Genomic DNA, 122429 nt, shown 5'->3' on the forward strand with positions numbered 1-122429 from the left:
GTGTGTGTGTGTGTGTGTGTGTGTGTGTGTGTGTGTGTGTGTGTGTGTGTGTGTGTGTGTGTGTGTGTGTGTGTGTGTGTGTGTGTGTGTGTGTTTCAGACGGATGACGGCATACACAGGTAAATGGAGGTGGGTGAAGAAGAAAACAATGCAGGCTGTTGAAAAAGCTGTCAAAGAATGGGCAATACTTCACAAGTTTACCTTTTCAAAGATGCGGAGATGTGTGGTGCACTGATGTGGGCTCTGAATGTCCGTAGAGTTACTCCCTACACTAACTCTCATGGGCAGCCCCGCTCCGATTGGGATGGGCATGGGTCTCACAACCCCATCCCATAAAAACCCACCGCTACACTAACGTAAATAGAAGCTCCAAAGACCTCATTCCTGGGTGAGGAAGGATCTATGCCCCAGTAGCGGTGATGGGCTTAATTGAGTAGTTTCTACATTCAAGTCTCAATTGTCTTGATCTCCGGTTTACATTCAAGTCTCAATGGTCTTGATCTCCGATTTCCACTCAACCCCATCTGGAATCTTGGCAAATTCTCAGAGATTTCGCAGGATTCACACAATGGGAATCTGCCCGCAGAACTGGCGAAAGTGACTGAAGCTAAGTTCAGAGTTCAAAGAAAATTTATTATCAAAGTCAGTATACAGTACTCTACTTCAGGTGCCTGATGGTTGAGGTGTAATAACTGTTCTTGGTGTGGGATTTCAGGCTCCTGAACCTTAAGTTTGTGAAAAACTCTTAACAGTAAGAAATTATAATTACTTTTTTACAATTAGTTTCATCACTGGTTAATAGTTATTCTTTTGAAATGATTGTTTAATATAAACTTTATTAGATTTAAGTATTTTAATTCGTACATAGTTTTCAATGGATTTTGACTGCCGATGGCATTATTTTGATCATAAGATATAGGAGCAGAAATAGGCTATTTCGCCCATCGAGTCTGCTATTTAAGCTATTTGGTAGTCATTTCAAAACATTTCAGCAAGTTTTACAGCAAGAATAGAAGGCCTTATATATTTACACAGAGGAGCAGCAGCGTAGCATAGTGTTTTGTATAACGCTATGACAACACCAACAACCCGGTTCAATTCACCACTGTCCGCAAGGAGCTAGTACGTTCTCTCCATGATCACATGAGTTTTGTCCAGGTACTGCGGTTTCCTCCCATATTCCAAGGTCCTAGGGTTAGTGATTGTGGGCATGCTACGGTGGCAACTCTTGCTGCCCAGCCCAACCCTCGCCGATTTTCATTTGACACAAATGGCACATTTTGTTTCTTTCAATGTACATGTGACAAATAAAGCTAAACTTTAGACCTTTAAAAAAATCGCACTCATTTTTTTGGTAGAACATGCAAGGGTAGCGGAGGGATTGGGCAGCTCAGGCAGCATCTGTGGAGTGGATTGTTAGTATTCCCGATACTTGAGAGGAAGAAGAATGATTGCCAGTATAAATAGGTTGGGGGGGGGGAATGTGTGGAGCAAGAGTTGCAGGTGATAGGTGTATCCAGGGGAGGGGAGTGTTAGACAGGTAAGGGGACGGGAAGAAAGTGGGACTGATGTCTCAGTGACACTGAGGCTGTCTACAAGAAGGGTCAGAGCCGTCTCTATTTCCTGAGGAGACTGAGGTCCTTTAACATCTGCCGGACGATGCTGAGGATGTTCTACGAGTCTGTGGTGGCCAGTGCGATCATGTTTGCTGTTGTGTGCTGGGGCAGCAGGCTGAGGGTAGCAGACACCAACAGAATCAACAAACTCATTCGTAAGGCCAGTGATGTTGTGGGGATGGAACTGGACTCTCTGACGGTGGTGTCTGAAAAGAGGATGCTGTCCAAGTTGCATGCCGTCTTGGACAATGTCTCCCATCCACTACATAATGTACTGGTTGGGCACAGGAGTACATTCAGCCAGAGACTCATTCCACCGAGATGCAACACAGAGCGTCATAGGAAGTCATTCCTGCCTGTGGCCATCAAACTTTACAACTCCTCCCTTGGAGGGTCAGACACCCTGAGCCAATAGGCTGGTCCTGGACTTATTTCCTGGCATAATTTACATATTACTATTTAACTATTTATGGTTTTATTACTATTTATTTATGGTGCAACTGTAACAAAAACCAATTTCCCCCGGGATCAATAAAGTATGACTATGGCTATGATGTGGGAAGTGACAAAGGGGTGCAGAAGAAGGAATCTGATTGGGAAGCACAGTAAAGCATGGAATATAGGGAAGGAGGTGGAGAAGGGAACCAGTGGGAGGGGTGTGTGGATGAAGGAGGACAACAGGCTAAAAAGGTAAAGAGATAGGATGATGAGGGCCGGTAGGATTAGGAGGGGAGAAAAGGAAAGGGGTATTGGAAAGGACAGAAGGCAGCGGTGTCTTCGTTTTCTCGGAACTGGATATCGCTGGAAGGGCAGCATTTATTGCCCATCCCTGAACTGCCCTTGAACAGGTTAACTTTCTTGGCCGGTCCATATAAGACATTGGAGCAGAATTAGGTCATTCGGCCCATCTGCCTTTATCCCACAAGAATAAGAAATCCTCCTCAGCAATTAACTCTTTAGGACAATTTAATATTTACTATGCTGTGGATGTCTGTATATAATAGTTGCATTATATAATACACTGTGTATATAGTTGAGTTATTTGAAATATTACAGGAAACTCTAGATCTAGATTCCAAAGACCTCCGCCTGATCAGAAATCTGTACTGAGAACAAACTGCCGCTGTAAGAATAGATGGAGGAGTGAGTCAGTTTACGAAAATCAAGAGAGGCGTTAGACAAGGGTGTGTTTTCTCCCCTGATTCATTTAATGTGTACAGTGAAACAAAAATTACAAAAAATAAGAGACATCTTGGGAATCAAAGTTGGTGGTGAAAACATCAATAATTTCAGATATGCGGATGACACTGTGTTAATTGCAAGTACAGAGGAAGAACTACAAAACTTAATTGATATAATTGTTGAAGAAAGTGCAAAAATGGGTGACATCAGATGGCAGGTGTGACATGGGCATTAAAAGAAGAATAGGGATGGCAAAAGACACCTTTACAAGAATGAAGAGTATACTGACCAATACTAAACTAGGAATGACAACCCGCCTCAGAGTACTGAAATGTTATGTTTATCCAGTTATGTTATATGGCTCAGAATGCTGGACAATATCTAGTAACATGAGGAAACGAATTGAAGCAGCAGAGATGTGGTTTTTGAGGAGGATGGAAAGAATATCATGGATGAAACGAATATCTAACAAGGATACCATGAACAGAGCAAACACAAAAAGAGAAATAGAGTATGAGATCATGAAAAGGCAATGTAACTTCATTAGACATGTGATTAGGAAAGAGGAGTTGCATGGTAATTATTGGAAAGATTGAAGGGAAGAAAGCAAGAGGAAGACAAAGACAAATAATGATGGAGACAGCAGCCAGAGAATTGGAAATGAATACCAATGAATTGATCCACTTGACCTGAAGCAGGAGTGTGTGGGCCATGGCAGTCAAAGCTCAAACTGGGCATGGCACCTGATGATGATGATGATGATGATATAGTTGAGATGCATTCTATGAGGGGTGATTGATAAGTTCATGGACTAAGGTAGAAGGAATCAGTTTTAGAAAACCTAGCACATTTATTCTTCCTACATTTACACACTTAGTCCTGCGGTCGTGGAGCATACTGATCCCTTCTTTGTAGAAGTCGGCGTCTTGGTCCTCCAGAAGTGGTCCATAGCAGGGGTGATTGATAAGTTTGTGGCCTAAGGTAGAAGGAGATCAGTTATTAACTTCAAACTTTCTGCATTATATGCAAAGAGTTGAACTGCACATGCATGTAACGAGAGCGTCTTGGACCTCCAGGTGGTCCACAGCAGGGGGTGATTGATAAGTTCGTGGCCTAAGGTAGAAGGAGATGAGTTACATAGTTCTTGTTACATGCACGTGCAGTTCAACTCTTTGAGTGAAAATGCAGAAAGTTTGAAGTTGATAACTCATCTCCTTCTACCTTAGGCCACGAACTTATCAATCACCCCTGCTATGGACCACTTCTGGAGGACCAAGACGCCGACTTCTACAAAGAAGGGATCAGTATGCTCCACGACCGCTGGACTAAGTGTGTAAATGTAGGAAGAATAAATGTGCTAGGTTTTCTAAAACTGATTCCTTCTACCTTAGACCACGAACTTATCAATCACCCCTCGTATATTGAGTTGGAGTTTATCACCGAGCAGTGAGGAATGTTGTGTTTTTAGTATTTCAGTAATACTGAGTAATCTTGTATATATTGTTTGAATAAGCATTCTTGTTCATTTAAATAATTCAACACTGTATAAATACATGAATTGCATATGTCATCGCGCTACCATCGCTTAAAGTAAAAGACAAAGTTAGACTTGCATCTTGCAGCTCCTTGTTTTCCTTTGAATTAGTTTAGTATTTTGAAGTTACAAAGCTGAATAGGAAGGGGCTAGTTTGGTTGCTGTTGTGCTGCTGAACATGGTGGGTACGCTATGTCGGCGCTAGTAAGTGTGGCAACACTTGTGAGCTGCCCCCAGCACATCCTTAGGTTGTGCTAGTTGTTAACACAAACAACGCATTTCACTGGATGTTTTGATAAACTATGATAAATGAATGAGTCTGAGTCTGAGGATTAGGGGAGAAGTCTATAACTAGAACTCATTTTCAAGAACTCGACAATTCATGCTCTCAATAGTATTATTTATTCTTTTTCAATATTTTTATTAATTAATGACTTGCATAGACGAATACAAAATACCTTATGATATTATGGAAACAGAAACAAGATTGAAATGCCCCATAACTATGTATAGTAAATTAACCATAATATTGAAAAGGTATATTTTATTCTAATCTAAAGCAAAAACAAAAAAAAGAGAGAGAAAAAAAACTGCTTAGTTAAAAGAAAAAAAATCTCTGACATATAGTCGTACATTCAAACATATAATAGCCATCATCATTGCTAAACAAGTCAAAAACTGTGAAAGTAGTTCCAAAAAGGTCCCCATAATGTGAAAAAAATCTTGTCTAGGTATAGAAATAGAACACCTAATCTTCTCTAGATTTAAACATGACATAACATAAGTCAACCAATAGGCACGAGTAGGCAGAGCAGCATCTTTCCATTTGAGCAACAAAACTCTTCTGGCTAAAAGAGAAATAAAAGCCAAAATATGCAAATCATTCGGCTTAAGAGTAAAATTATTTCCTCCAACAATGCCAAGCAAGGCAGTCAGAGGGTTGGGATCAGAGTTTAATTATGATAATAAATAGTATTATTTATTATTATAATTATTTGCTTTTTATTTTTGTGAGGTTTGTCTACTTTTGTACATTGGTTCTTTGTCAATCTTTGTGTGTAGTTTTTCATTGATTCTATTGTATTTTTATTCTACTGTGAATGCCTGCAAGAAAACTGATCTCAGCATAGTATATGGTGACATACACTGAGTAGCCTCTTTGCCAGGTACTAATGAGTGAGCATCTGAGTCTATGTTCATGGTCTTCTGCTGCTGTAGCTGTCCACTTCAATGTATAGTGCATTCAAAGATGCTCTTCTACACACCACTGTTTCAATGCATGGTTATTTAAATTTCTGTTGCCGTTGCCTTCCCGTCAGCCTGACCCAGTCCGGCCACACTCCTCTGACCTTTCCCATCGACGAGGCATTTATGTCCACAGAACAGCAACAAAATCATTCTGGTATCAACAATCAGTCCATGGTCTGAGCAACAACTGAACCTCTTGACCACATCGGCATGCTTTTATGCGTTGAGTTACCACCACGTGATTGGCTGATTAGATATTTGCATTAACGAGCAGATGTACAGGTGTATCTGATAAACGTGGCCACTGAGTGTACTTTGATAACAAACTGACTTTAAACTTGGGAATCTGCTGTCTGGCAAGCCTTCATAGCTCAATAACTAATGACTACAATCCACAGGCCAAAAGAGGCTTTGAATGATTTATTGTGAAACTGTAAAGTCTATTTGTAAATAATAGAACATAATATATGAAACACTGATTTTTTGGGGAATGGAAAGCATCTTTAAACTCTCAGTTGAAGTGCTTTCTGGTGTACACTCTAAACTAGGCCAAGATAAACTGGCACATTCAAACACTTTGCTCTACGATGGACTTTGTTATTTTGTTCTAATTGCGTGCTTTCTTGTATAATTTCCATTTTTTTTTCTTATGAATGTTGTGTATCATCATTAGTGATGATCTTTAGATTTAGATTTAGATTCAACTTTATTGTCATTGTGCCGAGTACAGATACAAAGCCAATGAAATGCATTTAGCATCTGACCAGAAATGCAAAGAATCTTTCACGAATCAGGAGATTCTGGAATAGTTCCAGAGGACTAGGAAATCACAAATGTCACTCCACACTTTTAAGAGTGGAGGGAGATAATAGAAAAAAAACAGGACATTATAGGCCAGTCACAAACAAGGGAAAATCTGCAGTTGCTGGAAATCCGAGCGACACACACAAAACGCTGGAGGAACTCGGCAGCCCAGGCAGCATCTAGCTAGGAGAAGGATGCAGTCGACATTTTGGGCCGAAACCCTATGGCAGAACTGAAGAAAAAATGCTGAGGAGTAGAGCTAAAAGGTGGAGGGAGGGGAGAGACAAACACAAGGTGACAGGTGAAATCTGAAGGGGGGGGGATGGAGTAAAGAGCTGAGAAGTAAAATGGTGAGAGAAAGAGAACACCCATGGAAGAAAGAAAAGGGGGAGGAGCAGCAGAGGGAGGCAGGTAAGGAGATAAGGTGAGACAGAGGAAAAGGGGATGGAGAACGGTAAAGGAGAGGCGGGGTGGGAGCATTACCAGAAGCTCGAGAAATTGATGTTCATGCCATCAGGTTGGACATTACCCAGACGGAATATAAGGTATTATTCCACCAACCTGAGTGTGGCCTCATCAGGACAGTGGAGGAGGCCATGGATAGACTTATCAGGATGGGAATGGGAAGTGGAATTAAAATGGGTGGCCAACGGGAGATCCCACTTTTTCTGAGGGATGGAGTGTAGGTGCTTGGCAAAGCGGTCTCCCAATCTACATCGGGTCTCACCGATATACAGGACGCCACACCGAGAGCACCAGACACAGTATATGACCCAGCAGACTCACAGGTGAAGTGTCGCCTCACTTAGAAGGACTGGTTAGAGCCCTGAATGGTAGTGAGGGTGGCGGTGTAGGGGCAGGTGTAGCACTTGTTCAGCTTGCAGGAAGGAGATCAGTGGGGAGGAACGAATGGACACGGGAGACAGTTAGGGAGCGATCCCTGCGGAAAGCAGAAAGTAGGTGGGGAGAGTAAGATGTGTTTGATGGTGGTACCAAGCCTCCACCAACTTCTCCCAATTCCAAGTTGGAGTTTTGCCTCCAACCTCCACCCTGCTCTCGAATTTACCTGGTTCATTTCCTTTTTTTTTGTAATTTATTTTTTATTGAAGTTCATCATCAAACAAACATTTCCATAAGATGTATTTCAGATATTGTACATATATATCATATAATCATATTTGCCACAAATCTCCACATAATATTTATCTGAGGTATACACCTACAGAAAAGAGAAGAAAGAAAGAACAAGCAAAAGGAGAAAACTATGTACAAAAAGGGAGTGCTCTTTTTTTTACAACATGCTCATTGATTTGTGAGAATAAAATCAGGCCTATGAGGTGTTATGTAGTTGAACCATTTTTCCCAGTATGAATAAAATTGTTCCAACTTATGATTAGCCGATGCTATTATCTTCTCCATTTTGTAAATGTCCATTGTAATTTCCATCCATACATTTAAAGTTGGGCTCTCCTGTGATAACCATTTCCTGGTAAGGGTCTTTTTACCAGCCACCAACAGTATATTCATTAAATATTTATCTCTTTTCAACCATTCTTGAGGTACATACCCAAAATATATGGTCTTACTTTCTAAGGGTATTTCACATTTAAAAATGTCTTGTAGGGCATTGTGTATCCCACTCCAGTAGTCTTTGATAACGGGGCAATCCCAGAAAATATGATAATGGTTTGCATTTTGATTTCCACAATTTCTCCAGCAAACAGGGATGTTACTATCATAATGAGATTTCTGAGAAGGTGTAATAAAACATCTTATCAAGTTTTTCCATCCAAACTCTCTCCATTTCTGTGAACTGGTACACTTCCATTCATACCTCCATATTATTGTCCATTCTTCCTCAGATATTATTATCCCTCCTTCCTTCTCCCATTTTGTTTTAATGTATGAAGTCAAATGTGTTTTAAGATTTGACAAAGCCTTATACACACTTGAAATGATTCTACTACCGTTATCTGAATTATATGCTTTTCTAAATAGCTCTATCAAACATGTACTTGCCTTGGTTACATTTTTAACCCTCCTATTAACATACTGTTGCATCTGTAAATCCCGATAAAAGTCTTGTTTTTCTAATAAGTGTTTTTCTTTAAGCATTTCAAAACTGAACAGTGTTCCTTCTTTCATTATATTGCAAAGAACTGTTATTCCTTTACCTGTCCAGTTTTTAAGTCTAGCATCCAGTTTATTCAGCGTAAAATCCGAGTCATATGCACACCGTTTAAGAATTGCAATATCTCCCTCTAGTTTATTTTCTTTTATAATAGTTTTCCATATTTTAAGAGTCCATTTCACCCATGGGTTATCAATAGTATTTATGTACCTTTGTAGGTTGTTATCAGCCAAAATTGCCTGTATGGGGATGGAAAGTATCCTCTCCTCAGTGTTTTTCCATTTAGCGTCATATGATGGGTTGCACCAGCATTTCACAGCTCGCAACTGTGCTGCAAAATAATAATCTCTAAGAGAAAGTAGGCTCCATCCCCCCTTTTCCTTGGCTAATTGCAAAGTTTTGAGATGAACTCTAGGCCTTTTATCTTGCCATATATATCTTGATAGCATTTTGTTCCATTCATTGAATTGATTCTGATTAATCTCTATTGGTAGGGTCTGAAAGAGATATAATAGTCTGGGCAATATATTCATTTTAATGGATTCAATCCTTGAACTGAGACTAAGAAAAGGAATTAGATTCCATCTTGTTATATCTTCCTTAATTTTTTATATATAGGCTGATAATTGCATTCTGATAATTTTGACAAATTTTTTGGCATAATGATGCCCAAATATTTGAAAGACTCTGTTTGCCATTCCCAGGCATATCTACTTTCAATTTCTCTTGGTGGGCTATAGTTATATGAAAGTAATTGGGTTTTATCTATGTTGATCTTGTATCCTGATAACTGGCCATATTTTTCAAAGGATTGCATCAATTTAGGTAAAGAGTATGTTGGTTGCCCTAGATAGATCAAAATGTCATCCGCGTAACAGGCTAATTTATGCTGTGTCCCTTTAATAGTAATTCCCCTGATATCTTCATTTTGTCTGATGTATTGAGCTAATGGTTCCAGATATAATGTGAAGAGTAGCGGTGACCATGTACAACCCTGTCTCGTGCCCCTTTCTAGGGTAAAACTATTTGATAAATATCCATTGATTTTAATCCTAGCAGTAGGGTTGTCATATAGTGCCTGTATAGTTTTAATAATTGTGTCATGGAAACCAAATCTATGTAAAACTTTGTAAAGAAAATTCCAATTAACCGAATCAAATGCCTTTTCAGCATCCACGCTTATCACTATTGCTTCTATTTTTTTTGTATATGATCCATAATGTGAAGTGTCCTTCGTATATTGTCTTGTGTTTGGCGTTGTATAAAACCTGTCTGATCATTATGTATCAGTATGGGTAGAAACTCTTCTTATCATTTGGCCACGATGGAGGTAAATAATCTATAATATACATTAAGAACGGATATTGGTCTAAATGATCCACATTCCATTTTATCCTTGCCTTCTTTCGGTATAGCTGAGATTATCGCTTCCTTCTGGCTGGGTGGCATTTGTGCCTTTTTTAGAGCCCAGTTCAGTGTGGGGAGTAAGACAGGAATTAACTCATTTTTAAATTCTTTGTACCACTCTGCCATATATCCATCTGATCCTGATGACTTGCTTAATTTAAGCCCACTAATTGCAGCTTTTAGTTCAGCTTCAGTTATGACAGCAGTCATCGTTCCATTTTGTTCTTCGCTTAAAGTGGGTAACTCTGGAGAATTCAGGAAAGTGTCAATTTGGGTTATGCTTCCCCCGGAACTTTGGAATACAGACTTTTGTAAAACACTTCAAAAGCTTCTTGAATTTCACTTAGCTTATTTTTTTTTTATCATTTTTGTTCTTGGATCCCTAATTCTATGAATTGTATTTTTTGCTTCAGTTTCCACGCCAGTATTTTTATAGACTTAGATCCACTTTCATAATGTCTCTGTTTCAGAAACATTAAATTTTTCCTGATCTCTTGCGTAGCCAAATTATTAATTTCATTGCTCATTTTTAAAATTTCCCCTTATGTATCCTGTGCCGAATTCAATTTGTGTTTTTTTCTAGTTCCTTCAGCCCATTTTGTAATTCTTCTAATGTTTTATTCCTTATTTTTTTTCTTATATGAAGATATCGCTATAATTTTCCCTCTTAAGACAGCCTTCAGAGTATCCCATAGAATGGGAGGTGAAACCTCTCCATTATCATTGAATTCTAGGTAAAGACCAATTTCTTTTTTAATTTGTTCCTTAAAATAGGGATCATTGAGTAGACTTGAATTTAGTTTCCAAAGTGGGAAGTGGGACTTACGTCAATACTGATACACCCATGCAAATGTACCATTTGCCTGGATGTGATCATTTATCTCACAACGGTATAAGCTTAGACTAAGGTTGCTTTGACAAAATATTTTAAACTATAGCAAACACACAATAAAGAAAAGGGTCCATTACACATATATTGATTAGCCTATAGTGTGCACATAATTGCTGAGGCTGATTGTTGCATAATCGATCCAGTTTGCTCCATTTCGTTTACTCACGGTTCTGAAAAATTCTGCCTGAAAACACAGTCTCAATGAAACATAAATAAATGTCGAAGGACAAGGTGTCTCGAACTTTCTCCAAGGCCGTGTGAAAACTAGCTAATTAAAAAGTTTTCTGTACATTCCCTGTGAGACCATTGTCTGCATGAGGATTTTCCGACAGTGGTACTGGCCCTTCCAAATGGGTTCATGTTCTTCTGCTACATTTGTTCTCTATTTCCATTTTCCTTCTTCTCCAAAACTCCAGCACTCTCTCCAGAAAATGGCTACCCCCAATCCTATGAATGTTCTGTGACAACTTGTTAACAAGACAAATCCTACTGGCTCATTCAACAAGCCTAACTTATCAATCAACTGAGTTACATGACTCTACAATGTAATTAAAGGAACACATTGCAATTTGAGAAAATCTGCAGAAAGTAAATACCCAACAGCATAACAGTATTAATAAAACAAAGCATGATCTTAAACCAAGGTATTTACACATGTAATGAATGGACAGGTTCTCTCTTGTTTTGAAAACAGTTTTCCTTAAGTCAATTTTGTCCACAGCTTGGACAATTCTGATTTGATGGAGACAGCCGTGAGAGCACGGAGGAACATCTGGAGTAACTTCTGAAATGCCTGGTTCACTGCTGCTGCTACTGTGCGATCGAGAATCTCCGGAGGGAAGGCCCCAAAATCTTCAGCTTTGCCTGCTGCTGGCGACCGGGGCTGGGATCGAAGCGTTCGGCAGAGATGGTGCTCGGTGTTCGGCGTCGGAGGGCTGGTCAGAGCTCGAAGTTTTCAGACGACTCAGAGTCGGACTGTGGTTGGGCATGGCAGGGAGAGTTTTCTTCCTTCGCCCGTCTACGTGAGATGTGGGACTTTCGAGAGACTTTGAACTTTTTTACCATGCCATGGCCTGTTCTTCATCAAGTTATGGTATTGTTGCACTGTTGTAACTATATGTTATAATTATGTGGTTTTGCTAGCTTTTCAGTCTTGGTCTGTCCTGTGTTTCTGTGATATCACACTGGAAGAATATTGTATCATTTCTTAATGCACGCATTACTAAATGACAATAAAAGAGGACTGTGTGTCTTCATAATCTAATCTAATCTAAAATCACTCACCATGGGAACATGGTATTCTAATGAATGGCATCAAAAGCATTGAAGACAGGTAAGAAGGAAGTGATGTGAGAGAGAACAGAGGCACGGTAGATGCGCTGGAATCCGTGCTGGGTTGGGGGCTGCCCCCCCACCCCTCGCAGGCCGGCTCGCCCATCAGTGCTGCCCTCCAGTGTTCACTCCCTAGAAGGCAAGCTGGATTGCCTTTGCCTGCAACTGGCCCAGTGCGAGATGAAGAACTGCTGTGTGCTTGTTCTCGCAGACACGTAAGTTCCAGGATAACGTGCCATGCACACAGGAACTTGTGCTAAGATAATTTTGTATGTGCTATTGTAACTATATATGCGGTGTGTGGCTGTATGTTCTGTGTTTTGCACCTTGGCCCCAGAGGATCAATGTTTCGTTTAGCTGTATACATGTATATGGTTAAATGACAAATTTGAACTTGAAGGAACAATGGTTAAAAGTGGGGAGAAAGAAGAAACTCATTCAGCCTCTTATAGGAACAATGTACTTATGTATGTAGCCCCCCTGGCCAGCCTCAGGGTTGCTCGGCTCGTTGTCGTCTAGGGAAACAGCCCTCAGCCCCGCCAAACTGGGTAATCAGTTTGTGTGGATGCTGTGTGATGTACCCCACCCCACCCAAATAACAGACAATACACCAGATACAATTAAATGATTGACAGTTTATAGATATTACTGGAACTATATAATTAATAGAGAATAAAATATAAAAGGGAAATAGAAGGCGCCACACTTATCAAAGTTCAATCTCTTCGTGCACAAACAGTTGGAGCTCAGGACCCTTCTTCTTCACCCTGCGACCCCTCAGACCACCTCGAAGTTCAATCTCTTTGTGCACAAACAGTTGGAGCTCAGGACCCTTCTTCTTCACCCTGCGACCCCTCAGACCACCTCGAAGTTCAATCTCTTCATGCACAAACAGTTGGAGCTCAGGACCCTTCTTCTTCACCCTGCAACCCCTCGGACCACCTCGACCAGCCGCCTGGGACCAACAACGGTGGTCGACCAGATGCTCCACATGAGTCCATCTCCGTCTCCTCTCCTCGCTGAACGCCCCTACTCGGGGTCCGACCCCATTAGCGGACTCACAGCACCTGGTCCATCCTCTGTCTCTCTCTCTCCTGCCTTCTGCGCCAAAATCCTGCGCATACAATATCTTACAGACACACCAAAAACATAACAACTACCGCAATTGGTTCATAACATCTTCTTATCAGTAACGTGATTCAAACAAACTGCTAGCAGGAAGGACTTTCTCAGCAGTTAACATAACAAAGAAGCCCTTTCAATTATAACATAACAAAGAAGCCATTTTAATTAGACTATGCAGTGACATAAAAAAAGAAACCCCCTTACATTTACATCAGACATTTGAAGTTAATATTATTTCATCTATTTATTTATTTATTTATTATAATATTATGTAAGCTCATAAGTAAAGGTGTCCTGAAATCAGGCATTTATAACCCAGGGATGGACAGTGTTCACCTGCTGACTTGCCTCATAGTTTATTTACTCAGTGCACCGTCTTCAATTACTATTTTAGTTGTCTTTACCATGCAAGTTGAAGACAGTGGTTCTCACAAAAGCTGTTAATTGAATACAAACAAAAGAAAATATGCAGATGCAGGAAATCCAAGCAACACACACACACACACACAAAATGCTGGAGGAACTCAGCAGTCCAGGCGGCATCTGTGGAAAAGAATACAGTCGAAGTTTTGGGCCGAGAGCCCTCAGCAGGACTGGAGAGAAAAAGACGAGGAGTCAGTGTAAGAAGGTAGGGGGAGGGGAGGAAGAAACACAAGGTGTCGGTGAGACTGGAAGGGAGGGAGGGGAGATATAAAGAGCCAAGAAGTTGGTCGATACAAGAGATCCAGAACTGGAGAAGGGGGAATCTGGTAGGAGAGGACAGAAGGCCATGGAAGAAAGAAAAGGGGGAGGAATTCCAGAGGGAGATGTGAAACACCTTCAATAACTCCAAAAGACTGAAGTAGGGTAAATACTGAAAGGCTTTTATTCGCTGTACAATACGACTTCCATGGTGAGTGTCTGCCCCTGGACTGAGGGGGAGGGGCAAGGTGAAATCACCTTTATTCAGGGGTCTGTGGGAGGAGCCACAGGGGCAGTCAGCAGAGGAGCGTGTCCAGACAGGTAACCCAGGTACATCATATATATTGTTTACCACAAGGTGATAGGCTGGTAAGGAGATAAGGTGAGAAAGGGTAAATGGGAATGGGAATGGTGAAGGAGAGGTGGGGGCATTACTGGAGTTCGAGAAATTGGTGTTCATGCCATCAGGTTGGAGGCTACCCAGACAAAATATAAGGTGTTGCTCCTCCAATCTGAGTGTAGCCTCATCGCAGCAGCAGAGGGTCCATGGACTGACATGTCGGGATGGGAATGGGAAGTGGAATTAAAATGGATGGCCTCCAGAGATCCTGCTTTTTCTGACGAACAGAGTGTAGGTGCTTGGTGAAGCAGTCTCCCAATCTACATCAGGTCTCACCAATATACAGGAGGCCACAGCGGGAGCACCAGATACAGTGGATGACCCCCCCAACGGACTCACAGGTGAAATGTGTCCACAACATCGACTGTACTCTTTTCCATAGATGCTGCCTGGCCTGTAGAGTTCGTCCAGCATTTTGTGTGTGTTAATTGGATTACAATTACAATTAATTCTGTGAGAGGTAAAGCTCCGAATGGTTTGGAACTTCGACATTCAAGTTCTTTCGAAACCAATGAATACATAAGTTGGGTAATTAAATTGCTTTATTATTGTCACATGCACCGAGGTACAGTGAAAAACTCGTCTACCATACAGATCAATTCATCAGCACAGTGCATTGACGTAGTACGTGGGAAAGCAACAACAGAAATGCGGAACAAGGTGTAAACACAAAACAGCCTGCAGAGGCTGGAAATCCAGAGCAACACACACAAAACGCTGGAGGAACTCAGCAAGTCAGGCAGCATCTATGGAGATGAATCGACATTCTGGGCCGAGACCCTTCTCCAGAACGAAGTGTTGCATTACCGAGAAAGTGCAGTGCAGGTAGACAATAAAGTGCAAGAACAGAACAAGGGAGCTTTTTAGGTCAAGAGCATGTTTTACCACAATGCAGAACCATTCAATTGCCTTATAACAAATGTTCTCGTGTTTGCAGGTTTGTGCTTTCAGGTTTTGGTACCTTCGGCCTGATAGGAGGTGAGCGAGAAGGGAGAATGTCCTGGATAGGTGGGATCTCGGTGTATGCCGGCTGCTTTACTGAGGCAGTGAGAAGTGTAGGCACAGAGTCCATGGAGGGGAGGCTGGTTTCTGTGATGTGCTGAGCTGTGTCCACAACTCTCTGCAGTTAGGACTAACAATCTTGATGTGGGAGATCAGTATACTATAGACGTGTGAAATGTACCAGGTAGCTCAGATCCAGGGAAACAGTTGAAAGACCAAAACCTGCCCTTCTTGACTAGAGTTACTGTACTTAGTAGGTTGCAACAGATTTCAGAGGTAGACATGGCAGATTTATTTATTGAGATACAGTGCGGAATAGGCCCTTACGGCCATTCGAGTCACGTTGCTCTGCAGCCCCTCATTTAATCCTAGTCTAGTCACGGGACAATTTACAATGACCAATTAACATCCAGCACTTCTTTGGACTGTGGGAGGAAACCAGAGCACCCAGCGGAAACCCAGGTGGTCACAGAGAAGACATACAAACTCCTTACGGGGGGTGGCAGGCATTGAACCCAGGTCACCTGTACTGTAAAACATTGTGCTGACGATTACTTAAAGTAAACACATAAACAACCTTCGAGAACTCAGTAGGTCATGCAGCATCTTGAAATAGGTATTGATTCTTACTGCTGAATCAACGAGGGTTGGGACCAGGACCTACTCTTACACGAATCCTAGCCCAACCCACTTTTTATACAGCCGACGTTCTCAGTTGATGGGAGAAGTGACGGGAGGCAGATTCAATAAAATGTGAGCACCTGGGATCCTCAGAAGATCCAAATTGAGAGGCTCGAAAACGAATCCTAAAGCCAACTGGAGTAAGTTGGCGACGGAGACACGTTCCAAGGAAGGATATATGGCTGTAATAGCGAGTCTGAGTCAAAATGTGGTCGAAATGCTGAAGGGCCGAAGAAATTATAGATGGGGAGCAGTGAGAGAGGGTTTCACCAAACTCCTGTTGAAGAGAAGGTTTCAACTTCTTCAGTGTCGGCATCACTGGAAGAGGCTTCGCAGTAGTGAATTTAAAAATGCAAACGCAAGGAAATCTGCAGATGCTGGAAATTCAAGCAACACGCACAAAATGCTGGTGGAACGCATTGCTGTCTGGCCTGCTGCGTTTCACCAGCATTTTGTGTGCGTTGCTTGAACTTCCAGCATCTGCAGATTACCTCGTACTTGCAGAAATTCTTGTGTTTACAGCCTACCAAGCTGCACGCCTTGGGAAACCCACGTGTTCACAGGAAGAATGCGCAAACTCCACCCAGACAGACAGCAGCTGAGTTGAGGTGTGAAGCCAGGTCACTGCTCTCAAAATTCAGTTCCTTAGAAGAAAATCTTTTCTGCCTCCTTTTGACTGATTGTTTTGTTCATTCAAATGATTAGTTTTGAACAATTGGCCTCAGCTTATTAATGGAAGTCTGTAGACCGAACACAAGAGATGATGCAGATGTTGGAAATGAAGACCTACGCACAAAGTGCAGGAAAAACTCCGCAAGTCAGGCAGCATCCATGGAGGGAAATAAACAGTCGACATTTCAGGCCAAGACCCTTCATCAGGACTGGAAAGGAAGGGTGAAGAAGCCGGAATAAGAAGCTTGGTAGGTAATGGCGGCGGAGGAGGAATACAAGCTGGCAGAAGATAGGTGAAGCCACGTGATGGGGAAGGGGGGGTGGCTGAAGTTAGAAACTGGGATGTGATAGGTGGAAGGGTAAAGGGCTGAAGAAGAAGGAAGCTGATAGGAGAAGAGAGTGCATTATTGGAATACGGGAAGGTGAAGGGCCACCAGAGGGAGGTGATGGACAGGTAAGAAGAAGGGAAGGGGCAAGAAGGCAGCCAGAAGGGGGAATGGAAAAGGAGAGAAGGGGAAGGGGAGAAATTACTGGAAGACAGAAAAATAACTAGAAATATATAAATAGAAACTTGCTAATGTAACCACAGCTCTGTAACATGAAGTGTCCTGAGTGCCACACGATCTTTTAAAACAACTTGGATATAAGTCCTAATAACCTAGAGGCCTTTTTACACGGTATCTCCATCCTGAATCTAGAATTGGCCCCATTGTTTGTACATACTGCAGATCTGGGTAACAACAGAGCATCAGGAATAAAAATAAAGTCCGAAAAAGAAATCCACTGGTGGTGGAAAAGAACGACATCTGGAGAGAGTAAGAGCCTTTCCCCTGAAACATAGTGAACACTTAGTGGCCACTTTATTAGGGAGAGGAATATATGTCAAGTAAAGTAGCCACAGGAGGGGATGACAGTGTGTCCAGGACATCCACTTCAAGGTTCAATGTGTTGTGTGTTCAGAGATGCTGTCCTGTGCACCACTGTTGTAACGTGTGGTTATTCGAGTTAATGCTGTCTTCCTGTTAGCTAGAACCAGTCTGGCCATTCTCCCCTGACCTCTCTCATTAATAAATTGTTTCCATCCACAGAACTGCCACTCATTGGATGATTTTTTTTGTTTTTTTTGCACCATTCTCTGTAAACCTCGTGACTGCTGTGCGTGAAAATCCCAGGAGATCAGCGGTTTCTGAGATACTCAAACCACCCTGTCTGGCACCAACAGTCATTCCACAGTCAAAGTCTCTTTGATCAGATTTCTTCCCCATTCTGATGTTTGATCTGGACAACTGAACCTCATGACCATGTCTACATGCTTTTATGCATTAATTTGCTACCATGTGAATAGCTCATTAGATATTTGCATTATTGAGCAGGTGTGTATGTGTACTTCATAACGTGGCACTGAGTGTATTACCCGGTTATGTTAATTTAAGTCACAAATAGAAGCATTCAACCCATCCTGCATCGTCCATGTGGTGAATCCATCATTTTTTTATTTAAGTAAAATTTTCATTCGTACCAATGTTTCACCAATTGCAAAGCAGCTTCCACATTTATTTTTAAAATGGTAATTTCACAGTGCATTTTGATTGGTTAGTGTTTGATTAGGTAACATTTGATTGGCTAGCATTCAATTGATCAACCATTCCTTAAGCTCGACTCCAGGTGGTTAGCCAATTACCAGTAGCAACCCTGCTCCTGTGCAGTTGATTATGGCGCCCTTGTCCCTGAGGCAGATGGTTCAAGTGCCGCCCGGAAGCTTATCTCTGGCTGATGTTTAGTTTGTGCTGCCTTGGTGTTGCTGCAAATTATGACGTCTCATTCTTGGGAAATACTAAAAACCATTCCTCTGGCACTTTTTGAAAGGGATAAAATAGTCGTGCCCGACATTTGTACCTCAACTAATTACACTAATTCTCTCTCTACATATGCTGCTTGACCTGCTGAGTGTTTCCAGATTTTTTTAGTTTTATTTCAGATTTCTAGCATTTGGAGATTTTTTTTGTTGTTTTCATTAAGACAAATTGGGAGATGTACTCTCTTAACTATCTCAATATTTAATTAGAGAAGGAAGTATGATCTATGAGTCTTTATTCTTTGGAATGTAGAAGGTTGAGGGGGGACTTGACTGAGGTATTTAAAATTATGAGGGGGATAGATAGAGTTGACGTGGATAGGCTTTTTCCATTGAGAGTGGGGGAGATTGAAACAAGAGGACATGAGTTGAGAGTTAAAGGGCAAAAGTTTAGGGGTAACATGAGGGGGAACTTCTTTACTCTGAGAGTGGTAGCTGTGTGGAACGAGCTTCCAGCAGAAGTGGCTGACGCAGGTTCGATGTTGTCGTTTAAAGTTAAATTGGACAGCTATATGGACAGGAAAGGAATGGGCTGAGTGCAGGTCGGTGGGACTAGGTGAGAGTAAGAGTTCGGCACGGACTAGAAGGGCCGAGATGGCCTGTTTACGTGCTGTAATTGTTATATGGTTAAAGCATAATCATTGAATGCAAATGGGATCTTTATATACATCGTGTACCTATGCAAATTCATGTGCATGCTCATTACATGAGACATACAGTAATACAGAGACTACAAATATTGACTTGTAAAGTATTTATGTTTATACAAAACTCTGGAGCAGAATCCTGCCCTGTGGGTTCAGGACTGCTGCTGTATCATACAGAAGGTTCCTAACCGTACCAGCTTCCCTTTCAGGGTTTCCAAAACCGAGAGCTGTGGATACATCCCCCCTTCCCCATGAACTCTGTCTGCATTTCTTGCTGTCTCGGTAAAATGGCCAATATGATCAAATACCAACCTCCAGGCAGAAGATTCAGAAGCCTGCGTCTATAATCTTGTGGGTAAGTCTTCCTTTGAGTAGCTCACTGCCACTGTGCTCCCATCTTCTTGTGAAGTCCTTGGGGTCCCACTCCCATGATTTCCTTCTGCAGCCCGGCGTGGTCCATCTAGCCAACTCTGTCTGGTCTAACGTTACCCACCCAACCGGCCACCAAGCTCCAGGCCTCACCAAGGCTCCCATTCCTTCCTACGCATCTTCATCTCCATCTCCATCTCTGTGTGTGTGTGTGTGTGTGTGTGTGTGTGTGCGCGTGCAAGCCCCCACCCTCACACCCTGGAAGCATTAACACGCCTCCCACCACACGTAACAGCTTGGCCCTTGTGTAATGCTGAGGTGCGAGCCCCACAAACCATGCTGATCTCAAGGTGTTGTCAAACTCTCATCAACTGGTTGACGGTCGTGACGATGCTGGGATCTTGCTGTGCACCATTTCGCAGCTGCTTTCCCCGTATCGCAACATGGACTACGCTTCAACAGTGCGTCCTTCAGTTGTGCTCAGATCACGGTGCCGGGGGGTCTCCGTGAATGTTCTTTCTCCGCTGTACAGGAGCTTGGAACAGCTGCCACTCGCAGAACAGGAAGGGAAAACCCCCCCGAAGATCTCAGGGTGAGCGGAACAAACAAGTAATGATATTAACCTGAATCTAAGAATCTATCCAGATCACAATCTCTCCAGTGAGTGTAGTTATATGAAGGAGGAATCCACTTTGACAGATTTCAAACATCACTCTTCTGGCTTTGCATCTCTCTGAACCATATAGCCAGCTGGTGGTGGAGTGGATTCCGCACCAGACTCCGAGGCGAGTGGTCACGGGTTCGAATCCGGCCGGCTCCTTGCACGCTTTCCATCCACGCCGGGTTGAGCGTTGAACGAGCAACTCGGCCTCGTAAGAACAGACAAACGCTAAAGAAACTGCAAGGTTGCCGTCTGATGCACCGCAGCGAATTACAGCCTGAATCGTAGCATTAACTTAGAACCCAAGAAACACTCAGCAGGTCAGGCGGCGTCTGAGGGGAGAGGCAGGAGGACTTTGTGCTTCAGTATGATAATGCAGCTAGGACACCAAGGGATGCACACATTGTTGTGGCTTCTTTTAGCTCACACAGGACATCAGCAAAACTGCAACGTGGTTTTAATGTAACAAAGTAATAAAATTTTAGTAAGGATCTAGTGCACTTCCAGCGTATATGACAAATAAATTCTTCTAGGTCTTCCAGCTGGGTACCGATATCGACTAGAACCGATGTTTTGACGATGAACTCTGCCATCCCTGATGAAGACGGCAGAGTTTGTCATTGAAACATCGGTTAATATCGATACCTGTACCCGGCTGGAAGAGTTTACTCGTAATAACATTCACATTGAAATGTGAACTTGAATGAGAATGGAATACAGGGACTGGGGGATGTAAACTGGAGACTGAAATTTGTTCTAGCACCTCCTAGCCCACCGAGGCTGGCCTCATTTTCATAGCAGTGGCTTTGAGGGAGTTATAATACCCAGTCCATGTGGCCCAGTGGATTCCATTGGCGAAGGAAGCATGGGGTCCCCTTAAATAGAGGCCATTGAGGTTTACTGTGTGACATGACTTGTACCAAAAGGCTCCCGAGTTCTTCTGTGCACAGTTAATGGGGGCCTTCTTGATTCTTGTCAAACGTGCTGAATTTGAGCCTATTATGATAGGCCAACGAGTCTCCTACAACAAAAGATATCGGCAATTAATTAGTTTATTGTCCTATTCACCAGGATGTTATGAAGCTCACAGAGCAGCTTAACCACAAATCAGAGACAAATTTAATCCAGGTACATCTTGTTTTATTTACTCCATCTCGCCTTCCTGCCCCGAATACAGTAGTCAGTCCTCTATCATTGGAAGAGTTGGTATTGGTTTTGACCAGATATTCATTGCAAAATAGTCCCAACCTCATTTTCTAACTAACCAGTGTTGCGTCCAGCTGACACACATCAAAGTTGCTGGTGAACACAGCAGGCCAGGCAGCATCTGTAGGAAGAGGTGCAGTCGACGTTTCAGGCCGAGACCCTTCGTCAGGACTAACTGAAGGAAGAGTGAGTAAGAGATTTGAAAGTTGGAGGGGGAGGGGGAGATCCAAAATGATAGGAGAAGACAGGAGGGGGAGGGATGGAGCCAAGAGCTGGACAGGTGATTGGCAAAAGGGGATACGAGAGGATCATGGGACAGGAGGTCCGGGAAGAAAGACAGGGGGGGGGGGGACCCAGAGGATGGGCAAGGGGTATATTCAGAGGGACAGAGGGAGAAAAAGGAGAGTGAGAGAAAGAATGTGTGTATAAAAATAAGTAACAGATGGGGTACGAGGGGGAGGTGGGACATTAGCGGAAGTTAGAGAAGTCAATGTTCATGCCATCAGGTTGGAGGCTACCCAGACGGAATATAAGGTCTGTCTCTCTGAATATACCCCTTGCCCATCCTCTGGGTCCTCCCCCTCCTTGACTTTCTTCCCGGACCTCCTGTCCCATGATCCTCTCGTATCCCTTTTGCCTATCACCTGTCCAGCTCTTGGCTCCATCCCTCCCCCTCCTGTCTTCTCCTATCATTTTGGATCTCCCTCTCCCCCTCCAACTTTCGAATCCCTTACTCACTCTTCCTTCAGTTAGTCCTGACGAAGGGTCTCGGCCTGAAACGTCGACTGCACCTCTTCCTAGAGATGCTGCCTGGCCTGCTGCATTCAACAGCAACTTTTATGTGTGTTGCTTGAAGTTCCAGCATCTGCAGAATTCCTGTTGTTTGCATCCAGCTGACATCACTGAGCTGTCGACCGGTGATCAGAAAGATTAAGTCCCTAATTAACGCGTCACCGAGGTTGAACTGGGAAGGCCAAGCCACCACACTGCTGACTCGTAGACCTAACAACGCCTGTGTGACACAGCTGGTAAAGCTGATTCCTCACGCTCTGGTCCCTTGGGCTCAATGTTGATGTCTGACACTGTGAAGTTTGCACCTTCTTGTGACCACGGGTTTCCTCTGGGTGCTGTGGTTTCCTCCCACATTCTAAATACAAAGCAGTTGATAGGTTAACACGCAGAGGCTGATAGATTAATAGGCAGCAGTTGATAGGTTAATTTGCCTGGGTGTGTAGGTCAGTGGTAGAATCTGGGGGTATGAGAAAATAAAGTAGATAACCAAAGCTCTATGTCTTTTCAAAACTATGTCAACAGTGGTCCTTAATCTCATATAAACTGGTCATGATGATCATTCACAAATGGTAACACCGTGAGGGTTTCAATGATGGGTCACTAATCTGAAACATTAACTCTCCGCTCTCCCCTCCGATGCTGCCTGACCTGCTGAGGGTTTCCTGGGGTTTACGCTAACTTTATGACTCAGGTGGTAGATCCAAAAGCAAATTTAAAAAATAGAACATCTGACAATTTCTGGAATGACGCAGATAACCTGTAATTGTGCAGTCTGGGAATAATTCACTCTCAGCATCCTGCTTCAACCTTCTTCTAGCACAGTCTCCAGAACAATATTCCAGCTGTGGCTGAAACATCTCTCTACAGACTTTGTTGTATTCCGTGCTATGCTCTCTTCTCAGCATCTACCTGCTCTGACAACAAAAAGGGGGCAGGAGTGGGACACATGGCCCATCAAATGATCAATATGATCGTAGTTGATCTGCCTCAGACCTCACCTTCTCCACCGTACCAGTTCCCCATAAATCTTGATCCTTCAAAAATTTACCAATTTCCTCATTAAAGTAAAGGCATCCGTTAGTCTTGTGAGACCATGGATCTGCGCCTGGAAAGTCTTCACTCTCCAGGGCGCAGGCCTGGGCAAGGTTGTATGGAAGACCAGCAGTTGCCCATGCTGCAAGTCTCCCCTCTCCACGACACCAATGTTGTCCAAGGGAAGGGCATTAGGACCCATACAGCTTGGCACCAGTGTCGTCGCAGAGCAATGTGTGATTAAGTGCCTTGCTCAAGGACACAACACATTCCCTCGGCTGGGGCTCGAACTCACGACCTTCAGGTCGCTAGTCCAATGCTTTAACCACTTGGCCACGTGCCCACACTCCTCATTAAAACTAGTAGTGAATTCCACAGAGTTTGCATAAATACAAAATATTGCACTAGGTGTTTGAGAGGCCATTTATTTAGTTTGTTTGTTCATTATGCGCCGTGTCATATGACGTGGGCGATCATGTAGCCATGGTTGTTCTTTTCTACAGAACTGGTTTGCCATTGCCTTCCTCTGGGTAGTATCTTTACAAGACGGGTGACCTCAGCCATTATCAATACTCTTCAGAGCCTGGCGTCAGTGGTGCATAACCATGACTTGTGATACGCACCACCTTCTCGTACGACTATCCACCACCTGGTCCTGTGGCTTCACATGACCCTGATCGGGGGGTGGGGGGGGATTCCTAAGCAGGTGCTACACTTTGCCCAAGGGTGACCTGCAGACTAGTGGAGGGAAGGAGTGCCTTCTTACACCTCCTTTAATAGAAATATATCTCCACCCTACCACCCAATTGCATCCTCTGTGTGTTTTCTGGAGGAAAACACACAGAGGATGCAGAGGGGGATCACAAAGGCGAGGAAAGAGGACCGGGTCGAGACAACAGAGACTTATGGAGAAGAGGAGTTCGGTGGGTAATAAAATGGACGAGTTCACGGTGCTAGCCAGGCGTCAGAGAACATTTCGGGAGTGCAGTGTTATGTGTTTCACTGAAACGGAGCTGCACGAGGACATACCCGATCAAAACTTTTCCATGGACGGCTTCCAGACCATTTGGGCTGACCAGAAGTGCACTGAGAGCGGTAAGCGTAAAGGAGTTGGGGGCTTGCTGTTCTGGTTAACAACAGATGGTGCAATCCGGGTCATATCACGATCGAGGAACGTGTTTGTAGACCGGATATTGAACTTTTTGCTGTTGGACTCCGGCCATATTCCACCGAGATACAACAGACACTGGGCGTCACGGGAGGTCGTTCCTGCCTGTGGCCATCGAACGTGCAGCTCCTCCCGTGGAGGGTCAGACACCCTGAGCCAATAGATTGGTCCTGGACTTATTTTCCATCTGGCATAGTTTGCATTTTGTTGTTTGATTGTTTGTGGCTTTTGTATTGCTATATTTATGCTCTATTCTTGTTTGGTGCGGCTGTAACAAAACCCAATTTCCCTCGGGATCAATAAAGTATATCTACCTATCTATCAATACAATAAAACAACTAGACAGTTGTAAAAGCCTATCTGGGTCATTAATGGGCTAGTCAGACAATGGTTATTATAAAACTATTCACTGTCATTATGTGCCGTGTCATATGACAATCATGGTCTTGGCAAATTTTTCTACACTAGTGTTTTGCCATTGCCTTCTTCTTCAAGACGGATGACCCAAGCCATTATCAATACCCTCCAGAGATTGTCTGCCTGGTGTCAGTGGTTGCATAACCAGGACTTGTGATGGGCACCAGCTGCCATGCTACCATCCAGCAACTGCCCCCAGAGCTTCACGCCACCCTGATGGAGGTGGGGGTGGTAAACACCTTGCCCAAGGGTGACCTGCTGACTAGCAGAGGGAAGGAGCCTCCTTTGGTAAAGAAGTATCTCCACATCCCCCTCCACTATCTTTAGTATGGTTTGGTATCTTATCTAAAAAAAGCAACACTTCCACCCTGGCATGTGCGCTCAAGTGTCTGGGGTAGAGTTTGAACTCGTTACCCACTGAGCAACCTCGTCAATGTGAACAAGATAATGATATTGAACTCTGATACTCTATTAAATCCAAATTCAAGTTTAATTGTCATTCAACCATACATGAATGCCATTGAATACAACCAAACGAAACAGCGTTACTCCGGGGTAAGGTGCAAAACACAGTACCAACTCATACACAGCTCAAGGCACATACAGCACAGAAAAGATATCAGTAAAACACAGACTCACAATATCCATGAATGTTGCAGCGGTCTGCAGTCACAGCTTGCCTTCTGCCAGGCAAACACCGGGGAGCAGCACTGAGTCCAGCTTGGACACTGACACTCTCCGCTGGGTGGCTGCAAGCAGGTGGCACTGCAGCTTGAGGCCTAGTCCTTGCTACGACTGAGGCCCCACAGCTCCCCCTGCTGTCCATCCTTGCAGCCCTCCAAGAAAGTAGTGAATCAGGCGAGCAGCTTTCCACATTAACAGTGTCCAACAGAGTGTTGCGATCCCAAGACAAGCAGCTAAGACGGTCATTTGTTGTTAGATTGCACACCACCTTTGCACACCGACTGCTCTGATGCATCAAACATTTAACGTGTTATTATTACAACAGTATTAGTTATTTCTTGATGACTCAAACCAAAAGTTAAGTATTATCAGAATCAGAATCAGAATCCTTTATTATCGCCAAGTATGTGGACACATACAGGGAATTTGATGCCGGTTTCCCTGAGCTCTCGCTGTACAGAATCAACAAGCAAACAAAACAATAGTGCAAATAATCGTGAGCTATATACAATGAGGTGTACCTGTGTATGTACAAGTAGACTTGGTTTATAATAGACTAAAATTCAAGTGTTCATAAGACTGATGGCATATGGAAAGAAACTGTTCTTGTACCTATTTGTCCTGGCATACAGTGATCTAAAGTGCCTACCAGAAGGAAGGAGTTGGAACAAGTGATGTCCAGGGTGTGATGGGTCTACAATGATGCTGCTTGCTCGCTTCCTGACTCGAGATGCATATAAGTCCTGGATCGAGGGCAACTTCACACTAATAGTCCTTTCCGCAGCCCTGACGGTTCCTTGGAGTCTATCCTTGTCTTGTTTGGTAGTTGATCCAAACCAGACAGTGATGGACGAACAGAGAACAGACTGGATTATTCTTGAATAGAATTGAATCAGTAGCTCCTGAGACAGGTTGTACTTCCTGAGTTGACGTAGGAAATACAACCTCTGCTGAGCCTTTTTGATAAGAGTGTCCGCGTTGGGTGTCCACTTCAGGTCCTGGGAGATTGTGACACCCAGAAACCTGTATGCCTCCTCACGGTTCCTAGGAACTGTGTCTGCTTGTGACTTTTGGTGCTTTCTGTGTGGGTTTTTGCATGCTGTCCCTCTAACTATGTGTGTTTTGCTCAGTGATCTGTTTACAAGTTTGTTTAATTGTCATTCAACCATTCATAAATACAGCCAAATGAAACAGTGTTACTCTGGGGTAGACCTACAGTACTTTCAGTTCTTAATGTTTAGCAGGGTCTTGCATCCATAAAAACATACATTTTTAAATTTATGTTGGTGGGGCCAGCCTGGTTGACATTCTGGACTTTTAAATGTTACTCCCTACCAATACTCCCGCCTTTTAACATTGTGAACCAGCGAGTTGTTTGTTGTGTCTCCCCTCTCGCTGTGAAACGGAGACAACTCTCTCTCCCTGATTAGGGAGAGAGAGAGAGAGAGCCTGTGGTATGTCGAATACCGGGTGAACACGTAGTCTTTGGAGTGCTGCACATCTGTGTCTTTGCTGTTGCGTTTGCTGCACGCTTGAGTGCTCGGTGGGGGGGGGGCGATGCATTTTTTGCTGGTGGGGGGAGGGGGGATTGTTGTTTGATGCTGCTTACACGCGGGAGGGAGGGGAGCTGGGGGGATCTTTGGGTTTCTAATATTTAGCTGTCATTCATTCTTTGGAGCACTCCTCTGTTTTCGTGAATGGTTGCGAAGAAAAAGCATTTCAGGATGTATATTGTATACATTTCTTTGACATTAAATGTGCCTTTGAAACCCATCAAATCCATATCTTACCTTCCCTTCCTGTCAGATTCCACCATTTGTCATCTCCACCTATCACCTTCCAGCTTCCATCACAACTTCCATCCTTCGACCCCAACTCTTCACCTATCACTTGCCAGCTGTACTTTCAACTCTTCCCTTTGCAAGATTCTTATTATTCTTATTCTTGAGTATGCAAGTGTAAAGGAGAGTGAAATGATTGTTACTCTGGACCTGATGCAGCATAAAAACACTTATAGGCATCCATTAGTCTCGTGAGACCATGGATTTGCACCTTGGAAGGTTTCTAGGGCGCAGGCCTGGGCAAGGTTGTATGGAAGACCAGCAGTTGCCCATGCTGCAAGTCTCCCCTCTCCACGCCACCGACGTTGTCCAAGGGAAGGGCATTAGGACCCATACAGCTTGGCACCAGTGTCATCGCAGAGCAATGTGTGGTTAAGTGCCTTGCTCAAGGACACGACACGCTGCCTCAGCCAAGGCTCGAACTCACGACCTTCAGATCACTAGACGAACGCCTTAACCACTTGGCCACGCGCCAACAAAAACACACAATAAGCAAAAAAATACACACAACTGTTTGAGTGTGGCCATCAATGCATTCGATTAGCTTACACAGAGACTGATTGTATGTTAATAAAGAGGCGCCTGGCACAGGAACGTAAGGTGACTCTGACAGGAAATGATGAAGTGCCCAAGTGACTCAGCAAAAGGAGCTTTTCTAGGCAGCAGCTAGGCATATAAAAACACAGAAGGGTAGTAACTATTCTGCCTCTTTATACTGGCTGTCTCCCGTCTACTCTTTCAGTCCAAGTGAAGAGTCTTGACCCAAAATGTCAACTGCATATTTCCTTCCACAGATACTGTCTGACCTGCTGAGTTCCTCCACCAGTTTTGTTTTTTTTTTGTTGCCCCAGATTCCAGCATCTACAGTTCCTTCTGTCTACACACATTCATTGCACCTATACACAGTACTTTTTGCACAGTAAAGAAAATCTGTACATTTTATGGGATCAGCAAATAAGCAGTAAACAGCCTGCTTCCACTCTGTGGCTCAGTAATGAGTGAGTCGGGATTGGGATTTCCAAACAATTGGGTGCTGGATTATCGAGTTTTATAGGATGCCCTATGGATAGGTGTGGATAAGCAATTACCTGCTCCTCCATCAGTGAATCCCTGAACCAGGAGAGAGTAGCCGTTTCCTTCAGCATGACTGGAATTGGGGGCCACTGCAAACTGCTTATACTTGGCATGGACAGTCTGGTTCTCAAAGTCCTCCATGTCAATTCCGAGTTCACAGTTCCTCCTTGCCGTTAGCAGACGTCTGTTCTGCAGACCTGCAAGCAATAAAGATTTACATAAAAGACTATTATAGGTTCGTAGCCAAGAGAGCGAGAGCAGCAAGAGAGACAGAGGGAGGGAAGGGAGGAAGGGGGGAGAGAGAGATGGAGAGATAAAGAGTGATAATATATAAACATATAGGCAGATAGAGTGAGAGAGACAGAGGAAGAGAGAAGTGAAGGAGAGTGAGGGAATGAGAGAAACATAGCGATGGAGAGATAGAGATATGGAGAAAAAGAGATGGAGCGATAGAGAGTGATAGAGATATGGAGAAAAAGAGATGGAGCGATAGAGAGTGATAGAGATATATAGTCAAAGATAGACAGGTAGAGAGAGGAGAGAGCAGAGTGAGATGCAGAGAAAGATATACTGTAGATATTTAGACAAAGAGAGGGAGTCAGAGATGTGGAGAGATAGAGAGATGGAGAAAGATGGAGAAGGAGAGAGAGAGAGAGACAAATGACACATTTCACTGTACACATGATAAATAATCTTGTCATATGCTGCAGTTGAAAGAAGAATTGATATTCATTAGGAAGGTAATGTTCTTCAAGAGAGTAATAATTCATCAGGAGAAGAATGAGTAATAGATATTCAACAGGAAAGGAATGTTCAACAGAAGAGGAATGTTCTTCAGGAGAGGAATGAGAAGTAGAAATTCATCAGGAGAGGAATGTTCTTCAAAAGAGCCAGGGATTTTCTTCTAAATATACACGTGACCGAGGAGCTACTGACTGCAAAACACTCTGTCTGCACAGTACAGGCTAGTCAGTATAGATTTCTAGAAGCAATCTCATGATACGTAAAAATTGGCTTATGGTCAAAGGAATTAAGAAGTTCCCTTAGCAGAATCCAGGCTAAATTCCAAAGGACAAATATCTAGTAGTACATGCTAATTATAGAACACTGTAAACATAGTAGATAATCCTGTTTGATACCAATCTGAATGATCAAATATAAAGCTGTGCGAGGGTTGAGCTTTGAAGGATAGAGAGACTTAAAGAGATAAAACATTGAATCCTGGGCTCATCGAAGCATTGATGTCTTGAAGTTGTGGAGCCACAAAGTACCAAAACCGGACTTGTCATAAAGCCAAGTGAACTCTGAGAGTCTTTTGTACTCATGGCCTTATTACAGTGTGTTATTAGCAAACAATCTGCTGGAGGAAATTGGCAGGTCAAGAGGCATTGGTGCGGGCCAGATAAAGGGCTTTGATTCGAACGTTCATAACTCATCTCCTCCCCACTGATGCCTCTCAGCCCATTAAATTCTTCCAGCGTCTTGGTTGTTGTTCCAGATTTCAATATCTGCCATCTCTACGTGCATTATTAATTCTAATGTGATAATTAATACATAGAACAATACTGCACAGTAGTCCCTTCGGCTCACGATGTCGTGCCAATCTTTTAACCTACTCCAACCTCAATCGAACCCTTCCCTCTGACATAGTCCTCCATTTTTCTAACATGGCATTTGCCTTCCTCACCACGGACTCTACCTGCAAGTTAACCTTTAGGGTGTTCTGCACAAGGACTCCCAGGTCCCTTTGCACCTCAGATTTTTGGATTTTCTCGCTATTTAGAAAATAGTCTGCACATTTATTTCTACTACCAAAGTGCAAGACCATGCATTTTCCAACATTGTATTTCATTTGCCACTTTCTTGCCCATTCTCCAAATCTGTCTAAGTCCTTCTGCAGCCTATCTGTTTCCTCAACGCTACCTGCCCCTCCACCGATCTTCGTATCATCTGCAAACTTGGCAACAAAGCCATCTATTCCATCATCTAAATCATTGATATACAGCATAAAAAGAAGTGGTCCCAACACCAACCCCTGCGGAACACCACTAGTCACTGGCAGTCATTCCCAGTCACTACCTCCTACCAATCAGCCAATGCTCTAAACATGCCAGTAACTTTCCTGTAATACCATTGGCTCTTAACTTGGTAAGCAGCCTCATGTGTGGCACCTTGTCAAAGGCCTTCTGAAAGTCCAAATATACAGCATCCACTGTGTCCCCTTTATCTATCCTACTTGTAATCTCCTCAAAGAATCCCAACAGGTTCGTCAGGCGGGATTTTCCCTGAAGGAAACCATGCTGACTTTGTCCTATCTTGTCCTGTGTCACTAAGTACTTCAGAACCTCATCCTTAAAAATTGACTTGAACATCTTCCCAACCACTGAGGTCAGGCTAACTGATCTATAACTGCCTTTCTTCCGCCTTCCTCATCTCTTAAAGAGTGGAGTGACATTTGCAATTTTCCAGTCCTCTGGCACCATGCCAGAGTCCAACAATTTTTGGAAGATCATTACTAATGCCCCACTATCTCGGCTGCTTTCAGAACCCTAGGGGGTGGTTCATCTGGTCCGGGTGACTTATGTACCCTTAGGTCTTTCAGCTTTTTGAGCACCTTCTCTCTTGTCATAGTAACTGCACCCGCTTCTCTTCCTTTGCACCCTTCAACATCTGGCACGTTGCTAGTGTCTTCCACAGTGAACACCAATGCAAAATGCTCATTTAGTTCATCTGCCATTTCCTTGGCCCCCATTATTATTTCCCTGGCCTCATTTTCTCGCAGTCCTATACCCACTCTCATCTCGCTTTTATTTTTTACATACTTGAAAAAACTTTCGCTATCCACTTTGATATTGTTTGCCAGCTTGCTTTCATATTTCATCTTTTGTCCCCCATTGAGTCTTTTAGTTGCACTCTGTAGGGTTTTTAAAGCTTTCCAATCCTCTGTCTTACCACTAATTTTTGCGTTGCTATATGCCCTCTTTTTTGTTTTTACATTGGCTTTGATTTTCCTTGTCAGCCACGATGGTAATATTTTGGCATTTGAGCATTTCTTTGTCTTTGGAATACATCCATCCTGCACCTTCCTCATTTTTCCCAGAAACTCACACCATTGCTGCTCTGCTGTCATCCCCGCCACCCACTCTGCCTACCTTCCTATCCCTCTGATACAACATGTAACCCTGGACTTTATATTCCCAATTACAACTATCCTTTAGCCACGATTCAGTGATGCTCACAACATCATACCTGACCATCTGTAATAGTGCAACAAGATCATCCATCTTATTATACACTGTGCATTGAGATATGACACTTTGAGTACTGTATTTGCTACTCTTTTTGAATCTGCATCCCTAATGCACTGATACTCACCCTGCTGGCTACAATTTTGTCCTGTCATCTGCCTACCCTTCCTGACAGTCTGACTGCACGCCATCTTTTCTTTTTTTAACCATCTGTCCTATCCCAAGTCCCTTCACTCCAGTTCCCACACCCCTGCCAAATTAGTTCAAACCCTCCCCAACAGCTCTAGCAAACCTGCCTGTGAGAACTTCGGGTTCAGGCGCAACACGTCACTTTTGAACAGGTCATACCTCCCCCAGAAGAGATCCCAATGATCCAAGAACCTGAAGCCCTGCCCCCTGCACCAGCTTCTCAGCCACGCATTCATCTGCCAGATCTTCCTGTTTCTACCCTCAGTGGCACGTGGCACAGGCAGCAATCCAGAAATTACTATCCAGAAGGTCGGGCTTCTCAGCTTTCTACCTAGCTCTCTAAATTCTCTTTTCAGGTCCTCTTTGCTTTTCCTTCCCATGTCATTGAGTCCAAGGCATCTAGCTGCTCTCCCTCCCTCTCCAAGCACTGTGGACGCGAGCTGAGACGTACCTGACCCTGGCACCAGTGAGGCAACATACCATTCGGGTGTCCCATTCACGTCCACAGAACCTCCTATCTGTCCCCTATCACTACCGCTCCCCTCTTCTCCCTCTTTCCCTTCTGCACCACAGACCAATGCTCAGTGCCAGTAACCTGGTCTCCATGGCATTCCCCTGGGAGGTCATCCCCCACAACAGTGTGCAAAACACTGGGCCAAGAGTCATTGGAGTTTAGAAGAATGAAGCGGGATCTCATTGAAACCTATCGAATATTGAAAGGCCGGGACAGAGTGGATGTGGAGATGTTGCTTCCTATAGTGGGGGACTGTAGGAGCACACAGCTCCAAGACAGGAGAATGTACCTTTAAAATAGAAATGAGGAGGAATTTCTTCAGCCAGAAGATGGGGAACCTGAGGAATTCATGCCAGAGATGGCTGTGGAGGCCAAGTCATTGGGTATATTTAAAGTGGAGGTTGAAGGGTTCCTAATTAGTAAGTGTCAATGAATGACAGGAGACAAGGTAGATGAATGGAGTTGAGAGGGACAATCAATCAGTCATGATTGAATAGCGGAGCAGATTCAATGGATCAAATAGCTTAATTCTTATGGTCTTATGATAGTTCTTGGGCTAAAGAGGTCAAGAGACATAGGAGAAAGAAGGAACTTGTATGATCAATATTGAACGGTGGACCAGGCCTGAAGAGTAAGATGGTCAAGGTATGTCTTATGTCCTATGTTTCCAAGTTTTCTTGCTTCGGCTGCAATATATAGTGATGTTCTCATGGTAAATGAGTAATGATAATAGGCTTACTCTTGTCACAAATACCAAGGTACAAAAAAAATCATTCCAAACAAGATTCCACCAACGTAGTACCAATGGAAAAGCAATAACAGAGTTCAGAATGCTTCATTATAACAACAACTATCTGTAATGAAAGTACATTCTTTGGGAGTGAAGGGGCTGGCTGTGAAAGGTGGCACAGAGATGAACGGGGGGCAGAATTGTTCTCAGTGGCCACTTTATTAGATAGATTTGTACACCTGCTCATTAATGCAAATATCATATGGCAGCAACTCAATGCATAAAGCACGCAGACATGGTCAAAGAGTTCAGTTGTTGTGCAGAACAAATACCAGAATATTGGGGAAGAAATGTGAACTAAATGACTTTGACTGTGGAATGAATGTTGGTGCCAGATGGGGTGGTTCGAGTATCTCAGAGACCGCTGATCACCTGGGATTTACACGCACAACAGTCTCTAGAGTTTACAGGGAATGGTGTGAAAAACAAAAGAAAAACATTCAGTGAGCATCAGTTCTGTGGACGAAAATTCCTTGTTAATGAGAAAGGATGGGGGAGAATAGTGATTCAAGCTGACAGGAAGGTGACAATAACTCAAATAACCACATGTTGCAACAGAGGTGTGCAGAAGAGCACGTATGAATACACAACACTTCGAACCTTGAACCAGCAGCGGAAGACCACAAACGTACATCCAGAAGTCACTTTATTACATACAGGTGGTACCTAATAAAGTGGTCATTGAGCATATCTCCAATAAAAATGCTGGAGGAATGCAGCAGGTCAGGCAGCATCTATGAAAGGAATAAAGAGTCGACCTGCAGGGCCGACACCCTTCATCAGGGTTCTGATGTAGGGTATTGGCCAGAAATGTTAACTCTTTTTCCCTCTCCATAAATGCTGACTGATCTGCTGAGTTCCTCCAGCATTTTCTGTGTGTTCTTCAAGATTTCTAGCTCTTTTGTGTTTAGAATTATCTCCACTGTTCTTTTATTTCCTTAAACATCCTAATGGCTAGAGCAGGGGTCCCCAACCTTTTTTGCACTGCGGACCAGTTTCATACTGACAATATTCTTGCGGACCGGCCGACCGGGGGTGGGGGGGGCGTGGGTAGGGTTGGCAATGGACAAGAGCAGCAGTCAAATACGCAAACAACAGGAATTCTGCAGATGCTGAAAATTCAAGCAACACACATCAAAGTTGCTGGTGAATACAGCAGGCCAGGCAGCATCTCTAGGAAGAGGTGCAGTTGACATTTCAGGCCGAGACCCTTCGTCAGGACTAACTGAAGGAAGAGTGAGTAAGAGGTTTGAAAGTTGGAGGGGGAGGGGGAGATTCAAAATGATAGGAGGAGACAGGAGGGGGAGGGATGGAGCCAAGAGCTGGACAGGTGATTGGCAAAAGGGACACGAGAGGATCATGGGACAGGAGGTCTGGGAAGAAAGACAGGGGCGGGGGGGATCCCAGAGGATGGGCAAGGGGTATATTCAGAGGGACAGAGGGAGAAAAAGGAGAGTGAGAGAAAGAATGTGTGTATAAAAATAAATAACAGATGAGGTACGAGGGGGAGGTGGGGCATTAGTAGAAGTTAGAGAAGTCGATGTTCATGCCATCAGGTTGGAGGCTACCCAGACGGAATATAAGGTGTTGTTCCTCCAACCTGAGTGTGGCTTCATCTTTACAGTAGAGGAGGCCGTGGATAGACATGTCAGAATGGGAATGGGATGTGGAATTAAAATGTGTGGCCACTGGGAGATCCTGCTTTCTCTGGCGGACAGAGCGTAGGTGTTCAGCAAAGTTCCCTGGCCCCCACCGCTTTATTTTCATCATGGATGTCCAATCCCTATATACTTCCATCCCCCATCAGGAAGGTCTCAAAGCTCTACGCTTCTTTTTGGATTCCAGACCTAATCAGTTCCCCTCTACCACCACTCTGCTCCGTCTAGCGGAATTAGTCCTTACTCTTAATAATTTCTCCTTTGGCTCCTCCCACTTCCTCCAAACTAAAGGTGTAGCTATGGGCACCTGTATGGGTCCTAGCTATGCCTGCCTTTTTGTTGGCTTTGTGGAACAATCTATGTTCCGTGCCTATTCTGGTATCTGTCCCCCACTTTTCCTTCGCTACATCGACGACTGCATTGGCACTGCTCCCTGCACGCATGCAGAGCTCGTTGACTTTATTAATTTTGCTTCCAACTTTCACCCTACCCTCAAGTTTACCTGGTCCATTTCCGACACCTGCCTCCCCTTTCTAGATCTTTCCTTCTCTGTCTCTGGAGACAGCTTATCCACTGATGTCTACTATAAGCTTAATGACTCTCACAGCTATCTGGACTACTCCTCTTCTCACCCTGTCGCTTGCAAAAACGCCATCCCCTTCTCGCAATTCCTCCGTCTCTGCCGCATCTGCTCTCAGGATGAGGTTTTTCATTCTAGGATGAGGGAGATGTCCTCCTTTTTTAAAGAAAGGGGCTTCCCTTCCTCCACTATCAACTCTGCTCTTAAACGCATCTCCCCCATTTCACGTACATCTGCTGTCACTCCATCCTCCCGCCACTCCACTAGGAATAGGGTTCCCCTGGTCCTCACCTACCACCCCACCAGCCTCCGGGTCCAACATATTATTCTCCGTAACTTCCGCCACCTCCAACGGGATCCAACGGGATCCCACCACTAAGTACATCTTTCCCTCCCCTCCTCTCTCTGCTTTCCGCAGGGATCGCTCCCTACACGACTCCCTTGTCCATTCGTCCCCCCTATCCCTCCCCACTGATCTCCCTCCTGGCACTTATCCGTGTAAGTGGAACAAGTGCTACACATGCCCTTACACTTCTTCCCTTACCGCCATTCAGGGCCCCAAACAGTCCTTCCAGGTGAGGCAACACTTCACCTGTGAGTCGACTGGGGTGATATACTGCGTCCGGCGCTCCCGATGTGGCCTTTTATATATTGGCGAGACCCGACGCAGACTGGGAGACCGCTTTGCTGAACACCTACGCTCTGTCCGCCAGAGAAAGCAGGATCTCCCAGTGGCCACACATTTTAATTCCACATTCCATTCTCATTCTGACATGTCTATCCACAGCCTCCTCTACTGTAAAGATGAAGCCACACTCAGGTTGGAGGAACAACACCTTATATTCCGTCTGGGTAGCCTCCAACCTGATGGCATGAACATCGACTTCTCTAACTTCCGCTAATGCCCGACCTCCCTCTCGTACCCCATCTGTTACTTATTTTTACACACACATTCTTTCTCTCACTCTCCTTTTTCTCCCTCTGTCCCTCTGAATATACCCCTTGCCCATCCTCTGGGTTCCCCCCCACCCTTGTCTTTCTTCCCGGACCTCCTGTCCCATGATCCTCTCGTATCCCTTTTGCCAATCACCTGTCCAGCTCTTGGCTCCATCCCTCCCCCTCCTGTCTTCTCCTATCATTTTGGATCTCCCCCTCCCCCTCCAACTTTCAAATCCCTTACTCACTCTTCCTTCAGTTAGTCCTGACGAAGGGTCTCGGCCTGAAACTTCGACTGTACCTCTTCCTACAGATGCTGCCTGGCCTGCTGCGTTCACCAGCAACTTTGATGTGTGTAGCAGTCAAATACGTTGGGTTTACCCCGAGAAAGACTACAATGACCATGAAGCCTTGCGCGGGCATCAGTGCGCATATGTGACTTACGCATGCGTGCACGTGCCGATTACTTTTCTACAAATCGCTTTTGGCGATTCTGTTCGGGGGTGGGGGTTAATCAGAACTGGAATATCGGTGATAAGTGGCTAATACACTCAATTTCATTTCTAAAAGTGTTTATCTAACGAATTTAATATTAAACACGCAGCGGATATTTTCCTCGCATGAATATAGTGATAAGTCAATTATCAGGGGAGGACAGGGGAGCTTGAAGTAAGTGTTGAACGAACTCCCAGTAGAAGTGGCAGAAGCAGGTTCGATATTATCATTTAAAGTTAAATTTGATAGGTATGTGGACAGGAAAGGAATGGAGGGTTCTGGGCTGAGTGCAGGTCGGTGGGACTAGGTGAGAGTAGTGTTCGGCACAGACTAGAAGGGCAGAAATGGCCTGTTTCCGTGCTGTAATTGTTATATGGTTATATAAGTCAATAGAATCATAACATTTTAAGTAACGTTTGGATATTGAACACAGCGCATATTTCCCCCGCATGAACTTATAACATCATTGCAACGCACCAATATCGCTGAATCAGTGGGAGCCCTGGGCTCAAGACGGTCCTATGGAGGGGTGATGGGAGACTGCGATACTCGAAGGGGGTTCTTTATGTCCAGTCTATTCCGCAATTTAGTTTTCTTGCATTCATTGCAGAGATACGTTGGAAATGGAAGCAACGTTTTCAGTGCTTTCGTGGCTATCTCAGGATATTTAGCCTTGACTTTGATCCGGAATGCCGGCAGAGACGTTATGTCAAACATACTTTTCAGCCCGCCGTCATTTGCAAGCTTGAGGAGTTGCTCTCCTTCCCGCGCTGACATGGACGCGTAATGACCTCGCGTGCGTAATGACTCAACAGTGGGCGTGACAGGGAACGAGGAAAGGTGCAGCTGACTCATATCGCCAAATCTATAGCGTTTCCTCGTGGCCCAGTAGCGCATGCTCTGCGGCCCGGTACCGGTCCGCAGCCCCGTGGTTGGGGACCGCTGGGCTAGAGAACGAATAAATGGGTATGAAATTTAATCCAAACAAACTTTAGAAAAGATGTATAAAACAATAAGTTATACTTATATACACAAGTGAATCTGCAGATGCTGGAAGTTCAGAGTAACGCACATAAAATGCTGGAGGAACTCAGTGAGCTAGGCAGTATCTATGAAGAGGAATAAATAGTCGATGTTTTGGGCCGAGACCCTTCATCAGAACTGAATATTTATATTACTGCCTCGTAATGGTAGAACACTCAGGAGTGTTACAAAAGAACTGAACCACAGATGATTGAGAGCTCTGCCAAAGAGGAAGGTTTTAAGGAGTATCTTAAGAAAATCTTTGCCTTAAGAAAAGCAGCCAGGCTTAGAGATGATATTCCAGAGATCAGGGCCAATTCAGCTGAAGGTGGCTGCTGCCAATAGAAATCTATGCAAGAGACCGGAGTGGCAGGAATACAGAGTAGAGGCGGTATATATGGACCCTTTATGGCCAGCATGGAGATGGTGGGTCAATGTTTCATGCCGTGTCACTCTGTGTCTCTGTCCAATCTAACCCTTTAATAAAAATAGTATTCTTCCAACCTTCTTTATATCAGGGGAAGCCCTTCTTTATTATACACTCAAAGGTTCAAAAGGCTCAAAGGTTCATTTATTATCAAAGTATACAAAGGTGGGAGGAGAAGATGGCAGCGCGATGCAGCACGCGCAGCTCTCCGGTGAAATTATATTGTATTCGTAAGTAGGACGCTGTGCACAATTCTGATTTGATGGAGACAGAAGTGAGAAGCAGAGGAACATCTGGAGTAACTTCTGAAATGTCCGGTTCGCTGCTGCTGCTGCTACTGTGCGATCGAGAATCTCTGGAGGGGAGGCCCCAAAATCCCCGGCTTTGCCTGCTGCTGGTGGCCGGGGCTGGGGTCAAAGCGCTCGGCAGAGATGGTGCTCGGTACTCAGTGTTGGAGGGCTGAACAGAGCTCGAAGTTTTCGGAGGACTCAGAGTCAGACTGTGGTCGGGCATGGCAGGGAGAGTTTTCTTCCTTCTCCCGTCTGTGTGAGATGTGGGACTTTCGAGAGACTTTGAACTTTTTTACTGTGCCATGGCCTGTTCTTCATCAAGTTATGGTATTGTTGCACTGTTGTAACTATATTTTATAATTATGTGGTTTTTGTTAGTTTTTCAGTCTTGGTCTGTCCTGTGTTTCTGTGATATCACACCGGAGGAATATTGTATCATTTCTTAATGCGTGCATTACTAAATGACAATAAAAGAGGACTGCGTGTCCTCATAATCTAATCTAAAAACTCTGAAGTTCTTCTTCTCCAGATTAGTCACGAAACCAAGAAAGAAAAGACTGGTAGCACGATCACCAACCCCCAAATTCTTCATCCCCACACAAAAGAAACAAAATGGAACAGGCACATCAATCCCCAATTTCCCTAACCCCCCCCACACAAAAAAAAACAAGAAAGATCAGGTGAAAATCATAGAATATAAAAAAAACTATAAGACTAAACAAAAGTCCATGTCCAAAGTGCAGAAAACCTACGTAACATTCTCTGGGCACAGCAGCAGTCTCACCCCTCTCCGACAGCAGAGTGATCCCCAGCGATCAAAGGGCAGTCTCCCTCTCCGACAGCAGAGTGACTCCCCACCTGGCGCTCACCTTCTGCGTTTGCCTCGATGTTTCACTCTCCCTCGTCCCTTTGATTGGTAAACAACAGAAGCTTTAATCATGAAACAGGGTCAAACGTTGGTTCACGCCCCATCCTGCAGCCTCTTGCCACGGGGTTCGTGCACACCGCCTCCTCCTCCCGGAATCCTCTCGGAGACTGCAGAGCATGAAAACACCCGAAAGATCTCCAAACTGAAAATCACAGGCTCCAACAGTTCCACAATCACATTCAAGATGAAAAACAAAGGTAAAAAAAATAAAAGAAGTGAAATATATGGTTTCATGATTTATCCAGAAGATCTCAACTGAAGTAGCATCGTACACAGGTGACATTTTGACCAGAAGGTCTGGAAACTCATTCTTTAACTATGTTAATTACACCGCGATAACAAGCCTTTCATCCCAATAGACCCACACCCTCTGATTACGCCCATGTGACCAAGCAACCTACTAACCCATATGTCCTTGGAACGTGGGAGGAAACTGAAGCACCCAGGGGAAGCCCATGCAGTCACAGGGAAAACGTAAAGACAGTGGAGGGAATTGAACCCCGGTCGTTGGCGCTATAAAGCTCATTCAAATGCCACGGGTAAAAGGTACAACCAACTGCAGTGCTTGTTATTGCTCTAACCCAGTTTACACCTGGGGATATACTTCATAATTTTACAATAACTTTCTCAAATACCACAAGTAAAATAAACTGTGGTGTTTGTTGTCATGTTGAGTCATCTGGTGGGGTGACCTCCTCTTCATTGGTTGGGCAGATTTGGTTAATGTGTACATGTGGAAATAAAGAAGTCAGATTTGAGCATAAAATTGATAATGTCAATGGCTAAAAGGCGTGTCAACAGATTTAGTCCGCAAATGGGTAAATATCTCATTGTACGAGGAAATCTGCAGCTGCTGGAATTTCAAGCAACACACATCAAAGTTGCTGGTGAACGCAGCAGGCCAGGCAGCATCGTCTAGGAAGAGGTACAGTCGACGTTTCGGGCCCAGACCCTTCGTCAGGACTAACCGAAGGAAGAATCAGTAAGAGATTTGAAAGTGGGACGGGGAGGGGGAGATCTGAAATGATAGGAGAAGACAGGACGGGACAGAAAGCAGGATCTCCCAGTGGCCACACATTTTAATTCCACGTCCCATTCCCATTCTGACATGTCTATCCACGGCCTCCTCTACTGTAAAGATGAAGCCACACTCAGGTTGGAGGAACAACACCTTATATTCCGTCTGGGTAGCCTCCAACCTGATGGTATGAACATTGACTTCTCTAACTTCCACTAATGCCCCACCCCCCTCTCGTACCCCATCCGTTATTTATTTTCATACACACATTCTTTCTCTCACTCTCCTTTTTCTCCCTCTGTCCCTCTGACTATACTCCTCGCCCATCCTCTGGGTTTTCCCCCCCTCCCCCTTTTCCTTCTCCCCGGATCTCCTGTCCCATGATCCTCTCATATCCCCTTTGCCAATCACCTGTCCAGCTCTTGGCTCCATCCCTCCCCCTCCTGTCTTCTCCTATCATTTTGGATCTCCCCTCCCGCTCCCACTTTCAAATCTCCTACTGGATCTTCTTTCAGTTAGTCCTGACGAAGGGTCTCGGCCCGAAACGTCAACTGTACCTCTTCCTAGAGATGCTGCCTGGCCTGCTGCGTTCACCAGCAATTTTTAAATATCTCGTTGGTGAGGTTCAATATGATTGTCATACAGCATTGAAGCAGGCCCCTTGTCCCACTGGAAAGCAGAATCCATCATCAAGGACCCTCACTATCCTGTACCATCTGGAAGGAGGTACAGGAGCCACACCACTTGGTTCAAAAGGAGCTATTACCCCTCAACCATCAGGCCCCTGAAGAAGGGTGGATAACTTTACTCGCCTCAACGCTGAACTGATTCCACAACCTATGGACTCACTTTCCAGGACTCTGCAACTCATGTTCTCAATATTATTTATTACTTATTTATCATTATTATTATTTTGTCTTTCTTTTTGTATTTACACAATTTGTCATTTTTTACACGTTGCTTGTTTGTGTGTAGTTTTGCATTGATTCGGATGTGTTTCTGTGGATTTGCTATGAAAACAAACCTCAGGATAGTGCATGGCGACATGTATGTACCTTGATAATAGATTTACTTTGCACTTTGAACTTTGTATTTGGCAATAGGATCAAAGCCTTTCAAGGTAAAGCAAGGAAACTAAGTACCAACTTTCTGACAGACAGGAAAATAATTTCATTAGGGCTAAGGCCCCAGCTTACAGTCCAGCCTCCGCCGTTGCTCTCCATGTCACAGTAAACACTGAGTGGAAGGAATGGTCCAGACGGGTATATCTGATAAATGCCGCTCATGTGAAAGCCTTGGCGGTAAAGGTCTGAACAATCCAGGACAAAGTTAAACCAGGGAGTCCCATTGTTCAAGGTATTCGCATCTACTCCTGGATGGGAATCAGGATAGTATTAGTGAGAGACATATCTCAGGTTCAGCATCAAGCAGCATACTGACATCATAATTGTCTCAAAGTGATTAGGTTTTCATTTCACTCTTGGTTCTGCATCCTGCCTAACTCCATCCAAATTCAGCTCATCTGCACCTCTCTTACACTCCGTACTCACAAAGGCCTGGTATTGATAACTAGCCCCTTTCCTTCACTACTAACATCTCACTACTAACATTACCCTTATTTCATCACCTGCTTGAACTTGTGACTTCCAATTGACTCTGTCCTCTTTGTATTGAAGACCATAGGAAAGTGGAGTAAAGGAAATTACAGAGGCATGAGAGAGGAGATGGCCAGAGTTGATTGGGAAAGAACATTGCAGGGATGACAGCAGAGCAGTAATGGTTGGAATTTCTGGAAAAAATTCGGAAGGCACAGGATCTTCACATCCCAAAGAGGAAGAAGAATTCTACAGACAAAAAACACACAACCATCACTAAAAAGGGAAGTCAAGGCCAACAGAAGAGCCAAAGAGAGGGCATATAGTAAAGCAAAAATTAATGGGAAGTTAGGGGATTGGGAATTTTCTAAATACCAACAGAAGGCAACTAACAATATCGTTAAGAAGGTAAAGATGGAATGGGAAAGTAAGCTAGCCAATAATACTAAAGAGGATACCAAAAGTCTCTTCAGATACATGAAGTGTAAAAGAGAGACAGGAGTGGATATCGGACCACTGGAAACGATGCTGTAGTGGTAGTAATGAGAGACAAGGAAATGGAGAATGAACTGAAGAAGTATTTTGCATCAGTCTTCACTGTGAAAGATACTAGCAGTGTGGTGGAAGTTCCAGGTGTCAGGGGTAATGAGGTGTATGAAGTTACCATGACTAGAGAGAGGGATCTTGGGAAACTGAAAGGATTGTAGGTAGATAAGTCACCAGGAACAGATGGTCTACACCCGTTTCAAAAGGAGGTGGTTGAGTAGATTGTGCATGCTTTAGTAATGATCTTTCAAGAATCACTAGATTCTGGAATGGATCTGGAAGACTGGAAAATTGCAAATGTCACTCCACTCTTCAAGAACAGAGAGAGGCAGAAGAAAGGAAATGATAGGTCAGTTAGTCTGACCTCAGTGGTTGGGAAGATGTTGGAATCAACTGCTAAGGAAGTGATTTTGGGGTACTTGAAGGCACATGATAAAAAAAAGCCATAGTCGGCATGGTTCCCTCAAGGGAAAATCTTGCCCAATTAATCTGTTGGAATTCTTTGAAGAAATAACAAGCAGAATAGAAAAGGGAGTATCGGTGGATGTTGTGTACTTGGATTTTCAGAAGGCCTTGGACAAGGTGCCACACATGAGGCTGCTTAACAAGCTACAGGCCCATGGTATTACAGGAAAGATTCTAGCATGGACAAAGCAATGGCCGATTGGCAGGAGGCAAAGTGGGGGAATAAAGGGAGCCTTTTCTATTTGGCTGCCAGTGGCGACAAGCGGTGTTCCACAGGGGGCTGTGTTGGGCCCCTTTCTTTTCAAGTTATATGTCAATGGTTTGGATGATGGAATTGATGGCTTTGTTGCATAGTTTGGTACGTGGATAGGTGGAGGGGCAGGTAGGTTTGAGGAAATAGGGAGGCTACAGAAGGACTTAGACAGTTTAGGAGAATGAGCAAAGAAGTGGCAGATGGAATGCAGTCACAAACAAGAGAAAATCTGCAGATGCTGGAAATCCAGGCAACACACACAAAATGCTGGTAGAACTCAGCAGGCCAGGCAGCATCTATGGAAAAAAGTACAGTCCATGTTCCAGGCCGAGATGCTTCATCAGGACCTGATTAAGCTCGTAATGAGTTATCTCTTACTGCAAATACAAACTAACACCAACATAACTCGATATTGCATGGGAATAATGGTGACAAGGCCAATTCCCAGTAAATGAACGTCTAGGGTAAATATGATTTGGGTAAACACAAGCATAAAAGTTTGAATGTTCCTTTAGGGGAAAGCAGGACTGTTACTTACACCAACACTGACACAGCCATGCATTTACCTTCCGCTAGGAAGCAATAATTTAACTCACACCAGTTTAAACTTCAAATTGAAATTGTATTGACAAACTACAGTGCCTATAAAAAGTACTCTCCCCCACCCCCGGAAGTTTTCATGTTTTATTGTTTTACAACATTGAATCACAGTGGATTTAATTTGACTTTTTTGACACTTTTCAACAGAAAAAGACTCTTTTGTGTTAAAGTCTTTGTAGACTCAAAACAGATCTCTACAAAGTGATCTAAATTAATTACAAATATAAAACACAAAATAAATCATTGCATAAGTACTTACATCCTTTAATACGACATACCAAATCATCACTGGTGCAGCCAGAAGTCACCTTATTTAGTTAAATTCAGATCACCTGTGTGCAATCAAGGTGTTTCAATTGATTGTAGAAAAAAATACACTTTTATCTGCTTACTAACCATTTATCAGTATATACAGAAGAATTAGTTGTCATCATTTTGGGCTTACAATGGGTGGAGGGAATTTGTCCTTGCAAAGTTGTAATTTGTTCAGATTCTTTTTGGGTGTTGACTGGTATTAACTTCTTAGTTTAATTTATCGAAACTATTTATTTAAACTTCACTTAGTGATCCAACCTTTCTCTTTGGAGGAATAAAGGAATTTATTCCTTTATGGATCGGTTTCAAGAAGGCCGATTGATGTCCTTTGAGAAATTAGTAACTAAATATTCTCTCTCATACTCACACTTTTTGCAGTATCTTCGGGTCAGACATTTCTTACAAGAATATTTAAGTAATTTTCCATGTATACAAGATTCTGACCTGTTAGACATTATTTTAGAAATGAACCCTTTAGTGAAAGGTTTCATTGGGAAAATTCATAATTTACTATTACAACAGGATAATTATCCTGTACTTAAGATTAAGCAAGATTGGGAAAGAGAGTTTAACGTGACCTTGATAACAAAGGATTGGTTGTGAATTTTGAAGTTGGTTAACTCTTCTTCAATTTGTGCCAGTCACTCTCCAATTCAATTTAAAATTGTACGTGGTTATTATTTGACAAAGGAGAGAGTGTCTAAAATATTTCCTAATGTTATAGTTGTAATAGATGTAAAACTGAGACAGCTATATTGACACATATGTTTTGGTCGTGTTCTGTATTGAAACAGTTTTGGAAATCTATTTTTTCTACAATTTCTAAAGCTTCAAAAATTAACTAAAATCCTAATAAATTGAAAGTTTTGTTCAGTATAATCCCTCAATATATTCGTGGTGTTTCTATATTAGACCAATATGTAATTGCATTTGTCACACTATTGGCCAGAAGGGCTATTTTATTAAAATCGAAAGATGCCTCTGCTCCCACTTTGATACAATGGTTTTCCCAGGTGATGTTATGTCTTAGTTTGGAGAAAATCAGAAGTCGAACTTTTGATCCTCGATTTGACTTTGAGAAAAGGTGGGGTTCTTTTGCCCGCTACTATCGTTTGATTGAGTTAATTAAGATGGTCCCCTTCTGATTCTTGGGTAAATGGATTTGGTTGGTGGATTGATGTCTTTTTCCTAATGGAAGCTTGTATGGTGTATAGCTCTGGGTTTGTGCTCCAAATGTTTTTTTTTGTTAGGACTTTTTTTTGTTTCAGTTAGCAGGGGTTCTTTTTCCTTCTTTCTTTTCTCCAAAAAAAAGCTTTAACATTTTGATTTTTTTATTATTATTGATATATTGTTCAACTTGGTTGATAGTTTAACACTTATTGTACATATTGATATATCGACTCGATTACTTCAATGTATTTTTTTTGTTGTTGATTTTCAATAATAATTAATAAAAAGATTTAAAAAGAAAAGTCTAGTCTTAAAACAGGTCAGTGGGTCATATTTACTGCTAGAAGCTCTTCAAACATTATTTCATCTTTAAAGTATTGGTTTACATGGCTTTTTCTTGGGTGTCTCTGCACACAGAGGTGTTGAGGAGAACGAGCAGGTTGATTGTCCAAAAAAGCTGTTAAAAGATCAATGTAGATTTAGACTTTCCACTTAGCAAATCAGAAGTTATGGGGTTGGTGGGCTAAGAATTAGGGGACGATGGCAAAACTTGTTGGATAAAGGGCATAAGGTTTTACAGAATACGTAAAACTATTGGATTGATGGGAAAAGGGGGTAAAACAAGAAGGGAAAGAATTAAATAACTTGACTTAGAATTGGGCACACTACGGTTAATCATTCCTTATATCTTGTTGGAAAACCAGTCTGAGGTGTGTAGGTTTGGCCATCATTATGAAACGTTTGAACTCATTCTTTTACGAGGTGAAGCATACAGGGTTGAAAGAAAGCAAACACAGACTGCACTACTAGCTTTGGGGATTGATAGTTTTCATTTAAAAACTTTACTAAGTTATAAAAGTAACTTTAATTTAATTCACAATATCGTCTTCCATTATTTACAAACGTTCAGGCTTTTGGGGGTAATTTAGCTTTCATTTGATGAAGAACTAGTAGGGGTTTTATTTCCCAATTCTCTACACCACACTCCAGTCCAGTTGATGGTGGTAATGTACCTTTAAGTTGGACTGCCAACCACCATTAAAAGTCCGAAGAAGAAGAAGAAGTTCCAACTGCTGGTGAGTCAGTATCCTGGCAAACACTACACCATGAAGACAAAAGAACACTCCAATCAACTCTGAGAAAAGGTTATTGAAAAGCACGAGTCAGGAGATGAATACAAGACAATGTCCAAGTCACTGAATATCACTTGGAGAACAGTTAAGTCAATCATCAAGAAATGGAAAGAATATGGCACAGGTGTAAATCTGCCTAGAGCAGGCTGTCCTCAAAAACTGAGTGACTGTGCAAGAAGGGGACTAGTGAGGGAGGCCACCAAGAGACCCCATGACAACTCTGGGGGAGTTACAAGCTTCAGTGGTTGAGATGGGAGAGACTGTGCATACGACTGTTGTCTGGGTGCTTCAGCAGTCACAGCTTAATCAGAGAATGGCAAAGAGAAAGCCACTTTTGAAAAACCTCACGTGAGCTCTTGGTTAGTTTGCCAGAAGGCATGTGCTAGACTCTGAAGTCAGCTAGAAGAAGGTTCTGTGGTCTGATGAAACCAAAATTGAGCTATTTGACTATCAGACTAAATGCTATGTTTGGCATAAGCCAAACACTGTACACCATCCCTACCATGAAGCATGGCGATGGCTGCATCATGCTGTGGGGAGGTTTCACTTCAGCAGCCCTGGAAGGTTTGTGGAGGTAGAGGGTAAAATGAATGCAGCAAAGTTCAGGGAAATCCTGCAGGAAAACCTGATGCAGTCTGCAAGAGAACTACGACTTAGAAGAAGTTTTGTTCTCCAGCAAGACAATGACCCCAAGCAAAAAGTCAATGCTACACAGGGATGGCTTAAAAACAACAAAGTTAATGTCCTGGAGTAGCCATGTCAGAGTCCAGACCTCAATCCAACTGAGAATTTGTGGCCAGACATGAAAAAGGCTGTTCACTCATGATCCCCATGCAATCTGACAGAGCTTGAGAAATCTTGTAAAGAATGTGGAAAAATTGCAGTGTCCAGATGTGCAAACCTGACAGAGATCTAGCCACACAGACTCCAGGCTGTAATTGCTGCCAAAGGTGCATCTAGTCAATACTGATTTGAAGGGGGTGAATACTTATGCAAACAGCTATTTTGTGTTTAGTAATTGTAATAAATTTAGACCAATTTGTAGAAAATCATTTTCTCTTTGACACTAAAGATTCCTTTTTGTTAATCAGTGTCAAAAAGCCAAATTACATCCACTGTGATTCAATGTTGTAAAACAATAAAACATGAAAACTTCCAAGGACAGTGAGTACTTTTTATAGGCACTGTATTTTAAACTATAACAAATACAATAAACTATGTAATACAAAATAAAGAAAAGGCTCATCACATATATATGAGTCTATATCAATGACATAATCATTATTGCTTAATCAATTCAGTTTGTTTCATTTTATTTACACACAGTATTGAAATGGTTTTGCACTGAAGAATCCATCCCAGAAAAAAAAATATTTACGCACCGTCCAAGGAAAAGGCGACAAATTTTCCCCAAGGTCATATGCTATCTAGCTAACTAAAAGTTATCTGTACGTTCTCCATGAGACCATTGTCTGCACAAGGATTTTACGACAGCGATACCTGTCCTTCCAAATGGGCTGGACGAGCGTTTCACCATGTTCTTCTGCGATGTTCAACATCTGTTTCCATTTTCCTTCTTTGATCCCGCACCTTCTCTAAAAAATGGTCCCCCAATCTTTTTCCTACGGTCTCTCTAGAATGTTCCCAAGACAAATCCTTTTGGCTAATTTAACAAGCCTAATTATCAACCAACTGATTTTTAAATTTTAAACAGCAAAGATGAACTACCCAATTGTATAATGTAATTATAGGAACACTGACTGCATTTTGAGAAAATCTGCAGAAAATAGAATAAAGTATAACTGTGTTAATGAAATAAAGCATAGTCTTATACCAGGGTATTACACCACATTCTCCTGCATTTACCCGTAACCTTTGACGCCCTTACTAATCAAGTACCTAGCAACCTCAGCTTTAAATATACTGAACAAGTTGGACTCCATAGCTGTCTATGGTAATGAATTTTTCAGATTCACTGCTCTCTGGCTGAAGAAATTCCTCCTCATCTGTGTTCTAAAGAGACGTGCCTCCTTTCTGAGGCTGTGCCTTCTGGTCCTGGACTCTTCACTACTGGGAACATCCTCTCCACGTCCACTCTCTATCTGGGCTTCTCAAAATTCGATAGGTTTCAACGAGGTCCCCCTCATTCTTCTAAACGCCAGCGAGTACAGACTCAGAGCCATCAAACGCTCCTCGTAGGTTAACCGTTTCACACCCAGGATCCTCTTCTGGACCTTCTCTAATGCCAGCATATTCTTTCTTAGCTTGTCTGAACCAAAGCCTGAAATGAGCTCTGTAACCCGGACCCTTTCTGAGGAGGCATTCTTCCTGACTAAAATAAAAGTTTACTTCTTTGCATTTTGTTATCAAAAACGCAGTGGTTATCTGAAGGGCCAAGTTTCTCCACCGAATGAGCATAATTCGGAGTGCTTTGAAACAGATTGAAAGATTTTACGTGATCTTTATTAGTAAGAGTGTTACTCCCAATTACCGTCTCCGAGCCTCCATCACTGCTGGTCTCTACGGTCCCTGCTCAGAACTACCTCAGTGGTTTCTATGCTTCAACATCCCATAATTAAATTATTCATTGTGTTCCATGTAGTACACAGCCCACTAGAGCTCCATTTTACAACCAAGTTATCCATTCTTTCCACCCAAAACACTTGCCAATCCAACTATCCACTCACTGATTCTTGAGAATTTGGATAAAACAGGTTTTAATTTTGAAAAGGAAAAATTTTAAATGTTAAGAAACTTATATGTTTATAGAGCAAGGTCTCAGCAATCAAGCAATATTTCAGTGCAACCTCCTGATTTTGTAATTTTTTCATAAAATATGTTTTTTTCTTGTCATTACTTAGTTTTTGTCAACACAGTCAGTCACAATAAAAAGCTAATTATTCCTATTTATTTAGTCTTATATAGATTTAGAGCTTTTAAATCATTGTGTCTACACCATAGATACACATATATGCTGTTAAATGTTGAATATTCACTTTTGTTCATTTTTTATACTATTTCACGTGTACTCCTTTAAAAACTCTTATGTTGTGCAACTTTTATCATTGGCTTTAAATATACAAAATAACAATTTTGGACATAAAAAACACATTTTTAATTTTAAAGAGACAATTACAAAAACGAAGAAAGTTCCATCTGTCGGTGGTGACTGAGACCTGACGGTGGTGGCAGTGGCCTAATTACAACAAACAATTCCAACCTTTTCACCACTCAAGTCAATGCTTCCTTGCTTAACAACATTGTTTAACAATTTGGTACACCAAATAACAATTTGCCATGTACATTTTATCCTTCTGTAAATATTAACAACAATGGTAAACAGCAAAATAAAAACTACAGTACAGCTGCAATGTTTAAGCTAAACATCAGAAAATACACCAGGAACTAAAAAGAATTCCATCCATTTCTGGGTTTGAAAATCTTCAAAAACGTTCAGTCAGCTTTATCAGGAAGTAGACGATTAATATTCTCCTCCTCTATGAAGTCCATAACTTCAGCAGACAGGTGGTAGATCTCCCTTGTCCTGCTTGCATGATGATGGCTCCATCAGTTTGATCAGAATATCTTCAACTGGTACGAGGCACATATCCTTTCCACCTGGTTTTGGATGGAAGCGTGTGTTGGGCCCATGAGGGTGGAAAAACTCCACTTGAACATCTTGATAATGAGCATCCACAGTGACAGCCTTTGCTAACACCAATTTTGGTCATAAATGACTGCAAGCCAGCTCCACAATTAATGACACCAGCAGATAGATCTGTCGTAGGCCTGTCAGGCCCACTCTGAGGTTCCTGCTCCATTTCCTCCATCAGCATCGCCAAAGGTCCCCTGTTCTTTCCCATTGTGGTAGGACCATCTCTGAGGACTGGTTCCATGTGAGTCCAAATGGCAGAAGCATCCTGTTGCTTGGATTCTGATATTGTACAAAATCCTGCTTTCTCTTCTTTTGTGTAGTACGTGCCAGTGTGCAGATTGAGCTGTGGAGGTTCTGACCAAAATGGCATGACTGTAACTCAGAACTATATTTGCATTTCCATGCCTCAGAAAAGTCCACATGCATAATTACAGTGCTTTATTGCAGATCTGTATCAAGCTCCTGTATTCCCTGGACTGGTTCTGAACCAAGCACACACGTGTTGCTGTTTCACTCTTTAGTTTGTCTTCATACACTTTGATGAGCTCTGACAGTGTGCCATTCATTGTGCTTCACAGGTCTTGTATTGTAGTGAATTCCAACTGCTGTTTGGTCCTGAACTCGTTCCCATTGCTGCCACTCAACATCGGTCAACTCTTGCTGTGGGGTGGGAAATGTGTGCTTGTGGAGACACCGGGTGCGGGAGCGCTGAAGACAGGCCTCGCTTGTCTGAGAACAACACACAAGTTCAAAACTATCCTCCAATTTGCTGGACTTGACAATACCATATGCTCTTAGGACCTCAAACATCAGCTTTACATTTTCATGGTATTGGCATGTCTTTCGATCTGATGGTTTTGGTGCTCCCTGTGGAGGTTGAATATTGTGTCAGACAGAATCATTCTCTGATGCTTTATTTCCTTCCGTGTTATCGTGTCCTGTTTGTCAGTCGTCATTTGTGCAGCATTACGGTAGAAATCCTGAACCATCTGGGTTATTGTTTGAATGTGTGGGTCTTTTGTCTCTTTTGCAGAGTGTTATATGTCAGCCCGAACTGCTTTGTCTCGTGTATCAGGCGATATTTCTTTAGAACCCTGCCTGATAGAGTCAAGTTCTTTGATTTTTGAGCAGACTGTAAATTATTTTTATTTTGATTAAATTCTTGAACGAGACAGTTGTGGAAGAGCAGGGTTTTCTTGATGGAGGGGTTTTTGAGTTTGCTTCCCTGTAGCATCTGCTTTGTTTTTTTCTCTTGGTAATTCTTGTGTTTTTTTTATTTCTAGTTTGCTCTCATCGCCAACACATTTTCAGTTTGTTCCTATCTTTTATTATCTCTTGAGGTTTATTTTTTCAAAGCTTTCATCTCTCTCGAGTATCTTGCTCTTGTTTTCTTTCTTTCCCTTTCCTCTGCTATAGACTGCCTACTGCGAGCTGGCTCCTGTATAGTCTGATCCAATGGACTATCTGGGGAAAGTTCTGGACCCTTTCTCTTACGCTCTCTTGACTTTTGCTGTCTACGTTTCCACGCCTTTCTCTTACTGCTCTTTTCCCTTTCATTCAAATCACTGATAGTTTTTATCTTCCCATTCTCTACTCTCTTCTTCCATCTTTGCTTTCCCTTTCTCAGGTATTCCTCCTTTAACTCTGGCTCACCATATATTTTTCTCTCTGCTTTTCTTGGTATTCCCTGTTTCTTCTCCTTCACTCCTCCACTGATTGCTGCTGCCTAGCCATGACTTCCTAAAATACATAAAAGGAAGCTCAGAATTTAATGGAATTACTATGAAATTGTGCAAAATTACTATGAATTTAATTATGTTTAATTTGGTGAAATTTTATAAAATGATTATGAAATGGTGCAACTAAATTCATTTATGGTTTTAGTCATTGGGGATACGTAGATTAAGGAAATATTGTAGGCCTGTGTGTGGAAGAAATAAAGGGGAAATTATGTATATTATAAATATAGAGGTTAATGAAACATTACAAGCCTTATCACTATTTATCATAAATTATATTCAAGCCTCTATTGAGGATGATTTGGATGTTTTTGTCAACACCATCAAACTACGTGTCACCACCGTCAGACAGAAAACCTGATGGTGTTGACGTCTGACGGTGGTGACAAAACACACTTTTTTACAGGGCATGCATGAGCTGTATACAGGAGCAAGCTTGTTTTCCCTCTGTTGCTAGCTGTCTCTGGCCTCTACTTAAAATACATAAACTTATGTCGTAATTTAAGATAATTCTTTCTATACAAAGGAGAGTGTTGACATGTCACGGTTGTGACAGTAGCAACATCAATAAATATGTAAAAATTATTGAAAAAAGTAGCAAATTTGCAGGAGCTTGTTTGACCTTGTTGCATTTAACAGATGTGGAGGGTAGAAAGGGGGTCCTCAGGAATATAGTTGAACATGTTGCCTGATTTTATTGCTTTTTTTATAAATATCTGATGGTGTTGACAAAAACTTGGGACACATTTTGAGCAACCACAAAATAAGAGTAAATATTGTTGAAAATTCACTGTTTTTAGTTTTAAAGAGGTTTTTCACTCTACACTTTCATCTGGCATATCTATTATATATTTTAAATGATTTTTTTCACATGCTTTTATCAAATTGAAATGATAATCTCTTGTCTCAGGACAACTGATTTTGTGGGTACTGGACTATCATATAATTTATAAAATTAAAAACAAATATATGAAAAAATATTATATTTGTGCAAAAGACCCTCAGATGATCAACCCTGATTATTTTAAATAAGAAAATGTTATTCATTTTCAACGGAATTAGCACTTTTCTTAGTGGGATACGTTTTCGCCAAAGTCTCAAGAATCTGTGCACTATTACTTTTCATAAGACAAAGCATCTGTGGTTAGGAACATCCTAGCAATTAACTCAGTTCAGAATTAGGTCATTCGGCCCATCAAGTCTGCTCCTCCATTTATTCATCGCTGATTTATTATCCCTCCCAACCACATTTTCCTGCCTTCTCCCTGTAACCTTTGACACCCTTACTAATCAGGAACTTATCAACCCTTTCCTTAAATATGCTGTCACAGTCATCTATGGCAAGGAATTCCATAGATGTACCACCCTCTGGATAAAGAAATTCCTCCTCATCTCTGTTCTAAAGGGATGTCATCTATTCTGAGGCTGTGCTCTCTGGTCCTAGACTTCCCCACCAATGGAAACATGCTCTCCATGCCCACTCTATCTAGTCCTTCCAATATTCAGCAGGCAACTGCACCCAATGAGATACTGCAGGGGAACGTGGATCACATTGTGTCCCGAACACCCCACACTGGACATTCCACTAATCTTCCCAACACAATTCCAGATTGAGACATCTGCCAGGTGCTTCAATAACCTGTCTTCATTTTCTCCTATTGTTCATTGACTGCCCCGTCACCATTTTCCCACCCCACGATCTCCGAGCTCCAAGGTTCTAACTCACTGATTATCCCAGTCACACTCACAACCATCTGAAACTTCACTCATATCCTAATTCTACAATTTTACCACTGCACCGCCAGCCCCAGAATCGTTGGTGGGACCAGCATTCAACGCCCACCTCTGACAGAGCAGCATGTGATGAGGCCAGTTCACACTGAACCACATTATCAAGAGGCATTGGTGAACCAGATGGGTTTTTACTACAAATCAGCAGCATCAAGGTCTCAGTTACTGAGAAAAGTTGCTCCTTATGAAATTCTGGTTAATACTTTTTGATCTAAATGCTACATCTACCTCAGCAGGAATTGAACTCTCGGCCGAAGGTTAATTAATACAGCATGGAATCATGTCACCGAGTCCACATGGACCATCTGGCACCCATTAATACTAATCCTACACAAGTGCCATTTTTATTCTTCCTCACAGTTTGGAATGTCCAATTGCGTAACGAAGCCAGTGACCACGCAACCACTAGTCTGTTGTAAAAAGCCATTGGGTTCACCATTTTCCTCCGAGAATATAAACCTGGCCTTCCCAACTACAGTAACACGGTTGTCTCTGAAACATCCCAGCAACTAACTCCGTTCAGTTACCTGCACTGACAGTATGAGTGAAAATATACTGCATCTTCAAAACTGGCAGTAATTGCACAGAAGAGAACATTCAGTTGGTATCTTGTTCTGACTAGTCTGCCTATTTCTAACAAAGTAGAACAATTTGGACTGGGGCAGCAGGGTAGTGAGGTATTTAGTGCTTTACTGCACCAGATGATCACCGACCGGGGTTCAATTCCTGCCAATGCCTGTAAAGAGTTTGTGCGTTCTCCCCGTGACCGCGTGGGCTCTATGTCTCCCTGATACCACGTGGGCTCTACGTCTCCCCGATACCACGTGGGCTCTACGTCTCCCCGTGGCCGCGTGGGCGCTACGTCTCCCCGTGGCCACGTGGGCTCCACGTCTCCCCGTGGCCACGTGGGCTCCAGGTCTCCCCGAGGCCGCGTGGGCACTACGTCTCCCCGTGGCCGCGTGGGCTCCACATCTCCCCGTGACCGTATGGGCTCCAGGTCTCCCCATGACCGAGTGGGCGCTACATCTCCCTGTGACCACGTGGGCTCTACGTCTCCCCGTGACTTCGTGGGCATTCCGTCTCCCTGTGACCGCGTGGGATTTACGTCTCTCAGTGGCCGCGTGGGCATTCCGTCTCCCCATGACCATGTGGGCTCCACGTCTCCCCCTGACCATGTGGGCTTTATGTCAGTGCTCCAGTTTTCCCCCACTTTCCAAAGTCATACGGTTAGGCTTAGTGAGTTGTGGGCACCCTACATCAGTGCCAGTAGTATCGCGACATTCGCGGGATGCCCAGCACAATCCTCGTTGATTTTACTTAATGGAAATGACACATTTCACTGTATATTGCAATGTACATTTGATTAATGAATCAAATCACATCAAATTAAATTCAGATTTAATTATCATTCAACCATACATGAATGCAGCCAAACGAAACAGTGTTCCTCTGGGACAAATGTGCAAAACATACACAGCACGTGAATCAAAATAGCTAGCAAAAAATATATGGTCACTCAGAAAAACATACGTATAGCCCAAGTCCCTGAGGGACATGTCCCGCAGATGGATGGTACAGTTCTTGGCAGTGCACAGCCACTGCAATCCAGCCTGTCATTCCACCAATTAGACACTGGAGGGCAGCACTAACCGGAGAAGCCAGCCCCCAACCGAGCTTGGACGTCACGCTACACCACCTCCGGCACCTCCTCTCCTGAACTGCAGCAGCAGGCAAGGCCGCGGCTTGAGGCTACAACCAAGGCCGCACAGCTTCCCCACCATCTGCCGCACCACCAAACAAGGGTAGCAGGCCTGCGGCATCTTGCATTATCACCATCCAACAGGGTCTTGTAATCGCAAGAGAAACGTCCAAGATGATCACCCACAGCTGCACTGCACGCTGCCTTCGTGCACCAACTCCAGTGCCTTCCTGTGGTAGGCAGCATCATAGTCCAGCACCTTCGAACCCTGTCCAGCTCCTCCCACACCCAGTCCAGCTATTCCGATCAAGGACCAGCTCATTGACAGGATAGACCTGTGGTACCCAAAGTTCCTGGAGTCCAGTATTGTCTTGCAATTGTTTAAAAGATATTTAACAAAGATTGTTTGGCCCTGAGAGGCCGCTATGTCTGAACACACTGCCATCTTACCGGAAGACGCTAATCTCTCTCTCTTCTTAATCTCTCACCTGAGCTGTCTTGTTAAATTTCTCATTAAAACAGGATCAGAATGCTCCCCCTCCCAATACCTTTGACTCAAAAGGTATCAGAGAAATGTGAGGGATGGGAGTGGCAGGTCATGGGGTGGAGAAAGAAAGCAGTGGTAATTGAGAATTTATAAAAACCCAGTCTCAACTTACTCAAGGGTCTGGTGTGAAATCTGAGGCTGAGGATCCAAGCTCTGGTAGCAATGAGGCATCATCATGACTTGGCAGAAGAATGAAGCAGCCAGGCCGAAAAAGAGATGAAACTGAAAGACAGTCAGAATCAGATCTATTATCACTGACATACATTGTGAAATCTGTTGTTTTTCCGCCGTACAATGCAATATATAAAATATACAATCAATTATAATAAGAAATACATGCTTTTAAATAAATAAGTAGTGCAAAAAGACCCAAAAGAAATGAGGTAGTGTTCATGACGTCGTAGTCCATTCAGAAATATGAAGGTGGAGGGGAAGAAGCTATTTTTAAAATGTTGAGTGTGTGTCTTCTGGCTCCTTTACCTCCTCTCTGGTGGTAGTAATGAGCAGAGGGCATGTCCTGGGTGATGGGGGTCCTTAATGATCGATGCCATTTTCTTAGAATGGGGAACAAATATGACCTAATTGTCTTTGACTGTGGAATGATTGTTGGTGCCAGATGGGGTGGTGTGAGTATCTCAGAAACTACTGATCTCCTGGGATTTTCACACAGCAAACTCTAACGTTTACAGAGAATATTGCAAAATAAAAATCCAGTGAGCGGCTGATCTGCGGTAAAAAATGCCTTGCTAATGAGGGAGTCAGAGGAGAATGACCAGACTGGCTCAAACTGACAGGAAGGCACCAGTAAACCAAATAATCACGCGTTACAATAGTGGTGTGCGGAAGCGACCATAAGGCACAGGAGCAGAATTAGACCATTTGGTCCCATCAAGAACAGTCCGCCATTCCATCATGGCTGAGTTACTCTCCATCTCAGCACCATTCTCATGACTTCCCCCGTAACCTTTGATACCCTGACTAATCAAGATCCTATCAGCATCTGCTTCAAATATACTCAATGACTTGCCTTCACAGACATCTGAGGCAAAGTAGCCCACAGATCGACTACATTCCGGCTACAGAAATTCCTTCTCATCTCTGTTCTAAATGGATGTCCCTCTATTCTAGACTATGCCCTCTGGTCCTAGACTCCCCCACTATAGGAAGCATCCTCTCCACATCCAGTCTGTAAGCCTTACAATATTTGATATGTTTCAATGAGATTCCACCCCCCCCCATTCTTCTAAACTCCAGCAAGTACAGGCCCAGAGGCATCAAATGCCCCTCGAACAGTAACCCTTTCATTCCCAGAATCATTCTCATGAGACTCACAATACTCCGAGTGTGTCTGACAAGTGCTTTATAAAGTCTGGGCATTTCAACCTTGCTTTTATATTCTAGTCCTCTTGATATGAATGTTAACTTTGCATTTGCCTTCCTTACCAACAACTCAACCTGTAAATTAACCTTTAGGAGATCCTACACAAGGACTCCCAAGTCCCTTTGCACTTCTGAATTTTGAATATTCTCCCCTCTTAGAAAATAGTCCATGCCTTTATTTTTCCTATCGATGTGCATCCCATACACTTCCCTACACTATATTCCATCTGCCACATCTTTGCCCATTCTCCCAATCTGTCTAAGTCATTCGGCAGTCTCCCTGCTTCCTCAGCACTACCTGTCTCTACCTGTCATCAATTCCATCATCTAAATCATTGACATATAACAGGAAAAGGAGCAGTCCCAACACAGACCCCGACAGAACACAGCTAGTCACTGGCAGCCAACCAATAAAAGGCTCCTTTATTCTCAGTCATTTGCATCCTGCCAGTCAGTCAATCTGCTCTCCATGCTTGTATCTTTCCTGTAATACCATGGGCTCTTATCTTGCAAAGCAGCCTGATGTGCAGCAGCTTGTCAAAGGCCTACTGAAAATCCAAACAAACAATGTCCCACCGTCTACCCTGCCTGCTATTTCCTTAAAGAATTCCCACAAATTTGTCGGGCAAATTTTCCCCTTAAGGAAACCATGCTGACTTTGGCCTATTTTATCATGTGCCTCCAAGTACCCCAAACCCTCGTCCTTGATAATGGACTCCAACATCTTCCCAAGCATTGAAGTCAAGCTAACTAGCCTACAATTTCCTCTCTTCTACTCTCTCCCTTTTTAAACAGTGGAGTGACATTTGCAATTTTCCAGTCCTCCAGAACCACTCCATAATCTAGTGATTCTTGAAAGATCATTATGAATCTCTCCATGATCTCATGACCTACCTCTTTCAGAAACATAGGTGTAGTCCATCTGCTCCAGGTGACTAATCTACCTTGAGACCTTTCAACTTCCCAAGCACCTTCTACTTAGTAATAATTGAATTGAATGATCTTTATTGTTATTATTCATAGGTACAATGAAACTCTGTTTGGCTTCCTCTCAGGCAATTAAATAAAGTGGTAGATAAAAACAAGACAGTACTAGAAAAACAGTATTAAATAGATAAGTAGCAGAAAGTAATTTGCAGCAGCACCAGAAGATCACAGTAATGCACAGAGTGCTGTTAGTGCAAGTATTTGAGTCCTTGTGTGTGCAACTATGCTCACTCCTGCACCCTGACACTCTCAAATTTCTGGCATTCTGCTAGTGTCTTTCAAAGTAAAGACTGATGCAAAATAGATATTAAGTTTATCTGTCATTTCTTTGTCCCCATTACCTCTCCGGAGGTTTGATATCTGCTCTTTCCTTTCCCTTACTCCTTATATATCTGAAAGATCTTTTGGTCTCCTCTTTTATATTATTGGCTAGCTTACCTTCATATTTCATCTTTTCTCTCCTTGTGGTTTTTTAGTGGCTTTCTGGTTCTTTTTAAAAGCTTCCCAATCCTCTAACTTCACACTAATTTTTGCTAAATTATATACCTTCTCTTTTGCTTTTATGCTGTCTTTGAATTCCCTTGTCAGCCACAGTCCCCCATTCATCTCTGGGGTGTATCTATCCTGCTCCTTCTGAATTGCCCCCAGAAACATGAGCCGTTACATTCTGCCATGATCACTGCTAGTGTCCCCTCCTAATCAACCTTGGCCAGCTCCTCTCTCATGCCCCTGTAATTCTCTTGACTCCACTGTAATACTGACACATCTCCCTCCCAAACTGCACCGTCAGTTCTGTCATACTATGATCACTGCTTCCTAAGGGTCCCTTTACCTTAAACTCCCGAACCTAATCTGGTTCATTGCACAGCACCCAATCCAAAATTGCCTTTTCCCTCGTGGGCTCAACCACAAGCTGCTCTAAAAACAAAATCTCATGGGTATTCTACAAATTCCTTCTCCTGGGATCTAGCACCAACCTGATTTTCCCAAGCTCCCTGCATATTGAAATCCCCCATGGCCATTGTAACATTGCTCTTTTTACATGCTTTTTCTATCTCCTGTTGTAATTTGTATCCCCCATCCTGGGTACTGTCCAGAGGCCTGTATATAACTCCCATCAGATCTTTTTTACCTTTACAATTCCTATCTCTAACCACAAGGATTCTATATCTATGTCACCTCTTCCTAAGGATTTGATTTCATTTTTGTTTTACCAAAGCAGCCACCCCACCCCCTCTGCTTACTCCCTGTCCATCCAATACAATGTGTATCCTTGGAGATTAAGATCCCAACTACGGTCTTCTTTCAGCCACGACTCAGTGGAGCCCACAACCTCATACCCGCTAATCTCTAAATGCACCTCAAGATAATCTACCTTATTCCATATACTACATTCATTCAAATATAACTCCTTTGATTCTGTATTCATTACCACTTTTGATTTTGCCCCATGTTATGCTTCAACTCATCCCACCGACTGCAATTTTGCCCTATCATCTCCCTGTCCTTCCTCACCGTCTCATTACACATGGTCTCTACTCATCTGTCAATTGCCCCTTTCTGATCCTTATCATTCTGGTTCCCAACCCCCTGCCAAATTAGTTTAAGCAGTTCTGGAAATCTCTGAATGCACAACAGGTCGAACATTGAAGTGGATAGCCTACAGCAGCAGAAGACCACAAGCATACACTCAGTGGCCAGCTTATTAAGTCCTGGAGGTAGCTAATGACGTGGTCGCTGTGCGCGTACAGAGTCTGTTTCTTTTTTAAAAGCCGTGACAGCAAATGTGCAAGGCAACCCTTGGCTCTACTTCCTGCAACAACTGCCAAGCCAAAGCAAGTAGGTGTTCCGTCGACTTCATCCCCAGGACCTGCTCTTACCTGTGTTTTCATGCTGGAAGCCTGTCAGGTGTCTGAGAGCAGTGGGTGGTTCCTGTGACAAGATCTGACCAGAGCAAGCTGCTGTACTGGAGCAAAATGGCTCAGGTCAGACGTCGAGGCACCGGGACTTATTGATGATAATTTTCAGATGAGAGTCTTTACTTCCGACTCCAATGCAGCCTGTCCAGGTTTCAAACAGATTTTCTTCTATTTTGAGAATATAATGAAGAGGAACTTCATCAACTTCCAATGTCCACGGCCACTACTCCATTCTATTCCCTCCCAAAGACAAACCAGCAGAGGAATGTAGGAGAGCCTAGTGTAATTTGATTGAGCCAAAAGTTCAAAGTAGCTCTAATTGCAGCACCTTATCTAAATTTTAAAGCACTACAGAGTCCAGTGGATTACTTCCCCAGGATATGAAGATGGGAGGAGGGAAGGAGTACAAACTGGAAGCTGATAGGTGAGACCAGGAACCTTCTCATTATGGCTTCTCCCTGCTTCCTCTCCAGTCCTGACGAGAGCTCTCAGCCCAAAACCTTGTCGGTCTATTCCTCCCCACAGATGCTGCCTGACTTGCTGAGCTCCTCCAGCATTTTGTGTGTGTTGCTCCAGGTTTCCAGCAGCTGCAGAATCTCTCGTTTTAACCCCTTAATCACTTAACCCTCCTTTCATTGTGCTACTTCCATTCCCTCCTGTAGAGGTCGTGTAAAAGGTTGCTGTGGGTTACCAGGGGACATTGACAGGATGCAGAGCTGGCCTGAAAAGTGGGAGGAGGAGTTCAATCCGGAAAAATGGCACGTGGTACACTCTGGAAGGTGAAATTCGAAGAAGTACAAGGTTCACGGCAGGATTATTAGAGAGGTGAAGAAGGTGTATGGTGCGTTGGGCTTCATTAGACAGGTGATCGAGCCCAAGAGCCACAAGCTAATGTTGCAGCTCTACAAAATCCTGTTTAGACCACACTTGGAGCATGGCACTCAGTTCTGGTCGCTTCATTATAGGATGGATGTGGAAGCTTCAGAGGGGGTGCAGAAAAGATTCACCAGGATGCTGCCTGCCTGAGAGAGTATGCCTTATGAGGAAAGGTGAAGCAAGATGGGAGGATGAGAGGTGACTTGATAGAGGTGTATGAGACAATAAGGTGCATAGACAGAGTGGACAGCCAATGCCTTTTTCCCAGGACAGAAAGGGCTAATATCAGAGGATGTCCTTTTAAGGTGATGGGAAGAAAGTTTAGGGGAGACGTCAGAGGTACGTTTTTTATAAATGCACTGCATAGGGGTAGTGGTGGAGGGAGATACATTAGGGACATTTAACAGACTCTTAGAAAGGCACATGGATGAAAGCAAAATGGAGGATTATTGGCTACATAGGAGGGAAGGGATAAATTGATCATGGTGTTGGTTAAAATGTTGGCACGACGTCGTGGGAAAAAGCCTGTTCTGTGCTGTACAATTCTAAGTTAACTCTTCCTCCCTCTCCACATATGCTGGCCGACTTGATGATCATATAGAGAACGGGTCCTTGGGCTACTGAGTCCATGCACACTACTCCCAGTTTAACCCAGTTGCCCTTTATTCTCCCCCACCCCCATTCCCATCAGCACCCCTTGGATACCACACCAGTTACCGTAACTAATAAACGTACTCACGCACCAGCAGGATGCGGCTGGAAGCCAGAGCACCCTGGAAGGAAACCTGGGAGAATGGGCAGACTCCACACAGAGAGAGCACCTGAGGTCAGGATCAAACCTAGGTAACTGGAGCTGCAAGCCAGTACGTCTGCCACCATGCTGCTAAATTCCAGCAACTTTGGCTTTAATTTTAAGTAGATTTATGCAAATAATTACAAAGAAAATTTCTAAAGCAGAAATGCAGCCTAACTCACTGGCTAATCCAGCAACTGTGCCTGAGCTTAAGGAGAACAGTTCAGTGCACTGGGAGTCGATTAAAAGCCCAAAATTAACATTTTACTTTGCATAGTAAGTAATGTAATTATATAATATATAACTATATAATGTTATTTGCATAGTAACTTGTTTCCTTCTGAGTACTGTTCTGAAATTTGAAGAACCCTGTTATTTTGTTTGACCTGCTCTAATTGCTGGCTGGCCCTGAGGACTCAAGAGCACCACATAGCGGTCAGCTGCGGTACTGAGCACTGGGGAACAAGACCCAGTACAGTAATTGCAATCAGAATCAGTACCATCCGTTCTGAGGAGAGGTCTCAGCCCGAAACGTCGAGGGGATTTCCCGAATGGTGAGGGTCTTTGGTGATGGATGCTGCCTCTTGAAGGCTGAGAAGAGCAAGAAGGAGGCATGAGAAGGCCTTGGCAAGTAGAGTAAAGGAAAACCCCAAGGCATTCTTCAATTATGTGAAGAAAAAAAGGATGACAGGAGTGGAGGTAGGACCGATTAGAGATAAAGGTGGGAAGATGTGCCTGGAGGCTGTGGAAGTGAGCAAGGTCCTCAATGAATACTTCTCTTCAGTATTCACCAATGAGAGGGAACTTGATGATGGTGAGGACAATATGAGTGAGGTTGATGTTCTGGAGCATGCTGATATTAAGGGAGAGGAGATGTTGGAGTTGTTAAAATACATTAGGACAGATAAGTCCCCGGGGCCTGATGGAATATTCCCCAGGCTGCTCCATGAGGCGAGAGAAGAGATTGCTGAGCCTCTGGCTAGGATCTTTATGTCCTCGTTGTCCACGAGAATGGTACCAGAGGATTGGAGGGAGGCGAATGTTGTCCCCTTGTTCAAAAAAGTTAGTAGGGATATTCTGGGTAATTATAGACCACTGAGCCTTACGTCTGTGGTGGGAAAGCTGTTGGAAAAGATTCTTAGAGATAGGATCTCTGGGCATTTAGAGAATCATGGTCTGATCAGGGTCAGTCAGCATGGCTTTGTGAAGGGCAGATCATGTCTAACAAGCCCGATAGAGTTCTTTGAGGAGGTGACCAGGCATATAGATAGGGTAGTGCAGTGGATGTGATCTATATGGATTTTAGTAAGGCATTTGACACGGTTCCACATGGTAGGCTTATTCAGAAAGTTAGAAGGCATGGGATCCAGGGAAGTTTGGCCAGGTGGATTCAGAATTGGATTGCCTGCAGAAGGCAGAGGGTGGTGGTGGAGGGAGTACATTCAGATTGGAGGATTGTGACTAGTGGTGTCCCACAAGGATCTGTTCTGGGACCTCTACTTTTCGTGATTTTTATTAACGACCTGGATGTGGGAGTAGAAGAGTGGGTTGGCGAGTTTGCAGACGACACAAAGGTTGGTGGTGTTGTAGATAGTGTAGAGGATTGTCAAAGATTGCAGAGAGACATTGATAGAATGCAGAAGTGGGCTGAGAAGTGGCAGATGGAGTTCAACTCGGAGAAGTGTGAGGTGGTACACTTTGGAAGGACAAACTCCAAGGCAGAGTACAAAGTAAATGGCAGGATACTTGGTAGTGTGGAGGAGCAGAGGGATCTCGGGCTACATGTCCACAGATCCCTGAAAGTTGCCTCACAGGTGGATAGGGTAGTTAAGAAAGTTTATGGGGTGTTAGCTTTCATAAATCGAGGGATAGAGTTTAAGAGTCGCGATGTAATAATGATGCAGCTCTATAAAACTCTGGTTAGGCCACACTTGGAGTATTGTGTCCAGTTCTGGTCACCTCACTATAGGAAGGATGTGGAAGCATTGGAAAGGGTACAGAGGAGATTTACCAAGATGCTGCCTGGTTTAGAGAGTATGCATTATGATCAGAGATTAAGGGAGCTAGGGCTTTACTCTTTAGAGAGAAGGAGGATGACAGGAGACATGATAGAGGTGTACAAGATAATAAGAGGAATAGATAGAGTGGATAGCCAGCGCCTCTTCCCCAGGGCACCACTGCTCAATACAAGAGGACATGGCTTTAAGGTAAGGGGTGGGAAGTTCAAGGGGGATATTAGAGGAAGGTTTTTTACTCAGAGAGTGGTTGGTGCGTGGAATGCACTGCCTGGGTCAGTGAAGTTTAAAAGACTACTATACAGGTATATGGAGGAATCTAAGGTGGGGGCTTATATGGGAGCAACAGGAATTCTGCAGATGCTGGAAATTCAAGCAACATGCGTAAAAGTTGCTGGTGAACGCAGCAGGCCAGGCAGCATCTCTAGGAAGAGGTGCTGCCTGGCCTGCTGCGTTCACCGGCAACTTTTATGTGTGTTGCTTATATGGGAGGCAGCGTTTGAGGGTCAGCACAACATTATGGGCCGAAGGGCCTGTACTGTGCTGTACTATTCTATGTTCTATGTCCTTGATGGTGGAGAGGGTTATGCCTGTTATGGAGCTGGGCAGGTCTACAACCCTCTGCAGCCTCTTGTGATCCTGTGCGTTGGAGCCTTCATAGCAGGCTGTGATGCAACCAGCCAGAATGCCCTCCACCATACAGTACATCTGTAGAAACCTGCAAGAGTCTTTTCTGACGTACAAAGTCTCTCAGACTCATAACAGAGTGGAACCGTTGGTGGGCCTTCTTCACGATTGCCTCAGAGCGTTGGCCCAAGTCAGATTCTCGGAGATATTGACACCCAGGAACTAATATCTGTTCACCCTTTCCACTGCTGACCCCTCAATGAATACTGCCGTGTATTCTCCCGACTTCCCCTTAATGAGTTCCACAATCAATTTCCTGATTTCTCCCCTCCCATGTTAAACCAGTGCCCTCTGGTTCTTGTCTCCCCCGTCCTATGGAAAAGATGCTGAATGTCAATCCCAACAACGTCCTCCATAATTCCATAAATCTCTATGAGGCCACCGCCCCCAGCCTCCTTAATCCCAGTGAGAATAAACTCTGTGAGCAGATAGAACTTTGTGGGACTAGGCTTCATCTCCTCAACACTCTACCCAAATTGCTCACTGGATTTACAAACGGCTAACGTGTTTATGGCCCACTGCTCCCTCCCCCCTTTTGGTCTCTCTCGCAAGTGGAACATTGTCCTCACATCCCATTTAACTATCCGGTGAGCGACTCGTCTGAAGGTCGATGCTGAAGAGCAAAGCCTGAAGGTCAATCACAAGTCCAGAAGTCCAAGCCTGGAGAATGGAGGCCCAGAGGCCTGCCCTGGAGTTGGAGATCTGTCCGTGTGTGCGGGTGGGTGGGTGGCTGGGAGGGAGGGAGGGGCTTGTTTTGCTGTTGTTGTTTTGTTGCTTGTTGTGTTCAGTGTTGTTCTGCTGGGTATGCTGTGTTGACATTGGAATATGTAGTGGCACTTGTGTGCTGTCCATACCACATCCTTGGGTGTGTTGGTTGCTAACACAAATAATGCTTTTTATTGTGTTTCAATGTACATGTGATAAATAAATCTGAATCTGAGATATGAAAAGGGAAGAAAATTATGAAAGAAATTTTTATTTTGTGGACCGTTTCGCTGAAATATACAGACCTGGAAGAGTGGTTTTAATTAAGAAAAATGCCAAGCTTCCCCTCTCCAGTAAGCCTTGTGTGAACAAATATAAGCCTTGTGTCACTTTCCCCGTCTTTCAAAGCTGCTGGACGCCTGAGCAGCCATCGTTCCTCCAGATGAACAGCATTGAGAATTCCACAGAACCACTGGGCTGCAGGTCATTCACCTTCGTCTTCCTCCTGGATTCTATTCAGGTCCTCCAGGATGATTTCCTCAACTTCACACTCCATCATGGAGCCCTGGCTGATGCAGCTGGCCACAGTGGAGCCAGTGGACTCGTGGGGGTTGCAGGGCAGCAGAATCCTGGGGAGACCACGAACCCTCCGTGTTTCGGGATGGACGCAGTGAGTCCCGGGGACATAGGGCTCTACAACAGGCAGGAGAATTTCGGTGAATGTTGACGTTAAAGCAAACACAAGGCAAAGCCGTCTGCCTGTCACCTCCCTTTGGATGGACACGCAGTAAATCAGTTTGAATTAAATCCCTCCACCTTAACTTCTGTCTAATTTGTATGGGGTAGGTAGCAGATTCATCTATAGGATTGTAACAGGAAAACAGTTCTCTTCTGATGGTGGAGTGATTTCTCAATCTATGGTCAAAGCTCAATCACCCATTCTCGTTACCCTTGAGGAAGAGTTGAAGGGCTGTCTTATTGGACGACTTCAGTCCATGACAGCGTGGTGCCATTGGGCTCCATGGAGGGTTATTTCCATCATTGATGGAGTTGGAAACATTGTAGTTTAATGTCGCTTGTCTATTTGTGGTGTAGTAATTGTGTTAGTCACTAGTTTGTATATATTGCAGAACTGAATTTGTAATAAAGATATTTTGTAAAAAAAATGAGAGGATGGTGCCCCACAGTACAATTGGATGGTGTATGAAGTAAAAGCTGATATCCAGTAATAAATGGGTTAACTTGTAACATACAGATTTGCATACATTACATACCTGGCCACTTTATTAGGTACACCTATTCATTAATGCAAACATCTAATCAGTCAATCATGTGGCAAAAATTCAGTGCATAAAAGCATGCAGGCATGGTCAAGAGGTTCAGTTGTTGTTCAGACCAGACATCTGAATGGGGGAAGAATATGATCTAAGTGACTTTGACAGTGGAATGATTGTTGTTGCCAGACAGGATGGTTTGTGTTTCTCAGAGACTGCTGATCTCCTGGGATTTTCATGTGCAACAGGCTCTAAAGTTTACAGAGAATGAGGGGGGACAAAAAAACAAAAGAAAAGTCCAGTGAATGGCCGTTGTGTGGGTAAAAAAGACCTTGTTAATGAAAGAGGTGAGAGGAGAATGGCCAGACTGGTTCAGGCCGACAGGAAGGTGATAGTAACACAAGATAAACACGTGTTACAACTGCATGTGCAGAAGAGCGTCTCTGAACACACAACATGTTGAACCTTGAAGTGGGAGCACTACAGCAGCAGAAGACTACGAACATGTGCTTAGTGGCCACCTTATTAGGTACAGGAAGTAACTAATAAAGATAGGAATGTGTATTCCAAAGTCAGGGTGGCCTGTATATTGGAGGGGAACCTGCAGGTGGCTTTGTTCCTATCTGGTCCTTCTGGGTGGTAGAGGGAGTGAGTTTAGTGGGTTGCAAGTAAGTTAAAAACGATTTCTTGCAGACGGCTTCCATTACTCAGTCCATTCTGTAATACGTTATTGAATCTAAAGAAAGCAAACGTGAGCATTTTCTGGAACTGAATTACATAGTAGTTGTATTGCTGGCAAGACAAGCATTTATCGACCATCCCAATAAAAAGGCCAGCATTTATTGATCATCCCAATAAAAAGGCCAGCGTTTTTTGTCCATCCCCACTGGAAACATCAGCATTCATTGTCTATCCACTAATTGCCCTTGAACTGAAGGGCTTCCAAGGACATCTGAGAGGATAGTTTCTCAGGGTCAGAATTTTAAATAGTAAATAGAATTTTACAATCATAGGCTCATACTGGATTTAATTCTTGGTGTAATTTCTGGAACTACTATGGTAGGCTTTGAACATACCTCCAGAGCAGTATTCTAGACCTCCTAACCACTGCAAGTCCCGAAGAAATTACCTTCTCTGTTGTAACAGTCTTCTGCACAGCAGCTGTGTTGCTGCCGCCTGCCGACTCCAGGCACCCTGCGCTCCCGCACCCGTGGTATGATACGGGTGGGTAGGACAATACCACGACAGCGGTAACATGGGGCAGGAAGACCCATCTGACCGTATCCTCTGAAAATGTGAAACAGTGCCTACGTCATTAACGCTGGCTGATAATCACCTGCCCACTAACCTCATGAAGATCTGCCATTGTTCAGCCCCTGGTACCGAGATACGTTTGGCTCAAATCCGGCTCCGGGTCACTGACTCAGTTTGGGACTGTTCGCCTTCCACAAATGACTGGGATCTCCAGGTGAAATGCAGTGGGGCAACCGACTCGAAGTTCCAGCATCCGGGGTCCAGCCCTGTCCGTGTAGTGTGCGTGAAATGTGAAGGGTTTCGATACAGTGGACGAGGGGAGGAGGTTTCCACGGCAAGCCAGAGGTGATCAGAGGTCGTCAGCAAGATGGCCATCAAGGAAATGCGGAAGACGGTCATCCTTAAGGAGCAGTCAGAATGCGGAACTCACTCCTACAGGGAACGGTTGCAGTGAATGATGCAGATGCAGTTAACAGGAAGCTGGGCAAAGATATGAAAGGAGAAGGGGTAATGGGTGGCTGAGGAGAGAGGTGGAGAGGCCAAAATGAGATAAATACTGTATTGACTGGTTGGGATAAATACCGTGTGCCGCTGAAACACGAGGAAATCTTCAGATGCTGGAATTTCGAGCAACACACATAAAAATTGCTGGTGAACGCAGCAGGCATTCAAGCAGTTAGTCCTGACGAAGGGTCCCGGCCCAAAACGTCGACTGTATCTCTTCCTAGAGATGCTGCCTGGGCAATTTTTATGTGTATCGTTTATCACTCCTTCCCTTTCTCCCATGGCCGACCTTCCTCTCCTATCAGATTCCTTCTTCTTCACCCCTATACCTCTTCCACCGATCAGTTCCCAGCTTCTCACTTCCCCCTCTCCTCACCCACCCACCTTCCTATTCACCTGGTCTTAATATTCGCCTGCACCTTGTACTCTTCCTCTTCCCAGCCTTCTTATTCTGGTATTTGCCCCCTTCCACTCCAGTCCTAATGTAGAGCCTTGGCCAAAATGGTGACTGTATATTCCCCACCATAGATTCTACCTGACTTGCTGAATTCCTCCACCATTTTGTGTGGGTTACTCTCTAGAACCAAGGACGGCCAACCATTTTGAGGTGCACAAGACATAGCTCTCACCTGAACGAACGGTTGCAGTTGGGACAATTATACTCAGCAACACCCCACTCCTGGTCCCTCGGCACTGGCTCATATGTGCATTTGCATCTACGGCATCTTGATACCTGTGGAGACACTCAATATAATGTCCAAATCCAAGATTGTTTATTGTCATTCTCTAGTACACAGGTGTAAAGGAGACCAAAATGATTGCTACTCCGGATATGATGCAGCTTAAAAGATCACATGAGCTCTCTGTTGGTCAAGGTCAGCAGTGGATATTGTGTTCTAGCTGTCCACGTGATACTCAAGCCCGGAGAGTACAACATGGAGGGCAAGCTGTGGCCCACGCGGCAGGCTCCCACTCCCAACGCAGCTGACGAATGCAAAAAAAAAAAAAAAATTGGCAGAGAAAATTACAGCTCGGCACCAGGAGTTGCCAGTCAGCATTGAACTCAAAGTTCGACTGCTTTAATAACACCAGCTCTGGAATTTTCCCTCAGGGTTTACTCCCAAAGCCTTCCCCATGGGTGGGTATAGCCACAAGGCAGCGGAGGTTTGAGATAAGAGATTTCCTTCTCCAAGATGAGCTGCCAACCAAGGCTGGTGAGCCACATCTGCCCAGAGTGACTAGTTTTAAGGTGCCAGTAACCCGCCTTTTCCTTTCATTAGAAACGGTTCCGCCGGGCTCAGCTAGGGCACATGTGAAGGGTAGGAGCTGGACTTGGTTGTCTGAGGCTATTTGAGACACACACCACTGGGAGCATTTAATAGGTGGTGAGAGTTTACGCCCTCTATCTCCCCCGGCTGTGACAACCTTAAAGAACCAACATAAAACAAAAAGCATTAAAAAAACACAATAAATATAAATATAAAAGCAATTCTATAAGACACAGTGTACAAGTAACTATTGAGTTCAATACATCCACTGATTATAGTACATAAAGTGACATAAGGTGAATCTGACAGGAAATGGTTAGTGACAAAGTGACTCCTGGCAAGAGGAACTCCGCGAGGTAGCAGCTGGGCATCTGAAAACACAGTAGAGCAGCGACTGTCGGTGTATGTGTGGAGTGTGGAGTGTAAGCGTACAGTGGCAGTGCACGGTGGGGTGGGGGAGGATGAATGAAAGGTTCTGAGGAGGGGTGGCTGATCTGGATGTAGTGATGGTGGTGGGGTGGTTGGGGCTGGGTTAGTGGGTGGAGGTGTTGATCAGCCTGATGGTTTGGGAGAAGTGACTCTTTTTGAGTCTGATGGTTCTGGTGTGGATACTGCGTAGCCTCTTCCCTGGCAGGACTGGGACAAATAGTCCATAAGCTGGCTGGCTGGGATCCTACGTGATATCCCTGGCCTTTCTCTGGCACCTTTCTGGATATATGTCCTTGCTGGCGAGTGAGCTGAGCCGGTGACGCGCTGGGCAATTTTAACTACGTGTGCGGTAGAGGACTCCCGTTCGCCCGCACTAAACCACCTGACAGTAGATAGACATGAATATCAGGCGACACCAAATGTAAATATGAAACACTCGGCAGTCAGGCAGTACCTCCAGAAAGAAAAACCACAATTATCCTTTCAGAACCAAGACCCTCTGTCGGAATAGGGAAAGAGGGAGAAAGGTTAGTTTTCAGTAGAGAGAAGCGCTATAAATGCGTGTAATGAACAGCATTCCGACTGGTTGCATGGGCATCTGGTATGGAGGTTCCAGTGAACAAGGGGATGAAGAGGGTTGTAAACTCAGCCAGCTCCATCAAAGAGACAACCCTCCCCATCGAGAACATCTTTAACGGGTGGCCACTTGTCACTGCGGATCCTCACCATCCAGGGCATGCCCTCTTATTGCTACTACCACTGGGGAGGAGGTACAGGAGCCTGAAGACCCACACTCAACGATTCAGGAACATATCTGAATGGTCCATGAACACTACCTCATTATTCCTTTCTTGATTGCACTATTTATTTTCCATTGTGATTTACTGCAGCTAAATGCTCCACTGTTGGAAGACAACCGATTTCACATCCTATCAGTCAGCGATAACTAATCTGATTCACGTCCTGATTCTGAAGTCGGGAGAGGGACAGACAAGATAATATCCGGATGGTATGTTGCCTCCCTGGTGCCAGGATCAGGAATGTCTCAGATTGGGTCCATGGCATACTCATGGGCGAATGTAAGCAGCCAGAAGTCTTGGTGCATATTGATACCAATGACATAAGATAGATAGATAGATATACTTCATTGATCCCGAGGGAAATTGGGTTTCGTTACAGCCGCACCAACCAAGAATAGAGCATAAATATAGCAATACAAAAACCACGAACAATCAAACAACAATATACAAACTATGCCAGATGGAAATAAGTCCAGGACCAGCCTATTGGCTCAGGGTGTCCGACCCTCCACGGGAGGAGCTGCAAAGTTCGATGGCCACGGGCAGGAACAACCTCCCGTGATGCCCAGTGTTGTATCATGGTGGAATATGGCCGGAGTCCAACAGCAAAAAGTTCAATATCCGGTCTACAAACACGTTCCTCGATCGTAATATGACCCAGATTGCACCATCCGTTGTTAACCAGAACAGCAAGCCCCCAACTCCTTTACGCTTACCGCTCTCAGTGCACTTCCGGTCAGCCCGAACGGTCTGGAAGCCCTCCATGGAAAAGTTTTGATCAGGTATGTGTATAAGTAGACAAGGTAAGGAGGTCCTGAAGAGAGATTTTAGGGAGCTTGGCAGAAAGCTGAGAAACACGACCTCCAGGGTAGTAGTCTCTGGATTGCTGCCTGTGCCATGTGCCAGTGAGGGTCATAATTTGGCATGACGGAGCAACTGGTGCAGGGGGCAGGGGTTCAGATTTGTGGATCGCTGGCATTTCAGCTGAGGAAGGTATGATCTATATAAAAGGGACAGGTGACACCCGAACCCGAGGTGGTCCAATATTCTTGCAGGCGGGTTTGCTAGAGTTGTTTGAGTGGCTTTAAACTAATTTGGAAGGGGGACGGGAACCAGAGTGGTAGTGCTGAGGATGAGGTAGTTGGATTACAAACAGCAGGAGAGTGTAGTGAGACTCCTAGCAAGGAGAAGCTGATGATCAGGCAAAATTACAGTCAAAAAGGTGAGATGCAATGTAAAAAGCAGACAAAATCAAAAAGGGCGAATACAGGAATAAAGGTGTTTTATTTGAATGCATGCCGTATACAGAATAAGGTAGATGAACTTGCAGCACAGCTACAGATTGGCACGTATGATGCTGTAGGCATCACTGAATCATGGCTGAAAGAAGATTATTCCTGGGAGCTTAATGTCCAAGGATACACGTTGTATTGAAAGGACAGGCGGGAAGGCAGAGGGGGTGGTGTTGCTCTGTTGGTAAACCTGAAAGCAAATCCTTAAAAAGAGGTGACATAAGGTCAGAAGGTGTTGTATCATTGTGGAGAGAGGGAAGGAACTGCAAGGGTAAAAAGACCCTGATGGGAGATGTATACAGACCCCCAAACAGTAGTAAGGATGTGGCCTACAAATTAGGCCATAGAAAGAGGAGATAGAAAATGCATGCCAAAAGGGCAACGTTACAATTGTCATGGTGGACTTAAATATGCAGGTAGATTGAAAAAATCAGGTTGGTGCTGGATTCCAAGAGGGGGAATTTATAGAATGCCTAAGAGATGGATTTTTAGAGCAGCTCATGATTGAGTCATCCAGGGGATCAGCTATTCTGGATTGGGTGTTGTGCAATGAACTAGAATTGATTAGAGAGCTTAAGGTAAATGAACCTTTGGGCGAAAGTGTTCATAACATGATCGAATTCACCCTGAATTTTGAGAAAAAGAAGCTCAAGTAAAATGTATCAGTATTACAGTGGAGTAAAGGGAATTACAGAGGCATGAGAGAAGAGTTGACCAGAATTGATTGGAAAAGAGCACCAGCAGAGATGACGACTGAGCAGCGATGGCTGGAATTTCTGGAAACAACCCAGAAGGCACAGGATATATACATCACAAAGAGGAAGAAGTATTCTAAAGGAAAGATGACACAGCCGTGGCTAACAAGAGAAGTCAAAGCCAACATAAAAGCCAAAGAGAGGGCATATAATACAGCAAAGATTAGTGGGAAGTTAGAGGTTTGGGAAGCTTTCAAATACCAACAGAAGGCAACTAAAAATGTCATTAAGAAGGTAAAGATGGAATATGAAAGTAAGCAGCCAATGATATTAAGGAGGATACCAAGAGTTTCTTCAGATATATTAAGTGTAAAAGAGAGGCGAGAGTGGATATCAGACGGCTGGAAAATGATGCTGGAGAGGTAATAATGGTAAACAAGGAAATAGCAGACAAACAATGAGTATTTTACCTCAGTCCTCATTGTGGAAGACACTAGCAGTATGGTGGAAGTTCCAGTTGTCAGGGGTCTTGAAGAGTGTGAAGTTAACACAACTATAGAGAAGCGTCTTGGGAAACTGAAAGCTCTGAAGGTAGATAAGTCACCTGGAGCAGATGGTGTACACAATAGGGTTCTGAAATAGTTAACTGCAGGGTTTGTGAAGGCATTAGTAACGATATTTCAAGAATCACTAGATTCTAGAATGGTTCCAGAAGATGGGAAAATTGCAAATGTCACTCCACTCTTCAAGAAGGGAGCAAGGCAGAAGAAATGAAATTATAGGTCAGTTAGTCAGACCTCAGTGGTTGGGAAGATGTTGGAGTTGATTGTTAAAGGTGTGGCTTCAGGGTACTTGGAAGCACATGATAAAACAGGCTGTAGTGAGCATGGTTTTCTCAAGGTAAAGTCTTGCCTGACAAATCTGTTGGGATTCTTTGAAGAAATAACAAGCAGGATAGACAAAGGAGAGTCAGTTGATGTTGTATCTGGACTTTCAGACGGCCTTTGACAAGGTGTCATATATGAGGCTGCTTAACAAGCTACGAGCCCATGGTATTATAGGGAAGATTCTAGCATGGATAAGGCAGTGGCTGTCTGGCAGGAGGCAAGGAATGGGAATAAAGGGAGTCTTTTCTGGTTGGCTGCCAGTGGCAGGTGGTGTTCCACAGCAGTCTGTGTTGGGACCGATTCTTTTTACATTATATGCAGATGATTTGGATGATGGAATTGATGTCTTTATTGCAAAGTTTGCAGATGATTTGAAAATAAATGGAGGGGCAGGCAGTTTTGAGGATGTAGAGAGACTATGGAAGGACTTAGGTGGATCAGGAGAATGGACAAAGAAGTAGCAGATGGAATACAGTGTCGGGAAGTGTATGGTCATGCACTTTGGTAGAAGAAATGAAAAGGATGACTATTTTCTAAGTGAAAGTACAAAGAACTGAGGTACAAAGGGACTTGGGAGCCCTTGTGCAGGATTCTCAAAAGGTTAATGTGCAGGTTCACTCTGTTGTGAGGAAGGCAAAAATAATGTTAGCATTCACTTCAAGAGCACTAGAATATAAAAGCAAGGATGTAACGTTGAGGCTTTATAAAGCACTTGGAACAATGTATGCAGTTTTGGGCCCCTTATCTTAGAAAGGATGTGCTGAAACTGAAAAGGAGGTTCACCAAAATTATTATCAAAATCAAGTTTATTGTCTGTGTCTGCACAGGTGTGATGAAAAACTTACCTGTAGCAGCACCAGTTACAAGAAAATCAGAAATTAAAAATAAATTATACACAGTTTTTACAAGAAAGAATGCAACTTAGAACAAAGAAGCACACTCTATTTCAATGCAAAGTGATCAAATTGCTCTTAGTGTTGCTAAACTGCCATGATTAGGGTTTTGCTGGATGGTTCAAGAAATGGATAGCTGAAGGGAAGTGGCAGTTCTTGAACCCGGTGGCATGGGTCACTAGGCTTCTGTGCTTCCTGCTGATGGTGAGGACGTGAGACATAGTGAGGAAGTCCGGCTATACTACTAGAAAAAGAAAACCTGACACAAAATGATGACAGGCATACTTGGCCAGTTTAAAAAGCAAGAGTGAGCTAAATAAAGTTGGAGAATCCGACACTGAGTCCAGACGGCTGGAACCTACCCAGGTGGAAGATGAACCATAAATCTTCTTGGATATTAGAGGAGTTAAAGGAAGTGAGGAGAGTGCAGTGCAATTGGGTTGAGAGAGAAGATCGGCTATATTCAAAAGAAGAGTAGACTTGAGGAGGCAAATGAATGACTCCTGTTCCTTTTTCTATGAAAAGGTCCAATTTTTCTATCTAAAGGAATGTCTGGCGTCGTGGTTAGCATAACATTACTACTGCACCAGCAGCATGGTTTCAATTCTCCCCACGTCCGGAAGGAGCTTGCACATTCTCCATGTGACCATGTGGGTTTCCGACAGGGGTTCTGGTTTCCTCCCACATTCCAAAGATGTAGGGGGCTAGTAAGTTAAGTGGTCACTTGGGTATCAATAGATAGATACTTTATTGATCCCAAAGAAAATTACAGTGTCACAGCAGCATTACAAGTGCACAGACATAAATATTAGAAGAGATGTAGAAAGAATAAAAGATAAGTTATCACAATCAGTCTAACAGGAAGGAGTCGTCACTTCCCCAGCTACAGGTTGACTCATTATAGAGCCTAATGGCCGAGGGTAAGAATGACCTCATACAGCACCCTTTGGAGCAGCACAGTTGTCTTAGTTTATTACTGAAAGTTCTCCCTGTTCAGCCAAGGTGGCACGCAGAGGGTGAGAAACATTTTCCAGAGTGCCAGGATTTTCCATAGGGTCCTTTGTTCTGTCACAGCCTCCCGTGTGTCCAGTTTGACTCCTATAACAGAGCCAGTCTTTCACTGAGTCTGTCGGCATCACCCGTATTGATGCCATTGCCCCAGCACAGACCGCATAGAGGATTGAACTGGTGACAACTGACTGGTGGAACATGTGAAGGAGAGGCCTGCAGACTCCAAAGGACCTCAGTCTCCTCAGGAAGTAGAGGCGACTCTGGCCCTTCTTGTCCACAGATTGGGCGGTGCATGCGATTTGGGCCGGAAGCGTTCATTATAGAGCTGTAACTAAATAACTAAGTAAACGTGCAAAGACAGAAGATGAAACGTGGATATTAGAGGAGTCCAGGAAAGTGGAGAGAGTGCAGGTAAATGAGCTTGAGGAAGATCAGCCATGTTTGAGGAGATCAGGTTTATTTTTACCGACATATGTTGTGAAATTTGTTGTTTGGAGGCAGCAGTACATAAAAAAAACTATGTTACAATTGGAGGTCTATAAAAATAAATGTCTTGCAAAATGAGAGCAAAATACTAAGGTCGTGTTCATGGGCCATTCGGAAATCTGATGGAGAAGGGGATTAAGCTATTCCTAAAGCACTGAGTCTGTGTCTTTTGGTTTCTGTACCTTCTTCCTGATGGTAGTAATGAGAAGAGTGCATGCCCTGGGTTGTGGGGGTCCTTAATAATGGATGCTACCTTTTTGAGGCAACACCTTTTGAAAATGTCCTCATTGCTGGGGAAGGCTAGTTCCTGTTTCTTTTTCTATGTAAAGATAGCTACAAAAGGAGGCCATTCAGTCCTTCATGGTCATGCCAGCTCTATTCAAGAACAATTCAACCAGTCCCATTCCACTGCCTCTCCGTTTAGACCTGTCATTGATGTAGTGCATTTCAAAAACTACCCACACGGCTGCCAGTCTTAACCCATACTGATGAATTACAAGTCATAGTCTTAAGAAGAAATCAACATCAAAACGTTTTTAACACTTGGGATAACCTGCACTGAGTTCCAAGACTTTACAATACTAGTATGGCTTTACCTGCTTTCTCTCAGGCACCTCCCGCCACCAATCCCAGTCAGAACACGAGCAAGCAAACTGCCTTTGTTCTCGGGGAATTTCATTCCTTTTCGCCAAGTTAAACATTTCCACGTTCGCCTGTGTCAGCGGAAGATTCCGTAAACGCTCCGCAATATCCTGGTTGAAAGCAGAAAATAAACGCAACCACACTTGAAAACCTGGAGGAGGCATCAGGTATATAATGCAGAGTTTTACTTAATTAGTCAAACATGGGGGAGGCACCGAGTATACTCGTAGCTATTGCCACACAACTGCAAAGACCCAGGGTACAGTCCTGATGTCAGGTTCTGTCTGTGCGAAGTTTGCACGTTCTCGCAACTTTCTCCCAGATTCTCCCACCACCCAAAGACATGCATGTTGGCAAATTAATTGGCCACTGTAAATTGAACCTAGTTTGTCGAATCTGGGGCCAATTGATGAGAAAGTGGGGAGAAAAAAAACGGGACTAACGTAGGATTGGAGTAAATGGGTGGCTGATGAACGGCAGCTGAAGAGCGTCGAAAGCAACTTTTTCTGTCATGTAGCTCTTTATGAATCCCTCAGGAACGATGCCGGTGAGGAGAAGAGAAGGGGCGTGACGGAAGCCAAAATGGGGGAAGGAAAAAAGAGAGGAGGTGGAGGGAGGGGAGAAATTACTGCACGCTAGAGAATTCAACCTCCGTGCCGTCAGGTTGGAAGCTATCCCAACGGAATATGAAATGCTGTTTCTCCAACCTGAGAGTGACCTCGTCATGGCAGTAGAGGGGGCTGTGGATGACGCATCAGAATGGGAATGGGAAACAGTTAAAAAGGGCGGCAGACCACATGTATAATTAATATATAATAATATATATTATTCCTCACTGACCTGACCTCCAACAAGATCACCCTTGTTACAGCTTTTAGCCAGCTCAAAAATCCCGCAAACCTGTTAACTTTGCAGTAAATAGACACAATTAACAATTTAAAGAATTGACAAAATGAGTAAGTCCCTTTCCTATCATTTTCTCTGGAATCCACCAGATAAACTATGTAAAAGGGAAGAAACATCCTGCCAGCACCTGGTATCTATTCTGCAGGGTTATGTTACCTGTAGGTCCCGATCCACGTTATCTTCTTCCTGTGAAGAGAAAGAGACCGTAGGTTTATGGTGCCAACAACGGAGCGAGTTCATTCAGATGCCTTTGGGAAATGCAGCTGCCACCTTACAGACAGATAACGCATTTAAAGATTAAAGATTCATTTTGTCACATGTACATCAAAACATACAGTGAAATGTCTTTTATTATTTTTATTTTATTAGGATCAAGTGTGAAGTTGGCCCTGCCAGCTCTTCAAGACGTGCTGCCCACCAATCCCCCAATTTAACCCCAGCCTAGTCACAGGGCAATTGAACTTATAACCGGTACGTCTTTGGACTGTGGGAGGAAACCAGAGCTCCCGGAGGAAACCCATGCAGTCACGGAGATAACGGATAAACTCCTGGCAGGCAGCGGCAGGAACTGAACCCGGGCCGCCTGTACTGTAAAGCATTGTGATAACCATTGTACTGTGTCGGTGACCAATCCAGTCGGAATGTGCTGGGGGCTGCCCAGAAGTGCTGCCATGTTTCCAGCAGTGACGTAGCATGCCCACAACTCACTAACCCTAACTCATACACCTTTGGAATGTGGGTGGAAAGCAGAGCATCCACAGGAAACCTAGCCAGTCACAGGGAGGATGCACAAACTCCTTAGAGACAATGGTGGGGATTGAACCTACCTCTTACAGTTGGTGATGCAGAGGGCTACGCCAACCTCGAACTACATGCTACCCATTTAGACAGGTATGTGGAGAGAAAAGACCTCATAATCAGCATCAGAATCAGTTTTCTGGGCCAAACACAGGCAAATGGGACCAGCTCACGTGGGCATCTTGATTGCATGAACAGATTAGGTCAAAGGGTCCATTTCTATGCTGTACAAGCAATGCCAATATGAAGGAGCGCGAAAGTAGGCGTAATTGATGCGTGAAATAGGTCTAATTGACAAATAAACATCGGCCAGAACTCGAGGGCAATTTGTTGTTGAAATACGCCCAGGGGATTGGAGAGCATTGACAAAAGATGGAGGTTGGGTAGATGGTTAAACTAATTCTTCATCTGAAAGATTGCTATTTTAACTGCAGACACTCTTGCCATAAAAAGTTTTAGGAACGGCTTCTACCCCCAACAGATCTCTGAACAGGCCATGAACCTATAAGCACCACCTCACTCTCCCTCTTTCGCAGAATTTATTTATTTTAGTTCTTCATGTAATTTACAGCAATTTTTATCCATTGTACTACCAAATCAAAGCAGCAACTTGCATGATCTGGTCAGTAATAGTAAAACTGATGCTGATTCTGAACATTAACCTTTGATCATCTAGTGATACCTGCAAAAAGGGTTGAATTTATGATCTGACGAATCAGGCTGTGGTGGAGCCATACGTTGAGTGGTAGCCAGTAACACAAGAAGTGCTGGGGCAACTCGGCAGGTCCAGCAGTGCCTATGGCAGGGGCTTCCAACCTTTTCTATGCCGTAGAGCCTTACCGTTAACCGAGGGGTCCGTTGACCCCAGTTTGGGAACCCCTGATCTATGGAGAGCAATAAGGAGTCAAAACTCTGCATCAGGACTGGAAAGGAAGGGGGAAGAAGCCACAATAAGAAGGCGGAGGAGGGGAAGCTGGAAGGTGGTAGGTGCAGCCAGGTGAGAGGGAAGGTGGGTAGGTGAGGGACTGGGGATGAAGTGCGAGGTGATAGGTGGAAGAGGTAAAGGGTTGAGGAAGAGGGGATCTGATAGGAGAGGGGGGTGAACCACGGGAGAAAGGGAAGGAGGAGGAGTACCAGAATGGTGTGATGGACAGATAAGGAGAAGAGAAGGGATAACAGGGGAGTCAGAATGGGGAAGGGAAAAGGAGAGAAGGGAGCAGAGGTGTACAAATGGTTTTATGTTACGATACTGATCCATGTGATGGACAGATAAGGAGAAGAGAAGGGATAACAGGGGAGTCAGAATGGGGAAGGGAAAAGGAGAGAAGGGAGCAGAGGTGTACAAATGGTTTTATGTTACGATACTGATCCAATATGTAGACAGGCCTACTAGAGGAGAAGCCAGACAAGATCTCCTTAGAGGGAATGAACCAGGTCAAGTGTCTCATCTCTCAGTGGGTGAACATTTTGGAGACAGTGACCACACCTCCCTGACCTTTACCCTAGCCTTGGACAGAGATAGGAGCAGGCTGTATGGGAAAGTATTTAATTGGGGGAGGGGAATTATGATGCTATTGGGCAGGAATTTGGGAGCATAACCTGGGAACGGATGTGCTCTGGAAAAAGCACAATAGAAATGTGGAGGTATTGTAGGCAGGGTCTTCTGGATAGGTTTGCCCCATTAAGGCAAGGAAAGGCTGGTAGGGTGGAAGAACCATGGTTGACAAGAGATGTGTAACATCTTGTCAAGTGGAAGAAGGAAGCTCAGTTACGGCTTGGGAAACAAGGATTCTAGAGAGTTACAAAGTAGCCAAGAAGAGGCTGAAGAAGAGTTGGAAGGAGGCACGAGAAGTTGTTGAAGAAAGAAGGTTTAAGGAAATCCTGGACACATTCTACACATATGTGAAGAACAGGAGGATGACTACACTGAGGGCAGGTCCAACCAGGAATAGAAGAAGAAATATGTGCCTGGAATCAGAGGAGGTAGTGGAAGTCCTTAATGAATACTTTGCTTCTGTTTTAACAGTGAGATGGATCCTGACATTCGTGAGGACAGTGTAAAGCAGGCTGGTACGCTAGAACATGCCAACATTAAAAAAGAGGATTAGTTGGAACTTTTGAGAGTTATAAGCCCTCTTTACATTCCTTTAACCAAAATTGAACATAATACTCCATTTTCTAAACAATGTTACATACAGCCAGCCACATTTAAATAAATGCATTTCCAGCTTATTCATTTTAGACGACCTTGAAATAATGAGTTCTTTGCTTAAAATTGGCCCAATGTTTGCCAGTACTCTCAAATTTTTCTTCAAGTTTCTCTTAATTTATTTCAGACTTCTTCTGCCTTCTCCACCCAATCCCTGGATACCCTGATGGAATCTGTGAGATGAGGGTAGGGTAGGGAGGCTGGCAGGTGACTGGTGGAACTAAACAGGAAGGTGTGATAGGCAGATGGAACCAGGATGGGGGAGGGACAAGAGTGAGCGAACAAAAAGGAGAAAGTTCATGTAACTTTCAGAAGGATGTGGTTATGCAGGAAAGGGTGAAGAAGAGATTCATAAGTATATTGCTGGGACTGAATAGGCCATTTAGGTGGGGGCATTTTCCCTGGAACGGAGGAGGACAAACAGGACATAAAAATGTCATGAAATGTCTAGGTAGGGTGTCACAGCATGGGGGAGTCAAAAGGTGATATGGAAACATGACTTGAGAGGCAGGTTTTTAAACTGAGGGAGTTGATGGGTATATGGGACAAGATGTAGAGACAGGTACAATTACAATGTTTAAAAGACATTTGGACAGATTGCAGATAAGAAAGGTTGAGATGGATAAAAGCAGCTGGTGAACGCAGCAGGCCAGGCAGCATCTCTAGGAAGAGGTACAGTCGACATTTCGGGCCGAGACCCTTCACCTGTACCTCTTCCTAGAGATGCTGCCTGGCCTGCTGCGTTCACCAGCAACTTTTATGTGTGTTGCTTGAAACTCCAGCATCCGCAGATTTCCTCGTGTTAAGGTTGAGATGGATATGGTAACCACTTGTTTCCTTCGACCAAACTCATTATTCCAACCAAGGCGCAGTATAACTTCATGACCTCTCTGTTTCTCTTCTCCCCCACCACCACTCTGCTTCACCTAGATCCTCAAAATGACCTTGCACTTTATTGTTTACCTACACAGCACTATCACTGTACCTGTAACAGTTTATTGTAAATTGTCTTTCTTACTTTGTTCTACCTTGACACACCCTGTATTGATTTTATCCACAGAAACAGCATGCAAGGCAAGAGTTTTACTGTACCTCAGCACATGTGACAATGATATACCAACTCTAGTTCCACCTGTCCATCACCTTCTCCCCATCTATTTCGATTTATGGCCTACCAGCTTCTATCCCTGTGCATCCCCAACTCCATACTCTTGTATTCCTGTCAATCTTTCCTGTTCTCTCTCAAATCTCAAGCCAAAATGCTGACCTACAGCTTTTGCCTGCACCGGTGCTGCTCGACCAGATGAGATTTTCTAGCTTACTGTTTTGTTGTCCCACTTAAAAAAGCAGAAAGTTGTATCTCTCAATGAGCCCCCACCCCTGCTCCATTCCTCCAAACGCTCACGAATGTGGCTTCCATCTCCGTTCAGAGGACAGTGCTTTATCTCTGGGAAACTATCGTCTAAAAGCTCTTCAATGCCAACTTCAACTCTTCTTCAGAGCAGCACATTTTCTTCACAAGAGGAAAAAACAATCGAGTAAGAATAAGGCAGACAACGGAAGAATTCAGAGCTTCATAAACAGTGAGTACCGCGTGATAATAGTAATGTAAAAAAAAGGAACAGAAATGGCTGACTACATTGGAAAGATTGATGTGTTTGATCACACTACAGATAACTGGAATATGTATACTGAATAGATTCAGTAGTATTTTAAACAAAAGGTATAGCCAATGTGAAATAAGGGCCACTTTTGCTGAGTACATTGGATTTAAAGGCATACTGTTTGCTTAGAAATTTAACTGCTCCAAGCAAACCAGCCAAAATGAGCTTTGCTGAACTGTGAGAGTAATGCAGGAACGTTTAGAACCAAAACCATTTTTGATTGCAGAACACTTTAGGTTTCATAAGCAGAATCAAAAAGAAATGGAGTCTATTTTGGTGTACATGACTGAACTGAATGGATTGTCTGAGAATTTTCAGTTCAGAGATGTGTTTAATGATGCACTGAGACATCACTTAGTTTGTGGAATCTTACAAGAGAGCATTCAAAAATGTTAAAACACAACTTACATTTGAAAGAGCAGGTGAAATAGCTGTATCAATGGAAACAGCAAACAGAGACACAATTGAATTACAGTCAGGAGTGAATATGAGTATGAACAAAATTTCGAAATCTAAACAGAAATGTGTCTGGCTGAATAAACTGTGTTATTCTTGTGACAGGAGCTCACATACACCAGACCAAAGTCAGATTTATAGGTGAAACTTGCAGAAAATGCAACAAAGTAGGACATATACAAAGAGCATGTCAGGCAGACAAAAATAAATGGACTTCTCAGGAAAGAGAAAAGGCTAAAATGTTACATTGCAGTTTCTAAAAGAGCATTAAAATGCACTCTATTGATGAAAAATCTGATAATGATGAGATCTACCTGATAATAATGACATAGGACTGGGTAGTGTGACAGGATCCTGAATTATCCCTATGAACCGTGCTTTTAAAAAGCGAGAGAGAGGAAGAGAAAGAGAGAGGCGAAGACTGCTCACAGTTTCTTTGGAATTTCTGCAAGGACACTTCCAACTTCTGTGTTCCTACAGAGAGAGAAGGGAGGAGCTACTTGATGGACAGCTGGTGTTCAGCACAACAGTATTTAAACCAGCGTAATTGCTTGTTTCACAGGACACGCAGATGCACAAGGATGTGGTGAAGCTACCATTAGCCTGTCCAGGTGCCCATGAGTGTGGGACTGAGGATCGATTCTGAGAGATCGATCTGTGATTATTAGTGCATGAAAGAGTGACCTTGTGGAGTCTACTAGTGTGTCTAACCCTCGCCTGGGTTGGTAGACTATCACTTGAAGACGGTGCTCTTCACTTGGTCAAGTTTGGCTAACTTGGAAGTTTCAGAGGACAACGGGAAGATCGACGGTGTCAGCTCATCTGAAGACTCAAATCTCTCCCTCTCTCTCGCTCTCTCTCCATCACTACTCAACTCAATACCACGAACTGAACCGAACTTTACTCATCACCGTAAGACTGTATCCATTTACCTCTAGGCTTGAAGAAGCTTGGTTTTTATATTTCCACATATATATATATATATATATATATATATATATATAAACTCATTGTTAACCTGTTTGATATGTCTGAATTTTATTACTGTATTGCATAGTTACTAATAAATACCATTAGTTAATAGCAATACCAGACTCCAACGTGTTTTCCATTTCTGCTGGCTCTTTAACCCATCACAGGGTACGTGACGGTAGCTTAAGATTTATAATATAAAAACTAATAATAGACAAGCAATCTAGCTTACACAAAAAGTAAATGGAAAGTTAACTGAAATGGAATTGGACATTGGCTTGGCTGTATTAGTCATTCCACAAAATGAGTTGGAATGACATTTCAAAGACATTAAAATGCAAATATCCAACTAGGAACTTCTATGGAGTAAAAATAACTCCTGTGGGAATGAAATACAACAACCAACAAGCCAGATTGGGCTTGTATGTGTTAAAAACAGGAGGGCCAAAATTGTGGGGTGTGAGCAGCTGAGACAACTACAACTTGATTGGACATGCATTGACCATTTGAATGCCAAATCCGCTACAATAAAGTCAACTGAAAGCGGAATAAAAAAGATTATGCATGATGCCATAACTACATCCATGCTGAACACCATGAATTGTTGCCCAACAAAGGACAAACAGGTGTTGGTGCCAGCCTCTGTGCCTCTGGTTGGAAAGCATATTAGACAAGAAAGGTCCTTACAGCTCAGAGGAATCGTGACAATAATAAAAGCAATGGTCCAACTACAGTAGTTTATGTAGGCGACATATCTGAGAAAGCTTCTGGTATGTTAATCAGGCAGTTAGTTGGTTTTAAGCTGGAAGAAAGTTCAAGGGGCTTCAGGAAAGTTGCAAGCACTCAGCTTTTGTGAGTATAAAGAACCGGACTCTACTCTGCGTGCATTAAGGTTATTGCATGAACTTCAAGTGAGAGGCAAAAAGCTGCTTCTAAAAGTAGATGCAAAGACTAAAGCCCAGGTGGATAAAAGAAAGGCCAAATGAAAGGAGTCATTTATAGGCATCCGTTAGTCTTGTGAGACCATGGATTTGCACCTTGGAAGGTTTCTCAGGGCGCAGGCCTGGGCGAGGCTGTATGGAAGGCCAGTAGTTGCCCATGCTGCAAGTCTCCCCTCTCCACGCCACTGATGTTATCCAAGGGAAGGGCATTAGGACCCACACAGCTTGGCACCAGTGTCATCACAGAGCAGTGTGTGGTTAAGTGCCTTGCTCAAGGACACAACACGTTGCCTCAGCCAAGGCTCAAACTAGCGACCTTCAGATCACTAGACTGACACCTTAACCACTTGGCTACAGAGTCAATGAGTCAATGGAAATATGAAAACAGAGGATTCATTAGATGATGTTGACAATGATAAAACAGAAGAGAGAAGGGAACAAAAAAGGATTAATAAGAGAATACACCAATGAACTGTCCCTTCCCAAGTTCAAGGTACACATCCTAGAAAAAAAGAAAGAGGGGAAAAAAGAGGAGGATGACTCTAAGTGCAATGGAAATGGAAGAGGATAAATAGACTTAATTTCTCAAGAAACTAGTAAATAGAGATATTCGCAAGAAACTAGAAGAAGAAATAGGAAGGAAAGAAAAAGAAAGATAAGAAGTTGAGAAGGAGAGAAGAGATAGAGAGAAAGAAGCAGGGAGAGGGAGAGGAGCAAGGATCGAATTAGATTCAGGTAGAAAAGCCAAGGAAAGAAGAAGAGAGATGTCCAGAGTTGTCACAACCACTTCCTGCAATCTCAGAGAGAAAATCCCTACAATCACCCTGGAGGAGGCCCCAGAGTCTTAGATTGGCTTTGTTTTTGTTTAATGAGATGCAGGACAGAATAGGCCCTTCCGACCCTTCAAGCCACACTGCCCAGCAATGCCCCAATTTATCACGGGATAATTTACAATAGCCAATTAACCTACCAACCGGTACACCTTTGGACTTTGGGAGGAAACCAGAGCACCCGGAGGAAACCCACACAGTCATAGAGACAACTTACAAACTCCTTACAGGCAGCAGCAGGGATTGAACCCGTGTCATCTAGTCATCGGTACTAACCACTATCTACCTTCAGTGCCACAAGTCTCACCGGCCAAGCAGAGTAACCACACTTGTCAGGAAAGACGTTAACTCACAAGAGTAAGAAACCCTTCACAGCAGTTAAATCTTTAAACCTGAAAGGGACTATTTACAGTTCAATATTCTGTGTATGTTTATGCAGTAATTGTATTATATATATACACACACACATAAAGTATGTACATAATTTGAGATGCATTCTATATTAAGTTGGAGTTTAGAGCTAAGCAGGATGGAGTGTTGAGTATTTAATATATCAGTAATATTTGAGCAATATTGTGAATATATATTTTGATTGAACATTCTTTGTTGCTTAAATAATTTATTATGATTATATGTACGAAATACATGAATTGCATATGTCATGACACTACGACGTCATATGTTTGCACCTCACTTAAAGTAAAAACAAAGTTAGACTCACATTTCCAACTCTTATCTTTTTCTTTCAGCTAGTTAATGTTTTGGAGTTACAAAACATAACAAAAACTATTTGGTGATCTTGGCACTTCTGCTGCTTGAAGGGAAGTTTGTCTCTTTGAGTTGGAGTTTTCCAATTTATTGAACAACAGAGCCCTTAAAAACACAAACACGAGAGATTCTGCAGATGCCGTGATCCAGAGTAACACATACAAAATGCTGGAGGAGCTCAGCAGGTCAGGTAGCAGATACGGAGAGGAATAAAGAGAAAGCAAAGCATTTTGGGTCAAGACCCTTCATCAAGCCACAAAACACAAAACAAAGTACAAGAAAGTTTGACAATATATGTCCTTACCAAATCTTCAGGTTCATTACCATCAGCATCTATACCAGAAAATAAGAAAGTTGTCAAGATTATATTTGTCTCAACTATTCTGGTCAATTGAATGAGCAGATAGTAAATCAGTTGGCCAATCCCTAATACATTAACCAGTCTGTCGGTTTCTGAGAGTCATAAGAGTCATTATGACAAGAAGCTCATCTCAACACAAGCCAGTTTGTTGGGAAGAGATTAAAGTTCGGGGTGGCAACAGTCAATACTTGCATCCTCTGAACACCCAGTGGGGTTCAACTGCAAAAAGAAACAGGCAACTCTACAGTTTAGGAGCAGACAGGAGAATCAGGCTGATGATCACTGACTTATCAAAGTTCAAAATAAGTGTATTATCAAAGTATATATATGTCACCATATACAACCCTGAGATTCATTTGCTTGCAGGCATTCACAGTAAAACAAAAAATACAATAAAGTCAATGAAAATCTACACCCAAACAAAAACTGACACATAACCAATGAGCAAAAAAAAATAAATGTGGGTGGGTGGGTGGATCTGATAACAAGAGCTGTAGAGTCCTTGGAAGTTAGTCCATAGATGGTGAAATGAGTTGTTTAGTAGCAGTACGGTGCACAGTCATAAAATCACTACAAGGTGCAAAGGAACCTGAAGCCCCTCACTCAAAGATTCAGGAACCCTTTGTTCCCTCAGCCAACAGATTTCTGAATGTCCATAAACCCATGAACGCCATCTCATTATTCCTTTTGTATTTGGACGATTTATTTATTTATATATATTTTGGAAATTTATAGTGGACATGAACAGTTACCTTTTTAGAACAACATAAAACACAGAACAATACAGCACAGGAACAGGCCCTTCATCCCACAATGTTGTGCCAAGCCAGCTAAATAGTAAATTAAAAAATACTCCAAAAACTAATTCTTCCTATCTATACACTGTCCACATCCCCCCATCTTCCTCATATTTATGTGTGTATCTAAACATCGCTTAAAAGCTTCTAATGTACTTGCCTCTACCACCACACCAGACAGCACATTCCAGGCGTCTGCCACTCTCTGAGTAAAAAACTTACCCTTCACATCCTCTTTGAGCCTACGCCCTCTCACCTTTGATGCTTGCCCTTTCGAGTGACTTTCAGTTCTTTTATAGGGAACATCATCAATTGGCGCTATTACTAATCCACTTTGGCTAATTAGTGTGTTGGCTGACTTCACACACCCAGGATGGAAAGTGAGGCAAGTGTTAACTTGTAACCAGGTCCATTAATTAATAATCAAAATCATTGATAATAATGAATCATTCATCATTATGATCAGAGACTGGAGTTGGAGCCCAGTGTCTGCGAGACTGAAAATCTGGGCCCAAGGACTGGAGGCCCAGATGTGGCCTACCCTGGAGTTGGAGACCTTTGTTGCTGGGAGGGAAGGAAAGGGGCCTGCTTTGCTGTTGTCTTCTTTTGTTCCATTGTTCTCTGTCCTGCGTTGTGTTGTTGTTTTGAACATTGTGGGCGTGCTATGTTGGTGCAGGAATGTATGGTGACACTTGCATGCTGCTGGTTGTTGACACAGATGACACATTTCACTGTATGTTTCAAAGTACACGTGATAAATAAATCTGAATCTGAAATTCAGTTTTCTGTCTGGGCCTTGTCATTGGAATCTCTTTCATATGAATTGGAATTTAGGAGACTTTACTGGAACATTCAGAAACATAACACATATTGAGAGTTTGGTCGGGTCTTGAGAAAGATCACCGTACAATAAGATGGACACCTGACCTTACGGTTATGATCTTGCACTTTAATGTCTACCTGCACTTAAACTTTCTCTGTAGCTATTACACCTGACTTTGAATTGTTATTGTTCTGTCTCAATGCATTGTGTAATGATCATATGAATACTGTGCAAGACAAGCTTTTCACTGTATCTTGGTGTGCGTAGTAAACCAACACCAAAACCAATGCCTTAATTCCAAAGTTCCCTTCCAAAAGGGGTTGGATGAGGCAAGGTATTGCTCTACAACTCTAATAACTCAACAAAGAGAGCACGGAACTTCAGATGTTAAGTTTCCTCAAACCAATCGCAACCACAAACTCTCTCCTGAGTTACAGTAGATGAGCCCCACTCCCTCTTGATCTAATTCTACCAGGCCCACACCATGGCCTGATATCGGGAGGAGATTTCCATTTCATCTTGGATAAGGAACAAAGCTAATCATAATTCCAACCAATGGACAGGACACTGAAGGACAGATTGCACTATAGTCGCAAACCCACCTTCAGCTTGTTCCTTAAGCCGGATGATCTCTTCAGCCACCAGATCATATTCATTGTCGTACCTACTCATCAAGGTTTCAGCCGTGGCCACAGGAATCCCCTTTGCATGGAACAGTTCCCGGAGCCTCCTAGTACTTTTCTCTGCCTGCCGAGAAGAGGAGAGAGTTGTGAGATTTCACAGTTTTAATAATTGCCTTTCACTACTTTAAGCACCAATTTATGGTAAACAAGTTGGCAGGAGACACTAAAGTGTATGGCAATGAAGAAGCACATCAAAAATTACCTGGGGATCTTGCTCAGCAAGGTAAGGGGGCTGAGGAACAGAAAACAGACATTAATTCAGATTAGTGTGTGATGCTGCATTTCAGGAAGTCAAATCAAAACAGGACTTCCACAGAGAACAGTAGGCCCCTGAGAAGAGATGTAGAACAGAGGAATCTTGGAGTTCAGGTTCATAGTTCACTGAAAGCAAAGTCACAAGTAGACAATGTGGTGAAGAAAGCTTTTGGCAAGCTGTCCTTCATTAGTGAAGGCTTTGAGTATAGAAATTGGGATTTTATGTTGCAGTTGTTCACTGGTGAGGCTACACTTGGTGTTGTGTATTTAATATTTCAGTAATATTTGAGTTATATTGTAAATGCATTGTTTGATTAAGTGTTCTTATTCATTTAAATAATTAATGATGGGGTATATATAAAAGTAGGTAAATGGCATACATCATCATGCCACCACATCATATGTGTGCGTCTTGCTGAAGTAAAGAACAAATTAAGACCCATTCTCCTGGGCTCCCAGCATTTGCCTTTCAATTAGTTTAATGTTTTGGAGTTACAAAACATAGCAGTGACTATGAGGTATTTTTAAAATGAGTCCGAGATGACCACCTCCTGTTAAAGCATAATGAGATGTTCGGGTTTTTTTAAAAGGCACAATGAGAAATGGTCCTGTTTAAAAAAGAAGTTCAACATGTTTCCCTCGCAAAAGGAAAGGCAATCAAGTTTTGAAAAAAGGCAGAAAGAAGAAGAATTCAGGGTTCATAAGCAATTGGTACCAGCTTATAATCATTATATAAAAAAAAAGCAAAAGTAGCTGGATACATCAGAACGATAGACCCATTCCATTGCACAATGGATAACTGGCTCTTGTATACTGAGCAAATTGAGCAGTATTTTAAAGCAAATTAAATAGCCAATTAGAAATGGGTTTTGCTGAGTGCATTAGATTTAAAAGCATACAGTTTGCTTAGAAATCCCACAGCTCCAACCAAACCAGTCGAAATTAAGCTTGCTGATGTTATGAAAGTAATGCAGGAACATTTAGAACCAAAAACATTGTTGATTGCCGAACCCATATGTATCATTGAAGATCCAAATATCAAGGTGAAAAAGGCGAATGTGGTGGAGACCATGGCGGGCAGTAGCTGGGTCAGCAGCATGGCAGTCGCTCTTCATGGGAAGACTGAGTTTGAGTGGCCTTGGTTCTGATGGGAGGATGTTTTCAACATTCTGAGATTTATGGGATTATTGGATTGTAGTTGGGGTCTGAGGTTCTTACTGTTTTATTCTGTGTGGTCAATCTGTTGGTTTCTGTGTGTGGGAGAAGGGGTTAGAGGTTTGGTACTGTGGTGCTGGTCTCTTGTAAATGGGTTTTGGGGGTTTGATGTTGTTGTTACTGTTTATTTTGTGAGGGAGGGGGTTGGGAGTTAGATGTTATTTTTGCTGTTTTTTTTACAAGGGAGGAGGTTGGTGGTTTGGGGTTTTTGGTGTTCTGGCTGCCATCTACTGGGTGGGAGATCTGTTGTTTTGTGTGCAAGGGAGGAGATGGGACGTTTGGGGTTTGCAAGTTCTGTTTGTTTTTCTTTTTGTGTGAGGAGGGGCGTTGGTGTCTTTTCTTTCAACAACTTCATGGTTTTTCTGTATTCCATGGCTATCTGGAGAAGATAAATATCAGAGTAGTATTGTACATGCATACTTTGACAATAAAATAAACCTTTCAATCTTTGAACCTTTGTTTAATAAGGGGAATCAAAAGGAAGGGGAGTCCATTTCACCGTACACGGCTAAATTGAAGAGGTTGTCTGAGCATTTTCAGTACAGTGATGTGTTTAATGATGCACTGAGATATTGTTTAGTTTGTGGAATCTTACAAGAAAGCATTCAAAAGTGGCTCCTAACTGAAGCACTTACATTTAAAAGAACAGTTGAAATTGCTGTATCAATGGAAACAGCAGACAGAGAGGAGATTGAGTTGCAGTCAGGAATGAAAGTGAGCTTGAACAAAATGACAATGTCTAAACAGAAACCAGCGTGTTGGCTATCGTTGTGGTAGGGGCTCACACACACCAGACCAATGCCGGCTTAAAGACGAAACCTGCAGGAAATGCAACAAAGTAAGACACATACAAAGAGCATGTCAGGCAGACAAAAATAAATGGACTGCACAGGGAAGAGAAAAAGCTAAAAGGTCAAGTTGCAGTTTCACAAAGAGCACTAATCTGTATACCGTTGATGAAAATTCTGAGGAGAGTGACACAGGACTGGGTAGCCTTGAGATTTAAAATGTGAAAACTAAATATAGACAAACATTCTGCCAGACTGTCCCGCCAGAGAAAGCAGGATCTCCCAGTGGCCACACATTTTGATTCCACGTCCCATTCCCATTCTGATATGTCTATCCCCATTCCCATTCTGATATGTCTATCCACAGCCTCCTCTACCGTCAAGATGAAGCCACACTCAGGTTGGAGAAACAACACTTTATATTCCATTTGGGTAGCCTCCAACCTGATCGCATGAACATTGACTTCTCTAACTTCCGTTAATGCCCCTCCTCCCCCTCATACCCCATCCCTTATTAATTTATTTATATATATTTATATTCTTTTTCTCTCTCTCTCTCCTTTTTCTCCCTCTGTCCCTCTCACTATACCCCTTCCCCATCCTCTGGGTTTTTCCTCCCCTCCCCCTTTTCCTTCTCCCTGGGCCTCCTGTCCAATGATCTTCTCATATCCCTTTTGCCAATCACCTGTCCAGCTCTTGGCTCCATCCCTCCCCCTCCTGTCCTCTCCTATCATTTTGGATCTCCCCCTCCCCCTCCCACTTTCAAATCTCTTACTGACTCTTCCTTCAGTTAGTCCTGACGAAGGGTCTCGGCCCGAAACATCAACTGTACCTCTTCCTAGAGATGCTGCCTGGCCTGCTGCGTTCACCAGCATCTTTTCTTGAAATTTCAGCATCTGCAGATTTCCTCGTGTTTGCGTTTTTAAATGGACAAACAATATGGGTTACACCAGAAGTGAACCAGCAAATTCATTAAAATGGAATTGGGCACCGACTGGGCTATTTCAGCAATTCCACAAAATGAGTTTGATCCTCTTTGTCAGGAAAGGTGTTATTCCACAAGAGTAAGAAATTCCCCACAACAAGTGAAATGGGTTGTTTTCATCAAATCAGCAAGGATAGTGCTGGGGGCAGCCCACAGCAGCATCCTGTTTCTGGCGCCCACAACTCATTAACCCTAACCCGTACACCTTTGGAATGTGGGAGGAACCTGAAGCACCCGGAGGAAACCTACGCGATCATGGGGAGGACGTACAATCTCCTTACAGACAGCGGTGGGAATTGAACGCTCATACCAGTCACTGTTGCCGTATATAGATTAGCTCATGCCGTATGTAAAATATATCGAAACCTTATTGTGAAATGTGTCACTTTGTGTCAAATCAAATCAGCGAGGATTGTACGGGCAGCCCACAGGTGTTGCCATGCTTCCAGTGCCAACAAAGCATGCCCAAAACTCACTAATTCCAACAGTAGGAGGAAACCGGAGGAAACGCGGTGGGATTCCCGGTCTTACAGCCAGTGCTGTAAAGCGTTGTGCTAACGACTGTGCTACCGCGTCTGTTTGACAGGCCAGAACTGTTTTCCTTGGAGCAGAGAAGAATGAGCGATGATTTTATAAAGATCCAATTCAAAGGGCCAATATCCAAACCGGAAGCTTTGTCCTGCCTGGAATCTGGGAGATGTGACCACAAATGCAGCTTCTCACGCGTACTAACGGCGGGAGGAGAGAGAGCAGCGCGCCGCGCGTCCGCAGCCCTCAAGTGAGAATTGATATCCTATCCGTTAAATACGTGCCGTGGACAATTCTGATTTGATGGAGGTGGACGTGAAAGCACAGAGGAACATCTGGAAAAATTTCTGAAACGCTCGTTCGCTGCTGTTGTTACTGTGTGATCGGGAATCTTTTGGAGAGAAGGCCTCAAGATCCCCGGCTTTGCCTGTTGTTGGCGACCGATTTGGAGGTCGAATCATTTGGATAGAGATGGCGCTCAGTACTCGGTGTCAGACAGCTGATCAGAGCTCGAAGTTTTCGAATGACTCAGAGTCGGACCGTGGTCGGGTATGGCAGGGAGAGTTTTTCTTCCTTCTCCCGTCTGCGTGAGATGTGGGACATTTGAGAGACTTTGAACTTTTTACTGTGCTCATGGACTTCTTCATCAAGTTATGGTATTGTAACTATATGTTATAATGATGTGGTTTTGTCAGTTTTTTTCAGTCTTGGTCTGTCCTGTGTTTTGTGATATCACACCGGAGAAAATATTGTATCACTTCGTAATGCATGCATTACTAAATGACAATAAATGAGAACTGCGTGTCCTCATAATCTAATCTAAGGTAGAGTACTAGGCCTGCTTTGCCTGGAGAGGACATTGTAATTGGTATCTCAGTTTCACAGCCTCAAGACCGTTCCAGGTAGCTGACCCAAATAGATCATAGATCATAGAAGAGTACAGTACAGGAACAGGCCCTTGGCCCACAAAGTTGTGCCAAACTAGCTAAAAACACCCAAACACTAACCCCACATACCTACACCTTGTCCATATCCCTCAATCTTCCTTCAACACATGTGCCGATCCAAACGTCTCTTAAAAGCTTCTAATGTACTTGCCTCCACCACCACACCAGACAGCACATTCCAGGCATCCACTACTTTCTGAGTAAAAAGCTTACTCCTCACGTCCCCCTCTCACCTTCAATGCATGCCCTCTCATATTAGATATTTCATCCCTGGGAAACAGATATTCTCTGTCCACTCCATCTGTGCCTCTCGTAAACTTGTAAACCTCTATCGGATCTCTCCTCAGCCTTCGGCACTCCAGAGAAGACAACCCTGGTTTATCTAGCCTTTCGCAATAGCACATGCCCTCTAAACTAGGCAGCATCCAGGTAAACGTCTTCCCCACCCTCTCCAAAGCCTCAACATCCTTCTTACGGTGGGGAGACCAGAACTCTCTGCGATACTCCAGACATGGCCCAATCTCTGGGTCTAAAGCTCTCTGTTTAATCAAAGAGCTCGCTGTTACAGAAAATCATGACGCAGGAGTTTCTCTTGGGGACAATCCCCACCACCGCCCTTTCTCCAACCTTGTAATGTTGGTGTGGGGGTTCAGGGGTCACTAACTATTGAAATTGTAGGTCAATGGCCTACACACAGTAGAGTTATCCCTGTGGGGTGGAAGAGAATTGACACATAAGAAAACATCTGTTCAAGATGGCTCCGACTTCAGGTCAAGATGGCGCCAGAGTCCAACGCTCCTTCAGTCAACACCTTCTGGGTAGATCATGAAACTATATATTTCACTTCTTTTATGTCTTTTACGTTTTTCATCTCGAATGTGATTCTGGAACTGTTGGAGCCTGTGGTCTGCAGATTGGAGATCGTTTGGGTGTTTTAGTGCTCTGCAGTCTCCGAGAGGATTCCCGGAGGCAGAGGCAGCGTGTGCACGAACCTTGTGGCAAGGAGGCTGCAGGATGGGGCCCGAGCCAATGTTTGACTCCATTTTGCTGATTGAAGTGACAAGGAAGACTAAAACATCAAGGCAAATGCAGAGGGTGAGCCTCCCTTTTCATCGCTGGTGGGATCACTCTACTGCTAGAGGGGGAGACTGCCTGTTCATTGCTAGGGGCAGGGGAGTCACTCTGCTATTGGAGAGGGAAAAGCCCAGCACTGTGTTTGGAGAATATTACCCAGGTTTTCTGCATTTTGGAGATGGACTTGGACCACAGACTTTTTCTCAGTCTTATAGTTTTTTATGTTCTATGTTTATCGCCAGATCTTTCTCGTTTTTTTGTTGTGTGCGGGGCAGAGGGATTTGGGGACCAATGTGCCTGTTCCATTTTTGTTCATTTTTTTTGTGCGGGGAGGAGGGATTTGGGGGTTGATGTTAATGCTGCTATTCTCTTCTTTCTTGGTTTCCCGGCTATCTAGAGAAGAAGGATCTCAGTGTTATATACTTTGATAATAAATGAACCTCTGACTCAATGTATTTACAATATATGAAAGGCCTGGTGAGCTGATGTGTTAGTAGCTCTAAAGTCACAGGCTAATAAAAACAGGAAGTGCAATCAGCTCTCAGCAGCTCAGGAACACTTGCGTTCAGAGGGGAAGAAGAGTGAATGTCTCAGGCTTGAAATGTTAGCACCACCGGGGAAGGGGAACAGAAACCTAAAGACCCACGCTCAGTGCTTTGGGGACAACAACTTCCTCTCTGCCATCAGCTTTTCCAATGGTCCATGAATCTATGAACATTTTTTGTACTATTTAGTTACTTAGTAATTTTTAAAGTTTTTGCACTGTATTGCTGTGACAAAATAACAAATTCCTCATGAGATAAATCAGTAATCATAAATTCCATTCTGACTCTTCCCACAGATACTGGAATCTGGAAGAGAGGACCGAGTGTAGAGTATCTAAGTTTGCTAATGACACTAAATTGAGTAGAAAAGCAAATTGTGCAGAAGATACAGAGAGATTGCAGAGAGATAGAGATAGGTTAAGTGAGTGGGCAAGGGTCTGGCAGATGGAGTACAATGTTGGTAAATGCGAGTTCATCCACTTTGAAAGGAAAATGAAAGCAGGTTATTATTTAAATGGTAAAAAAATTGCAGCGTGCTGCTGTGCAGAGGGTCCTGGGAATTTTTGTGCAGGTATCACAAAAGGTTGGTTTGCAGGAGCAGCAGACTATCAGGAAGGCGAATGGAATGTTGGCCTTCATTTCTAGAGGGATTGAACTTAAGAGCAGGGAGGTTATGCTGCAACTGTACAGGGTACTAGTGAGGCCACACCTGGAGTACTGTGTGCAGTTCTGGTCTCCTTACTTAAAGAAGGATATACTGGCTTTGGAGGCGGTGCAGAGGAGGTTCACCAGGTTGATTCCAGAGGTGAAGGGGTTAGACCATGAGGAGAGATTGAATCGCCTGGGACTACACTTGCTGGAATTCTGAAGAATGAGAAGATACCTTCTAGAAACGTATAAAATTATGAAAGGGATAGATAAATAGAGGCAGAAAAGTTGTTTCCAGTGGCAGGTGAGTCTAGAACTAGGGGACAGAGCCTCAAGATTCGGGGGAGTGGATTTAGGTTGGAGATGAGGAGGAACTGCTTTTTCCAGAGAGTGGTGAATCTGTGGAATTCTCTGCCCAATGAAGCAGTGGAGGCTACCTCAGTACATATATTTAAGACCAGGTTGGATAGATTCTTGCATAGTAGGGTATTAAGGGTTTTGGGGAAAAGGCAGGTAAAGTGGAGATGAGTCCATGGCCAGATCAGCCATGATCTTATTGAATGGCAGAACAGGCTCGACGGACCAGATGGACTACTCCTGCTCCTATTTCTTATGTTCTTATACTGCCTGATCTCTTGAGTGTTTACATCATTTTCTGCTGGCTTCCAACAGCTGCAGTTTTATATATGTGCATTCAGTAACCACTTTATTAGAAACATCTGCTCTTTAATGCAAATATCTAGTCGACCAATCATTTGGCAGCAAGTCAATGCATAAAAGCATGCAAACATGGACAAGAGGTTCAGTCGATGTTGAGACCAAGCATCAGAATGGGGAAAAAATGTGATCTAAGTGACTTTGACCATGGAGCGATTATTGGTGCCAGACAGGATGGCTTGAGTATCTCAGAAACTGCTGATCTCTGGGATTTTCACACACACACACACACACACACACACAGTCTCTAGATTTTACAGAGAATGTTGTGAAAAACAAAAAAAAATCCAGTGAAAGGCAAGACTTTTTAATGAGAGAGGTCAGAGGAGAGTGGCCAGACTGGTTCAAGTTGACGGGAAGGCAATAGTAACTCAAGTAACCACGTGTTACGACAGTGGTGTGTGGGACAGCATCACTGAATTCACAACACGCCCAACCTTAAAGTGGACGGGTTCCAGCAGCAGATGGACACACCGGGTTCTGTTCCTATCCTAATAAAGTGGCCACTGAGTCTATAGCATTAACCCTGTAGGGTGGGAGTGAATCAACACATGAAAACACATAATGCTCTCATATAAAGGACCTAACAAACTGATGTGCTATTATAAAACCACGGGCTAATAAAAACAGGAAGAACAATCACCTTCGAACAGCTCAGGAACGCCTGCACTCAAAGGGGAAGAAATGTTAATGTTTCCGGTCCCAGAAACGACTCCAACTTGAAACATTACCACCAACGGGGCGGGGGAACAGGAGTGTGAGGACCCACACTCATTGATTCAAGGACAACTACTTCCCCTCTGCCATCGGATTTCCAAATAGTTTATGAACCCATGAACATTTCCCTTTCTGGTACTATTTAGTAATTTTGAAATTTAGTAATTTTAAGTCTTTGCACTTGTAATACCCCAGTTTAAAACCATACTTTATTTTATTAACACAATTATGGTGTTGGGCATTTTCTGCAGATTTTCTCAACATGCAATGAGTTCCTTTAATTACATTATACAATAAGGTATTTCTTTTTTTTTTGCAGTTTGAAATAATAGTTCTGTTGATTAAGCTGTATTAGCCAATAGGATTTGTCTTGTTAACATGTTTTTTTTCCAAGAGAGAATGCAGGAAGAAGAACAGGAAGCTGTTGGCTCTTGGCTTGGTACAGTTTAAAAATTTTTGTCAATACATTTTCAATCTGAGCTTATGCTGGTGTGATTTATTACTTCCTGGTGAATGGTAAATTTGCATGGGTGGGTCGGTATTCATATAGTTAATAGTCTGAATTTCCCTTTGAAGAAATATTTAAACTTTTATGCTTTCGTGTTTATCCGAATCATATTGTCTCTAGACCTGCTTATATATAGGAAATGGCCTCCTCATCATTATTCCCCATGCATTGTAGAGTTATGTTGTTGTTAGGTTGAATTCACAGTAGTAGCCAACTCATTATGAGCCTCCAGTGAGAGGGTCACACACTTTACTGTTGTAACAAGATAATGAATTCCACGTCAGATAAGTCAGTGATAAGAAATCCGATCTGATGTATATTAGTGCCCTTGTGTGTGGAGTTTGGCTGCGTTTCCTGAAGGACTGAAGAGCTGCAAACTCAGAGATCTGTGTCAGATACCCGGGAAGGTCCTGAGGCTAGAATTATATTGGCCTCCACTGACAGAGCAAATGAGAGGTTGCATTGAGAGTTAGCGAGCCATGCAGCATGGAGGACACAGGTCTGAATGTCGAAGGAACTCAGCACGTCAGGCAGTATCTATGATGGAAAACAAAGTGTTGATGTTTTGGGCCGAGACCCTTCACAAGGGATTGGGGCTTAAATGTAACCAGGAGGCAAGGAGCAGGCCTCACAGATGTGCGAAAAGGGGCTGCAGCCTCATATATGTCATATACATGTGGCACATGGTCTCCTCCAGCCCACAAGAGCAGCATACGGCTCGGAGATCCGCGTACAGACTTGTTACAGGGTCACTGCTCTACACAGCGACCTCCACCTGAGATCCCTAAGGTGCATGGGAAGAATCCGCTCGTAAAGGGACTTCCAATGGGGACCCCCCCCCCCACCTCCAGGTGGAAAGGCAGCTCTTCATGGCGTGTCAGGACGGTGAACGAGGGCTAGGTGGACGAGCGGCAGCCCAAACCTGCATCCCTGAAAGGGATTGTGGGTGCTGATGAGAGACAGCTCAAGTTGTGTGGGCTCGGCTCTCGGATAAGACTGTGGGGCTTGAGCCCGACAAGCAGCTCCGGCGATGCAGGGGTGACCCCGTCCAGGGTATTCCACACACCTGAGCCACACCAAGATCCATTGAGGTAGGACGGGGGTCAGCCAGGACCCAGGCCAGAGGAAGGGATTCCTGGCCTGAGGCAACCATGTTCCAGACTCTCAATGGATCCCGATAGGAGCCGGGCAGACTCCGCAAAGCAGAACAGCTGATGCCCACCAGTGGTAGCTGCAACTCTTTGTGAAGCCAGCAAACCCATCGAAGAAAGTACGTCGCCAACACATGCCACCTGGAAGGGAGCTCGGCCTACAGGGATCTCTGCAGGGTTCTGAGGCGCACAGCTGCCATCTGCATACGGACACACACCAGCTACTCTCCACCCTCTCCTACTGTGAGACTCAAGACTGCTGCGTAGACCCAGTGTTTCCTGTTATCCCAGAAGAAGTCCACTAACCTCCTCTGCATTCTTGCGACAAAGGGGGCAGGTGGCGCCAAGGTGCCCACAACATGGAGGCCAGCGGCTGGTTTATGACCACCACCCTGATTTGATGTGAAAGCACCCCAGCCAGGCCATGGCTTTCGTCTCTCTAGGTCCTGCCGGTTTCCTCAGAAGGACTCAGGTAGACTCCCAGACAGAGGAGATGCTTGGCGCTGTACTCTGAAGCTCTCATCTCCTCCGGCAGGGAGTCCGCCTGCCACTGACCCACTAAGAGTCCACTGGCCTACTAACGGAGGACACTGCTGAGAAAACTTCCTGGCACTTGCGCATCCTCCACAGGTCACTGGGATCTGTCATCATTAGGAGCACGTCATCGGCGTAGGCCAAGAGGACGATCTCCATAAATGGTTTGTGCAGAACTAGACCTGTCAGCCCCCGCCGAAGAAAGCACAGGAATGGTTCAACACAGGTCGCATACAACCAGCCGGACATGGGGCACCCCTGACGTACTCCTCTTCCAAAGGGAATGAGCGCTGTCAATAATCCGTTGATCTTAACAAGGTACTCTGCGGCAGAGTATAGGAGCAGAACCTGGGCTACAAAGTGTTGTCTGAGCCCAAATGCCTGCAGAGTGCCCTCCAGGAAACTGTGGTCTACCCAGTCAAACGCCTTCTCCTGGTCAAGAGAGAGAAACGCTGCTGGGGACCCAGTCTCCTGGAGCAGGTGGATCAGGTCCCTTTCGAGATGGATATTGTCCTGGATGGACGGGCCCGGGACTGTGTAGAATTGGTCAGGATGAATCACCAGTTTCAACATCGACCCAAGATGGTTGACCATTGCCCAGGCGAAGATCTTGCAGTCCAGGCGCAAGAGGGAATCCGGACGTCAGTTCTCTTAGAATTCAGAACTGAAGTTCACAAAAGTTGCAGCCACAGCCAGAGTCTGGTGCAGAGATGAGTCAAACTCATGGAGTAATGAGTTGAAGTTCAGCGCCGAGACAAGTAAACCTCACAGAACAGCGATGTGAACCAGCCTATGCCCCAGCTCAGGCCCTGACACCCTGTCCTTTTCAATCTGGCCTAGTGCTTAAATTGTCCAGACCTAGTTCTCAGACCCAAATCCTGCCACCTCGATATACTCTGGAGCTGGTGCCTCACCTCCTCAGTTTGGCCTGTACCCAACTTCTCCAATTCGGCTTGGTGCTTAAATCAATCTTTCCTCACTCTCAGGCCAGGGTCTGGGCTCTGCCGCCTCGACTCCTTTGTTTGTGTGATGTGTGGCTAATATTCAATCAGAAATCACAATTGCAGCCCTTTGCCACTTCCACTCATCACCTCCCGGCCTCGATCCATTCTTCCCTCCTCCATCAACTCCCAGCCTCGATCCATTCTTCCCTCCTACATCACCTCCCGGCCTCGATCCATTCTTCCCTCCTCCATCACCTCTCGGCCTCGATCCATTCTTCCCTCTTCCATCACCTCCCGGCCTCGATCCATTCTTCCTTCCTTCTCCATCACCTCTATCCATTCATCCCTCCTCCATCACCTCCCGGCCTCGATCCATTCTTCCCTCCTCCATCACCTCTCGGCCTCGATCCATTCTTCCCCCCTCCATCACCTCCCGGCCTCTATCCATTCTTCCCTCCTCCCTCACCTCCCGGCCTCGATCCATTCTTCCCTCCTCCATCACCTCCCGGCCTCGATCCATTCTTCCCTCTTCCATCACCTCCCGGCCTCGATCCATTCCTCCCTCCTCCATCACCTCCCGGCCTCGATCCATTCTTCCCTCCTCCATCACCTCCCGGCCTCGATCCATTCTTCCCTCCTCCATCACCTCCCGGCCTCGATCCATTCTTCCCTCCTTCTCCATCACCTCTATCCATTCATCCCTCCTCCATCACCTCCCGGCCTCGATCCATTCTTCCCTCCTCCATCACCTCCCGGCCTCTATCCATTCTTCCCTCTTCCATCACCTCCCGGCCTCGATCCATTCTTCCCTCCTCCATCACCTCCCGGCCTCGATCCATTCTTCCCTCTTCCATCACCTCCTGGCCTCGATCCATTCCTCCCTCCTCCATCACCTCCCGGCCTCGATCCATTCTTCCCTCCTCCATCACCTCCCGGCCTCGATCCATTCTTCCCTCCTCCATCACCTCCCGGCCTCGATCCATTCTTCCCTCCTTCTCCATCACCTCTATCCATTCATCCCTCCTCCATCACCTCCCGGCCTCGATCCATTCTTCCCTCCTCCATCACCTCCCGGCCTCTATCCATTCTTCCCTCCTCCATCACCTCCCGGCCTCGATCCATTCTTCCCTCCTCCCTCACCTCCCGGCCTCGATCCATTCTTCCCTCCTCCATCACCTCCCGGCCTCGATCCATTCTTCCCTCCTCCCTCACCTCCCGGCCTCGATCCATTCTTCCCTCCTTCATCACCTCCCGGCCTCGATCCATTCCTCCCTCCTCCATCACCTCCCGGCCTCGATCCATTCTTCCCTCCTCCATCACCTCCCGGCCTCGATCCATTCTTCCCTCCTCCATCACCTCCCGGCCTCGATCCATTCATCCCTCCTCCATCACCTCCCGGCCTCGATCCATTCCTCCCTCCTCCATCACCTCCCGGCCTCGATCCATTCTTCCCTCCTCCTCCATCACCTCCCGGCCTCGATCCATTCATCCCTCCTCCATCACCTCCCGGCCTCGATCCATTCTTCCCTCCTCCTCCATCACCTCCCGGCCTCGATCCATTCTTCCCTCCTCCATCACCTCCCGGCCTCGATCCATTCCTCCCTCCTCCATCACCTCCCGGTCTCGATCCATTCTTCCCTCCTCCTCCATCACCTCCCGGCCTCGATCCATTCTTCCCTCCTCCATCACCTCCCGGCCTCGATCCATTCCTTCCTCCTCCATCCATCTATCAGTTGCCAGCTCTTGTTCCAGGCCTCTTCATCCCCATTATCTTTCAGTTCAGCACAACACATCGTGGAAGTTAGCCTCTATGGCCTCTGCCTATACTTCTTGCTGCTTCTGAGACCCCACCCACCCTGGGCATTCTTTCTTCTCCCCTTTCCCAACAGGCAGAAGATACAATAGCCTGAAAGCACGTAGCACCTCGAGGGCAGCTTGTATCAGACTCCTGTACGATAGGATGGACTTGACCTCCAAATCTACCTCGTTATGATCGTGCACTTAATTGTTTACCAGCACTGCACTCTGCAACTGTTAGCTTTATTCTGCATTGTTATTGTTCTACCTCAATGATTTGATCTGCATGAACAGTATACAAGACAAGCTTTTCACTATAGCTTGGTACCTGTGACAATAACACACCAAACCAGTACAATGCAAGGGTCTCGACCCAAAACACTGACTCCATTTCCCCCCGCAGGTGCATCTCGTTTGTTGCTAATGGTCGAAGTTCAAAGTAAATTTATTACCAAAGTAGATATATGTCAATACACATATATGTCAGCAGAAACTACCCTGAGATTCATTTTCTTGTAGGTATTCGCAGTAGAACACAGAAGTACAACAGAATCAATGGCAAACTACACACAAACAAAAAGTGACTAACAATCGGTGTACAAAAGAAGACTATTAATATTAACAATTGGCTATTATATTAATTATACTTTTTCTGAACAACGATCACTGCCATCTATGGCCTGTGATTTCCCTGTGCGACTTGCGCTTTTGAAGTGTTTGTATAACCTGCTGTTTTTGTGGTATCCCAAAGGATTCAGTGGACTGGATTCTAAGAGAATCCAAGTACGGTCGTGGTAGGGCCCGGGGCTGAGAGTGAAAAACGAACCAATGTTTGTCCATCACTTGAGCAGACTCAGGGCCGGATCGAAGTGGCAGGGCCTGGGCCTGAGAGTGAAAAATGAACCAATGTTTGCCCATCGCTTGAACTGACTCAGGGCTGGATTGAAGTAGCAGGGCCTGGGTCCGGGAGTGAAAAACGAACAAATGTTTGCCCATTGCTTGAGTGGACTTGGGGCTGGATGGAAGCTGTGAGACCGGGCCTGAAAGTGAAACATGAACTGATGTTTGCCCGTTGCTTGAGCAGAGTTGAGGCCGGATCGAAGTGGCAGGGCCCAGGCCTGAGAGTGGAAAATGAACCAATGTTTGCCCATCGCTTGAACTGACTCAGGGCTGGATTGAAGTAGCAGGGCCTGGGCCCGGGAGCGAAATATGAACTGATGTTTGCCCATTGCTTGAGCAGACTTGAGGCCGGATCAAAGTGGCAGGGCCCAGGCCTGAGAGCGAAACATGGACCAATGTTTGCCCATTGTTTGAGCGGACTCGGGGCTGGATCGAAGTAGCAGGGCCCAGGCCTGAGAGTGAAAAATGAACTGATGTTTGGCCGATTTAAGCAGTGAACCAGATTAAAAATACCAAGGTGTCAAGGCTGAGGATAAAGGACTAGCCAATGTTCCGCTCACTACTCCATGAGATTTACTCATCTCAACGCCGAACTGACTCTGCACCTAAGACTTTTGCACACATTGACCCTCACCTCAGCACTGAACTGACTCCATGGCTGTGGACTTACTTTCGGGGACTCGGCATTTCAGGTTCTGTGTGTTATTTGCTTATTTTTTATATTGTTTGCGCAATTTGTTCATTTCCTTTGCATATTGGCTGCTTGATGGGCTTTGCTGTGTGGGGTTTTTTTAATGGGCTCTATTGAGTTTCTTTATTTTGTGGCTGTGTACAAGAGAACAAATCTCTAGGTTATATATAGTAGACATTCTTTGGAAATATTTGTACTTTGAGCTTTGAACTTCAAAACTGCAATTACAAAAAAAAGTAAATAAAACATACTACTGCCAAGAATAATGTTGTAATTCTGGGTGATGTTACTGATGCAGCTTGTGAGCTATTTTTGTTGGGAAAGCACTGGAAAGGTAAACAGCCCGAAGGGGTCTGCAGGTCAGTGAGTTATCACCTCAGCGGCTTCTGGAAACTTCCACACAATGCCGCTACTAGAAAGCCAGGCTAATCGAGTGGGAAGGGCAGACAAGGACTGCCCAGGAAAGGGGTGGCGATGAGATTTTTCAAAACGTTGTCTTCTATAAAATCCTGAGGGAGGAATAAAGTAACAAAGTGAAACAAAAATCCTGCTGACTCAAAAAAATGGGACCATCTGTTAATTACTGCATAGTTATTGTTTGGCCACACTGTTCAGAATCAGAATGAGAATCAGGCTCTTTATCATTGACATACTGCATGTCTTGAAATCGGTTATTTTGTGACAGCAGTGCATAAATATACTACAAATTCCTATCTTGTATATGTGTGTTGTCTTCAGGCTCTTGAACCTCCTCTTTGTGGTGGTTCAGTAATGAGAAGAGGGGTTTTGCTGTATCGCGTTTTGAAGCGATCCTCGTTCTGGGGAGACTACTGCCCATAATGGAGTTCAAAATGCCCAGATTTGGAGTGACAATTCTTTGCCTGCAGCTCTTACTATCTGCTTCACCCGCACTTCATTCTGGTGTCTGTTCAGAATACATTTGGGGAGGGTGGGGCGGAAATAGGAAACCCCTTACTATCGTTTATCATATGCGATAAATTATTTCTGGTACGTGGGCACCTTTGCGACAAGAATACAACCAAATTCTCACACAGCATGAACAACACTGGGAAAGAATGGCCTCTCATGGAGAGACAGAGCACAAAAACAGGCCCTTCAGCCCATCAAGTCCAAGCCAACCATGAAGCACCCATTGGTAAACTGATCCAACCTTAACATATTTTATTCTGTCCACGTTCCCATCAATTGACCCCTTTCATTCTATCTACCTAGACTCTAAGAGCCATTAGCCTGCCAAACTATGCACCTTTGGGATATGGGGGAAACCACAACATACAAAGGAAGCCCACAGACTTAGATTTAGAGATTTATAGCAACGTAACGGCCCCAATGCATGTGTCCAATTCACCTGTTAAAGGCCAATTTATACTTCTGCACCAAGCCTACGCCGTAGGTACACTGTAGCCACGTACCCAACACAGTACCCTACGCTGTAGCCTGACGCGCACCTCCACAAAAATGTAACTACGTGTCGCGGCGATGCAGACCTCAACAACTGTGATTGGTTCGCTTGGTAGCATCGCATTTCGTCCTACGCATTTCCGGTTGCTTCTGAACGATGAATGAAATCGTCAAATCTACCTGCCAACATCCGAAAATATTTGAAATACATTTCCTCGTCCATGTCTCTCAGTGGCCGGACAAGCACAGAAAATTCACCCTTCTGCCTCAATCCGTTCAATGGTCGTACACACCATCTCCTCCGACGTCTTCTCTCTTTCCTGCATTGCAGTAATTTCAATAAAAGTAACTCTTGTTCAACATTTATTAGCTCCAACTCCAACATGATGTGCTCAGTTTAGTCGCCATTGTTTGAAGTACAGAAAGAAACTCAACACAGTGGCATAGAAACCCCACCGCCAACGAGCATTTTGGCGGTGAATTTCAGAGTGGCGCAGACGCACCAACGCACAAGTATAAATGTTCACAACGGCGTAGGGTATGGCGTAGAGCCTACGCAGGGGTATAAATCAGCCTTAATCCGTACACCTTTGGAATGTGGGAGGAAATCAGAGCACCCAGGGAAAACCTACGTGGGCATAGGGAGAACATACCTTACAGACAGTGGTGGAATATCAATCCAATAGCATAACAGAGACCGCTATGCTACCGTGCCACCCCCTAACGTGGTTCACATGGAATCATGCAAACTCCACACAGACAGCATCGGAAGTCATAATCGAATTAGGTCACTGGCAGTGGCTCTATCTGTTGCCGTAGGATCTGCTACATCCCATTCATTGGGACGTCGGTATCTCTGCCAGCAGCAGGGTGAGCAGCCTGGACCAAACACTACCACTGAAGAGCCACAAGCCCTCAAGCATTCAGCAGAGCACCATCAAGCAGTTTGCAGCATCCGTGGAATTGTCCTTGTTTCAGGTCAACACACTTCATGCCCCAAAATGTCGCTAATTCTTTCCCCCCACCACTTCCACTAACAGCTGCCATTCAACTTGCTGAGCCTCTCCAGCCATTTGTTTTTGTTTTCTCGATCCACCTTCTGCCATCTCGTGTCTCCTCCTTCACTGCCTTGAGCGGCCCAGTCTGAGGAACCGCTTGGCGTCCGCATAATCTCCGGAATGTTCCTGGGAGATAAGGATGCTGCTAATTAAGCAGTTTCTCTGTACACATTTGCAACTTCTGCACCCAGTGGCTGCTTTATTAAGGCCTCTCAGAAACTGCTGACCTTCTGGGATTTTCATGTACAACAGTTTACAGAGAATAGTACAAAAAAACAAAAGAAAGCATCCAGTGACGGCAATTCTGTGGGTGAAAATACCTTGTTAATGAGAGAGGTCTGAGGAGATTTAAAAAATTTCAAAAATCCTAAGTAAATTTGTCACCAAAGTACATGTACTATGTGTTACCATACAGAACCCTGAAATTCATTTTCTTGAGGGCAATCACAGTAAATGCACGAAACACAATAAAAAGCAACGAAAGTGACCACACCCAAGAGGACGGACAAGCAACCAATGTGCAAGAAGAGAAACAAACTGTGCGAATACTAGAGGGAAGAGGAGAAACAAAAGAAAAATAAAACAGGGAGAACAGAGCCAGACGGGCTCGAGGTGACAGGCAGGAAGGCGACAGGAACTCAGGCAACCACATGTTACAACTATGGTGTGAAGAGCTTCTCGGAGACACCGCGTGTCGGACCTCAAAGCAGATGGGCTACAGCAGCAAACGAGTGGTCAGCCGCCACTTTGTTAGGTATGAGGTACAGTACATAATAAAGTAGCCCCCCCGAGAGCATAAGCAAGTGCGCATACGCATACAAACACATACAGTACACACGTCAACACCCATATTCGTCAGCACAGGGGATCCTGCAGATGCTGGACACTTCGAGCAACACAGACAAACAAACAAACACATCAGTAAATAAATAAATAAAATGCTGTTGGAATTCTGCAAGGCAGGCGGTCCCTGTGGAGGGGAATGAACAGTTGACGTTTCAAGCCAAGACCCTTCATCCGGACAGTACATTTTCCTTCACAAATGCTGCCTGACGTGCTGGGTTACTCCAGCATTTTGTGTGTGTTACAAGCACACATTCACTCACACAAAACCAAATTACTCGCACATATATACCACACACACATATACTCATTCATGTGCGCACACACACAAACAATTTGTGACTGACTCTTTCTCCAAATCCACACCCCACCCCTTACAACCCATATCTTTAGCTCTTGGCTCTGCGAAAAACCAGTCTGTTGATTGAACGGCCACGGGGCCACAGGAGCAGAGAAAATATTTTGATCTGTATGATCTTGAATCAGATGGGTTGCTTAGACTCTCTTTGATGCCACATCTCAATTAATTCTTACGTGAAAGACACCTAAATCAACACACAAGGAAAAAAAATGCTGGAGAAACTCAGCAGGTCTGGCAGCTTCAATGGAGGGGAATAAACAGTTGATGTTTTGGACTGAGGCCCTTCATCAGGACTGGAAGGGAAGGGGACAGAAGCATAACAAAAGGATGCAGGGAGCAGGGTGACAGGTGAATCTCAATGAGGGGGTGCAGGAGGGTGGGGAAGGGGGAAATGAGAGAAGCTGGGAGGTGATAGGTGGAAGAGGCAAAGCACTGATGAAGAATCGGATAGGGGAAGAGAGTGGAAATGGGATAAAGGGAGGGAGATGGGGAACCAGAGTGAGTAGGGTAGTGAGGGCGGGGAAGGGTAAAGAGAAGGGCTGTGTTCCTGTACATGGTTCTAACTCCATAATCAATTTCGCAGAAGACACCACAGTGGTTGGCCTGACCGGAGGGGATGACGAGATGGCCTACAGGGACGAGGTCCAGCACCTGGCCACGTGGTGTGCCGACAACAACCTGGCCCTTAACACCCAGGAGATTATTGTGGGCTTCAGGCATGCTAGGAGCCACACTCACGTCCCCATCTACATCAACGGAGCTGTAGTGGAGCGGGTATCAAGCTTCAAATTCCTTGGTGTCCGCATTTCCGAGGATCTCACCTGGTCCCCAAACTCCTCCATCCTGATCAAAAAGGTGCAACAGAGCCTTTATTTCCTGTGGAGCATCAAGAAAGCTCACCTCTGTCCCAGGATACTGATGGACTTTTACCGCTGTACCATTGAGAGCATACTCACCAACTGCATCTCAGTGTGGTATGGCAATTGTCCCGTATCGGACCGCAAAGCACTCCAGTGTGTGGTGAAAACTGCCCAGCGGATTATTGGCACCCAATTGCCCACCATTGAGAATATCTATCATAAATGCTACCTGGGCAGGACATAAAGCATTATCAAGGATGCATCTCACCCTAACTATGGACTTTTACTCTCCTCCCATCCGGTAGGCACTGCAGGAGCCTCCGCTCCCACACCAGCAGGCACAGGAAGAGCTTCTTCCCTGAGGCTGTGACCCTGCTGAACCTCACATCACAGCGCTAAGCAGTATTGCACCCATATTGTACTGTCTCAGTACTTCTATATTTGTGTGCTGTAGCACTTACTTTTTACTCGCAGTTACTTTGTAAATAACACTATTCTTTGCATTACTGGTTAGATGGTAACTGCATTTCATTGGCTCTGTATCTGTACTCGGCACAATGACAACAAAGTTGAATCTAATCTAATCTAACAGAGCCACAGCGTTATCAGAAAACAGAGGATGGGGGTCGGGGAGCGCCAGAGGGAAGTGGAAGTCAGAAATATCTCTTTTTTGGGGTGAGGATCTTGACTGGGGATTCGGAACTTGAAATGGTCTATTATTGTCACATTTACAGTGAAAAGTTTCAGTGCACGCCATCCAGAAAGGTCACTTCATGCACAAGTACAATGAGGCGGTAAAAGAGGGTGCAGAATGTAGTGTCAGAGAACGGGGAAGGGAAAGTGCAGGCAGACAGACAGACAGTGCAGAGGAAATGGAGGGACCCGACATTTTGTTGAACGCCTTACTGTCATTCCTGATGGCTCCAATCACTTGCAGCTCAAGCCATAAGCTAGGGACAGTCACAACTTTGTTGCAACTGACCAATTTCTGCTACACGACCAAAAAGATTTAAAGCATAAACGATACCTCGACTTCCTCAATGTTTTGATGCATGGTGGCAATGAAATGAAGTAGCACGGTGCCTTGTCACCCCTTCACTGCTTGTCCTCGCTGACTTTGCCTCTGTTTTTAGTTTCAATTTCCTGGTTGTGTAACATTTGAAATGGGTTGGAGCTTCGGTGCATAAATTAAAGGTGGAGCTGCTTTTTTTTTGTCGTGTGAGTGATGTCTCAGTGTCTGAGCAGCTGGAATGTTGCTATTTCTTTGAATTACGTTTATTTATGCAACAGTAGTAGTTGATTTTAATTTAGGTATCTGCTCAGGTGTTAAAATAAAATCCTGAGCAACACGCAGTGGTTCAAGGCAGCATCTACCGAGAGAGTACAACGATTTCTCTAACTTCCAGTAATTCCCCTACCCCCTCCCTCTTGTTCCATTTCCCATTCTGTCTCCCCTCTTACCTCTCACCTCCCCCCTCGTCCTTCCCTCTCTCCCATAGTCCACTCTCCTCTTCTATCAGCTTCCTTCTTCTCCAGCCTTTTACCTTTTCCACCCATCATCTTCACCCTCTCCCCCACCACCTGGCTTCACCTACCTTCCACACTCAAGAGGTATGGCAGATGTTGGAAATCTAGAGCAACCAACTCCTCCGCCTCCCGCCTCCTTCTTATTCCAGCTCCATCCCCCTTCCTTTCCAGTCCTGATGAAGGATCTTGGCCTGAAACGTCAACTGTTTATTCCCCTCCATAGATGCTGCCTGCCCTGCAGAGCTCGTCCAGCACACCGTGTACCACCTCCTTCCCCTCCTCCTACATTCTTACTCTGCTTCTTGTCCCTTCATTTCCAACCCTGACGAAGGCTCTCGACTCTTTATTCCTCTCCGTAGATGCTGCCTGACCGGCTGAGTTCCTCCAGTGTGTTGTTCGCGTTACTCTGGATTTCCGGCATCTGCAGAAGTCCTTGTGTTTATCTATGGAGGGACATGGATAGCCGACATTTCCCGCCAAGACCCTGAACCAGGGCTCCAACCATCTGAATCTAACCTTACCTCAGAGACGGAAAGATGAAGACCCAGGGTAGAAAATCTTCTAAACTTCATGAAAAGTTCATTATTAAGGTACGCATACGTTACCATATACTGCCTCGAGACTCATTTTCTTGCAGGCATTTAGAGGGAAATAAAGAAATACAATAGAATACTACAGCAATCTTTACATAAACAGACAATTAGGCCTATTTTTGTAGTCTTTTCCATTCCTGGGCATTGATATGTCAATACCAGGCCGTGATACAACAACACACATCAAAGTTGCTGGTGAACGCCGCAGGTCAGGCAGAATCTCTAGGAAGAGGTACAGTCGACGTTTCAGGCCGAGACCCTTCGTCAGGACTAACTGAAGGAAGAGTTAGTAAGAGATTTGAAAGTGGGAGGGGGAGGGGGAGGGGGAGATCCGAAATGATAGGAGAAGACAGGAGGGGGAGGGATGGAGCCAACAGCTGGACAGGTGATTGGCAAAGGGGATATGAGAGGATCATGGGACAGGAGGCCCAGGGAGAAGGAAAAGGGGGAGGGGGGGAAAAACCCAGAGGATGGTCAAGGGCTATAGTCAGAGGGACAGAGGGAGAAGAAGGAGAAAGAGAGAAAGAATGTGTGTATATAAATAAATAACGGATGGGGTATGAGGGGGAGGTGGGGCATTAGCGGAAGTTAGAGAAGTCAATGTTCATGTCATCAGGTTGGAGGCTACCCAGACATTTGACTTCTCTAACTTCCGCTAATGCCCCACCTCCCCCTCGTACCCCACCCCTTATTTATTTATATACACACATTCTTTCTCTCTTTCTCCTTTTTCTCCCTCTGTCCGTCTGACTATACCCCTTGCCCATCCTCTGGGTTCCCCCCCTCCCCCTTTTCCTTCTCCCTGGTCCCCCTGTCCCATGATCCTCTCATATCCCTTTTGCCTATCACCTGTCCAGCTCTTGGCTCCATCCCTCCCCCTCCTGTCTTCTCCTGTCATTTTGGATCTCCCCCTCCCCCTCCCACTTTCAAATCTCTTACTAGCTCTTCCTGACGAAGGGTCTCGGCCCGAAACGTCGACTGTACCTCTTCCTAGAGATGCTGCCTGGCCTGCTGCATTCGCCAGCAACTTTGATGTGTGTTGCTTGAATTTCCAGCATCTGCAGAATTCCTTGTGTTTACATGATACAACAAGTTCGGATGCTTACCACTGTGCACCTATAGAAGTTCGTCAAAGTTTTTTGGTGACATGCCAAATCTACATAAGTCTACAAGTAGATACCCTGTCATACCTTCGTCATGATGATACTTTGGTGCTGGTCAGAGGACAGATCCCATGATATTCCACGTCAAGGAATTTAAAGCTACTGAACCTCTCCACCTCCGATCACCTAATGAAGACTGGTTCATGGACCTCTGGCCTCTTCCTCCTGTAGCTGATAATCAGCTCTTTGGTTTTGCTGCTGTGAGTGAGAGGTTGTTCTTACAGCACCACTCAACCAGATCTTCAACCTCCTTCCTATGTTCCGATTTGCTCGAACTTTGATTTGGCCAACAACAGTGATGTCATCAGAAAACTTAAATAAGACATTGTCAAGTACGCGAGGACATGTAATTAAGGCAAGAAGGATAAGTTTAAAGGAGATGTGTGGAGCTCTGTTCTTTTTAAACACGGAGAGCGTGTGCCTGGAAGTAGCAGCCTGGGAGAGTGGTGGCAGCATATAGGATCTTGGCATTGAGGAGAGACATGAAGAGACTGAAATCTGCAGCCGCCAACAATCTACTGGAGGAAATCAGACGTTCTAGCAGTGTTTGTGAGGAAGGAAACTTTCAATATTTCCAGTCAAAATCTTGCGCCAGGACTTGGCGGTGTTCCAGAGGCTGCCAGGACACCTATGAGTATACAGAGACTGGGTCATGGGTAGGCAGAACAGAACTAGTTTAAAATGACACAGTGGTCAGCACAGACATTTTGGGCCGAACAGCCTGTTCCCATACTTTACTGTTCCATGTGTCGCACACGTTGTTCATGATCAAGTATACATTCTGTAAAACTCTGCAAGTCATCTTGAGCTGGATAAAGTAGAGTCAGACACCAGTACAGCACAGATACAGGCCCTTCAGCCCAACAAGTCTATGCTAACAATTGTGCTCACCCAGTTTCCTGCTGGCTCATATCCTACTGAGCCCCTATCTATTCAGTGCTTCTCAACTGATGCTATTGTACCTGCCCGAACCACCTCTTCTGGCAACTTGTTCCATAGACTCTCCATCCTCTGCCCCTCAGGTCCCTTTCAAATCTTCCCCCCTCATCCCAAATTAATCCCACTAGTTTTGGACTCCCCTAGCCTGAGGAAAAGGTTCTTACAATCCATCTTATCTATGCCCCTCCTAATTTTAAACATTTCTATAAAGTTGTCCCTTATTCAAAGATTCAAAGCACAATTGGAGTACTGCGCAGACACAACAGGAACGTTCCCACGCAGGTCTGACAAAGAGCTTGAAAAAGCACCAAATTTTTCGATGGGAGTCGTCGATTGCAGTACTGTGCAGATACAACAGGAGCATTCCCATCCAGGTCCAACAAAGATTTTCAATGGGAAACCCAGTCTCTAGAGAAGAGCGGTACTGCCCAGCAGAGTGGTCTTCATGGGACCAGTCACCATCGGAGTGGTCTGAGTCAGTTAGAAGGCTTTGGCTCAGCAGGCCTTTGGCGAGAACCATTAGAACATGAGAAATAGGAGCAGGAGTAGGCCATCTGGCCCATCGAGCCTGCCGCGCCATTCAATAAGATCATGGCTGATCTGCCCGTAAACTCAGCTCCATCTACCTGCCTTTTCCCCATAACCCTTAATTCCCTTACTATGTAAAAACCTATCTAACTGTATCTTAAATATATTTAGTGAAGAAGCCTCAACTGCTTCCCTGGGCAGAGAATTCGACGGATTCACCACTCTCTGGGAAAAACAGTTTCTCCTCATCCCCATCCTAAATCTTCTCCCCTGAATCTTGAGGCAATGTCCCCCAGTTCTAGTCTCACCCACCAATGGAAACAACTGTCCTACTTCTACCTTATCTATCCCTTTCAAAATTTTGTATGTTTCTATAGGATCCCCTCTCATTCTTCTGAACTCCAGACAGTATAGTCCCAGGCGACTCATTCTCTCCTCATAGGTGAACCCCTTCATTCCTGGAATCAACCTGGTGAACCTCCTCTGCACTGCCTCCAAAGCCAGTATATCCTTCCTCAAGTATAGAGACCAGGACTGCACACAGTACTCCAGGTGCGGCCTCACCAGTACCCTGTATAGTTGCAGCATGACCTCCCTGCTCTTGAATTCAATCCCCCTAGCAATGAAGGCCAACATTCCATTTGTCTTCTTAATAACCTGTTGTACCTGCAAGCCAACTTTTTTTAATTCATGAACAAGCACTCCCAAGTCCCTCTGCACAACAGCATACTGCAATCTTTCACCATTTAATTAATAATCTGCTCTTCTATTATTCCTTCCAGAGTGGGTGATCTTGCATTTATCAACATTGTATTCCATCTGCCAGACCTTGGCCCACTCACTTAACCTATCTATATCCCTGTGCAGACTCTCCACATCCCCTGTACAATTTGCTTTTCCACTCAGTTTACTGTCATCAGCAAATTTTGCTACGCTACACTCAGTCCCCTCTTCCAAATCGTCGATGTAAATGGTAAACAGCTGCGGGCCCAGCACCGACCCCTGCGGCACCCCACTCACCACCGACTGCCAACCGGAGAAACAGGGGGATGGGAACCCACACAGAGATGAAGAGGGAAGTGATGCAGAGTCCAAAGCTAGAGTTAGTGAAGAAAAAAGTAAGAGCAGAGTGCATAAAAGTAAAAAGCAAAAATCGCATCGGTCACTAGATTCTAAAAGGACAATGAGTATAAGGGCACTTTATCTAAATGCCCGTAGTATTAGAAACAAGGTTAGTGAACTTGTGGCACAGATCAGTACCAAGGCATATGATTTAGTGGCCATTACAGAAACCTGGCTGCAAGGTGGAGATGACTGGGAATTAAATATCCAAGGGTATCAGGTAATACGGAAAGATAGGCAGGAAGGCAGAGGAGGTGGGGTGGTGCTCTTGATTAGGGATGAGATCAGGGCGATTGTGAGAGACGATATAAGATCTACGGAGCAGAATGTTGAGTCCATCTGGGTAGAGAATAAGAATAATAAAGGGAAAAAAAAATCACTGGTGGGTGTTGTCTATATTGCAGTGGCAGAGATGGTTAATCAAGAAATAACTGAGGCTTGTAGGAATGGAACGGCAGTTGTCATGGGGGATTTTAACTTCCACATAGATTGGGTGAATCAGGTTGGTCAAGGAAGTCTTGAGGAGGACTTCATAGAATGCATCGTGATGGCTTTCTTGAGCAGCATGTTAGTGAACCTGCAAGGGAAAATGCTATCTTAGATCTAGTTCTGTGCAATGAGACAGGTATGTTTAACGATCTGGCAGTCAGGGATCGTCTTGGAAAGAGTGATCATAGTATGATTGAATTTCACATTCAGATGGAGGATGAAATAGTTAGACCTAAAACTAGTGTATTATGCTTGAACAAGGGAGACTACAACGGGATGAGGGAGGAGTTGGCTAATGTGGATTGGGAGCACAGGCTATTTGGTAGGGCAGTTGAGAAACAGAGGAATACTTTCAAAGAGATTTTTCACAGTGCTCAACAAAAGTACATTCCAGTCAAAAGTAAGGACAGTAAGTGTGGGGAGAGCCAGCCTTAGATAACTAAAGAAATAAAAGATTGTACACATGACCTTTTAATTTGATACTAAGTCGCAAAGAGTAGTTGGAGACTGGAGGATTGGGAAAACTTTAAAAAGCAACAGAGAACTACTAAACAAGAAATAAGGAAAGGGAAGATAGAGTATGAAAGTAAATTAGCACAAAATTTAAAAACAGGTAGCAAAAGTTTTTATAAATATATAAAGCAGAAGAGAGTGGCTAAAGTCACCTGACTCCAGTGGCGTATCGGTAAGTTCATTCCTTATTTCTTATTCAATTCTAGAGAGAATAGGGGGAATGTCTATAAAAACAGCGTTCTGTTCTGGCTGTCAGATGTGGGATTTCCAGGAGACTCCCAGCCTCCCCAGTGGCCACATCTGCCCCAGGTGCGTCGAGATGCAGCTCCTTAGAGACTGTGTTGGGGACTGGAGCTGCAGCTTGATGATCTTCGGCTTGTTAGGGAAAGTGAGGCAGTGATAGCTACAGGGAGGTAGTCACCCCAAGGCGACAGGAGAGGGCAAGAGGAACTTCAGATAGTGGAGAGCACCCCTGTGGCCTACCCCTCAACAATAAGTACTCCATTTTGAGTAGTACTGGGGGGATGACCACCTCGGGCCATGCCTCTGGCACTGTGGCTTAGAAAGGTAGGGAACGGAAGAGGATGGGAGCAGTTATAGAGAACTCTATAGCCAGTGGGACAGATAGGTGATTATGTTGATGTGAAAAAGAAACATGGATGGCAGTTTGCCTCCCAGCTGCCAGGGTCCGAGATGTTTCTGGACACATCCACAATATCCTGAAAGGGGAGGGTGAGCAGCCAGAAGTCATGGCACATATTGGTGTTACGAACTGTAATGCTTTAGAAATAAATCAGCAGCAAGAGATTTCACACTGAGTCGGGTTTGAACGTTAAAACCTCTATCTTTATTAGTGTCTACTTATAATGTCGTAACTTAACCAAGATAAACAAATGTTAACAGTGTTATGTGTGTATGTATGTGTGTAATATAGCTCCCAAACTACGTTAAGCTTAGGGAAACAAAGCTTAGAGTCTTGAGATGGTAAAGTAGGAAAGTTCAGTTCATCTGCGGAATAAATGGTGAGAGAGAGGTATTTGTAATCCAGAGTAAATGTAGAGAGAAGGCAATTACGTCGAATTCCACAGGTTCCACGATGGTAATTAATAAATATCAGTTGTCGAGGATCCTCTGTCGAGCCGTTCCAAATCCACATACGAATTCCCACCAGAGTGATCTGTCACAGGGATGTTGTCTTCAAGTGATTACACATAACATACCCAGGCAAGGGTTAACTTCGAGGGGTCCCACAGGACATTCCTTAATCCACTCCTATGGATTATGCAAAGTGACAGCCACACATTCGATGTGCACTGGATCGATAACCAACCCACCCTTGTGGGTGCAGCAGAGTTCCAAATCCCCAGCCTCGACAAGCTGGAGCTGCTCCCCTTTTCCAGGTAGGTAGGTTTCTTTCTCTCTCTCTCTCTCTCCTTGCCCCTCTCCCTCTCCCTCCCGACTTCTGACCATGACTGTCTGTGTCCTTGTTTTAAAGTCAAACAAGCTGCAAGTCAGTCAGTGAGCAATATCATAGTCCCGCCTCATTTAGATGCTGCTGAGGTGACAATCCACAGTGAACAAAACCTGTTGGTTCGTAACATTGGTAGCAACGACATAGGAAGGAAAAGGGAGGAGGTCTGGAATAAAGAATATAGGGAGTTAGGACGGAAGCTGAGAAGCAGGACTCTAAGGGTAGTAATCTCGGGATTGCTGCCTGTGCCAGGCGACAGTGAGGATAGGAATAGAATGAGGTGGCAGATAAATGCGTGGCTGAAGAATTGGAGTGGGTGCAGGGATTCAGATTTCTGGATAATATTGACCTCTTCTGGGGCGGGTGGGACCCGTACAAAAGGGGCAGGTTGCACTGGAATCTGAGGGGGACTGATATTCTTGCGGGCAGATTTACGGGAGCTGTTGGGAGTGGTTTAAACTAATATGGCGGGGGATGGAAACCAGGATGACAGAGCTGAGGATGAGCCAGCAGGTTTACACGTAGATGATGGGTGTAACATGATTGTATGGAAGGACAAGCCAATGACTGGGTACAAATACAGACAGTGCAAAGAGTTGAATTATAGTACAGAGACAAAGTTCAAAAGGGCGAAGAATGCAGAAGTTCTGTATTTAAATGCGCATAGCTTTCAGGGTAAGGTGGACAAACTTGTGGCACAAGTAGAGATTGGTTGGTATGACGTTGTGGACATCATTGAGCTGTGGCTGAAACAAGGCCATAGCTGGGAGCTTAACATCAAAGGATATACTTTGTATTGAAAGGACAGGCAGGAAAGCATAGGCAGTGGGGTGGCTCTGACGGTAAGAGATGGAATTACGTCCTTAGAAAGAGGTGACATCGGGTCAGAGAATATTGAATCTTTGTGGTTGGAGTTAAGAAATTGCAAGGGTAAAAAACAATTGTGGGAATCATATATAGGCCTCCAGATAGTAGCCAAGATGTGAAATTGCAGAGGGAGCTGGTGAAGACATGTAATAATGGTAATGACACAATTGTAATGGGGAACTTCGATATGCAAGGCAATTGGGAAAATCATACTGGGGTCGGATTGCAAGAGAGGGAATTTGTTGAGTGCCTACAAGATGGCCTTTTAGAGCAGCTTCTGCTTAAGCCTTCTCGGGGAAATATGTTGTGTTATCACCCGGATCTTATTAGCGAGCTTAACATTAAGGAACCCTCAGGAGGCAGGTAGTATGGTGGAGCAGACTCAATGGGCTGAATGACCTAAATCTGTTCCCGTGTCTTATGGTCTAATTATTATCAAAGGATGTATGTAGTACGCAACCCTGAAATTCATCTTCCCCACAGGCAGTCACAAAACACAGAAACACCGTGGAACCCAGTCAAAGAAAAACATCAACCCCCCCTCCCATACCGAAAAAAGAATCGCGCAAACGGCAACAACAAAAAAGGCAAAAAACCCAGCAGATGAAACATAAAATCAAAGTCTCTTACATTCTAGGGAATAATGACCTAGCCTGGCCAACCTCTCTCTCAACCTCAAGCCTTCCAGTCCTGGCAAAGTTATTATCAGTCTGGCATAGCCCAGTTCCAAACCAGCTGGAACCCAAACATTGTGACAGAATATAAATCCAGCCTGACTCAGAAATGTCAGATTGCCCTACTGAACAGTCGGAAAGCCCAAGTGTGGGTTTCATCCATCAGGAATGCAAGAATATTGCCCTGTTTATTCTGCACTTTGAAACTGCTCCAAGTCTATGCTGCAACCCAGATCTCTGGGGTTTTTACACTGACAAGTGTCCTGGTGGTCAGGTTCAAACCAGGACCTGCACCTGATGTCTCAGCTCCAATTACCTGCCAGTTCTCCACACTAGTGACGACACAGTCCTGCTGTGGCAAGGAAATGAGCCTAGTGAGTAAATAACATTTTTAAAATGCAAAACAAAATGACTGCAGATGCTGGAAGTCTGAAATAAAAGGAAAGGATGCTGAGATACTCAGTGGGTCGGGCAGCATCATTTCAGATCACCGAAGAAAGGCGATTGCTCGGGAACGTTAAGACTGTTTCTCTCTTTGCAGGTACTGCCTCATTTACTGAGTAATCCCGGTATTTTCTGCTCTGTTTTATATTTTGTAGGCATAGGGTGCCTCGGCGGCATAGTGGTTAACGCGACGTTGTTATCACTTGGGATGTTCCAGAGTTCAAAGGTCAACTTTGGCGCCAAATGTAAAGAGCTCTCCCTGCGGGCAGATGGGATTCCTCCGAGTGTTCTGGTTTTCTCCCAGATTCCAAAAAAGTACCCGTTAGTAGGTTAATTGGTCTTTGTAAATTGTGCTGTGATTAGGCCAGGGTGAAACAGGTGGGATGCTAGGCAGTAGGACCTGTTAGGCCAGTAGGGCCTGTTCCACTCCGTATCGATAAATAAACTTAAATAGGCAAGTAAATATATAACCAGAAACAAGAAAAGATCTGCAGATGCTGGTAATCCGAACAACACACACAAAAATGCTGGAGGACCTCAGCAGGCCAGACAACACCCGTGGAAAAAAGTACAGTTGACGCTTCAGGCTGAAGCCCTTCGGCAAGACAGGAGAAAACTGCTGAGGAGTGGATTTAAAAGGTGGGGGGAGAGGGGAGAAACACCAGCTGATAGATGAAACCTGAAGGTTGGGTTGGGGGGCAAAGAAGCAAAGAGCTGGGAAGTTGATTGGAAAAAGAGACAGAAGGCCATGGAAGAAAGAAAAGGGGGAGGAGCACCAGAGGGAGGTGATGGGCAGGCTTGGAGATAAGGTGAGATAGAGAAAGGGCGATGGGAAATGGAGGGGTGGGTTTGGGGGGCATTACCAGAAGTTTGAGAAATCAATGTCCCTGCCATCAGGTTGGAAACTACCCGATTAAATAATCAGAATCAGACTTATTATGGTGTGATATTTGTTTTCTTTTTGCGGTAGCAATGTAGAGCAAAACAAAATTGCTATAACCTGCAAAGTAAATAAATAGGACAACAAATGGAATAAGGATAAAGTGATCATGGACCATTCAGAAATCCGTTGATGGGGTGGAAGAAGCTGTTCCTGGATGGCTGATACACTGTATAAAACAATTTCAAACGTAAAACCAGAATGCTGGAAGAACTCAATGGGTCAGGCAGCATCTGTGGAGGCAAAAGGTGTAACTGGACATTTCAAGAGCCCCAGATCAGGACTTGTCATCAGTTTTGTTCCATTCTTGTCCTCTAAATCCAATTCCAAGCAGGTTTCTAAAATGTGTAAGTATCATTGGCGTGTTGTAACGATTGTAAACATCAAGATAAAAATAGTTTCAAAGCAGGCTTTGGAGAAGGATGCAGAAGAAGTTCACTAGGATGCTGCCTGGATTTAGAGAAATGAGGAGAGATGGGACAAACTGGGTCATTTTGGCTAGAATAAGAGGCTGGGGGGGCCTTAGAGTGGCTTGTAATGTGATGACAAGCAGACGTAGGGCACAGAATCACCTGCCATCAAGGACGCAGACACAGAAAGGTGCCGGAAGAAGGCCAACTATGTCATAAAGGATCTGGCCCGTCCTGCTCATGGACTGTTTGTTCCGCTCCCAACAGGAAGGAGGCTTTGCAGCTTCTACCCGGCCCACGAGGGTCAAAATTAGTTACTTCCCACAAACCATCAAGCTGATCAACACCTCACCCACTAACACACCCCATCACATCTGATCTGATCTGCATATACATCACCTTGCGCCACTTTATGTGTGTACAATCAGTCTATGTATAGAACAGTTACTCGTACAGTGTATTGCTATCTATTATGCTTTTTATTAGACCACAAGACAAAGGAGCAGAAGTCGGCCATTCGGCCCATCGAGTCTGCTCCGCCATTTTATCATGAGCTGATCCATTCTCCCATTTAGTCCCACTGCCTCGCCTTCTCACCATAACCTTTGATGCCCTGGCTACTCAGATACCTATCAATCTCTGCCTTAAATACACCCAATGACTTGGCCTCCACTGCCGCCCATGGCAACAAATTCCATAGATTCACCACCCTCTGGCTAAAAAAATTTCTTTGCATTTCTGTCCTGAATGGGTGCCCTTCAATCCTGAAGTCATGCCCTCTCGTACTAGACTCCCTCATCATGGGAAACAACTTTGCCACATCCACTCTGTCCATGCCTTTCAACATTCGAAATGTTTCTATAAGGTCTCCCCTCATTCTTCTAAACTCCAAGGAATACAGTCCAAGAGCGGACAAACGTTCCTCATATGTTAACCCTCTCATTCCCGGAATCATTCTAGTGAATCTTCTCTGTACCCTCTCCAACGTCAGCACATCCTTTCTTAAATAAGGAGACCAAAACTGCCCGCAGTACTCCAACTGAGGTCTCACCAGCGCCTTATAGAGCCTCAACATCACATCCCTGCTCCTATACTCTATTCTTCTAGAAATGAATGCCAACATTGCATTCGCCTTCTTCACTACTGACTCAACCTGGAGGTTAACCTTAAGGGTATCCTGTACGAGGACTCCCAATTCCCGTTGCATCTCAGAACTTTGAATTCTCTCCCCATTTAAATAATAGTCTGCCCATTTAATACTTCTGTCAAAGTGCATTACCATACACTTTCCAACATTGTACTTCATTTGCCACTTCTTTGCCCATTCTTCCAATCTATCCAAGTCTCTCTGCAGACTCTCCGTTTCCTCAGCACTACCGGCCCCTCCACCTAACTTCGTATCGTCAGCAAACTTAGCCACAAAGCCATCTATTCCATAATCCAAATCGTTGATGTACAATGTAAAAAGAAGCGGCCCCAACACGGACCCCTGTGGAACACCACTGGTAACCGGAGGCCAACCAGAATAGGATCCCTTTATTCCCACTCTCTGTGTCCTGCCAATCAGCCAACACTCTATCCACGTATGTAACTTTCCTGTAATTCCATGCGCTCTTATCTTGTTAAGTAGCCTCATGTGTGGCACCTTGTCAAAGGCCTTCTGAAAATCCAAATATACAGCATCCACTGCATCTCCTTTGTCTAGCCTACTGGTAATTTCCTCAAAAAATTGTAATAGGTTTGTCAGGCAGGATTTTCCTTTAAGGAATCCATGCTGGGATCTGCGTATTTGTCATATGCCTCCAGGTACTCTGTAACCTCATCCTTGACAATCAACTCCAACAACTTCCCAACCACCGATGTCAAGCCAACAGGTCTATAATTTCCTTTTTGCTTCCTTACCCCCTTCTTAAATAGCGGAGTGACATTTGCAATCTTCCAGTCCTCCGGAACCATGCCAGAATCTATCAACTTTTGAAAGATCATCGCTAATGCCTCCGTAATCTCCACAGCTACTTCCTTCAGAACACGAGGGTGCATTCCATCTGGTCCAGGTGATTTATCTACCTTTAGACTATTCAGCTTCCTGAGTACTTTCTCTGTCGTAATTGTGACTGCGCACACTTCTCTTCCCTGCCACCCTTGAGTGTCCGGTATACTGCTGATGTCTTCCTCAGTGAAGACTGATGCAAAATACTC

At 44.3% G+C, this 122429-nt stretch overlaps 2 protein-coding genes across 2 annotated transcripts; both read right to left on the reverse strand.

Annotated features, from left to right (window-relative positions):
- Nucleotides 1–18227: 18227 nt before the first annotated feature.
- Nucleotides 18228–60389, reverse strand: LOC140191076 (microfibril-associated glycoprotein 4-like). The gene is given in 8 exon segments (XM_072248151.1): nucleotides 18228–21201; nucleotides 21203–21260; nucleotides 28468–28760; nucleotides 39559–39638; nucleotides 41746–41921; nucleotides 56170–56192; nucleotides 56194–56279; nucleotides 60305–60389. Coding segments are annotated over 8 exon segments (924 nt in total). The 5' UTR covers nucleotides 60317–60389; the 3' UTR covers nucleotides 18228–21005.
- A 5285-nt stretch (nucleotides 60390–65674) lies between these two features.
- Nucleotides 65675–109685, reverse strand: LOC140191286 (shiftless antiviral inhibitor of ribosomal frameshifting protein homolog). Its single transcript, XM_072248557.1, has 8 exons — nucleotides 109578–109685; nucleotides 88982–89126; nucleotides 86703–86731; nucleotides 77917–77946; nucleotides 76809–76964; nucleotides 69081–69184; nucleotides 67823–67980; nucleotides 65675–66112 (listed from the first exon to the last, which is right to left on the reverse strand). Exons 1-8 carry the CDS (start codon nucleotides 109602–109604, stop codon nucleotides 65904–65906), a joined length of 858 nt encoding a protein of 285 aa, XP_072104658.1. The 5' UTR covers nucleotides 109605–109685; the 3' UTR covers nucleotides 65675–65903.
- Between the last annotated feature and the right edge of the window lie 12744 nt (nucleotides 109686–122429).

The sequence above is a fragment of the Mobula birostris genome, chromosome 32, assembly GCF_030028105.1.
Source record: "Mobula birostris isolate sMobBir1 chromosome 32, sMobBir1.hap1, whole genome shotgun sequence".
Taxonomy (NCBI): domain Eukaryota; kingdom Metazoa; phylum Chordata; class Chondrichthyes; order Myliobatiformes; family Myliobatidae; genus Mobula; species Mobula birostris.

Bases quoted from the DNA above. Each gene is read 5' to 3' on its own strand.
- LOC140191286 (XM_072248557.1), bottom strand. From the start codon at position 109,604: ATGCATCAAAACATTGAGGAAGTCGAG. The intron at 77,947-86,702 runs GTAAGGACATAT...TTCTCTTCACAG, and splicing joins GTAATGAACCTGAAGATTTG to GAAGAAGATAACGTGGATCG. The intron at 69,185-76,808 runs GTAAAGCCATAC...GTGTCTCCACAG, and splicing joins AGGTGCCTGAGAGAAAGCAG to GTATCAAGATGCCGTAGATG.